The 131,897-nt window shown below is 33.8% G+C and overlaps 2 protein-coding genes and 1 long non-coding RNA gene across 4 annotated transcripts; 1 reads left to right on the forward strand and 2 right to left on the reverse strand.

The window, feature by feature from the left end:
* Positions 1–2,326: 2,326 nt before the first annotated feature.
* LOC123552702 (selenoprotein F-like) lies at positions 2,327–22,453 on the forward strand. The gene is made up of 4 exons (XM_045342446.2): positions 2,327–2,476; positions 16,078–16,251; positions 16,523–16,586; positions 20,912–22,453. The coding sequence occupies exons 1-4, from the start codon at positions 2,432–2,434 to the stop codon at positions 21,088–21,090; spliced, it is 462 nt and encodes a 153-aa protein (XP_045198381.2). The 5' UTR covers positions 2,327–2,431; the 3' UTR covers positions 21,091–22,453.
* A 27,480-nt stretch (positions 22,454–49,933) lies between these two features.
* Positions 49,934–73,796, reverse strand: LOC128549063 (uncharacterized). 2 transcript variants are annotated; one of them, XR_008367453.1, is made up of 9 exons: positions 73,581–73,796; positions 62,415–63,083; positions 61,975–62,002; positions 61,156–61,729; positions 60,865–60,936; positions 56,437–56,497; positions 55,272–55,716; positions 53,324–54,513; positions 49,934–52,792 (listed from the first exon to the last, which is right to left on the reverse strand). It is a non-coding gene; the product is annotated as an uncharacterized LOC128549063 (long non-coding RNA). The 2 variants fall into 2 exon arrangements; XR_008367454.1 differs by lacking the exon at positions 55,272–55,716.
* A 3,479-nt stretch (positions 73,797–77,275) lies between these two features.
* LOC128549064 (uncharacterized) lies at positions 77,276–115,633 on the reverse strand. Its single transcript, XM_053525158.1, has 27 exons — positions 111,328–115,633; positions 111,133–111,160; positions 105,143–105,726; positions 102,914–102,985; positions 101,819–102,220; positions 101,328–101,543; positions 100,889–101,052; positions 100,759–100,807; positions 100,350–100,462; positions 98,601–98,666; positions 97,371–97,440; positions 96,861–96,997; positions 94,887–95,035; positions 94,480–94,629; positions 92,548–92,625; positions 92,044–92,350; positions 89,979–90,077; positions 89,406–89,544; positions 86,943–86,995; positions 86,348–86,448; positions 85,835–86,013; positions 85,506–85,652; positions 85,069–85,206; positions 83,976–84,143; positions 82,778–82,915; positions 81,558–81,730; positions 77,276–80,882 (listed from the first exon to the last, which is right to left on the reverse strand). The coding sequence occupies exons 3-26, from the start codon at positions 105,555–105,557 to the stop codon at positions 81,558–81,560; spliced, it is 3,723 nt and encodes a 1,240-aa protein (XP_053381133.1). The 5' UTR covers positions 105,558–105,726; positions 111,133–111,160; positions 111,328–115,633; the 3' UTR covers positions 77,276–80,882.
* Positions 115,634–131,897: the final 16,264 nt, after the last annotated feature.

Raw genomic sequence — 131,897 nt, forward strand, 5'->3', positions numbered from 1 at the left:
GCGCATGAAATCTTGTCGAGCACATTAGATAAGATGTCATGCCCCAAGCGCCAGAGATAATTTAATCTTAAGAAAAATAATGCATGTCCTAACATACCACGTTCTTACCTTTGACAAGGCTTTGTATACTCATAGGAACCTGAAATTCTATCCAAAAAGCCACCAAAAGTCTTTTTCATACATATATACAGACTTTTGGTGGCTTTTTGGATAGAATTTCAGGCTCCTGTGTAATATCCAGGATACAATATTTGTTTGTGCCAATGGCGTAATGCCATGACGCATTTAACATGGAATAAAACGTTATTACGCGTTATTATTTTAATTGTTTAGAAAAAAAACCTACCCTTGTCTCCTCGTAGTATCACACCTAATGTATTTCCTGTAAAAGCATTGACCTAGTTTTGCTAAAACGAAAGTAGGTAATAGTTATTGTGGTTGTAATATAAGCCAATCATTGTGAAGTGAAATTACGTTGAGCCAATCAGAATTCAGAAGTAATTTGGTTTTCCTAGAATTCTATTTTTAACTATTCCCAAAAAAATACGAAACTAAAAGTTCAACATATCCCAAATGCACGGCTACTAAACGCTAGCGCCACCACCAAATTGTGGTGATAAGGAAAAGAGCTATTGACATTTCCGTGGTGCAGCTATCGCCCGTTTCTACTTGTAAACACATGAGTAAAATTTATATTTTATCTTATATTTTCATTGATAGAACTTTTTTCGAAAATCGGAGAATGTAGTTCCGTGTAAGAACACTTTTACTACAGGTTGGCTGTAATTTTATTAAAATATTATGCAAATTGTGGTGCCAGGAGCTTTTCTCCCGAATTTGACAGTGGCATATTTTCATATCGGCCAGTATTCGAACACCATTCCGATGATTAGACACACTGTAAGAACATACCTGCGCATGCAAATGGTGTAGAAATGAATTATACGTATTCCCATACACCAAACAATTACGAAAAACACAGTAAAAAGTTAAAACACGACTATTTTTGAAAGTGGTGGCGCTATCACTCAAGTGGTGGCGCTGTACAGTAGTGGTGGCGCTATTATATACGATTAGTGGCTGATATATTCACTTTTAATATATAAAAATATCTGTCTGCAAGCCATGGAAATTTCTACAATAACCGATGTTATCAACCTATCCCACACTACACCCAAATTACGTTACTAGACAAAATACATGTAGTAACCGCTACATGATCGCAAAATAATCTACATGTATATGGATTCAGACTGTACATCTAAGCTCTAATGATATTTAATCGATTGGAATTGAAAATGTACTGTATTCACTTTTCAGAAAGGACTTTTGTTTACAATGACATGCAAACGACGTATAAAAACAAAGGGGAGTAACTTTCAGAATCTTAATAATTATAACAAATAAATTCTACACTATCTTCAAATTATTTCCTGGACACAAATCTTTGTTTGAAATAAAAGTATTGCTACTATTTTTCTTGACCTCAATTTAAAGTACACTTACGTTTGTATTTAAGTAGAATATTTAAAGGTTAAAAATAATTCTACATTAACATTTTAAACAAAGGAAAATATTTACTTTGACTACAAGAATCCCAAGGGTCTGTGAGTATTTTGTTCTTTTTTTTTGGATAGAGAATGTTTCATAGTGGTAAGTAAACTATGATCGTGTTTTTCTTTCTGTAATAACATAATTCCTTGCAGGAAAATTATCAATTAGAGAATGTTGGTGTTTGTTTTGTTCCGGATGCGTCAGCAGTTCGTATTATTAGATGTCGTAACAGCGCCACCACTACTGTATAGCGCCATCACTAGAGTTATAGCGCCACCACTTTTTAAAATCCTGGTATATTTCTTCTAACCCGAGATTCTATTATTCATGGTGTGTGCGTATATAATCATTTATCATTTCTACACCATTTGCATGCGCAGGTATGTTCTTACAGTGTCTATTCATCGGAATGGTATTCGAATACTGGCCGATATGAAAATGTGCCACTGTCAGATTCGGGAGAAATGCTCCTGACACCACAATTTGCATATTATTTTAATGAAATCACAGCCAACCTGTAGTAAAAGTGTTCTTACACGGAACTACATTCTCCGATTTTCGAAGAAAGTTCTATCAATGAAAATATAAGATAAAATATAAATTTTACTCACGTGTTTACAAGTAGAAACGGGCGATAGCTGCACCACGGAAATGTCGATAGCTCTTTTCCTTATCACCACAATTTGGTGGTGGCGCTAGCGTTTAGTAGCCGTGAAATGCCTGACAGATAAACTATTATATTTATTCAGACATTTTTTTTCATAAATGTAGCGATATACCTGTTTTTATATATATTATCAGAATATTGTTCTAATTTGGTAGATTCTATTGTTTATTTTATGAGTTCAGATATGCGGCTACATTTAAAATTTCCAAGATGGCGAACCTTAGTTCGCTGTGCTATTTTCTGGGAGTATATTTCGTAAGTTCTCCATATACAATTGTCCTAACAGTCATATTTAGTTGCGACATGAAGTTAAATGCTTTTTAGTTTTATTTCTAGTAAAGTTTTTGTTCCTTTTCAAACTATTTATGTGGAAATCGACCACTATTAACAGGAAATTGCCACGTCAGTTATACTTGCACTTACAGTCCAAATTATTAGACGTTTGCATGCTCATTTTTATGCCCCCAAAGGGTGGCATATAGAGTCAGTGTACCTGGTTTCGCACACTTTTTACACACTTCTTGAAATAAACTGAAATATGTGGAAGCAATTTATTATTTTGCATTTTCAGGCAGAAGAATAGATACATGGCTCTTTATTTATGCACTAGGTTATTTTTCATGTGATAACTGCTCACCACTGGTTGCTCTCCAATATAGCCAGAAAATGACCCATTATTCGGACATATTTGTACCCGGTTTCGCACACCGTGACTAAAAATTCTCTAATTCTTTGTACAGTACGGATATTGGTTGAATCGAAATTGCACAACACTGATACTTCTGTAGAAACTGTATTTTAGCTGTCATTATCATAATGATGTCGCTATACCATGCACAAGCAAGGTACCCTCAGTGGTGTCTAATTTTATGCTGCCTGGGTGATACTTTTACTACACTTTTATATATCTTTGTCTTTTATCAGGATGCCTGCTTGTCGTTTAGAAAACTATAGGAACATTCAAAAGGAGACCTGGTCCCTTGATTTCACCAGTTTAAATTTCTCTTGGCAAGTATTTCATTACAAGAAACGGAAATTCTTTGGTGTGCGAAACCGTGAACTGTGCGAAACCGAGTACACTTACTCTAGTTTTTGAACCGTCTGTCGGTCGGTCTGTCAGTCTGTCTGCAATTTTCGTGTCCGGTCCATATCTTTGTCATCGATGGATGGATTTTCAAATAACTTGGCATGAATGTGTACCACAGTAAGACCACGTGTCACGCGTAAGACACAGGTCCGTAGCTCAAAGGTCAAGGTCACACTTAGACATTAAAGGATAGTGCATTGATGGGCGTGTCCGGTCCATATCTTTGTCATCGATGGATGGATTTTCAAATAACTTGGCATGAATGTGTACCACAGTAAGACGACGTGTCGCGTGCAAGACCCAGGTCCGTAGCTCAAAGGTCAAGGTCACACTAAGACGTTAAAGGATAGTGCATTGATGGGCATGTCCGGTCCATATCTTTGTCATCCATGGATGGATTTTCAAATAACTTGGCATGAATGTGTACCACAGTAAGACGACATGTCGCACGCAAGACCCAGGTCCGTAGCTCAAAGGTCAAGGTCACACTTAGACGTTAAAGGTCATTTTTCATGATAGTGCATTGATGGGCGTGTCCTGTCCATATCTTTGTCATTCATGCATGGATTTTAAAATAATTACCCATGAATGTGTGACACAGTAAGACGACGTGTCGCGTGCAAGACCCAGCTCCGTAGGTCAAAGGTCCTTAACTCTAACATCGGCCATAACTATTCATTCAAAGTGCCATCGGGGGCATGTGTCATCCTATGGAGACAGCTCTTGTTAATCTCAACATTCATTATTTTATATTTTATTTTGCAATTTGCATTGTAATGTCTAAAAGGGCCCTGATCAGTAGAGTGTAGTATTTTCTTACAAGTAAAATATGCCAAGATGCAGTACGCTGGTTTAAACAGTTCAGCAAATGTTGATTTAGTCAAAATAAGTCGACGTTCAGATTGTTTTATATTTGTGAATCTAAACTTCAAAACTTTGAAGGACCAAAATAATGGAAATAAAATCACAGTACACAGTCGTGTAAAGTTATTGGTTTTATATGGCGTGTAAACAGGTAAACACACGTTAACGTTGATCGTGTACAGTACACACAAAGGTTTAAATCACCAGAAAATACGTAATTTTGGATATCATTTGATAATTTTAACATAGATTAATGAGGGATTGAATCCTCTTTCGATACATGTAAGTTATATTTTGTTTTATGGCCAATTCGTGAAATAATTGACATTTAAACCTTTAGCAGCGGAAGTTGCTTCAACTATTTTGGTCATTCGAGTGTTTGACACAAGTGGGGATATTGCCCATATGAAAAAATTATCTCAATATTTCCTAGGATCGCGTCAAATTAGTTGGACTAATGTTAATTGTGCTGAGAAAAAGAACAGAACAGATATTTTATTATAGACTTGTACGAAAAGTACATCATCTCAACACATTATATAAAAAAGATAATCCTTTCTCAAATGTTCACACCTTATAAGTGGTGATTAATGGGTTTATGACACCTGGTGCTAATACATGATAGGTGTTGATTAAATCAATTTAGGTGTCAGTTAAATTGATTTTGAGTAATATATGATTGAAAAATATTTAATATACAGGGTTTCCACTGCAATTCGCCAATGGCGAAAAAAATAAAAAATTGGCGAAAAAAGTTTTTGCTTTAAATGTATTTTTTATAATGTGTATTTCTCTGTCTTACGTACTCCCTGTCTTGCCTAAAAAATCAATATTACGTGGGGCATTTCCGTTCATGATACACAATGCACAGCGTGTCACCAAGCGAGGGATTAGCAATTCGGCATCAATTACACAAGCTGCCACGTGCCTCTCGATCTAGAACGCGTGACGAATTTTATCGGCAAAATGATTAAGCTCCGCCTTTACATATGTCATTGTTGATTGAAGTAATATGGCGCGGTAGTAAACAAATGAAAGTCGTGTTTCACGGACTGAATTAAAAGACACTGATAGCTGATTTATACATGTTTTAACAAGCGGAATCACGTAAGCAGTGTCAAAGTAGCCGTTTTTAAGTTATATTTTGTTGCAAAACTTCAGAATGAACGACTGACGGGACATCCGCGATAAATTACAATAATTTTTTCTATCATGATCGTAGATTGATTATGGCAAATTCCATTGAAAAACTGCGATAAACAAGTAAAAATCAATGGTAAAAATTAACTCTGGCCATAGAAAATAAGTTATAAATTTTCATTTTATAAATAATGCTAGTCTTGGTTACCATTTTTTCGTTTGTCACACATTTTCGCGACCCCAATTTCCAATTAATTTTGGTCATTCAGAGAAGACCTACCTATGCAAATGTATTTTTAATTTTTGCTAAGAAGTACCCTGCTATTTTGGCAAAGAAATAACAATAATATTTTCTCAAAATTTAGACCAAGAAACACACCAGAGGCCACCATTCCATACCTGTATTTTATATTTTTTTCCTGGGGGAAAACCCTCTGACCCTATCCACCCACCACACACACACTCATACAGAGGGTACAAACCCCTCCTTTACCTCAAAATTTTGGACCTTAAAATGCACCAGAGGCTACCATTTCATGCCTGTATTTCAAAATGTCCCAGGGGGAAAACCCTCTGACCCCATCCCCCCACCACACACACACACTCATACAGAGGGTACAAACCCCTCCTTTACCTCAAAATTTTGGACCTTAAAATGCACCAGAGGCCACCATTTCATGCCTGTATTTCAAAATGTCCCAGGGGGAAAACCCTCTGACCCCATCCCCCCACCACACACACACACTCATACAGAGGGTACAAACCCCTCCTTTACCTCAAAATTTTGGACCTTAAAATGCACCAGAGGCCACCATTTCATGCCTGTATTTCAAAATGTCCCAGGGGGAAAGCCCTCTGACCCCCACCCCCTCATCAGAAGGGAACTAACCTTTTCAATTATCTCAAAATTTTGAACATAAAAATGCACCAGAGGCCTTCATTTCATGCCTGTATTTCAAAAATTTCCAAGGGGAGAGCCCCCTACCCACCCCCACCATCCCCCAATAAGAGTTTTACAATCAAATAATGAAAAAAAAACTGTAAAAATGACAAATTGTTGCAACATGCACAGTGTGTTGGAGAATACACTCACTGGACGCCCCCTCCCCCTATGTGTCGTAGACTTCGATATTTTGTGGCGAAAAAAAATTACGGCCAGTGGAAACCCTGATATTAAAGATTAAAAATAAGATTAAAATAAAAATATTTTTTATATAAAACAAATCGGGGGGTGTTTTACAGGGGGGAGTTTTGACCATGTTCTAAACCAAATGGGGGTGTTTTGACTAGGGAACGTTTTGACTTGATACAGTTGAACATAACGTAATTGCGATATTTTGTTAAAATTTACCTTTAAAACCCCTAATATCCAATATAATGTCAATTGTGTACACTTTTCAATACACATTCCGCCATTTTGTATGTACATTCAGCAGGTTATAATATATTTAGAATCTTCTTAGACAAAAAACAATTTTCCCCGTGAACTGAGGGGATCTAGAGGGAAGATATTTCGTCTAAAATTGATTCTCAAAATAAATTGTGTTTACACAATATTCAGAATAGCCCGGCAACGGTATGACTTATTACCGAATATGAGTCATATTCGCGAATATGAGATTAAATACTGAATATGAGATATATTTTTTTTATTTGTGAACTTAATTATTTTTTGTTAATATCAAACAATAAAGCATATTAATAAGATATTTCAGGCGAAATTTGGATGGATTTGAAGCATTTTTTAGGTATTTAATTACAATAATTCACCCGAGCGCTAAGAATCTCATATTCGTGTATGCGGATAATGACCGAATATGAGATATAAATATTTTTATTTTGATCTAAATGAATTATTTTTTATACAAAACTTTTATGTATATTATCATTATAGTTCAGGCGAAATTTGGGTTGATTTGAAGCAGTAAAATGTATTAATATGAAATAATTCATTCAAGCTGTATCAATGTCATATTCGTTTATGCGTGGTTAAGACCGAATATGAGATGTACTTTTGAAATCTATGAATTAAATGTATTGTTTTTCATATTAAACTGTAATATATATTATCATGATATTTCAGGCGAAATTTGGGTTCATTCGAAGAACAGATAAGGTACTTAATTGAAATAATTCACTCCAGCAGTGAGAATCTCATATTCGTGTATGCGCAGCAAAGACCGAATTTGAGATGTATTCTTTGTATTTATAAATTAAAATATTTTTTATACCAGACTGTAATATATTATCATTATATTTCTGGCGAAATTCGGGTTGATCTGGCGCAGTAACAATGTATTTATTTGAAATAATTCATTCAAGCTGATTCAATGTCATATTCGTGTATGCGTGGTTAAGACCGAATATGAGATGTACTTTTGAAATCTATGAATTAAATGTATTGTTTTTCATATTAAACTGTAATATATATTATATTAATATTTCAGGCGAAATTTGGGTTCAGTTGAAGAACGGATAAGGTACTTAATTGAAATAATTCACTCCAGCAGTGAGAATCTCATATTCATGTATGCGCAACAAAGACCGATTATGAGATGTATTTATGAATTATTTTTTTTAAACCAAACTGTAATATATATCATCATTATATATCAGGCGAAATTTGGGTTGATTTGAAGCACTAATAATGTATTTATTTTAAATCATTCACTCAAGCTGTATTGATCAATGTCATATTCGTGTATGTGCGGTAAAGACCGAATATAAGATGTAAAAATATCATCTATGAATAAAATGAATTATTATTTATCATCACACTGTAATATGTATTATCATTATTTATCATCACACTGTAATATGTATTATCATAATATTTAAGGCAAATTTTGGATTGAATTAAAACACTCAGATATCTAAATGATTTCACTCCAGCAGTCAGGATCTCATATTCGCGTGTGCGCGGAATAGACCGAAGACCGAGATGTAATATTTCTTAATCGTCAATTCATTAAAGCATTTTTATAAGCTATTTATATGAAATAATTCACCCAAGTTGTATCAATGATACATTATCAGTTATATATATATATATATATATATATATATATATATATATATATATATATATATATAGCTCAAATATCGTATACGAGCATTATTTACAATATGAAAGAAATAACCTTGTCAGTAAATCATCACCTTAGCGCAAAAAGTCTTTCTTTAAGTCAATGCAGTTATCTACTTTAATCGTTGAGGTGACGAAATGCTGCCCTTTTTAGCTCACCTGTCACAAAGTGACAAGGTGAGCTTTTGTGATCGCGCGGTGTCCGTCGTCCGTCGTCCGTCCGTGCGTCCGTGCGTCCGTAAACTTTTGCTTGTGACCACTCTAGAGGTCACATTTTTCATGGGATCTTTATGAAAATTGGTCAGAATGTTCATCTTGATGATATCTAGGTCAAGTTCGAAACTGGGTCACGTGCCATCAAAAACTAGGTCAGTAGGTCTAAAAATAGAAAAACCTTGTGACCTCTCTAGAGGCCATATATTTCACAAGATCTTCATGAAAATTGGTCAGAATGTTCACCTTGATGATATCTAGGTCAAGTTCGAAACTGGGTCACGTGGGGTCAAAAACTAGGTCAGTAGGTCTAAAAATAGAAAAACCTTGTGACCTCTCTAGAGGCCATATTTTTCATGAGATCTTCATGAGTATTGGTCAGAATGTTTATCTTGATGATATCTAGGTCAAGTTCGAAACTGGGTCACGTAGGGTCAAAAACTAGGTCATTAGGTCTAAAAATAGAAAAACCTTGTGACCTCTCTAGAGGCCATATTTCTCAATGCATCTTCATGAAAATTGGTCAGAATGTTCATCTTGATGATATCTAGGTCAAGTTCGAAACTGGGTCACGTGGGGTTAAAAACTAGGTCAGTAGGTCTAAAAATAGAAAAACCTTGTGACCTCTCTAGAGGCCATATTTTTCATGAGATCTTCATGGATATTGGTCAGAATGTTCATCTTGATGATATCTAGGTCAAGTTCGAAACTGGGTCACGTAGGGTCAAAAACTAGGTCATTAGGTCTAAAATAGAAAAACCTTGTGACCTCTCTAGAGGCCATATTTCTCAATGCATCTTCATGAAAATGGTCAGAATGTTCATCTTGATGATATCTAGGTCAAGTTCGAAACTGGGTCACGTGGGGTTAAAAACTAGGTCAGTAGATCTAAAAATAGAAAAAACCTTGTGACCTCTCTAGAGGCCATATTTTTCATGAGATCTTCATGAATATTGGTCAGAATGTTCACCTTGATGATATCTAGGTCAAGTTCGAAACTGGGTCATGTGGGATCAAAAACTAGGTCAGTAGATCTAAAAATAGAAAAACCTTGTGACCTCTCTAGTGGCCATATTTCTCAATGGATCTTCATGAAAATTGGTCAGAATGTTCACCTTGATGATATCTAGGTCAAGTTCGAAACTGGGTCATGTGCGGTCAAAAACTAGGTCAGTAGGTCTAAAAATAGGAAAACCTTGTGACCTCTCTAGAGGCCATATTTCTCAATGGATCTTCATGAAAATTAATCAGAATGTTCAGCTTGATGATATCTAGGTCAAGTTCGAAACTGGGTCACGTGGGGTTAAAAACTAGGTCAGTAGATCTAAAAATAGAAAAACCTTGTGACCTCTCTAGAGGCCATATTTTTCATGAGATCTTCATGAATATTGGTCAGAATGTTCATCTTGATGATATCTAGGTCAGATTCGAAACTGGGTCACGTGGGGTCAAAAACTAGGTCAGTAGGTCTAAAAATAGAAAAAACCTTGTGACCTCTCTAGAGGCCATATTTCTCAATGGATCTTCATGAAAATTGGTGAGAATGTTCAGCTTGATGATATCTAGGTCAGGTTCATAACTGGGTCATGTGCGGTCAAAAACTAGGTCAGTAGGTCGAAAAATAGAAAAACCTTGTGACCTCTCTAGAGGCCATATTTTTCACGAGATCTTCATGAAAATTGGTGAGAATGTTCACCTTGATGATATCTAGGTCAAGTTTAAAAGTGGGTCACGTGCGTTCAAAAACTAGGTCATTAGGTCAAATAATAGAAGAACCTTGTGACCTCTCTAGAGGCCATATTTTTCAATGGATCTTCATGAAAATTGGTCAGAATTTTTTATCTTGATGATATCTAGGTCACATGTGCTCAAAAACTAGGTCACTATGTCAAATAATAGAAATAACGATGTCATATTCAGTTGAACACTGGGTCATGTGGAGATAGGTGAGCGATTCAGGACCATCATGGTCCTCTTGTTCCTATTATCTTCAATAGCGAAAAAAATTCTTTAATGACACGCATTGAAAACATTTAATAACTTAAACTTTGATATGTCATGGTCAGTTATCGTATATATGAGTCAGTTACTGTGTTCAAGAAGAAAAAACAACAACATTTAAATAAATGGAATAATAAACAAACACCGATCTTTTTGTGCTATTAAACATCATATGTGAAAATAGGGGGAAAAGATTCTTTCATGGTGCGCTTTGAAGACATTAAATAATTTTATCATTTTTCTGTGTATATAGCTTAACGATATGAAAAAAAAAACAAAAACAAAAAAAACAGCAACCATGTAAATAAAGTAAAAGATAAACAAATGCCGCGCTTGTTTTGCTATAAGTGGATTTTTTGTTAGTTTTTGCCAAAAAAAAAATCTGTTAATCTGATAATCAGTGATAAATTGGTGTTAATTATCCCTTTAAGACAATGATATAACATAATTAATCAGAACATCCGATAATAACTGAACTAACCAGATTAAACTCCGCTGTTCGAATTGCGCTAATTGTTTCCAACTGTGTCAACTGAGCACGGGCACACGTCCCAATTATGTGGCCCCAATAAACACTATTTATTCGGTATCCTCGCAAATAATACAAAATGTCATAGTTTTTGTACTTCTTATTCGCTCATTCGAGTGATATTTTTACAATTATTTTTCAACTTGGATAACTTTCTTCTGAGTGGAAAAAAGAATGTGAAGAAATATTTCGTCAGTTCTGTTTCCCGCCTAAATGTGTGCCATAAAATGTTGTGATATATTATGAATGTCTACAATTCTTCACAAAACAATAGCAGACATTTAAGTCAATACGCAAAGTATATATGTCACCGTTAATACATAATCATATTTAAATACGCTTCATCTTTAATATGATCTAATGTTTTTGCGGCTTTCGTGAATAAATTAGAAACCAGAGAAAAACAAACTTACACAAAGTATATAAATTAAATGCAAAATAAATAAAAACGCCATAATACTGCGCGGTACTTATATAGACTTGTACATATGAAGTGATATATATTCCCTGACATGATACTTGTATTCCGTCTTTTGATAAATTGTGTTCAATGGGGAATTGTTTTATTTTAAATGTTATAATGACATTGCTCATTATTTTCTGCGTGTATACATAGATAGTTGTTTTGTCAGTCACTGAAAAGTGGAAGAAGATATATTGATTAAAAGAAGAAAAATTCAACAGATCAACCCCCGCAATGCGTATACGAATGTAAAACTGGTTTCAAACAGAGTTACGTGCGCACATGCCACCCTTCACAAGTTATCAGATCTATACATTTCTTTAAAACAAGAGCCGTTACCACACATGATGTATCAATCACATGTTAAATGGCGATAATTAGATGTCTGCAAAGATTGATCTAAAAGGATTTCGAAGGAAAAACAGCGTGCGACTGCATGAGGTATTATCAATTATCTCGAGCTCGTTCCACTTGTCATAACTCCTTGGTATATATATACTTTAAATCTCAATTATAATCCCTCTTCCATTTCTGGAAACTACATGCTAGATATATATCCTTTATAGTGTGCCTTCTTAAGTATTCATTGAATTATCCAATATCTATAATGGCAAAATATCCTTGTTATGTGTGTTCGGATAATTGCGAAGACTTCTGCAAAATACGTAAAACTGACGTTGAGTTTCACCCAAAATTTCGCGTAAAAAACGCCTATATCTTAAAAACTGTGAGATAGTTTTTTGAATAAATTTCAACAGAAGTACAAAATTTCAATCGCTATCGATTTCTTAAAGAAAAATGGGGGTCACCGATTTAGATTTCGCTCTATTTACCGTTGCGCTTCCCCTACCCCCAGTAAAAATAACAACGTTTTCATACTTATTTCGTAAATTTCCATTAATACAAATTCAGTTTCTTCTTCTGTTGGTGGATGTAATGAAATAATATTAGTTTCTGCTGTTGGATATTATGAAATGATATCATAAAAATGATAAAATGAAGACGTTTTTTGTTTAATAAATTTTTCAAACAGATGAATGTTTTCTAGAAAATGTTCTATACATGATAAACAGACATGTTCTGTTATTACAGACGCTTTTGCCTAAGTGCCTGTGCACTCTATATAGTATTTCAAAGAGTGCGCAGTTAATGATTCCATCTTTACATAGAAACAGTTTACAGAAATTTAGATTACGCATACAGTACTCTAATGAGGAGGGAAAGGGATTTGTCCCATAAGTTTATTTAAGGTGTTAAGAATCACATGTACCTCCAAGACGTTCACACTGCAAAACTTCTGATTAATGTTGAGTACTTTAACAAAATACCTGTTTTGTTTATATATCCCGGTAAACAAATGATACAAACAACACCGAGGATAGTTTCCGCCTGATATCAGAAGACGCAGGTTCGTACATGTGCTATATATCCCGACAAAAATTATAAACGTCTACTGGAAATTAAGCAGTAAATTGAATAAAATGCTCACAAAACGTGAGCACGGCTTAATATATTACCCTATTTTATAATTTAATTTTATACTACAGTCATGTTTTACAAAGTCTCCATTTTATTTTCTGGCCACATTTGCTTAATTAAACTATCTACCGTGCGCATGCTTTTAATGCCTTTAAAATGAAACATTTAAAATTGTGGTATTTGTATGGTTTGAACCTACGTCTCCTGATATCAGACGCAAACTTTCATCGTTGTCAATCTAGATGACGATCTTAACATTTGAGCCAGGCCATGAGAAAACCAAGCAAGTGCGTTTGCGACCAGCATGGGCACAGACCAGCCTGCGCATCCACGCATTCTGGTCATGGTTCATGCTGTTCGCTAACAGTTCCTCTGATTGCAATAGGCTTTGAAAGCGAACAGCATGGATCCTGCCCAGACTGCGTGGATGCGCATGCTGGTCGCAAAGCCACTATGTTGGTTTTCTCATGGCGCGGCTCATTTATGTTTTGACGTTTAAGTGACAGATATTGAATAGTCACTGTAGTAGCATGAATGACAAAGCAACTAAACTATAAAAAAGAATGTGTAAGAACAAAGGATCAGTCTTTATATTTCAAAACTGCACTATTAGTCCCGATAATCTATTGTTTTACTAGAACATATGTAAAAACTGCACTAATTTATCGAAATAACTGCATTTTTATTAAGACCGCACCGTCTTCTGCATTTTCTTATAAACCATTTCATCTTGTTTACCTCACACGAACCGGCCAACTGAACTTCCGGCGGGGAAGTTCGAACTTTTACCTGTTTCCTCTCCAGATAACGGTTTTGTGCACACAAGTCACGTGCAGTATTATTTTCTAGAACGGTTCCTTTTGTCCCTGTCATGCGTTCGACAGAATACCAAAGTAAGATAAAAATACACTGACATGGAAATATCCAGTACTGGCATGAAGCATACCTGCGTGAACATAAATTTAAAACGAAGTCTTAGATGAACACCAAAATATCCGGTAATAGAATTTCTTTAAGATTGACTACAAACATTTTGCTTAGAACTTCAACATTTGATGTGCTTCACTTTTCTGCTAAAGTTTTAGCGTTTTGACAAATATTTTTAATTTTATTAAACAAAGTTTGCTTAAGAATTGAAGCTGCAACTACAACTAAAATTAAGCGTATTCTAGGTGAATACAACTTTCGGCTAAAATGCACTTTACTTTACCGATACGTGTTTCAATAAAAAGGACTCTTTGTGTTTCTGTGTCATGTATAGGAGAGCAATTTCCTGAAATCATTCATTTATTTCAATAATTTCATTTAATCATATCTTCTTTTTATCATTACTGGAATTTAATAGCATTATATCCACCAACAGAAACAGAAACGGAATTAAAATTTATGAAAATTTACGAAATAAGTATAAAAACGTTGTTATTTTTTACTGGGGGTAGGGGTAGAGCCACGGTAAATAGAGCGAAATCTAAAACGGTGACCCCCATTTTTCTTTTATGGAATCGATAGCGATTGAAATTTTGCACGCTTGCTCAAATTTATTCAAAAAACTATCTGGCAGTTTCTGAAATATAGGCGTCCTTACTCAAAATTTTGGGTGAAATTTCGAAATGCGAAATGCAATAACTGAACACTCTCAATTAAAAACTTCAAACCAACTCAAATTTCGCCTGAAATATTATGATAATATATATTACAGTTTGATATTAAAAACAATACATTTTATTCCTATATAAAACACGAATATGAGATTCTAAGGGCTCTGGTAAAGTATTCTAATAAAATACCGTATTAATGCTTCAAATCAACCCAAATTTCGCTTGAAATATTTTATTAATATGTTTTTCTTTTATTTAAACAATAATTTAATTTATAAATACAAAGAATACTTCTCAAATGCGGTCTTTGCTGCGCATACACGAATATGAAATTCTAGCTGCTGGAGTGAAGTATTTCAATTAAATACCTGATTCGTTCTTCAAATGAACCTAATTCTCGCTTGAAATATTATGATAACATATATTATAGTTTGATATGAAAAAAACCCAAAACAACAACATTTAATTCTTAGATTAAAACAGTAAATCTCATATTCGGTCTTTACCACGAATACACGAATTTATGACACTGATACAGCTTGAATGAATTATTTCATATTAATACATTTTAGTGCTTCAAATCAACCCAAATTTCGCCTGAAATATAATGATAATATACATAAGAGTTTTGTATAAAAATAATTCATTTAGATCATAATAAAAATATTTACATCTCATATTCGGTCATTATCCGCATACACGAATATGAGATTCTAAGTGCTCGGATGAATTATTGTAATTAAATACCTTAAAAATGCTTCAAATCCACCCAAATTTCGCCTGAAATATCTTATTAATATGTTTTATTGTTTGATATTAACAAAAAATAATTAAGTTCACAAACAAAAAATATATCTCATATTCGGTATTTAATCTCATATTCGCGAATATGACTCATATTCGGTAATAAGTCATACCCGCCCGGCAATGTTGCACACCCTTACACAGATACACGGCGATACATTCAGTGGAAAGAAACAAGTTGATGTTTATACATAAAAAAATTTAAGTTTTTTTATTGTATTTTTTTACCTAGGCAGTTTAAAAAAGGATTTTTTTTCGGTGAAAGTAGTGTTCTTTCACTTTGGATTGTGTTATATTGTTCATATTTCTGGGCCTTTATAACAGTTATAAATCATTAAATGTTATAAAGGCCCCGAAAAAATATTTTTAGTAAATAAACAATAAATCCCTCTTAAAATGAATGAATTTAACATATACATGATATATAGCACTATTACTTATGACCTAAATTAACTTCTTCTTTTTTAAATGTATTTGGGGCATATTTTAGGGGGAGGGTGTAAAGTAGGGAATATAATGGTAACTTAGATTAACTTGTATTAATGTTGACAGTGTCTTGACATTCATATTAGTAAAATTTATTTACCTTTCAGCTACAGCTAGGTTTAGGAGATAAACTGACAAAGGAGGAATGCAGAAGTCTTGGTTTCACCCCAAATCTGATGTGTGCCTCCTGTAAACTGCTTGATGAATACAATCTCACTCCTATAAAAGATGGTTGTTTAAACTGTTGCCAGGAAGATGCAAATTCTGATGAAGATTTAAAGGTAAACATACATGTATGATTTGTTTCATTTGGATCTTCTTGCAGTATTTTGGACTGGACTGTGAAAGAATTTATAGCGGACATGAATTTATGATTTTTGTCAGTTAATAATAATATCTGTAAGGTGAGTTCAACGATGTTCTAAGATACATAAATAGATAGGTTTGCTTAAAACTTTTTTTTTAACATTTCTGATTTTCTTTACAGTATTTTGATAGTGTTTTTATATTCTGTTTAAAGAAAATGTATTAAATTAGATCAGTCTTTTGCAGGTATATCCATACGCAGAATTACGAGTGTGTGGATGAAAACTGGGGAGATATCCTCAGGTGCAGGGTAAGTGTTGTAAATACTCTTCAAATTCAGAAGGTTCATTTAGTCATATGAAAAATGAAATTCAGCATTAAATGTTCGCAAGTGCCATTGATTTAACTTGTTTGTCAATCGAATGCATATAGGATTATTTTTTCGAAATAGACAGGAATTTCTGAGTTATGTATTTATACCTAGTTAAGGTAGTTCTGCACATTTGGATCGAAATTATTTCTACAATGTAGAATTTGATTAAACACTGATTTTTTAAAACTTCAGAATATACCTAGAAAATTAAGCAAATAAAAAAGATAGGGTCGTGTGCTTGATTTTTTGCTAGACTGATTTGAAAAATAGGGACCTCACGCAATATTTCATAATGAGAGTCTATGGGGAAAATCATAACTTTCTAAACATTTTCGCGAATAGAAATTTTTCTACAATGTAGATTTTGATGAAACTTCTCGCAGTTGTAAATAAAGACATGGCCTATAATTTGATGAAAAAAAATATATAGGTCCCTGTGCTTATTTTTGAGATATTTGACCATGATTAAAGTAAACCGGACATTTCACGCTAATTTTAGAACGTTATTTTGAATTATTTAACATGTGATATGTTTTAATATCATATTTTGACTTTACAATATAGCAACAGTACCATTATAATAAAATTACTCACAGGTTGCAGTTAATTCATAAAATGATTTTCTGTTCCATACGCCGAATCCAGTCTTTATTCTACGTTTTCCGGAAAAATGGCGTCACACCATCACTTCCGGTTTATCAAACGTGCAGAACTACCTTAACTATAGACATCTCATTAACCTTTAGCCTGCTGGTGGCGAGTTATTCTGCCTTTGCGACCAGTGCAGACCAAGATCAGCCTGCACATCCATGCAGTCTGATCATGGTCTACACTGTTCGCTATTCAGTCAGAAAATTTTCAGTAAACACCCCTTTGAATAATAAATGGTATTGCCCAGGTTGAATGATGGACCAGTTCATTTTAGAAATTTAGCAAGCTAAGGGTTAAAGATGTTTTTATCCTGTTATTTTTAACTCGACTGTACAAAGTATGGAGAGCTTTCCTACTCGACCCGGCTTCGGTGTCCTTCTGCATCCGCACCTTGGATAAGGTGTTGAAGCACTTTCTCTTTATCTCTGTAATTACTTGATGGATTTGTTTCACTGTATCACCCACATCATATGACACAAGGCCCATAACTTTGGCACCAATATTTCATGAATTATGACCCCATTTTACTTAGAATTTCAGGTAAATTTTGATTCATTTTCGCTAGATCTCTGTTTTTAGCTCACCTGTCACATAGTGACAAGGTGAGCTTTTGTGATCACCCTTCGTCCGTCGTGCGTCCGTCCGTCCCTCAACAATTTCTTGTCTGCACGATAGTGGTTTCATTTATGATTTTATTTTAACCAAACTTGCACACAACTTGTATCACCATAAGATCTCGGTTGCTTTCTTGAACTGGCCAGATCCCATTATGGGTTCCAGAGTTCTGGCCCCTGAAAGGGCTAAAATCAGCTATTTTGACCTTGTCTGCACAATAGCAGCTTTATTTATGATTTGATTTTTACCAAACTGGCACACAACTTGTATCACCATAAGATCTTGGTTCCTTTCTTGAACTGGCCAGATTCCATTATGGGTTCCAGAGTTATGGCTCCTGAAAGGACCAGAATTAGCTATTTTGCCCTTGTCTGCACAATAGCAGCTTCATTTATGATCCGGATGATAACTCAAGAACGCTTGGACCTCATTTAATGAAAGCTGATAGGGAGGTTGGTCGTAACCAGCAGATGACCCCTATTGATTTGCTCGATTTTGAGGTAAGTAGGTCAAAGGTCAAGGTCACAGTGACAGTTAAACGGTTTCCGGATGATAACTCAAGAAGGCTTGGGCATAGAATCATGAAAGTTAAAAGGGAGGCTGGTCATGACTAGCAGATGACTCTTATTGATTTTGAGGTGAGTAGGTCAAAGGTCAAGGTCACAAAGACCAAGAACAGTAAAACGCTTTCCGGATGATAACTCATGAATGCTTGGGCCTGGGATTATGAAAGTTGATAGGGAGGTTGGTCATAACCAGCAAATGACCCCTGTTGATTTTGAGGTCAGTAGGTCGAAGGTCAAGTTCACAGTGACCCGGAACAATTAAACCGCTTCCGGACAATAACTGGAGAACGCTTGGACCTAGGATCACAAAACTTGATAGGAAGGGTGATCATGTTAGCAAATGATCCCTATTGATTTTGAGGTCAAAGGTCAAGGTCAAAATGACCCGGAACAGTTAAACAGTTTCCAAATGATATCTCAAGAACCCTTGGGCCTAGGATCATGAAAGCTGATAGGGAGGTTGTTCATGACCAGCAGATAACTCCTACTGATTTTGAGGTCAGTAGGTCAAGGGACAAGGTCACATTGACCCAGAACAGTTAAACTGTTTCCTGACGATAACTTGAGAACGCTTGGACCTATGATCATTAAACTTATTAGGGAGGTTGAACATGACCAGCAGATGACCCTATTAATTTTGAGGTGAATAGGTCAAAGGTCAAGGTCACATGGACCCAGAACAGTAGAACATTTGTGTACAGTGACCAAATAATTTCTGTTCCTTATTCAATTACTAAATGCATCAAGGGGGCATTTCGTGTTCTACGAGCTCTTGTTACTAAATGGATTTGGGTCAAAGTTGTTGTTCCACATCATCACCACATCATATGACACAAGGTGCATCACTCTTGCCCCAATGTTTCATGAATTATGCCCCCTTTTTGCTTAGAATTTCACTTATTTAATGGTTTGATACACTTTATCTTTATCTCTCTTCTTATTTAATAATTTTGTCCAACATCTTCATTCACATTGGACTCATGAAACACTCCAGTGACAGCTCCAGCTTCCTCTGATATGCCCAGTTTCACTATAAAGCATCGAAATAGTCGAGAGCTGTCTCCTGTGACAACTCTTGTTGGTGACACCTGTTATTGACATCTCAGCGAAAATATTATCTTGTTATTTTTTGTGTCTCCATTTATTGACATCTCAATAAAAAATATTATCTTGTTATTTTTATTATGTCTCCTCCCCCTCTGGGGGAGACATATTGTTTTTGCCCTGTCCATCCGTCCGTACGTCACACTTCATTTCCGAGCAATAACTGGAGAACCATTTGACCTAGAACCTTCAAACTTCATAGGGTTGTAGGGCTGCTGGAGTAGACGACCCCTATTGTTTTTGGGGTCACTCCGTCAAAGATCAAGGTCACAGGGGCCTGAACATTGAAAACCATTTCCGATCAATAACTAGAGAAGCACTTGACCCAGAATGTTGAAACTTCATAGAATGATTGGTCATGAAGAGTAGATGACCCCTATTGATTTTGGGGACACTCCGTCAAAGGTCAAGGTCACAGGGGCCTGAACATAGAAAACCATTTCCGATCAATAACTAGAGAACCACTTGACCCAGAATGTTGAAACTTCATAGAATGATTGGTCACGAAGAGTAGATGACCCCTATTGTTTTTTGGGTCACTCTGTCAAAGGTCAAGGTCACAGGGGCCTGAACATTGAAAACCATTTCCGATCAATAACTAGAGAACCACTTGACCCAGAATGTTGAAACTTCACAGGATGATTGCTCATGCAGAGTAGATGACCCCTATCGATTTTGGGGTCACTCTGTTAAAGGTCAAGGTCACAGGGGCCTGAACATTGATAACCATTTCGGATCAGTAACTTGAGAACCTCTTGATCCAGAATGTTGAAACTTCATAGGATAATTGAACATGCAGAGTAGATGACCCCTATTGATTTTTTGGTCAGTTTATTAAAGGTCAAGGTCACAGGGGCCTGGTCATGTGAAATCATTTCTGTAATATAACTTGAGAACCACTTGAGCTAGAATGTTGAAACTTAATAGGATGATTGGACATGCAGAGTAGATGACCCCTATTTATTTTGGGGTGACTTGATCAAAGGTCAAGGTCACAGGAGCCTAAACAGTGACTTGAGAACCACAAGGCCAAGAGTGTTGAAACTTAGCGGGATGACTGGACATGCCAAGTAGATGATCCCTATTGCAGCCAACCATCAGTGTCTCTTTGACTTTCGCTCCTGACCCCTACTGACTTCTTGCCTATACCACTTTGCATTGGGGGAGACATGCGCTTTTTTGCAAAAGCATCTTCTAGTTTACACCTGTTTTTTGTCATTTCAATAAGAAATATTATCCTGTAAGTTTTAGTGACACCTGTTATTAACATCTCGTTAAAAAACATTATCTGAACATTTTTAGTTGATAAATTTTTCTGTTTTCCAGCCTTCGTGAAGAGCGAGAGGCCTAACCAGTTTCCGGGACTCGAGGTTAAATATGTCCGAGGCGCGGATCCTGAGATTCACCTGATGGATGAAGATAGAAATGCACGTGAAACGTTAGGCATTGAAAAATGGAATACAGATTCTATTGAATCATTTTTTCATGAACGTTTGAAAAAGTAGTGTATGAATGACAATAGTGTGGTTGTATGAATGAAAAGAGTAATTGGTTGAAGGCTAAGTATTTGAATGGTTCATTGACAGATTAATTTATAAATGGACAAAAGAAAATATTACTGTTGAATTGATCAGCTACTGAAAGCGTGCACATGCTCAAAATACTTTTTCTTGGAAAAATAAATCTGTTTTAACAAATCATTGTAGAATAGTAAGTTACCCTTTCAGTTAAATGCTAGTATGTGTAAATTGAACATAGTTGCACAAACAACATTTTGATCATTTATTATATTAGAGTTGTTGTAGTACATAGATTTACAGACATTAAAAAATCACATCCAGAACATTATGGTAAATTACTGTTCAAAATGAACTTGAAGTGTGTCAGTTTATGTGGTTTCTAAAATCAAATATGTGATAATTCAAATTTTGAAACATTACCTCTACATAAATGGTTGTCCAGCATTTTCATTGGATAGTTATACACGGGTAGAAATAGTAATAGAACATCAGTTATCTCTAGGCACAAACAGTATTAGTTGATGTTTATCCCGCCTTATCTTAGAAATTTATTTGGTACTTAAAACTTACACATTTTTTACCCAAGTAACTTATCTTGTCATGTAAAATAGTTTAGATTGTTTCATTATGCATAGCAACAAAGACATCTTAATGTTGCCTATCAGTGAATCTGCAGATGTTGTTACTTAAAGTTTTGTTGATGGGTTATTCATAACATTTATAAGCATTTTATAACGTTTTCAAGTTATTTTTCAAATTATACATTGTATTTTGAGAAATTATTATTGTAGTGATGAGATCTTGATTGTACAATGCACTTGTGAAGTTAACATTTTCAGAACAACAATATAAATAATCGACACAATTTAACAATAAATGTGTTTCAAAGTCTGTGTTGTAACCTAAAAAGAAAGCTATTGCTGGCAGTCTTTTTCTTGGAAGACATGCATATTTGAATCATTTTAGTTCTACATTTCTTTTTTTATTAAGTAGACAAGCTCCTGTTGATCATGTTACTTGAGAGTGAATGAGAAATCCATGTTTTTTAAGCCATATTGTTGTCAATACTAAAGCAGCTGTTTCTTCAGGAAATTCTCATTTTCCAGTTTTATTGTTTGATTTACCATTTTTAAACTGATGCAAGCATTGTCCAATCATGTTCTTAATGACATTCTTGCTGAAAACCTATTGGCTGGCAGGTTTGGATGGGCGAATATGATTGGATGATTCAATACTGCATTATGGGAAAAATGCTGACTTGACCAATGAAATTGGAGAATGGCAATTTACTGGAAAATATGTTATTTGAAGATATATAAATGAAAAAAAAGAAGATGAAAAAACGTAACCTTTTGTTGTGCTTTATATCAATTTCTAACATATTTTCACCTTATTATTCCGTCGGGTATTCTGTGTCGAGTTGTTGCTGACTTCAAAGCACTTTCACTTTGGAATTGAAACCTTGCTCGAGATGTAGACTTCTTCATGTTAGGAATTCATCCAGCTGGCTCACTGAAGGTCGGTGGTTCTACCCAGGTGCACGTCTGTGAGGAAACAATGCACACAGGGACACCTTGGGTCTTCCTCTACTGCCAAAAGCTGGAAAAGTTGCCATTTCACCTAAATGATATTGGTATGGCTCACTCAAATTATTACACTGAAAAGTGAACATAATCATACTGGTCGTCATTGTGTATTCTGTTGACATGTGTCTGAATATCACATCTGTAGCTTGTTAGGACCACTTAATAGGTTAAAAGCGATGAAAGTGTTCATACCCTTAAATTCAGAACATGAGTACTTCCAGAACCCAGCCAAATTAAATTTTGAAGTGCCTATTACAGTAGAAGACACTGTGTCAGTTGAAAGTTCATTATCAAGAAAATCACAATGACCTTGACTAGGCAGACAAAATCAAGCTCCACATACATGTACCCATGGTTGTGATAAATTGTTCTCCAAAATTAGAAAATAAGTAACAAAAATACGAACAAACTACATTCACAAAGGGTGGTAATGACTCGCTAGATGTATGTCCATAGGATATCCTGTCACTGTACATGGTTTCTTGATTCTAGGTAAAATATTTTTATGCTCCCTGAAGGGCGAGCATATAGTTGCTGCTTTGTCCGTCTGTCACAATTTTGTCCGGAGTATAACTTGAAAAGTATTAATTGCATTCGATTGAAACTTCACATAATTATAGAGTGGATTGAGACAAAGTGCAGTGTCAAAGACATTATAACTCTACCTTACCTAGTTTTTGAATTATCTCCTTTTATTATACAAAATAAGGCTTGTCCGGAGCATTACTTGAAAAGTATTAATGGCATTTCATTGAAACTTTACAAAATGATAGAGGCAATTGACGTGAAGTGCACTGTCAATGAACCATAACTCTTCTATACCTAATTTTTGAAATATCTCCATTTGTTATACAATATAAGGCTTGTCCGGAGCATTACTTGAAAAGTATTAATGGCATTTTATTGGATCTTCGCAAAATAATAGAGGCCATTGACGGGAAGTGCAGTGTCAAAGAACCATAACTACCTAATTTTTTAATTATCTCCCTTTATTATACAACATAAGGCCTAAAAATAATGTTGTGGTTCGGGTCACCCGACCCTACCTAGCGAAAGGTTCCGACCCTGCTGTTTTTTTCGACTCCAGACATCGAAAATTCGTCTGTCCTACGGACAAGACCGGAACATTTTGACGCGGAACGCCGTTTTACGAGTCGAGGCCGGTCCGACAGTCCGGCATACTCGGCCGATCGGGCGATAGGTTTTTACGTCGTAACTTACCAAATTCAGAAATTACATCCAGAAAAATTACCTGGATTGAGTGTAATATACCCGCGAATCATAAAGATGTCAATACGTCATGCCGGTAATTTTCCATTCCACGAGCACGTGCGACCTATCGTAATGATCTGATTTACATCGCCGTTACTTCTGTTTTAAATATCGACACGTACACGAAAAACGCGCGTAGTGCATTCGTTATTTAATATAATCGCTTCAAATTTTCATCTCCGTTTGAGAAGTAATACAGTTTGAATTGTATAACGAATTAGATAAGATATCGACAGAAATGTAGGCAAAATTCTACAAAAACGTTCGAATTTTCATATAATTATTTGTAAAATTTCAAACAGTGCGATCTTAATTTTTTTTTTATTTCTGAAAGTAAATAAATGATACATACTATGGTCAAACAATTCAGACTTTTGACCAGAAAGTACAAAAAACAGAATTAAAAAATTTTAAATAATGAAAAAGCGGCAGCAATTTAAATACATGGAGTAAAACGATCTTTGGCTAGCAGATTTCCGTAAGTGCGACAGAATATAGGTTACGTGACCTCGTGGACGTAAATAGAAATGTGGTTTTAAAATAAAGCAGTATGATGTCGTTGTGGTTTTTAATAAGTTTTTAATGAATCTTTGCACATTTATTTTTTGACACAACACTATGTAAGATATTCTTCTGACAATAATGTAAATTCCTTGAGGGCAAATAGGTCACAGAGGTAGGATATCTACTATTATCGTTTGACACATTTACCTGTCAGTTAATACGGGATATTACACATTCGCTTTCCAAAAAATTAAGGAAGAAACTTTTATTGATTTCTTCTCAGCAATTTAAAGAACCGAGACGGTACGATCCACAAGGCGCGAAAACATGACGTAATGCCATGACAATCTCGGGCAAATATACCGCTCTGATCTCCACTTCAGATGCAATGATACCGACACACTTCTTTTAGCCCTTTGAGGGTAGGGGAGGGGGGTTTAATTGATGATGAAAACAAGGCCAGTTACTTAGTTTATCAACAGAATAATTACCGATAATTGTTAATGTTTTTTTTTTTGTTTTTCGCTTTAAACACCATGAATACAGGTGGGTTGAATGATGAATATTGTGTCCATATTTTTGGGACACTTTTCAAGATTATTTTTTGGGATTTTTGAATCCAAAGCAATGTAGAACAGACTGGATACAAGAAAAATATATCAACAGCTGCATACTAATAAAAGGAAGCAAGATTCCTGTTTATTTTATTTAATGTTCGGTCCGGCAAAATTTTGTTCGGTCCGGCATGTCCAAAGAGCTATAAAAATAAATAGATTGGCAACTTGAAAGGCATATAGAGCAAATCTCGCCAACTTCCCGTGACAAAAAAACGAGATCTCGTTTACCGGAATTGGCGCTTTCTCCACGCGCCATTTTGTATGCGAAAGCAATTATTCATCGGTAAAATAATTATCACCGTATGACCACGCTTCTTTCAATGGCAAAAAAAAAAACACAACAAAACGTGTACTTCGTGTCTTAAGACCATTTCACATTAAACTAATTTTGTTTTAGAAGCTAACATGTATTTTAAATGTAGTTTTAAAGGTACAAATTGTAACTCCATGCTCGCCGATGTTTGTTTTTAGTAAGATAACGCCGAATCACGCTCTGACACGAGATTACCGTCAGTTGCCATTCTGTGTATTTTATACTTCTTTGGCATGTCTAAGAACGCAGGTTTGTTTCAAGTGGGTGGGGTAAACATTTTTTGACGGATAGATTTGTTTGCAATTGATTTTTAGCTCATCTGAATTTTTGAAAAAAAAAATTACGTTATTGTCATCACATGATCGGCGTCTGTGTTAGCGTCGGCGTTGCCTGGTTAAGTTTTATGTTTAGGTCAGCTTTTCTCCTAAACTATTGCTTTGAAACTTGGAACACTTGTTCACCATCATAAGCTGACCCTGTACAGCAAGAAACATAACTCCATCCTGCTTTTTGCAAGATTTATGGTCCCTTTTATACTTAGAAAATATCAGATTTCTTGGTTAAGTTTTATGTTTAGGTCAACTTTTCTCCTAAACTATCAAAGCTATTGCTTTGAAATTTGCAACACTTGTTCACCATCATAAGCTGACCCTGTACATCAAGAAACATAACTCCATCCTGCTTTTTGCAATAATTATTGCCCCTTTTGGACTTAGAAAATCAGTTTTCTTGGTTGAGTATTATGTTTAAGTCAGCTTTTCTCATATACTATCAAAGCTATTGCTTTAAAACTTGCAACAGTTTTTCACCATCATAAGCGGACGCTGTACATCAAGAAACATAACTCTATCCGGCTTTTTGCAAGAATCATGTCCCTTTTTAGAGTTAGAAAATCATGGGTAGGACAATATTTCAATTATACAAAAAAATCAGATGAGCGTCAGCACCTGCAAGGCGGTGCTCTTGTATTCAATGTCCGATGTTTATAAATGGAGTTATAATTTTTAATGTCAAAGGTAAGTGTATTGTTTATAATATGCAACACTATCGCACAGGAGTGTCAGTGTTTCATTTAAACTAATGACTAATGAAGAAGACAGCCACACAACAACATTTAAAGCCAATATACATTGTAAACCTTAGGTTTTAAGTTGAAACTGAGAAAACAAAACTACAAGACAAAATGGTTTTCAAAAATGAATCACTTTACTAAGAAGTGTACCGAAGCTTCCTCCATTTTAGAGAATCTAAACGGACTTCAATATTATGTAAAGTATTTACCATTCTGCGATGATCATGCTGAACACTTGGCAAAGGCACCATGCATCTTTTAAAAATCGTCTTCACCCGTGAAAACACACACATGGACATCTAACATTTACATGGAACTGAAACTACCCTGTATGAAAACTTTGCTTTCAAGCCAAAAATCCTTTCGAAACATTAAACGCTGAAATTTTAAAATGATAAAAAATTTAAAAGGGAGACCTTCAATTAAACTTTTCTACTTGTAAATTCGACGTTTCCCTTCGTTCATTCTTTAGACAAACTGAATTACACAGCATTGAAAAAAATTTAGAACATCCATCAGCTGAAAACAGTTTAGTTTAAAAATGAAATTATAAATCTTCAATGTACAGGGATTTCAGCTTTTTATAAATTGTAAAGTAAACTTTTTAAAACACGCATGTGAAATTTCTACTCACATCCAAAATTCGAAGACTCTTTTTTCCTTTCATGTTATTTGGTCCAGCGTTTTAACAACCAACAAAAGACCCAGAGTGTTTTGGAATTGTCACCCTCAGGGTATTGTATTTTGATCTTTAAAGCAGGGCACTATTTATTTTCCCCTCACTAGGATCATTGGGGAAAAATTTATTTAAAAAACCATACTCATTATTACAAAGCCGTGTAAAATTTCCCTTTCGTTTTAGAGATCCAAAGGATTCAATTTTATTTAAGTTTTTCCTTCTGCCATGCCATTGAACCGGGAAAAGGGACAATCATTTTTTAAAAAATGTCTTCCCCCGTGAAAACCACACCAACTTCGACTTTTTTGGGAACTGAAATAAATTTTGTAAAAGGGGGTCTAGAAAAAAATTTTTTCGAATACTTTAAATAACCTTTAACTTAAAAATAAAAAAGTATGGTAAAAGCCTTTTAAAAACAGGAGGGCAAAAGTGGGGCTAAACTGAAGAAAAAAAAAAGTACAAAGGGAGATAGGGTCCGTAAAAAGCCCGATACGTTAACTCTAAGAGTGAAATTTTTTAGGTCTTTTCATAATTTTAGACCATAAAACTTATAAAAAAATATCAAATACTTTTTTAAAACCCAAAAATGTTGTAAAGCTCCCCAGTATGAAAACTTGCTGAAAAACCAAATATCTTACGGAACCAAAAAACGCTGAAGTCCCAAACTTATAAACAATTATGGGAAATTTCAGCTTTAAACTTTTTCTACTCATGTTGTAAATTTGACGCTTTTTTCGTTCATTTTTTTTGAAAAACTGCTAAAAACCCAACTAAAAAAATTTAAACTGAATCATGCTGAAAAGCAATTAGATATGATGAAAAAAATATAACTTCAAAAAAGGGAATTTCACCTAATATACTTTGCGTTAACATTCACAAACATCACATGTGTAATTTCTACTCCACCCAAATTCCAAGCCCTTTTTCCACTTCTTTTTTATGTATGTCCAGCGTCTTAAAAAACCAACAGAAACGTTAAAGTGTTTTTGTCATCGTCTCCTGCAGTGGGTATTGTATTTTGTATTTAAAACATTGAAAAGTTAGGCATCTTTGGAAAAAATTCGTTATATTAAAAAAGACCATACATAGCATGTAAAGAAATTTCCCCTTTTTTTTAGAGAATAAAAAACGGAAAAAGTTTTTTACCTTCTGCCATAAAAGGGGAACACGTGGAAAAAAACACCCCAAAACATTTTTAAAGAATCGTCTTCACCCCTGAAAACACACACCTGGACTCTGACAGTTACATGGAACTTAAAAAAAAGTTTTTAAAAAAGTGGGTTAAGACAAAAAAAGTAGTTTTTTCATTTTCCTATAAAAACTGAAAAAGTGGGATAATGTGGCGTTTTAAAAAAGGTAAGGCAAAGGCAAAAGACAAAAGGTAGGGCCCTGTAAAAAGCCCGGAACTGTTTACATAAAAAGGGGGCCATTTTAGGTCATTTTCACAAACTTTTAGCCCACAAAAGTTATATATTTTTATTGTGAAAAATTTTATAATTGGGAATCTGTCAACTCCATGTTTTAAAACATGCTTAACCCTAAAAACTCAGGAAACCCCAGAAACCCCTGAATACAAATTTTATAAAACAAAAGGGAGACCTTAAATTCTAACATTTGCTACTATTAAATTCTATTTTTCCTTCTTTTCATTTCTTTCTTTTAAAAAACAGCACTAAAAAAAATTATAAAACATGTACATCATGCAAAAAAGAAAATTAATATAAATGATTTAGAAATTCGTGTACATGGTTTTTGGCCTAATTTAATTTTAAAAACATCCCAAGCAACACATGTGTAATTACTACTCCATCCAATTCCAAGACTCTTTTCCCTTTTTCATTGCAATGGGGGGCAAATGTTCTTTCCGTGGGTTTTTTGCCCTTTGTTTTATTTTCTACCTAAAAAAAAATTCTGTGCTTTTAGGTAAAGGGGAAAAAACCGTTTCCATAGCACATTGAAATTTTTTGGGGTTATACCCCCTTTCCAAAATTTTAAACATTTGATCCACCTCCCCGGGGTGTAAACTTTTCAAGACCTATAAAAAACAACCGCAATTAATTTGCCCCTCTTTTTTCTGCATTTTTTTTCACCCGAATCTAACCCCCAGCCCCGGCATTATTTTTGTTTCTTCTAAAAATACTATATCATAAAACAAGCAAAATTTTCAAAAAAATACCCCTTTAAAAATATTTTTTCCCCCTCAATTAATCATGGGCTTAGAACTTCAATTTAAAAAAATAAAACAGTTTCCAAACTTTTTCAAAATTTTTCCCAATCAAGCCCATTTACTCTAAAAATTTTCTCAGAATCCATTATTTTTTCACCTAAAAACCCAGTGACTTATTTCCCTTTGACCACAGGGTGCATTTCATACACTATCATTTCTTTCTCATCACATTTACATTACATAGGCATAAAAAAAATAACTTAGTACAGAAAAAAAACTTTTTAACTATCTTTCAAAATTTAGACCAACCGGTCTTTCTAATAGACCTCTACTGCAAGTTTGTTATCGGTTTATAGCCACAGGTTTATATGAAAGCGAAATTACCTTTAAAAGACATCAAAACTAACAAAATGAAAACAAAAATAAAGGATCTTTAAAAAAACTTTTTAAAGAAATAAAAATATCTTGAGAAATGGTTTACTCGGCAAGTATCTGTATAGAGTGTCTTTTTTTTAGTTCTTTCAAAAAATTTTAGAGCTGAAAGCTAAATGTTTTTTTCCCCCAATTTCAAATTCCCAAAAAAAACGATCTTTGGATGAAAAAAACTCCCTCCCGGGAAAATATTGTAAAAAAATACAGGAACTAAAAACATTAAAGGGAAAATTCACTTCTATATGCCCACAGTTTCAATTCTATAGTTCTTTGTTCATTTGGTTCTTTCTGAAAAAGGAATCAAATCGCTAAAAAGTAATTTTAAAAAATAAAAAACGTAAGGGAAAAGAAATTTTAGATTTAATTTAAAAATTTTTAAAGTTTCCACTGGAAATACTTTTCGGCTCCATCACAAAACGCAACCAAACACTTTAAAGATACTTAAATGCTAAATTAAAAAAATTTGAGGCGAATCTGAAAAAAGTCGAGAAAAATAACTTTTTTGTAAGGGATCTCTAAAAATACAGAAAAACACTTTTTTTTGAATTAATGATTTAGTGCAGTTTTTTTCTTTTTGACTTTCCTTTCAAGAACTTTTTACGATTAATTCAGAAACATCTTAAATACTTTAAAATTAAAGTTTAAATATCTTCCTCTTAAAATTGAGTCTTGAGCAAAGGGATCAGTAGCAAAACATCGGGTTTCTTTAACATTTTCAGTATTCACGAAAAAGAAAAAATTTTTTTTTATAAAATTTGGGGTTTTCCCGTAACTTCATTGTTCAAAAAAGTTTCGATATATATTAAAATGGGGTAAAAGGGAAATTTTAAAAGATATCTTGTCAAAAAGTTGGTTTTTATGTCATACCTCTGTTTTTTTTTCATATAGCTCCTGACACTGCATTTTTTTTTTTATAAAAATCTAACAAACAAAAAATCGTGTTGACTATATTAAATGAAGCATGTCAGATCATAAAAAAAATATTTATCAAAAAAAAACAAAACCATTCATCAAATACTACCCCTCCTTATGTCCTTTCTGAGAAAATTCTTATTTAGGCGACCAAAAACCTGCAGTATCATTTGGACACTTTAATACCTGGTTGAATATCAATAATGTGATTTCCCCATCCCCGTTTCTAATACGCTGAAAATACCCATTAATTTAAAAATTTTTTAAATTTTATAACTAAAAAACTTGAAAAGTTTTGGTTCTGATAAGATTTACAAAACAGAAAAAAAATTCAACTTTTCTTTTTTATCAGTTTTTTTTCTAATTTCCAAAATGTTTTTAAGTCTTTTTAAGCACCACCAAAACAAACATGTGAAATTTCTACCCCCCTTCCAATTTCCCAGCTCTTGTTCCTTTCATGTAAATTGTCCGAAACAGTGCTGCAAATAGAAATAAAACAGATTTTTTTTAAAAAGACTCCCATGGAGTAAATATTGAGGCAACATGGTACAACTCTTTTGAACTGTGAAAACTACGTAATTCCCTTAAAGAAATACTACTTAATAATCTTTTAAAGCATAAAAATTCATGCTGCAGCGGGGTGCTTTTTTTCATACAGCACCAACAAAAAACAAAGTGTTTCCTTTTTCCCATCTTGGGGAAATACTGAAAGAATTTTACATAAATAGGCAGAACCTACACAAAAAGTTATTTTATACAGGATTTACCACTTTGAATATTTTTAGTTTAAACGGGTTTCCTCGCTTTTTTTTTCATCAGATTCTGTAAACGGGTCATGATGCAAGCTTCTATTCTATAAAGACAGAAAACTTCCAAAATGAAAAATTTTAAAAAAAAAGGGAAAGCAAAGCTTGCCAAAAAAAATAAATTTTTCCTAAGAAATGATTTACTCTAAACAAAAATGACAGTAAAACCTTTTTTGGTCATTTGTTCACAACTTTTTGTTTGTTTTTTTGGGTTAACGTCACACCGACACATTAAAAGGTCATATGGCGATTTTCCCATTTGAGGGTGTGGGGAGCCCCAAAATGCTCAAAATGTGCAAAAATTTATCACGGATGGCAACTGGTAAACCCACAGCCCTTTTCTGAAAGCCCCCGGATTGCTTCCTCACTAAAGTTTTCAAAAGCCCCGATACAAACCCCACATTGGTGAGGGCAAGTGTTTAAAAAGTCAACGATTTTAAACACTGGGGCCACGTAAAAACTTTAGCCCATGAAATTTAAATACATTTTTTTGAACAAAATTTGAAATTTGATAATGCCTGTAAACTACCGCATAAAAAAATTACTGTCAATCCCAAACCCCAAAGCCAAACAGTTAAAATTAAAATAAAAATGGTAAAAAATTAAAGGGAAAAATTCATCTGAAAATTTTTTTCCTGGTTCAATTTTGGTTTTGTCTTACATACGGACTAAACAAACAATGAAACAAAGTATAAAACATGTACACTGGCTTAAAATTTAAATTAATATAAACTTACCCAGAAATAAATTTGCAATTCCAATCCCTGTTAAACTACCTTTGAAAAAAATTTTAACTGTCAACCCAAAAAATACCTAAGCCAAACATTAAAACTTAAAATAAGAATGGTAAAAAATTAAAGGGGAAATAATTCACTGCTGTTTTTTTTCCCTGGTTCAATTTTGGCCTTTGTCTTACAACGGAAAAAGAACAAAAAATGAAAAAGAATAAAACATTAATCATGCTTAAAAGTTAATTTAAATATGAACTTATCCAAAAAATTTGAAATTTCCCCGAATGCCGTTAAATCCCTTTTGCATAAAAATATCTGTCAAGCCCAAATCCCTAACGAAAACATTAAAAACTGAAAATTTTAAAAACTAAAACTAAAAGGGAATTTTTCCTTCAAAATTTGTTCCACGTTCAATTCTGATAACCCCTTTGTTCAATTTTGGCATCTTTCTAAAAACTGACTAACAACAACGCTAAGAAATTTAAAAACTATACACATAAGGGAAAGCCGTTAGATATGAAAAACATATTAAAAATAATTTTTTTCTATACAAATATTTTTTTCTTTACCCAAAAAAACATCGTCCAAGACTACTGAATGACTCAGTTTGCTTAAAAATAAATTTGGGCTGAAAAACTAAAAATTCAAGTAAAATACTTTTGTTTTAAAATTTGAATACGAAAAAGCTCCTTTTTATAATTTATGTTCTAATGCAGTGTTTTTCCTTCTTAAACTTAAAATACAAAGTTCGTGCGTCCTTTCTGTATTTTTTTTTGAAAATTAAATTTTCAACAAAACAAAAAACATTTGATATTCAAATAACAGTTTTCTGTTTTCCGGTTGGTTTTTTGAGCACTGACTCGGGGAAAAAATTCTAAAATTAAATCAAGTATTCACAAAGGTAAAAGGAGTAGGGTGCCCCCCCGCTCTTGCTTAAAGGAAAAGGAAAAAATTTCAATTAGATGCAAATGTTGTGTTTGGAATTGGAATTTACTTGGGGAAAACCCGTTTTTAGGGGGCCCGGGAAACGGTTGGGTTTTAAACCACGCCGTTACTAACTAAAATATTTTAAAAAAAACGGCTTTTTAAAACCCAAAAAAACAAACAAATAAACAAAGCAAACATATTCATACCTTTTATTCTTTCAAAAATAAACCACTCTGGCCCTGTTTTTTCAGTTTTTTTCTCCATTTGTCAAAAACTTTTTATTTGAACCATAAACATCGAATAGTTTGGTCCTAAATAAATTTTTATTAAAAAATAACTATATACATTTACCCAAAAAAACACCCCCCTTCCCCTACTCTACGAGAAAATTCAGACCCTTTTGGGCCCCCCTTTTTTTTTGGGGTAAAAATTCATGTTTAAATTGGGGAATTAAATCCAAAAATTTTTAAATTTGTAATTATCTAAATTTTCCCTTTTAAAATTTTTCAAAATTTTTGTAATTTCCTTTTTGAACAAATGGAAAGCTTTGTTCTGCTGAAAACCAAAAAAACATTTACAAAAATAAAATCGATTCCTTTTTAAGTTTTTTCAGTAATTACAATAACTAAATTAAAATCTCTTTAAATAAATATAAAAAAATCAATGTACATCACTTCACTGCCCGCTATTCCCTTTAATGTATTGTCACAATTCTAAAGTCATTTCACAGCTGAATTTTTTGACGTTTTTCAGACCATCTACTTCTCCGACCCTTTACATTAAACATTGGTTTGCAGAGGTACCCCCTCTTCTTTTAGGGGAATTTTTTTTTTACTTAGAGATATTGTTTAACAAAATTTACATTTTCCTTTCTGTTTTGTTTCTCGTCTCAACATCCTTACGATAAGAAAAAAGCAAGCACTGGGCCCGCAAAGGGTTTGTAGCACAGGTTCAAAACTCCACATTTTTTTTTAAAAGGTAATTGGTAGCATGTAAACCTAGTTGGACAGAAAAAATGTTGATATTTGATCGAAAAGGGGAGTTCCGGAAACTTTGTTCTTCAAATTTTTTATCGATATTTTTAAAAAAAAATCAACAACAATAAATCAAAAAGAATGCATTTACTTACCCAAAAAAAAAACTAATATGTCCGCTTATTGTCAAATTTGCGCTGCCAAATTCTTCAAAAGGGGGAACTGATCCAAACAATGCATGTAGCGTCTGCACTTCCTTATTTTTGCAAAGCATACCCTTTGTCTTGAACAATAATTGAACAATTATCATTAATCTATTTATAGTAAAAAAATTTGGGACCTTTTTAGAGTTTTGGTACAACGGCTGTTTGCAAAGGGGTTTTTGGGCCCTCTTTTTTACCACCTCAGAGCCTAGGGGAGAAGGCCGGGTTCGTTCCCCCGGCCAGTATACCCAAATACATGTAAAAGGTTCCAGTAAATTTCCTTTCTTTGGGGCTCGCATCAAGGAAATTGTACTAGGGCTTTTCAGCCCTTAAGTACAATGTGACTTGGGCCCAGTACATGTCACGGTCTCGGCGTGATATTCCAGCAGGCACCGTTTTAAAGCTTGACATTTTCCTCAGTGCTACAAGTGGACACCATATGACTAAAAGAATTTTGAGGAAGACGCTAAACACGGACACACGCACACACAAACTCTTTTTTTCCCCATAAATACTGCTTTTTTTAAAGTTTTTAACTAAACATATGCTGAAGGGGGGCACCGTGAACGGTAGTTAACGATTCGCTTTGAGTTCTTGCCCTCAAGTTGTAGGTTTGAGCCCCCTGAGTTGAATTTTTCATTTGCGGAACCATCCAGATGGGTTTAAAATTGGGTTTTGATAAATAATGCAGGGGGGGAACTGGGGTCTTCCCCCACCCTTTTAAAATGGAAATCAAGTCGACAGGACCTTAATTGTGCTGGGGGCACAACCTAATAAAAATAATAAAAAAAAAACTAATCTACATGTGAATTTCACCCCAAAAAAAGTACTCGCCCATTTTTGTGTCATTACAGTAACCCACTCGCCGATTTACTATCTATGTGTCCAACAACATATTTTTGGGGCAAATATAACGTTTGACCCCGCCGTTCGGTTCAAAAAGGTAATATAAAATATCAGTTCATAAAAAAGGGTCCCGAAAGCTAAACAAGTAAACTTTACAAAAAATTCCCTGACCCCCACAGTTCGTTTTCCCAAAACCTTTTCATCTTTTTTAAAAAAATGGTTCAATTAAAGATTTTATGTGTATTGCCTGGGTTTTTTGTAAGTAAAATGTTAAAGTCATATCAATAATGAGGGTGTTTTGTAAAAAAGGGTCGATTGTCTTAAATGATAACTAAACAAAGTTTCTGATGAAAAATTTTTTGAAAATTTATTGCTGGCGGAATAGATATTCTGATTGGTAGTTTTGGGCACGACTTTAAAAGACGAAAACACTTGCGTTAGTAGCTGTGGGTTTAAAAAAAAATGTTATGATTTTGAAAAAAAAGTTTTTCGTCCCCCAAATTTTAGGGAAAAAATTGCATTTATTTTTTTAAGAAACCCGGGATATTCTTCAAAAGGAGCTTAAACCTTTTCAAGGGGGGTTTCGTTCACAAAAGGGAACTCCAGTAAAGGAAATAAATCGAGTATTTTAAGCAAAATACCCAGTGAAAAAAACTCAGTATTGTACGATGCAAAAATTTATTCAAAAAAGAACTGAAAAAATGTAAACTGTTTGTTTGGTACCAAACAGAAAGTCTCTCGTAGAAGAATTTTTAAAAATGTATGTTACTTTTCAAAGGCTTAGAAGCGTTTTTGAGACTGGATATTTCAACCTTTTACGAAGCATCCTTTGGAACTTGTTCATGTGGTTTTCCAATATAAAATAAAAAGGGATTTTTTACATGCTTTAAAATATTTGTGTATTCGGTTAAAATTAATTTTACAATCATAGCTACATCACAATTTTTAACATAAATACTTGCTTTTTATAACATTTAAAAATTCACAAACTGGTCTAAAAAATCGTTCAGCTTGGGAAATTAACGAAACATATTAAAAATTTTTGTTGTTCAAGGGTTCCATATAGTCAACCTTCACATTTTTTTAAAGAAAATCCGGGCCGTATTTTAAAAACAATTTAAAATTAAATTTTACTTTGTTAAAAATTTTACTTAGTTTGGGGTTTACTTAAGTCTGTAAAAAACTTAATCCCCATTTATAAAACAGCTTAAACTTTAAAACGTAGAAAAGACTTAAACAGAAAAAAAATGGCTCGTAAACGATTAAGTTTGTTTTTTTAGATAAAAGCACTTTAAAATAATTTTGCATGTTGTATCGTCTGAAAATTTAAGTCTTTTTTTTTAATGTTTTCGTCAACAAAAAAAGCCAAGAATTCTATTAAATTGTTTTTGAATACAAATAACTTAAGTAAAATAAATTTCTTCCCAAGTAATACTTTGTAAATAATCAATTTTTTATACTTTAGATCTTTTTGGGTACGCCCCTTGTATTTTACATTTCCCCACATAAAGGCTAAGTAGAAAAATTATATTACATACAAGAAAAAGTAAAAAGCCATTAACACATTTTTTTTTAGTCTTTTTTTTTCATTCCACGTAAAATTGTCATTTAAATTTTAAATTTCTTAAAAAATTTTTTCTCATTCAAGAAATTTTTTTGATTTATTACCTTTTTCTTTATAATTATTTTTTTTTGGGTCAACCTTAAAACAGTCTAAATTGTAAATCAGGAAAGATAACTCTTTTAATTAAAAAAAAAAGTAATGGACTTTTCATGGGTCTCTCAAACAAAAAATTTTTTTCAACCCTAAAAAATTTTTTCATTACAAAGTTTGCCGGGAAAACCCCACTTCTGCTGGAAAATCTTTTTTGTCGAACATTTAGAATGTTTCTCTTGCAGATTGGGCACCCTTCTGCGCTTGCGCGGAATTATTATCAAATGGGAAAGCACGGCAAAAAAACTCATTTTTTTGCTTCCGCACCTTTAGGGTAAAAATGGCACAATATTTTATAAAGGTTAGGGGTTTGAATCACCAGGTTCAAAATATAACTTTAAGGTATTTTTGTTCAATTTAGTTAATCCGGGATATACCGGAGTCTGTAATATTCCGGGGCGCACCAACTCTGATTTTAGTCACAGCCCAACATTTAATAACATTTTTTATCGAAAATCATTAGGGAACATAAAACCCTCCAAGTAAAAAAATAGTGACTCTGTTAGACCTTGACCTTGGCATAAAATGAAGTGCAAAATATCAACGCCCTACACCGGCTTTTGCAGAACCCTGGACGGTAGCATCATTTCCCCTACCTCCTGGGCAGGCTCATAACCGGCCCGCAACATTTCTTTTTTTTGTGTTGAGCGACCCTTGGGGTTCTCACTTTTTTAATATATCATTTTTAGAAGAAAAATTTTTCAAAAAGGCTTGTCTAAACAAGTCAACTCTAAAAAAAAAATCCTTTTTGGCATATATAGAACGCAACCCCAAAAATGCTACTTTGGGTTTTCGTCTGCTTATGGAATAATGAAAATGGGCTATCTCGTCGTTTGTTGGGAAATTCAGAGAATAGCAAAATAGCCCAAAAACTCCACAGATGGAAATAACTCCGCAGAATAGCAGAATAACTCCGCAGAATCAGAAAATCCCGCAGAATAGCAGAATACAGAACAATAAAACAGAAAACAGAATACTGCACAAAAAGACAATAGCCACCAACTCCACAAAACCAGAAAAGCAGAAAAAAAAGGAAAAAACATTAAAAAATACAGAAAAAAAAATAATTTTTTTAATAAATCATTTTTGTCTGTTGGAAATATAGGTAAGGGGCAGGAAAAATCTAAAATGAAGGGTGAGTTTTTTTCCCGAAGGGTTATAAAATGTGCAACACCTTTTTATGTCCATTACGGAACTGCATTTTAAGTAAAATTAATAACTTTATGAACCCCAAAAGGACCTAAAAACTGCGTCCAAGTACGGGTGTCATTTTGCGGGCCCCCAAAGACACGTATAAGGGGTGATGTGGTAAGATAAAACCCGTATGAAAAATCCTTTGGAAGCAAAGAACCCCCCGTCAAAAAAAGAAACAGAAAAACCGCATTGCCGCATAACAACAAAAAAAAAAAACATTTTAGAAATGAAATTTTATCTCAAACTAAAATTTAATAATGTGTTGAAATCATTCATTTCCCTCGTTTTCCGTCTTTTTATAATATCTGTTTTTTTAAAACCCTCATAAATTTCTTGGGGGAAAAAATTCCTTAAGACATCACTCACTTTTTTTAAATTCCCACCCCCAAATCGTATTTAAACCCCACAAAAGGGTTTCCCAAAAATTTATTGATTGTCTAAGTGGCTTCTTACTGTTTACGGGGGGTTTTAAATATGAAAGGTTTTTAAATTTTTATTCTAATTACTTCCCTTAATTTCAAACATTTTATGCATTTTTCTCGAGTTTTTTTGGACCATTAAAAGAGCCAATTCCCCTCAGAAAAATATCGAAGAGTGAGAGCGAAAGGGCCCAAGTACATATAGGAAGCAAGAATGTTTCGTCTCATCACTCGGGAAGTTTTTTTCCTTTTTATCAATTTTTTTTAAATTTCCCCATTTAAAAAATTTAAAGTAGCATTTTTTTTTGATTTTAAAAAGAATTCCTTTTTTTCCCCCCAAAACCTTTTCCCCTTGTAGTTTGTGCCCAGAAACCGATTACTTGGCAAAAAGCAACGCTGTCTGTAGACTTTTTTAATAGTGCACGCTGGAGGGACACATTTCAACTAATCGTGTCAAAACCAATCATTGCCGCCGAAAAGGGGACTTTAAAATTTTATCATATATGACACACAAAAACATAAAGAATAAACCGATTGAAATCTTAGATCAAAAAACAACAAACTACAGAGGACGAAAAAAATTTTTTAAAAAAGGCGCAGACTTATTCATCTAAAATAAATAAAGAATAAAATTCAAAATATTTGCTTGAGGTTTACAAAGAACGCAAAATATCAAAAAGTATGTATTTTTTCATCTTTAAATATTTATCCCCCAGTCCAAAATTTAAAACCCCCCCTTGTTATCATGCTCTTCTCATGGTATAGTGGGTATACCAAAGGGGTTGAAAAAAGTGAAGTTTTTCATTGCAGGGTTTTACTCGCAAAATGTTTTTGTTACCTTCCGCTACGCAATGGGAACGGCAATGAACTGTATAAATGTTAATTTTTAAAACGACAAATTCTTTTATTTCCCCCAAAAGAGGAAAGTGATACAATTAAAATGTAAAACAAATGTTATGGAATATACTGTAAAAAAAATATTTCATTCAAACCTTATATTTGCTACTTTAAAGTGATTTTTATCCATGAGTATAGAAAAAAACAAAAAAAATGCAGAATATCTTTTTTTAAAAACTAAAGAAATGTAAAAGACCCGCAATTCGCCTTTTTATAAAACAGACAATTCCTGATTTTTATTCAGAATAGCCTTAGGAAAAAATCATTTACTATAATAGTCGTGTCGATTAAATTTTTATCTTTACCGCCAGAAAATTTAGTTAATATTATTTGGAGTTTGTCTTAATTTTTTCGAAAACGCTTTTTTCAACGGAACACGTCTTTTGCACGTCAATTTCTTAAAATGAATTTTTGTTTAACTGTTTTTTTATACGATAAAAATGTTTTTTTCCTATGTAAACATATAAAATGAATGAAAATGTTCAGAATATAAACATTACAAACATTATTCAATGATGTCATTTCGTAACATATAAGCTTCAACATATGACAAAATATAAATAGGAAAAACATTTATCTAAAGATAGCCTAACGCCAAAAATAAAAATAGGCCTTTATTATGAATTTTTGTATATGTAATGGCATAAACTGGTTTTTTCATGTATTAATGTGAGGAACAAAACTCATCCTTATCTTGACTGCGAAAAAAGTTTTTTCAATTCGAAAAGAATTTAATTCAAAAGGTAAAGCATGGGTTAACAATTGATCTGATCAATTTAACACGAAAAGTATGCACTCTGCACTTTTCTCCATAGATCGGGGATTTATAAAATAAACAAAATGTAGATTTTACAGTAATTTTTTTATGTAGGACATATTTTACAGAAAACATATTTTACATCATTATTAATTAATAATATAGGAAACTTTGACAAAAAAAGACTAAAAAGGAGGGGCCGAAAAGTGGGGTACGAAATGACCATTTTTGAAATCGTCAAGGGATACGAAATGTCCAAAAATTAGGAAGAGTTGACTTGGGGGACGAGTTTAACTTGACTAGGAGACCAGTTGACAGTAAATCGTTTACGGGAGAACAGTCCGTATTAGAGTGGCAGAGTTAGCAGGTTTGTAGTCGAACTCTGCCGCAGTTTCGCTACCGAAGGGATTCAGGTTTATGACGTAAGTTATTTTCACAGGAGTCTTGCAACGGATTATACTGTCTAACAATATAGCTCAGAGCACCTGCACACCCCTTAAGAAAATATTATCTATTCCGTTCGGGAATTTGTGGATTTTTTCATCCACCATTCAAAAAGTACAGTTTTAATCAGCTGTTAAATGACCTTTGTCACAAATTGACATACGGGCCTTATTTTATCTGTAGTGTAAATGCAGGTATTGCATCATTTTTTTGTAAATTTTTGGTTATTATGGGTAAATGTCAGATTTCACGAAATAAAATACCTCTCATTTTTTTCTGTATTTATAATTAAATTTCCCTTTTAAATTTCTTAAATTTGTTCAGTAAAAAAAAATTTGAATTTTTAAACTTCAGTAATTTTTTTTTTACCCCCAAAACCATATAAGGGCCTCAAATTGTAAATTTTAAATTCGCGCCAAAGTAGTTAGTTCCCCCGGGCTAATCGTAAAATCCCGTGAAAATGACAATAGCAAGTCAGGGCTTGCCTGAATCCATGAAATTTAGTATTTGGGGGGGGCATTCCCCTTTAAATGACTGGACTAGATATGCCTTGCGCACCCACTTCCGACTTTATGACGAATTTGTTGTTAAAATTTTTTTGTAAAAATTTATGCTCGATCGGGGGAAAAAGGAATTTTTTGTTGTTTTGTTTGTTTTTTGCATTAGATTTTTATTGGTAAATTTTTGTTCATTTACAAAATTCCCCCGAAACATTTACTTTTCGGCACATGTTTTTGGCTAGTTTCGGTGTTTGGATTTTTATAATTTTTCAGTTTTTAAATTTTTCGAAAGAGGAATTAAAATGTTTCTTTTTTAAAAGATGTTAAATTTTTATGAAATTTGTATCTGATAATTGTAAAGCCTTTTTCAAAAACTTATGTAAAAAACTTTTTTTATTTAGGAACGTTTTTCTGCTTTGTATTGTTAGATAAATCTATATGGCAAGTTAGTACCATGTATGTAATACATTTTTTTAATTTGTAATGTGTGCCAGTTAGCACATTAATTAATGCCCGTTGTGTGTATGGCTTAGTATATGGATGCAACTATCATTAAAAACTTTTGACTACATTGAATTTTTTTAAATTTTGTAGTTGAAAAATAATAGCTGCATTTTTATTTGCCCGTTCTATAATTTTTTCTATTACTTTTATATCTTTTTCAACTTTAATTTAGTTTTTTTAAGTAAGTATCTTTTAATTTGGAAGTAATAAGTGACGTATTTTAATCAATGACGTATGAACTTGTAGCACTTTTGTTTTGTATAAGTAGCACGTATTTTTATGGGAGCCTCCCGGAGGTTTGGTACTTTTTGTTTTGCTATGGTGTTACCATTTTTATATATTTTAACTTCTTCCGCCAGACGATTTCCCGGTGATGTATAACCCGGAAAGTACAATGCCCGGGTTTCCCTTGTCTTCATCCCCTGGATGTGATATTCCCCGCAGAGCTTTCGTCCCATGGTTGTGCCGTAAACCGAAAAGGGCGTGTTTTTTGTTATCCTCTGAGTCAGCTCAGGGATGAAATCCCTACCACCATAGGGAGCCAAATACGGAATCAGCGTATTCCGGTTTTTAAAGGGAGGTTTTTGAGCTACGTTTGTTTGTGTTTCCTTAAAGTTCACAATTAAATTTTAAAGAACTTTTGCCCGTCAGATTAAAATGGAATTTTAAGAACTTTTGTATCTAGAGATACTAAAAACTTTCTTATTTTTTTTTTCTTATAATCTTTTTTTTTTTTATTTCCCTTCAACATTTTTCATTGTAAATAATATCTTATGAAAATAAAATTTTGTAAATATTGTAAAGGGTGTTGATTTTTCTGTGGTTAGTCGCCGGTCGGCCTTTCCTGTCCCCAATGGTGTCAGAAGGGGGATTGTCGCCCCAAAAACCAGTAGCTTTTCAAAATTATTAACCCCCATTTAACGCAGCAAAATTTTGTAAAGTTCCCTTTTTTTGTTCTTTTTGTACACAAAAATAGTTTTATTCTTTTTTTCAGGGGGACGTTTTTCCCTCAGAAAAGCAAGACAGATCCTGTTCAGCTAACCAGCTTAGTGGCACGACTGATGGGGCATTTGCTTACGAACTTGGAGTTGGGGGAGTTCGTTCCTTTTATTTTTCTTTTGGGTTTTTGTGTCACTCTTGATTAACCCATCATATATCTGTGCTGAGAGTGCCCCCCTTGAAAAGGAGAGTTACCCATCCTCTTATGGTGCGTCCCCCTATTTCTCCAGTGATCCATTTTATTAGTGTATGTATAATACTAGATACGTTTTTTAATTTGTTGTTTTAGCAAGCTTGTTTACTTTGCATATACTTTTACCTTTTTAAGTTTTATGTACAAGTTGTGTTTTACCTTATTTATTTGGATAAGGCACTTTGATTTTTTTTTTTTATTTGTTACAAAAAGTGTTAACACCAGTTACAGTTGATTGATTTTTGAAAAAGGCTAGGGTATTTTTTATTTTGCAGCCTACTTCACTGTATTTGTTGATTGTTGCCTATGAAACCCTTGTTTTAACATAGTATTTTGGGAAAACTTAGTGTTTATTATTTAGGGGAAAAACGTTTTTGTGTATATACGTAGAGTATAGTATTTTGTGTTGGCCCCTTTGGAAAAACTGTGAGCTTTAGTTTTAATGTGTAGTTATTTCCTCACGATTGTTTATTTAGTGTCTCAGGTTGTTATAGTACTGTAGTGCTTTAGTTTTGTATAGTGTTAAATAGTGTAATCATTTAAACTGTGTGTAGTAGAGTTAACGAAGGTGGGACGGGTTTGGGGGTATGAAGGAGAGGAGTTAGTAATTTTGTTAAGGAAGAGCGGGCTGGGAAAAGTGAGGAAAGACATAGTAGTTTAGAGGAGAAAAAAAAGATAGATTAGGGGCAGAGAAATAAGAGCAGAGGGAGAGAAAGATAGGTTAGAAGAGAGAAAGATAGTTTTGAGTTAGAAGCTAGGTTGCAAAAAAGAAAAGAAAAATTGAAAACAAAGTAGTTTAGAAGCAGAGAGATTAAGAGTGAAGCAGAAAAGAATATTTTAGAAGCAGATGGGGAAAGATTAGGTTAGAGGCTAGGTTGCAGAAGGAAAAGATAGAGTAGAAGGTAAGTTAGAATAGAAAATTTAGATACGGACGTAAGTTAGAAAGGATAAGTTAAAAAATGGAAAAGGAGAAGTTAATTTAGTGGAAGTTAGAAACAGAGAAGGGGAAGCAAAAAAGTGGGAAATTTTAGAAAACAGAGCTAATTTAAGAAGTTAGAAAAGATGAGTAAGAAAAAAGTAAAGGTTAAAAGATGTCTCCCTTTGATGAGAAAATTGTTCCCAGGGTTTTTGGTACTTGAATGTGTACGAAAACGTACGCTGTTGCGCAGGGGGGGAAAAAAGAGATATGGTCACTTAAACTTACCGTTCCTTCTAAAGGGTACGGAAAGAGAGGTTTTTGATAGGCTTCCTTTGGAAAGATGGAAAGGTTATGTAAATGAAACCCCGCTTTGTAGTCAGTTCGAACTCATGACGGGGGGGCTATAAGAAAAAGTTTAAAAACTGAGAGGCTCGTAAAAAAAGAGACCTTTGTGATGTTTCAGCCAGAATAAGTAGATATTTAGATGGTTGGCTTAGTTTGAGAAAAGGTAGAGAAAACGTACGAAGGTTTTTTGATTTTATTTTTGGGGCCCAATTTTTAGATTATGTAATAGGCCCCTATACCAAAATTTTGAGTAGTAAGAAGTTAGTTAAAGAAGGATGTGCAGAAGAGGCGTTTTGTTTGCAAAGACTCGTGGAGGTCCCAAATATTTTGGTGAATCGAACCAATAAGGCCCGGAGCTTAAACCATATAAAAAAACCCCTCAGAGACGTACCCTAGTAGTCTATTTTTGGCACTAGTAATAGAGGTAGTAGCAATGTTGCTAATAGGGGGTAAAGGTTTTCAACCCTTTGGTGTACTGAAGTTTTAAAAAGTTTTGGGTCAAATGGGCATAGCTCATATTCTGTAGGGTGGGTAGGGCGGTAACGGCTAATGCAGCAGCAGAGGTAGAGGTGGCAGAAAGCAGGAAGTGAAAAAGGGGGGGAATAGAAATAGAAAGGGAAAAATAGAAATAGGGTAGAGGCCGGGGACCGATTAGGAGTAGGGTTTAGAGAAGAATAGAGATAGGATAGGAAGGTCCAGTAGGTCAGAGTGTGGAAATATATTTGAATAATGATGTAGAGGAGTTAGGTAGTTGTGTAAGTATGTCCAAAAAAACCGGTATTGTATGGTAGGGATGTAATCGCTATGCGGTAACGGTTGTCATGTGTGATATGAAAGGGACTTAGTAGAAGAAGCAGTTTTAGAGAAAAACCGTAGATGTAAGTACATAGATGGGAGTGAACATAGGTAGATGTGTAGAATAGATATTGATTGTCCGTATTTCAAGGGTACGTAGAGGTTTTTGGTTTTTAGTTTCCCTACCAATGTTTTTAAAATTGGTATGTGGGGGGAGTGTAGAACCTCGTTTAGTGCTTAGCGTCGCATTTGGGAAAAACTGGGCGCAACCCAAATTTAAAGAAGCAAGTAAAGCTTAAATTTCCCGTCTCAGTTTTAGATGTATCTAGAGAGGAATTCTTGAAAAACAAAAAAGAATGATAGCATTTAGATTTGTGTAGAAAAAAGGTGAGGGGAAAGGGACGATTAAGCAGGTAGAGGTAAAGGTTCGTTAGGTTTGAGATTAGGAATAGTTGTTATATTTGAGAGTATACCGCCCAGAAATTTTGACAAAGTAGACAGTTGATTGTACCTAAATGTCTTAGAGAAACTGTGATGAAAAATTTCAATGATTCGTTTCTGTCAGGCCTTTAGGGAAAAAGGAAAAAATGTGATAGGGTAATTTTGGGGAATTTTTTCTGGAAGGAGTTAATGGGAGGTTGGAGGTCTGTCAGTCAGTAGTATTTGTCAAGTCTTCTAAGGGAGGTAATTAAAGTTCCTTAGGAAAAATTTCCCCCTTTGAAAAAACCTCGTTAAAAAAGGGGTTTTCCCCGTACGGGTCCGATCGAACCCCTTTACATTAGGAAAAACAGGTACTTTTGACTATGGGGATTTGCTCCCAGTATCCCGAAACTTAGCATACAGTATTGAAACTGAGAGAGTAGCAGAGGCATTGTGATATGTACAGTAGATTAGGAGTGCCCGAGGAAATGCTTCCGATTGTGGATCGCAGTTTATAGAACTTAGGCAGATGTTAGTAGGTTATTTCATTAAGGGAGTTAACTACAACACCGTTCACCTATGTGTAACGGTTTAGTAAAAAAGTTTAACGGTAGTTTTAAGCAAATGTTGAAGGTAGTGTAGTGAGGTAAGAGATTGGGAAAGGTATTTTTTAAAGCTATGTTGTTTGTTACCGTGAAGTTCGCAAGAAAATTTGGGGTTTTCTCCCTTTGAGTTACTTTACGGCAGAAAAATCCCTGGACCGATAACTGTGCTAAGGAGTATGGGCGGTAAGACGGAGAATGTGAGGTTAAAAAAACTTCCAGTTTTTATGGATTTGCAAGAAAGTTTTGGAAAATAGTGTAAGATGCTTGCAAAAGGGGCAAAAAAATAGTGCCCAGATACAAGAAGTATTTCAATAGGAGGGTAGAGGGAGGTTTAAGGAGGTAGTAAGGTTTGTATTGTTACCCACAAAAAAATAAAAAGTTGTTGTTACATTGGAAGGTCCTTCGGTAGTAGAGGTAGTAAATAGATAGATTACGGATAGATGTAGGACGGGAAAATTTAAAAAAGTTTCACGCAAACATGCTGAAACGTACTGTGAAAGGAAGGATGATAAATAAGTCTTACCGAAAAGGGGATTTAGAAGGTTGGGCAGCATTTAAGGGGATCAGAGAGATTATGCAGTTTGTCCGAATGAAAGTGTGATGGTTTTCGAGTAGAGTGAAGGGGGGATTAGTTTTGGGTCCCAAAAAAGCAGGGTACAGGTACAAGTGTGAGATAAATTAGGTTACCCGTAGAATGTAAACAGGAAAAATGTAGATTTGTTAGAAAAATTTTCAGATGTCTGACGATATTCCTGGGAATACTAACTTTGTTGAACAGATATTCAGTTGTCAATACGATCCCGATAGAGTAAAAGGGGTTTTCCTTTTTCCCCTTTTTATTCGCAGCCCGTAGTGAAAAAGGAAATGTTAAAATGTTGGAGTTGGGGGTAAAACGAAACCCTCAAATGCTCCTTTTCCTCCCCTATCGTCCCCTAAGGAAAAAGATAACGTATAAGGGTTTTGTATAGATTTTGCCCGGTCAACAAACTGACGGTTTTTCGATGCTGAACCCTTTCCAAAAATGGGGAGGTTTTCAAAGTATTAAATATAGTATTTTCTAACTTTGACTTGAGCAAAAATTTTCTGGCAGGTTCCTTTGTCTGAAAAGGCTAAACCCATGACTGCTTTTTAAACCCGAAAGGTTGTTTCAATTCCCTAAAATGCCCTTTGGTTTAAAGCACCTGCAACGTTTTTTAGATGATGCGGAAGGTTTTGAAGGCCTGGGAAATCGGATAGCTTCATAGATGATATCCCGGTGTATACAATCACATGGCCAGAAAATGTAGGCCCTTATGAGTTTTTAACCAGATAAAGGAGGCTAAATTAACAGCAAAAAACCCACTAGTGTTTTAAGGTTTTCAGAAGTTAGAATGTTTAGGGCACATGAAAGGAGTGTTAGCCTTGAAAACCGTTCCAAATTTGGTCAGGGGTATACAGGATGCCCAGAGACCGAAAAACCCCGAAGGCAAAACGTTCTTTTTAGGTGTAGGGATTTTACAGAAAATTTATCCCAAATTTTTCAGCCTTGCGGTTTCCAAATACAGATTTGCGAAAAAAGGGTCAGCCCAAAACTTGTAGAGTGGGGTGAAAAATCAGAAAAAAGGGTTTCCAGACTTTGAAGGTAGTTAAAGGGCCCCCTTTTTTGAAGTTGCCAGATTTGATCAGACTTTTATTGAGAGTAGTGCTTCAGTGTAGGTTTAGGCTCAGTATTGCTTCAGGAAAGGATGGAGAGAAATTCCTGTAGCGTATGCTAGTTGAAAAATTTCTACCTAGGGAGCAAAAAATATCAGTGTGGAAGGAGTGTTTAGCGAAGTTTTTGGGCAGTATAAGTTTACCGGTTTTTGGCGGTAGTGACTTTGTATTAGAGACAGATCATCAGCCGCTCCCATTTGAATAAAGCGAAACTTAGCAATTCCAGATTGATGAGATGGGCATTGGCATTGCGCCTATGGATCGTATTAGAGCAATTTCCCGGTAGAGAAAAATTTTGGTGCGATTATTGGTGAGTGTAGACGGTGGCTATATTTTTTGGTGTCGATGGACGCGTGGGTTTTTTTTTTTTTTGTGTTTGCTATGTGCGTTGCAATTTGTTTTCATTTAAGAAAATTATAAATTTTTTTTTAAAGGGGGGCGTGTGTCAAAATTGAATAGGGCCTTTTTTTTTTGTGTGTAAATGAGGTTTGATTCTTTTTGTAATTTTTGAGTTATTGAGGTTAAATGTCGATTTTTTAGCATTTAAAAAAACCTTATTTTTTCGTTTTCATAACTTAAATTTCCCTGTAAATTTATTAAAATTTGTTCATAATTAGAAAATTGAAAATTTTAAACTTAGTAATTTTTTGTTTTTATCCCCAAAACCCTTTAAGGGCCTCAAATTGGTCAAATTTAAAAATTCGCGCCCCAAAAAAGTTAGATTTCCCCGGTATATCGTGAATCCCCTGAAAAAGACAAAGTATAGCTCAGTTAGCCGTGAATCCATGAAAAATTTTGTATTTGGCGGGACATTACCCTTTAAAAAGACTGGATGATATGCCTTGCGCACACCACCCCTTCCCACTTTTTAGACGAATTAGTCTGATTAAAATTTTTCTTTCTGAAATTTTTGCTCGTCGAGGTAAGAAATTTATTTGTTAGATTTTGTATATTTTTGCATTACAATTTTTTTTTTGGTAAATTTTTTGTTCATTCTACAGAAATTTTGTAAAAATTTTCTTTTTCGGACATGTTTTGGTAGTTTTGGTGTGTTGGTAATTTTGAAATTTTTTTGACTTTTGTAAATTATTTCGAAAGAGGAAACTAAAATGTTTCATTTATATAAGATGTTAAATTTGTACTGAAATTTGTATCGTGATAATTGTAAAGCACTGTTTCAAAAACTTATGTCAAACGTTTTGTTAATTATGGAACGCCATTTCTGCATTGTATTGTTATGTATAAATCTATATGGCAAGTCTAGTACCATGTATGTAATATATTATTGTAATTTGTAATTGTGTGCCAGTCTATAGCACATCTAATTAATGTCCGTTGTAGTGTATGGCATTAGTATATGGATGCCAACTTTCATATAACGTTTGATTTACATTGAATTTTGTTAATTTGTAGTTGTATATAATAGCTGCAGTTTATCATGTTCGTATCTATAATGTTTCATCATATACTTTTCATATCTTTTTCATACTTTAACTTTAGTCTTTTAAGTAAGTAATCTTTGTAATAATGGAAGTAATAAGTGACGTATTTTAATCATATGACGTATGAACTTAGTAGCACATATGTTTTGTATAAGTAGCACGTATTATGGGAGCCTACGGAGGTATGGTGTACCCAAAGGAGCAGTTTTATGCCCTGACTTATTTGTTTTGCTATGGTGCTTACCATATGTTATATATTTTAGCTTCTTCCGCCAGACGATTTACCTGGTGATGTCATAACCCGGAAGTACAATGCCCGAGGTTCACTTGTCTTCACTCGCCTGGATGTGATATTCCCAGCGCAGAGCTTTCGTCCCATGGTTGTGCCGTAAACCGCAAAGACGATGATTTTTGTTATCCTCTGAAGTCAGCTCAGGGATGCAATCACCTACCACCATAGGGAGCCAATACGGAATCAGCGTATTCACGGTTTAAAGGGACTGGATTTTGAGCTACGTTTTGTTTGTGCTACTTAAAGTTCACAATTTAATTCTGTGTCACGTCAGATTAGAATGGAATTATAAGAACTTTTGTATCTAGAGATACTGAACTTTCTTATTTTTTTCTTTCTTATAATCAGTTTTTTTTTATTTCCTTCATATCATCTATTCATTGTAAATAATCATCTTATGTAAATAAATTTGTAAATATTGTAAAGGGTGTTGATTTGTTCTGATGGTTACTGTCGCCGGTACGGCCTTTCCTGTCACAACCTTCCCCTAGGATATTTACAGGAAGTGAAGATGAAAGCAATACCGGACTGCGGCCAGAGAAAGCAACAATTTTCAATTTTTATCAGTTTCAGTTTCAGATTTATCGGGAGATTTACTGGCATATCGGCATACACAATATACCACTTGCCATTTACAAACGATCACAGAAAGCCCAGATAATCACACAAATACAGTACATGAATAACAAATATTTATCATATTTCTGAATAATACATCAGGATATTCATAAACGTAATTGCATTTAAAGTGAAAGAATGCATACATTGACAACGTATACCATATACATGTATAAAATGTAACCCTTTACAAATTTATGACAATAAAATACACTCGAGGATATTTAAAACACACCATCTTTGCATTTACATTAAACACGCACCATCTTTGCATTTGGAACAATTGATCCATGAAGATTTTCATTAGGAATATATTAATAAAAGATACATAACATAATGAATAAGGTTATCTAGGTAGTAAATGTTCTGTGCTAAACGAAGCCTGACTTCCATTCTTGAAACTCATACTCGGAGTAGTTTTATTTGGATATTTAGAGATCCGGTTGCCGTCGTCGGAAAGAATATCAATTACCTGTTTAAGGCGTTACACCGTAAAATAAAAAAATCCCCCCCCACTCCCCGCAAAAAAAAGGTTGAATGTATCTTAACGGTGCAAAACGCCAGTTTGAAAGTAGGTGGCGTTGACGTAGTTTAAAAAAAACTCCATGTGGTGTTGTCAAACGTGAAACTATAGAGCCACAGTCATGCTCAGTATAATTTTAGTGACTCCAATATCATGATCATTGATATTTTTGCTTTAGACGATATCAATAAAAGATTTTGAGAAAATACTGCTTTGAGGAATAAAAGTCTATACAAATTTAATGAATAAACCTCTAATTTAATTAAAATCGGGACATTCTGAGAAAAGATTGTTGTTCATGACCTCATAAAATCAGTATGTTATAACATTTTACTTTTGTAAATGCTCCCATTGAATTTTGTATGACTTAAACTTCAGCTACACATGCCCATGGCCCATGGTCATGCTCAAGTATTACAAAAGAAAGCACCACACTTGACCAGACGTAACGAACAGTAATAAGTGAATATCAAAATAATTAAATACAGGTTGCAGAAATTAAATAATTGAAATACATGGACGAGATGCTTCTGAAGTCCATGAGTGTAGAGCTGCCAAGTTAAGGCCGCACAATTTAAGAAAAAGGCACGTGGAACCTTAAGGTCATGAAAATAAACACAAAATACGAAGTAAAACAAACAAAACAAAAGAAGCACAGTGGGACACCGCATTGACACAGTCAACGTAAGGGTTTAAACCGCGAAAGTGTGAATAAAACCTCACTCTTAATCCAAATCATGTTAAAACGTTTTAGGAAAGTGTAAAAACTTATCCCCGCTAAAAGCAATCATCATTTAACAGAATGAAAGAATTTTAAACAGAATGAATCACATTCTTGCTGTTAATACTGCCCGCAAAAAAAAATTAATAACCCTGAGTCAGACACATCCATAAAGTCTCGATTTTCTAGCTTTAACTTAAAGTTCATTTACATGAATTATATTAGTATGCTGAATACATCAAACATGATAAAGGGGGCCTCCGTGGCCGAGTGGTTAAGGTCTCTGACTTCAAATCACTTGCCCCTCATCGATGTAGGCCTCACTCGGGGCGTTGAATTCTTCATGTGCTGGCTTAAGGAAGGTCGGTTGTTCTACCCGCTCGTGATGAAATAATGCACAGAGGGACACCTGGGGTCTTCCTCCACCGTCAAAGCTGGAAACTCGCCATATGACCTATAATTGTGTCGGTGCGACGTTAAACCCAACAAAATAAAAAATAAACAAACTTGTCAAACAAAATATAGTACATTCAGGGACGAATCCAGGATTCTGATAGGGGATGGGGCGGGGGGTGGGGGTTCTAGGTATCCGGGGAATACTTGAAACTTGAAACTTTTAGTTTTGTTTGAAAGTCCTGCTCCCTCTTTGATTTATTTATCTATGTTAGTTCGTTTGCCTCTGTGCAAAAATCTTATTGGCACCTGTTTGTATATGTTTTTTGTGTGTAAATATCTAAGGTGTGATCTGTGACCGTTCTGGGACGATTTGATTTAATTATAAAGACCTGAAGGGTTGATTAAGATTCCTTAAAGGAAGTCTGCAAATTTCCTATATTAGCATTTTGTTTATCTCTTCTGCTTACTACTGTGCCAGTACATAGTCGTCGATCAAAGAGATTTAGGGCACAACATATAATCGAAATTATTTTTACATTTTCTGAAGTTGGCGTTAATGTGTACAATCATACAATAGAATTGCGTTGCAATTTTCATGGTAAAGGTTTTAGAGTGGTTATATCATTAAAGGCAAGGTATGTAAGACTGCAGGCAATTACTACTTCAAATATAACACGTGATCAGTATTGTGTATTCTTTCCCCACTGCTTGCTGTCGTGAGAACTACATAGTCGTCCATAAAGTTTCTTGCTGGCATTTTCGTATGAGAACGCGACTTTGCCTCCCAAGGACTTAACCCATCGAGAATTATAAGACACTTTTCAGACTCTCGTTCTATAACTTTCTCAAAGATATCTTCGTATTCACCTCTAAGCAGATATTTCCTGACCATGCTTGGAATAAAAACTTCTTTTCCTACATCCCTAAGTGATATCATCAAAACGAACTCGAATTCCTGGAGACTTATTTTGCTTTCATCTCCATTCAACAAATACATTTGAGAACCTTCGCTGGAGGGCTTCTTGTCACACCAGTCGGTAACAAGATTCAAACAAAATGATGTTGCCATTCTCTCTTCACCGATGACATAAATGTTATTAAATTTTCTGCTCGTTGCATAAAATACATCTCTGTATGTATGAATGCGGCCTCGCGTCTGTGAATATAATTGCGGGACTCCGCGAAGAACCGATTGTCCAAGGTATACTCTTTCTGTAAACTTATCCATATACATTTTGATCAGGTAATCTCTAAATTCTGAAATTATTTGAAGATAAATCTGAAAAATTTCTTTTAATTTGTATATAATATAATTAAGTAAACTGCAGACATTTAGCCCAGAATTTTTATACCGAATTGTTTCAATAGAAGTGACAAAATTTTATAATCTTATACATGTAAATGACTTCAGAAGGCAAGAACATTATTGAATGTCATATTTCCAAATATATATATATATATATATATATATATATATATATTTTTTTTTTAATTTTAAAGATAAATTTCCCACTAAATTAGAAAACACATGAAGATGGAAAGTGTATAAAGCTTCATAAACCAAAAGAAACAACACTCCTTACCAGGCAAGGTTCATAAATTAATTGTGTTTTTTTCACTTTTATCCCTCTTAAAATTGTAAATAAATTGTGACAATTTCCTAGTGTGATTGTTCCATCTCTACCTTTTCAAATTCCTTTAAATCTAGTTCTCTTCTAACTGATAAAGAAGACAGAAAAGATCCGTATAGCTAACAGCATTATTTTATCCTAGTAACGATAACTTTACCTTTTTTGTTTTGCTATGAAGAGCTTATCCTCCGAAACAAGTTTCATCATTAGGCCTCGTTTGAAAGTAGTAAAGTCCTGCAATATAAAAAAGGTAGAGAGAATTTTGTCTGTGTGTGTATGTGTGCGTGCTTGCGTGTGACTAAGTGTGTGCATACGTGCGTGTGTGTAATTTCGTCGTGTGCACGTCCAGGTGTGCATTGCTGTGGATCGCAGTTAAAGCAGGCTGCATTTTTGGAATGCAGATTTCCCTGCGGGTTGTTTATATTTGCAGAACAGAAAATTTTCAGGCAGCCTTCGAGGTAGTGCATTTTATGTCAAATATCAAAAATCTATATTCAGCCATACAGTCCAATTTTAATCCTAATAACAAATGACCACCGCCTGTTATTCATTCAAAAAAGAAAAAAAAAACATTAAATGAAAATTTTTCTATTTGATATTTCTATTCTTAAACTATAAAACACTACCTTATCATCAACAGAACAAGAAATATGCCAGTACATAGTTGGTGTATGTTATTACTAACTTTTAACTTCGACAACTTTGACAGATTTCAGGGAAACAAGCACCCACCGGGTTGTCTCGGAATTTTCTATGTTATTGACTAGTAAGATTACAGATTTCAAGGAAATACTGATAGAAGCCACATCTTCCTTAACGTATCTTTCGTAGTCTTTTAAGCCGTTTAAGTCCTTTAAGTCTTCTTGTTTCATTTTCTTTCCTTTGTCGCTGTTGAGTCTGATCCAAGCGTTGTAAAAAAGCAAAGCTTTCTGTTTCCGCTGCTGTTTCGACAATGTGTAAACGAAACAACTCTTCAATTCGGGCTTTAAGAGCTTTCAAATCTTCTTCGGTAACGTTTGATGCGCTTTTCATCATCTCTTGAAAATACCTATTTTCTGTCTCAAATGATTTATCAAAGTGTTTTCCAGATGGGCTGGTTTTGGTCAACCCTTGTGGAAATTCGGATTTCGTCTCCTGCGATTCCCTATCTTCAGTCATTCCTATGACAGGTTCAGAATGTATCTCAACTCTATCAGTGTCAAATTGTCGATATCTCGTAGAAAGTCTTTGAAATGAAAACTTATCAGGGTCCTCATCATTACTTTTTGTCGGTGACACCATGTGACGGCCATACTCATCTGGTTCCATTTCATTCTTAAAATAATCCTCAGATTGATTAGTCCCGAGCTGTAGAAAATATATGTTCAATCAGTCAAACATTATCTAGACAACTGCAAATATTGACGTATGAAAAGTTGAAAGCGGGTTATTCTTAGATTCAAATTTTATTACAAAAAATACCCAGACTGTTTGTACTAAAAGTAATCTAAGTTACATGCACCTTTCCAAGTGCTTGAAACCGACTTTCAATGTCATGAAGCATTGGTTCCATTGATTGCTTTATGTCTTGCTGGAGTGATGTTTTGAAGCGAGCTGTGAAATTTAAAAATGAAACTTAAAGATGAGGCTAGATTTTTCTAAAAATATATACTGTATACTTTTTTTCTAAATCTACACTACTACTGTTGTTTTTATCTTTGCTACATAATGACAAATTTGGAAGAAAATTGGGCAAAATGTTACATATTAATTTCGTAATATCGATAACGATCAGATGTAATTTAGCAATAACAACCCTAAAATTAACAGATACGAATCAGTAAATCACTAATAACTGCAGTATAACAAGATAATATTATTATACATGCAGTTGTTAACTTTTGCAGTGGGAAAACTTACTTATTTTATATGAGATGTGTGATGTCATTCATGACACCACGTTAATGAATGTAACAGTCAATTGTTTAAAATATAAAAGGGGAATTTTGTAACATCTTAAATTTGGAGGGTATAACAGGCGCCAGACGATTTGAAACATTATTCTCATGCGGTTAGTTTATACTAATTTATTTTAGGTCGATTGCGAAACAAGTTCTACAACTTACATTAATTTCTCTCGACACCTCATTCCTGATGGAATCTATCGCAACGAAGGTATGAAAGAAAAGAGGCCAGTTTCCCTTTTAATGCTGAGCATCAAGCAAGGTAGCTACTGGTACCATTTTTCACGTCTTTAGTATGACGCGGCCGGAGATCGAACCACGACCTCCCGAACTCGAAGCGGACGCTCTATCGATGCGGTTATAAAACAAGTGGGCACCGGACGGCTTTCCTGGTACGACATGCCAGGCGGGAAGTTTTCAAGGCTGACAGGTACCGGACAGGAACCAGGCGGCACCCGTGCGAAACATACAGAAAACCGGACGGACATCTATTAAGTATGAAGGCGCCCGCGGTTGGTTTCCGAGCGGTAGCTGGACTATTGTATATAAGGCTCAATCAGCGTCCGCGTCTTCTATGCATTATGCGAGCCACCCGCGGTCTCTCTGGCTGTAATGAGAAAAGGTCATTGCAGTGAAACAAGAGCCATCTTTACTGTTGATCAGATTATGAACGAAACTAGTGAACGAATACTAAAAATGAAAACTGTCATAAAATATTGCTTAAATATGATTGACCACCAATACCTTTTATGTGTGTCTAAAAACGATACATAAGTAAGAAACTTGTTTTACATTTTTATATCCGCCAATCTATTTTAGTCTAAACCGGATATTTACAAGTGGAAACACATAGTCTACATGCCAAACTTTTACCAGCATGTGTTAGTTAAAAGGGGACATTAGTCTGTTGAAATGTAGGTTAGAATTAATGGAGTTCTGTGATGCAAAATTCTTGTGCAGGGTACAAAAGCATATTTTACAGAAGCTGCTGCTATAGAAAAAGCTTACATACAGAACTTCATAAAACATGGAAGGAATTTTTTTTTAATCTTAGATAATATGAAAGAAAATGTATCATGAGTCCAGTCACTGGTGCTAGGTTTGAATGCGTTTGTTCAACAATTATTGAGAAGTCTTTTTAAATGCAAAATATGTGCATGGCTGCACTTACTTTACAATTTGAAATATAATGATTTGCTCCAATAGTATACAATTTTGTTTAAATTTTGTCTAAAAATTTATAGATGTTAACCAGATACACTCATATCAATGAAAATCCATTTTAAAGATCCAGTTATGCAAAAAAATCACAAAGGAATATAAGTACCTCGAAGGATAACTGGAGCATCTTCATCCACAAACGTTCTTCCTGGTGATACACTTGATACCTGTTTTAAAGAATTCAAAGCAAAGATTCTGTAATAATAAGTTAATGTTTAACTGTACCAATGTTCCACTATAAATTAAATGAAATTACAACATTAGAATATTTGGAATTATCGACGGATATACCAGGAAAAATGTATACATTAAGGACAAAACTAGTATAGCATATGAAACGATTAAACTATTCTTGAGAGTAGTGGAGGACCTGACTCCAGATCACTTTTTTCATTTTTTTTCCATATAAATCCGGCATCTTCGATCGGGAGGAGTGGGTGCAGTCAATTTTCGGGATTGGACTCATTTGAACGAAATGACGTCACGTTTATATATTTGTTTTTAGATTTATGTAGAAGTGATTAGAAACCCGGATTAGGAGTTTAATCAGCTGTATTACGCGAACACTCTTATTTTACAGAGATGAATCTCTGAATCTCACATGAAAGTGAGATAGTTTTTAAATTCAGCGTGATGCCTTTAATTTTGAAGCGAGACAGTGTACTAGCCTGATCAGCGTTATAATTGAAAAATGTGTAGAATTGAAACAAGCAGCAAACTTGAGCATCCCATGTAAACCAGTGAGTCTCCAATTCACTTACGGACTCAGTACTACGGATCGAGATGTGGCATGGCCCTATATAGCGTTGTTTCAATTCATTATCGTCACAGAAGAGGTGACTTTCCTAATTCAAGCTAGCCGTGACACTCAAATTCTTGAACTAAATTGGTTCAACGACACCTAGTTTCAGCCCAAGTCACATAACAACTTAAACTTCACCACCATCACTACCACCACTAATCATAGATTTAAAGGTAAGACAAAAAAACAAGCTTATTTCTCACTGAAGTCAAAACTATACATAAAAATGTAAATTTATATTGAAAGGTAAAAAATAACCATGTATATAAATCTCAAACAACAATTTAGCAAATAACATGGTTAAGAGTTTCAAGCAAATTTTACATTTTACGTAGTTACTTAATCGCTGATGATACTATTGCTCGATAAAGATTACCAATGTTATCTCTTTTACCGATAGCTGTTGGAGTGATTCTGTTACTGTGTCGGCACTTTGATTACTCTTTTCCTGTTTGGAATATCTATCAACCGCTTCGTCTTCATAATTACCGCGGGAAACATTTTCTTCTGAATCTTCATGTTTAAGAATAAGAATATCTTTCCGTTATTGAATAAAGAAAACCAATAATGTTTTACTTTATTTCCTTCATACTTAATAAATGTAAATGAAAACGGATATGTGATATGTTTTGTCTTCAACGATATCATCTTCGAGTATAATGGCACCTCAGTTTAATGAAATGCCTCATTCTTAAAACCCTAAAATGTTTTTTAAAATAATTTGATAAGTTTAAAGATTGTTTCAGGTATTTAACACACTATAGTTTGAACAAGAGTTTTACTGTCAACCGTATAAAGTCATTAATTGGTTTTGTTTTCACTCGATTTCTCAAAGTAATATTTGCCAAAATATACATATTAATAAGCTTGCGCGAGATCATCATATTAGAATTTAAAAGCACAGGATCCACTATAATATAAGTGTCTCTCCCTGTCCACCCGCGCCCTCTAAAAAAACAAGTTAATAAATTTGCCATGATCTGCCTCGTTATAGCAGTTAATTGGAGGTTAATTAGGACAGCAGGGACCACCACTAAACCTCGAAAATGAGTGCAGTGAATAATAATAGAAATAAAAATAATATTTATAACAATAAACCACAGGTAAAGTAAACTCGATTATTTGGTTTTCTTTTCGACAACGTTGAAATGCACATAGGGTTCCCTTTCTTAGAAAAACTGTTCTTTACAATATTCAGAAAGCAGTGATATATCAATTTTGGCGTGTGAATGTCACACTTTTCTTTAAAATCCAACCCGAATTTGCGTTCATCTCAAATCACGATTAAAATTCTGTCTGAATATTGTTGACAAAATAAAAAAGTGGAAAACCACAGGTCGCCCAACACAACATAAACGAAAACGTTGCAGGCTCGGTTCGATCGAACCTGTTCATGGACCGAAGTGGAAATGCAAGCTACCGTTCACGCCCTCTAGCCCCGGGAAAAGCAGAACTCAGCATTTACATACACATTGTATAGTATACCTGTTTTTTCAAATACGTCTCTGAACGATAACAAATCAGGGAAAACAGTTATTGTAACAGTTTCCTTTAGCTCAGCTGATATCTTGTCGGCAATGCTGTTAAGTCCATTGGTGGTCTTGTCACTTTTCAAAGTTGTTAATACATGCCTTAATCCCTCTACAGAAAAACATTTCAGTGGAAGACTTAATCCGTTTTCAGATTTGCTTTCCTTAGATCCTGCAAAACAAACTATATTTTTCTGGAGTAAGTGTGAGCTGTCTAAAACATACAAGATCCATTAATCCAGAAGCGATTAACTCGGATGTTTGAATAGACTGCCTTTGCACCAAATGCAGATATTGACAAATTTCCAAAGAAATTATTGAATTACAATCTTTACGAACTTATTTTTGTTCAATTCTTCCTTGTCTTTAATTGACAAGTTTTATATATCATTTGGGAAATGCCTAGTAAACTTTTCATGAAAATGACAAGTGATACAAAAACAGTTACGTGTGTGTTATAAAATAATGTTACATATACGATCCTCTAATGGTATTCGTTTTAAGACTTTTAATCTGAAGTGTGAAAACTGATGTTTACTATTTATCTTTCTTAGCACAAGTAGTTATAGCTGAGAGGATGTTTCAGAAGTGATTAATCAATGACTGTAATTTCAATAACAGCAGGAAACTGAAATTGATATGGTATGACTTAGCAATGTTCAGAAAAATCTGCCTCGCCCAGCTAAAGGTTTGAACGAAACAACTAAATAGAATGATTCTATTATATCTAACCTAACAGAACACAAAGTAAAAAGCTTGAGTGAAAAGATCTTATATTAATTAAAATTCAGGCCACCGAATGGACAAACTAACTACGGATAAGGTATTAAAGCATAGATACGTATCGACAGTATGAGTGCTTGAAAGGCTTTCAAGTGTAACATATCCTAGCAATAGGAACGCGTCTTCATACAAATAATGCAATTCGTTTGAGATGTTATGTAGTCTTTCATTGAAGTGCTGACTATCAAGGTAGTCTAAAAGATGCAATAGTCCACCAGGTGTGGAACTTCCAAATGACAAGATAATGCAACCTTTTTTTATTCCAGTCGGTGTTACATCTGGATGTGTAGTAATGCTTGCAAAAAACTTGGCTGTTTCAATTCCTATGAAATTGTTTGGTACATCTAACCCATGGAGGGAGGCTTCTAAATGTTTTTCAAGGAAATCTTCTGCGTGTTTTTTCGTTTCTTCCTTGTGACAAGTCGTCAATATTTTCATCCTCTACTAGTACAGATACAGAGCAATCAGACCAGAGGGGCATAGCGAGACAAAGCTCCAAGAACAGAGGCAGAGAAATACTTTTAGATACAGACCAGCTAACTTAGCCTAGGTCTTTGCAAATAGACACTACACCACCGGGCAACTATCTTACCCGACCAATAATTTCAACTAATATATACCATACTATTTTTAGTAACAAAACTGCATAGGACAGAATCCCGTAACCCAGATCAAATCGTTGGACGCAGGCGATATAACCGGAAGCGGCACAAGAAAAAAACGGTAATTGGCCGGGCAGAAATGAGTGCTGTAATGTTTGACGTGATTTTACTCTGTGACGTCGCGAACAAATATGTCGATATCTAATACGATTCCAGCAATCGAGTTATAGTTATTGCGTTTTGGTATATAATAACTAATTTATTAAACGGCAATGAATTTCCTCGGGTATTAGCACTCCTAAATCTATATTGGCACTCCGGCTACGCCCTCGTGCAAATATATGTTTGATCGTGCTAAAAAAACACTTCAGGTCCACCACTGCCTCATATAATGATGTAGCAAACGTCGTCAAATAGAAAAAAGCTGATCAAAACAGCATCAAAATGTTACATTTAGTTGAAGGCAATCGTTTCCTCTTCAGGATTCGATGGATTGATTTTATATGCTGTGCAACTTTCATGTAAAACAACTCTTTCTTTCTGTGATTTGGTGACGTTATATTTCAAAACGTCAAATATCCATCAATACTTAAGATCTGACAAAAGAAACATTAAAAATCTTCAAAGTCTCAAGTATTCAATGTGGTTTTAGTGCTTGTGACTTTTGTGATGTTTACATATAGAAGAAAGTTAATACCGATGAACGGATGCTATGTCTCTGCTACCATATAGTCAAAATATCATGTCGACTAATTTTATCTTCATGCATTTTTACCCGGTCTAATCATTTTTGGTAGTTCTTATGTACATTGACTCACCATGTTCTGTCTTGAATTTCATTCCTCTCTCGTTTAATTGCCGCAACAACTGTCTCGGTTGATAAACTGTTTCTGAAAATGTGTGTTCTTATATTGTAGTAACGATGACTTGCGGTCAGTTGTTTGGTGTTACAAATTGTAAAATCATTCAAACATTTTGTTTAACTTAGTTACTTATAGTCGTATGTGTAAATGAAATGTTAAGACTGTGGAAGACAAAAGAAATAAACTACAATATTAAATCTATTTACTGTACTAAATTGTTATTCCTGTAAATGAATAGAATTTTACCACTGTAAATGTCTTTAAGTGTCTTTACAGGCACACCACATTTTCTCAGTTGATCTAAATACTCATCCGCATCACCACCTTCAGATTTTTTCTTGTAGAGGTCTATCAATGAAACTCTCAACTTGAAGTTTCTTCTCTTCGTCGATATTCATTGAAAGATGTTTAAAGCTACTAATCAAGTCTGTCCAAATGAGAAGAAACTGGTCTGCGTCTAAACAGATGAATGCATGTTCTGCATAATTGAGCCTTACATGTTTGATTTGCTCTATATTGCTAATGTCACCTGCGTTTATATCTGTAAATACGAGCAAAATCACCGATGCGAGAAGAACAACATCCCAACTGGTATGATTTATTTCGTTCGACTTTGACGGGGAGAGGTATCTTTGATATTCTTTATCAACCTCTGATTGAAGTATTTCCCGATTTTCTTTAACTAGAGAATCCAGATCCTGGTCATATTTGTGCAACTCCCTCTCGAACACACCACACAAAACAAGGCGCCCGCCATCGAAAAGTAGCTTGATATATCGCACATATCGCTCAGGTGTTGTTTCAAAGTATACATGAAATTCTGAAAAACATAGGTAAAAAATAATCAAGAGAAAGACAACAAATAAGTGTAGAGTCCTTGTGAGAAAAACTAAAGCATAAAGACACACCAGGAAAACATGAACAGATGATATAAAGAACACACATAATACATAGATAACTTGACCAAATAATACTACAAGAAAAAATACAAATCATCATAGAAAACTTGTAAAAAATATAACTATTATATAATGTCATTAGGAATGTTCAAATATAAGCACAAACCTTGTGACTTCTTGCTTAATTCTTCAACCTGAAAGAGATTTCAGTTTATATATTTTATACATGTTAGAACAAGTTAATTTAGTATCTATCATAATTATGTAGATCTGAAATACACACTTTTCGAGAAATGAAACAACAGCATTAACTTTAAAGTAAATACTTTTCATTATTTACAGAAATCTAACTAAAACGCAGAAGAAAACAATATTAACACATTATTTAAAACTATTTAAAACTAAAATACGAATGTTCATTAATGGTTATATACGTATATGTTATTTCGTTAGGGCAATAACGTTAGCTAATATTTCGCCTGTTAAGTAGTCATCATCAAAATATGTGATATGAACCTTAAAGGGCCTAGCAATCAGTTATTCATTTGTTACTACTGTTATTTTTTCTTTTACTTTTTCATTTCTACAAGCTGCTTTAGTATTTACCTTATTTTGCAGCTTCTCGACATCATGTTGATACTCACTAAGTTGATCCAGATACCGTTTTACTTTCGTCCGCTCTGTATCTAGTTCAAATTGTTTGTACCCGTCACGGGCCGTTAAAAGATCATTCTTAGATTCTGGATCAACCTTTTCGACCACCCTCACTAAAACTGCTTGCACCTTGGACCATATCTTTTCATACTCAGCTTTAGACAGTTTTGCGTCTGCGTGATGCCCGATTAGCTTGTTCCTTACATCTCTCAAACGGATAAGGTCAGCTCCCAGAGACTCATCTTTAGGTTGTGGTCTGGTTTTCCACCCAAGTTGAGGCTCAGCGATCGTATTCCTTCATAACCCTATTATGAGCCTTATCAGCAGTGCAATATCAAATTTCTGTGGATTAGGCCAACTTGAACGAACTAGATGATATTCAGTCTTGTTAAGAATGTCATTCTTAAATAAGTCCAAAAGTTTACAAATCTTATCAACAGAAGTCAAAAATCGAGAAATATCGTCACTTTTTATTAGATATTTGAACAATTTTAGAAGTGTATCTTTTGTGAGGTCCATGTACATACAAATAGTCCTGAGATAGTATATCCTCTCTTCACAGTTGTCAGACATGTCACACAAACTCATCTTAACGGGATGTTTACAAATTTATGTAATTAACTGAAAAGAAATAAACCACATAATCATACAAATGTGTATATCCAGATATGACATGAAACACATTACTAAAAGACAAAATTACTGTATTTTGAATTGCAGTAGTGCATATACAAAAGTTTAGGATCTTGTTTCAAATCAAGAGTTGCAGTATAATTTGATTATTTGTAACAAGCGAATGGCTTTAAACGATGCTATCCATTGGCACAATGGAAGGATCAGTAATCTATATAATCGGTATAGAGACAGTATCAAATATTTAACTTAGAACAGTTACCTAACACTGATTGTTTATATATAACATTTTTAAACGAGAGAAATACGAAAGAATTGATTTGATCATTTTGAGAATGTTGTTGAAGTTTTTCTGAAACTTCTTTTTCAAGTTCATGTAGTTTCCCTTACAAAATTATACTACCTAATTCAAGCCATTGATAAATATGCAATCCCTAATTATAATTGGACTATTGCGGGAAAACTTTTTTGACTGTAAAATGATTGGCAAAAACTTGCATGCGTAATGACATCGGAAACATTCTAATAAAACAAATTTAGATCCACTATTTAAACTGATATTTAGTGCTATGTGTATCAAACATCACTTGTACCATACAGATGCATAGATAACCAGGAATCGTTGACCGATCGATCCCAAGTTCTCCGTAGTGATTTACATCGTAAGATACCAAAAAGTTTCCAAACATAATGTTTCACAATTTACAAACATAATGTTTCACTAGAAAGTGGGTATTTCTAACGTTTGTGTTTCTATTTATGTGGTGTGAAAGTATACATATCTGTTGACAAATATTCATGTTTTGTTCAGTTTTACAAACATTGTTATAGTCAGCAGGGCACATAGAACGCGGGTTATATGAATCCTCTTACCTTTAATAGATACAACATTAATGCTTTTGCACATATCTTTGAATATCCTTGTATGAAAGTATGTATATGATTTTTTTGCTTATACTATAACATGGCTTTATATGTTCCCAAAATGTAACAAAAACAGGTATGTTTTATGAATAAATATGATAAAGTTATCTTTTAATTCACCGCTTTCTCACCCATATAGGAATTTTTTTGTGTGTATTAACGTCTGAAGAAGCTTTTGACATAGGTTGGTTTCCGAACATATGACGGTCATCAGCAAATCTCAAATGCTTCTGCAGACATTAATTCACTAAACACTGCATTGTCACTATTCATGTGAATACTAAATGTACTGTTATTAAAGGCGATGAATTTACGATATCGGTACAATCTTTAATTAATATTAAGTTGTTCGTGGACATGGTCAACTTGTTTTAAATATCCATAACGGGGGCGCACAAATCACCAACTATCAGATGCGTGTATTCAAGGCTTTTTTAAACGATTATTTTACCTCTTTATTACAAACATGAAGCTAGCCATATTTTTGTATATCACTGACAAATTCGGTAAACAGGAACACAATTTCAAGAATAATAATTTTACATACGAATTATTTTGATTACGAACCGTTTACAATGTTTTCATCTGACTTCAAGTTTTAAATGAGCGATACTAAATAAAACATACCGACTGATACTTGCAGAAATCGTTGATATGATTTCTAAAAATAAATAATCGCATAAGTTACATGCGATTCAATACATTCACGGTTAATCAACGAACTTTTTCCTACCCCTAATTCGAAAAAGTAGTAAATAGGGAGCAGCAAGTGGTGCAAATACAAATATTGACGCAGCATTCCAAAAATAAAAAGCATGTATTTACATCAGGTAAATTGTTTTGTTAATACAGAAGTACATGATCGGCTCCACTGAAAAAGTAATTTTTATGTGTCATAGGGTAACATCATACGATAAATGAATAAAAAGAATAAAGTGGTTGACGCGTTTCATTGTACATTTCTTGATCTTTTAAAATGACAACTGCAATACATATTGTCCATTGTGTGGTATTTCCCTACTTCCTGTTTTGCTTATATATTACCCTAAAAATAATCCCGTTAAAAGTATCATGTTCCCTTCTACTAATCCTTGCTAACCGTGCAACAATGTTCTCAAGAATCGATGATTTAAACAAGACTTAGTGCAATGTACCGCTGCCCTTGCCAGATTGTTGATTGTTACCATTCTATACGGAAACATTTATATACAAAATAGATTATCTTTGATAATATTTGTTTCGCAAGTTAGTTTTGTTTATTCATTAACTAAAGTCTTCCTTGTTAACTGACATTTAAATTGTTTTATATTTTAAGTAATCATAATACCATTGTAGGGATAATACACGTTTCTTTGTGTATCAACATCTGCAGAAGCCCGCGGGATTGTTTGTGACCGAGACCGAAGGTCGAGGTCACAGACATATCCCAAGGGCTTCTGCAGACGTAAATACACAAAACAAACGTGTATTGTCGCTATTCTTGCATAATAAACTTTTCACGACGACTAAATGTATTGTTTTCATGCGTGATGACTTTATGATTCCGGTAAATTTACTAATTACCATTCTGGTTGTTCTTGGAAACGGTAAACATGTTTTAAATATCCGTATCCAGGGCCCAGAAATAAACATCACCATCAGAAGTACAACCTGAAGGTTTTTAAACGATTTATTAATCTCTAGTTATTACAAACATGAAATTACCAATAATTGTTCATGTAACTTAACAATTTGGTGAACAGGAGCACAGTTTCAAGAAGAATTACCTAACATTCGAGTTAAATTGTGTACGGACACAATTGGAGTACGGATGAGTACGAACGTAGTGTCAAGGTTTCAAACTGTTTATATAAATTCTTCGAGAAATTAGATAAAAACATACCGATTGATACTTACCAAAATCATAAATATGGTTCCTAAAAACAAACAATCGTTCTAGTAACACGCGATCCGTAAACATTCACAGTTATCTACAAAAACTGAAACGACGCTGAGTTCTAAAAGGGGAGTAAACAAGGGAAGAATCGAGTACGAACATTGTTGGGGGCAGCGCATTTGGCGTTGGTAACTGATACAGCAAAACATTCTATGGTTTAGATTGCATCTTTTATGCTACAAGAAGAGGTTTTTTTATGAAAGGAACAAGACGCAGATACCAGATGTCAATCTGCGCAGAAATACATGTACGACCCTGGGAAAGTATTTCAAAAATAAAAATCGGGTATTAACAGCACATGAATTGCCTTGTTTGCACACGATTTTTCTCCCGTTAATACATGGGCGGATCCAGTGAAAAAAGTAGTTTTTATGCAAGAATACATATTTTTATTTTATTGTTTTGTTATTGAATGTATTATTGCTCTTGCCAAATGGTTATCGTTCTATAAGGACACATTTATGCACATAATAAATTATCTATGATAATATTTCTTTCAACTGTCGTGACTCAACTCTGTTCGACCCGATTTTCAAGATTTTACAACAAATTGTCTGACGAAGATGCACATAACCGTATGATATATAGAAAACACTTACTATTGCTAAGTCAATACTAAGTCAGCACTTCCTTATAAGCAAGAATTGTAAAGAAGACACAGTCCAATCTCCATTGTGTCATATATATATATGTATGTTATCTATATTACTGTATGTTTGTTATTGTTATTCAATGTCGTGCCATTCATATTTTAAAATTTGCTATTGTTATTGCATATGTCGTTATTGGACGGTTGTCGAAGACAAACCGGCCAGTGCAACCACAACCCCCACCAATTTTCTCACCCCCCTCCTCCACCCCTGCACTAAAATATACATATACTAAAAATCCGTTATTCGATTGTTTAATTACTTAGTAAAACTCCCTTGGAATAAAATAGTTCCCTAAATATATCGCCTTGAAAGAATGAAACCAACAATATGATGATAAAATAGTCTACAAAATTTTAATTAAGAGTGATATAGAGCTACCAAAATATTGTAACAAAAGAGATATAGGTGTATTACAAGTCGTTCTTTTATCTATTGATTTTGGTCGTAGGAATATTCATTGTCTGATCGTGAAAAATCGGGCATTTCCGTATTCTTCGAGAAAACGCTTGATATCGAAGTGCTGTATTTATATCCAAAAGCCAACAGACCAATATTACTCCAATGCAAAAAATCGCGCCAAAACTGACCACATTGCCGAGGACGACGCCAAATTTGGACGGCTGTCGAAGACATACCGGCCTGTGCAAACGCTTCTTCCCCCTCCTATAAATATATATACGGGAAAAATCCTTATTCGATTTTTTGATCACTCCTGTGATTTCGAAACTCCGTTGGAATAAACTAGTTCCATACTTTAACAGTAATACGGTATTTTGTTTGTTTAAATCGTAGTTAACAGACGCTTGCAGTTTACGGATGATTATAGCGACCCGCTTATTCTTTTGAACTGTGAATAACAATGTAAATGAGTGTTTGATAATAAAAAATAGTGCCAGATATATTTACACAAAGAGCTATAAAAATAAATGTATTTCATACTTCTTTGATTTATCTTAATTTTCAATGTACGCTGCCGAAACTGAAATTTATTATATAAATACATGTTTCTACTCAATGTTGTTACTGTTCCGCTGTAGCTTGGAAGTAGCGTGCTCGCTTTACATTTTACAGGTCTGGAGTTCGAGCCCCACCGAAATATATTTTTTTATTTAATTTCACCAGTTTTATTTTGTATGAATTTTGCAAATATTGTTACAAGAATCTTTTTCCAAAAACGGTTTTGTTTTGGTGTCAGGTTTCAGTGTAGATCTACTTCCTGTACAGTAGTCTGAATAGAATCTACATCAAACTACAAAAAAGTGGGGGTCCAAATTATCAGGCGTGAAATTTTTGATAATACTGCTCTCTCCATTCACATATATTGCATCCATAAATCTTAGAAATCATTGACCAGTGTTTTAGATTTGGGAAAAAAATTGTTGCTATACAAACGAGAACTTACATTCACAAGATTCCTACTACCACCCCTGCTCTATAGAGATGAAAAGTATAAACCTTTAAAAAGACCTAGATCTAGACTGTTAGCAATTTGGAAAATTAAACATGAGGTTTCGAGAATTCAGTGTTCAGTGATTTTCTCTGTGTAAATCTCTGATTAAAAACTTTTTAAAAAGTTTTTTTGTTTTGAATTCCATATTTTTCAGACAGAATTTTGATTTTCTTCACAGGGGTACATATTTGTTTTGATGTAGTAAGCAAAGCTGGTCAGGCGTTATTTCTATTTTCTGATGGTCGCATCAATTTACTTTAGCGAGATCCGTAACCGAACATAAACTTTCTAAAACGGAAATTGTATTGACTGAATGTCTAAAATTTGGATTGTTTGTTTTGGGTTTAACGCCATTTTTTCAACTGTATTTCAGTTATGTGACGGCGGACAGTTAACCTAACCAGTATCCATGGATTCTGTACCAGTACAAACCTGTTCTCTACAAGTAACTGTCAACTCCCCCCCCCCCCCCCACCCCCCTGAATCAAAGGTGGAGGCAGAATGATTTCAGACACAATGTCTTTCAACAAATCGGCACGAAGAACATACGTCCCGCCCAAGGATCGAACTCTCCGTAGATCTGCGCTATCCCTACTGAGCTAAATGGACGGGCTCCTAAAATTAGTAACAGTATTTTGTGTTTGATTGCTGTTATATAACCTGTATATATACTTACGTTTCGTATTGTATTCGCACTGAATGTCTAAAGAGTAACATTTATTTTTTCAATAAAATTTCCGAAATGGGACGGGCCACGAGGAAAACTACATTTTGCGTTTTTAAGGTCACTGATCTTCTATACAATAACATCTGGGAGACTAGCACTGGTCTTTCCCATGAATTGTGTTTCTGTAAACTATCTTTCTGTGAAAATAGCCGAAATATTGTTGAAATCTAGAAGTAATCCAAAAGAAAATAATAAAACTAGAAAATGCGTTGCAGGCTATCGTTGTTAATCTGGTGAACATGATAGATCCATTATCGATCTCGTGTAAAGCCGTGACAATTCCAAATGTAATAGTATTTTAGTGCCTTGTTAAGTTTAATACAGTCAGTTAAAATGTAGCTGTTACTCGTACCAAAACATAGTCTCACATCTGGTGCGCAATATTTAAGACGACGTATTTCTGTGTAAGTTTGCTGTTATATAACCTGTATATTATGTACATTTTTGTTTTGTACTTGCACTGAATGGGGGTGGTCATATTGGCTAAATTTCCGGTCAAACCAACTGGTGGGGTATGTATGTTAATCGATTGAATACAGTGCATTGTTTCTTAAGGAAACAAAGGAATACTAGGGCTGTGTTCATAAATCTAAAACTATTTTATTTAAGTCACTATTTTTCCCTAATATTCAAAACTTGTCCCTTTAATAAAATTCAATGAAACATGTCACAGGCATTAAAATGATTTGCACTCACTGAAATCCAGAAATTAAAAAAAATCAAGTATTTGTGATTACAGTCTCTCTCAACTGAAAGGAAACAAAGTTAGGAAAACAATTAATTAAAAAAAATGCTTTAAGAATATAAACCCAGCAGTGTAGTGCATAAAACTATTTTTTTTTTGTAAATGCCTGCATGCTAAAAATCCTATTTCCTAAACAAAAATGACTTTTACCGTAATAATATCGAACATACAAAAGAATAAGGACATATAGAATATGAATGAAACGACATTGAATAACAGTATAGAAGATAAATAACAATAACTAAATATAGAATAACAATAATGACTTTTATCATAAGAATATCGAACAAACAATACGAATAACGACATGATATTATACAATAACAAAAGCAAAACTTAGAATTTGAATGACACGACATTGAATATCAATAACAGACATACAATAATGATAAAATAGATCATATAATTTAGCAACGTTTGACATGCAATACTGGAGCTATTTTTAGAAACAGACAGTTAAATTCATTGTTGTGAAACCCTATTTCTTATTTAAAACAACAGTTATATACAAGAGATATTGTTGTGCTGCAACTTAAAATAGTCTTTATTATATAATAAATAATTAAAAAAAAAGAGAGAGAGAGAGAGAGAGAGAGAGAAAAAAGAACGAAAGAAAGAAAGAAAGAAAAAACACTCGCAAATGCACAGAATTCCATAACCAGCCCATATCAATATCAAAAGACTGCCTATTGTCATTTTACGTGATACGTATACCTAACAGTGGAATTCTGAGTTGAAAAAAAGGCTACAATATATAACGCAGAGAATACTAGCACGTTTTCTAGTCAGCTCCTGACTCTATTTTTAGAATGTTAACACCAAGGTTTACATTGAGAAAGATGCGTGTTGTTATATAAACTGATGATTATATGATGTTTAACGTATTTTTCATCTGTTTAAGAACTATAAATGCATTTCATACATGTCCTAGAATTCGGTAGATCATAGACTGAATTACAGAAATCATTCACTTTTAAATAACTGATTAGGCGTAAAAAATTGTTTGTTTCCGGTATCCCGACCTACCCTAAATTTTTGGTCCGACCCTAAATGTTTTTATGGCCTTGGAGAATATTTTTTTCAACTTTTTAACAAAAAGTTGCAAAACTGCACTTTTTATGCTATAAACATGGCCAGTGATGTTAGAAAACAACTTACTGATGCTCTAAAAGCACAAAAATAATTTCCGAAAAGTCTCCATTAATAAAAAATATCCAAAAAAAAAAAAATCCGACATACCTACTCTAATTTTTTAGCATGTTACCGGAAACAAAGACTTTTTTAGGCCTTAAAGGGAATTCCTATAGTTTTTTATGCGCATCTTTCTGCGCAGCCGACACTTTCTATTGAAAACTGAACTGAAGTCAACATTTGTTGAAACATGTTACAGACAATCTTAAATATGAGGAATCTTGAATGAAATAACATTTTTGATAAGTTTTATCAGTAGTCAAATGTTGATACTGGTTTATGTTGTATTGACAAGTATCATGCCTGACAGATATCTTGCTATTTTTGCGGTTGTGTTTTCACATCGCATTTTAGTACAAAGACATTGTTGTTCATATAATGTAAGATAATTGACTTAGAACTGATAAGACAATATCACCTTTCAGATTATTTAGTATTCAATTATAGAAAGAATTAAGAATTTTTAAAACTTTTTTTTTTTTATCAATTTTGCCAGGTTCGCGCCACTTTCCGTCCGAACAGGTGTTGTATTCTAGCGGTCTTAACATAAAATTTAGACTGGTGACCCATACATTTTTAGCCATTTTTATGCTCACAATACAATTATCTATACACAAGAAAAACAGGAAAAAATTCTATGAAAGAGTTTTTTCAAAATTTAAAAAAATATTCTTCACTATGGGTATTTTTCATTGAAAAAAGTTCACAAAAGTGAATATGAAACAATATTTTTTTTTTCATTTGTACCCATTATTGTAAGGATAGAGTATTACAAATATGACTATGATATCAAATAAATATGTAATAAAATCTGTAAAAAGAAAAAAACCTTATTGTGCTGTCTTGATGTATATTTTGGTTGGTATTTATAAAAAAGCAGAAAATTATGAAAATGTTGAAAAATTGCTGGCAGTTTCAGCAACAGTGGGTGTGTTCAAAACAATTTTTCACAAAAACAAGCCTGGTGAATCATTGTTTTTATTTGTTCATTGTTTTCAGCACAAATCTTCCTATCATATATGTGAATTTAAAAAAATTCTATGGAAGGAAGAAAAACTGTAGGAATTCTCTTTAACATGCAGTGTACTGTTTTACACCAAATAGCTCCAGTTTATTAGATTATCTTTTTCATATTGAAATTTAGATTGACTATACTGAGAGCTATGACATTAGTTATAAGAAATGATATTTCAGGAAAACTAAAATAGAATCAAATCACATATTGTTCTGTATTAGCATTGGTGAAAGTAAACAAAAAATGACACCGATGGGAAAATAAAGCATCTGTATTATTGAAGCTATATTAATCAAAAAGAAAATACAAATATGGAAGTTACGTAACATGGTCTGTCAGTATAACACAATTTTCCTTTCTTGAGAACCAGGACCTAAGTTCACGAAAAACCTAAAGTAATTACTTAGTTAAGTCTGTTATTTTAAAGTCATGCTTTTGCTTTAGTTATTGTTTTTTTCTTTAACAGTGTATTCATAACTAAATTATACCATAATTAGTAATATTTGTCTGCGGTCTTTATTTCAGCCACGCGAATATGATATTTCTATTTAAGCACGATATAACGAACTTAAGTATCTGCTTAAGTATGTATTTTATTTCTATACTTTGTTTTCTGTAAAATACAGAAATGTTATGTTTTAGTTATGAAACAGTCATATACGATTCTGATATAGATGAAAAAGTCAACACTAAAGACGCATATAGTATAAAAACAAGCATTTGAAAAAAATAACAGACTTAGCTATGAAATTACACGTTTTTTTTCGTTAAATTTGGGCCAGAGTGGGGAGATCATGAACAATTTTCTTAATTTGTAAGAAAGTTTACTGTTTAGTTTAAACTAAAACATTATCAGTATTTGAGCCTATCCAAATGTCGCGAGTTCGATCTCAGTCACAATTTGTCTAGAGAGAGTAAATCTGAAATAATTCGTTCTCGACCGAAATATTGTGGGGAAGTTGTATTACAGTTTACTTTGGTTCAGTTAATAGACTCATGATGATACATAACCTAAATACGGCTAAAATGATAATAATGTTGTATCACACAATAAAGAAATAAACAAGTAGAATATGTCAGAAAAGTGTACCAAATTTAAATACTAATAAAAATGAAACAAATACAATTTTTCTGCATATTTTTACAATCATCAAAGATTATAATCTACAGAAAATAATAAGTTCAAAATTAATTTATCAAATCCTTCTTTATCTTTTGTCCTTTTCAGTGATTGTTACAAAATACAGTCCATTTATATCATTCTTCTAATAACATCTTGGAAAATGATAGTTTGAAAGTTTGTCCAGCAACTTCATTCTGTTCATGAATTAAGTAGCTTATAATGTATATACAACCCTTTAAACATTAAAGTTATACTAGCGTACATATATCTAAATCATGCAGATGTTTATATTTTAACTGCCACGTTTCACCAATTGTTAGGACATATCATTTCCATTATTTTTTACTAAACATATTGGCAAAAAGTCTCATAATTACGTATATACACGATCATTACATGTATATTACATTCATGTTTGTTCAACAAAGATATAAACAAAATACATCAATGAAAGCACCAAACATTCAATCCATCTCAGTGAATATGCATTTTAGTGCTTTAAATATAAACAAATTTTGCATCACTAGTCAGGTTCATCATTCTCTGTGAGAAAAAAAATGTGCATATGCAATCTTACCAGTAATTAACTGTATTTTAATGTGCTTTAGAATTCTACTGTCCGAAATACTAAGTCTTAAGATATTCTGGCAAAATATAATCCGTTTTAATCCCTTTTTATGTAAAAAAAAAAGCAACAAAAACCAACAAAAAAATCACATACTTGTGAGTTTCTCTGGCGGCCATTTGCATTCCGAAAACGAAACTGGATATTTTTACCCGTTGTATCGGCTAATTTCAAACGAAATGTTATATCAATTAATGTAGCATAAAACATTCAAACATATTGTTTAACTGCTAATCATCTTGATATATGAATCATTTCTCTCCATATTATCACCGATGTTTAAATCCGTTATTCAAGAAAAGATAATTTTGTCTGTTTCCACTGTGCATAAACTGTGTGTCGACACTCGGTAAGTATCGTACTATCAGCGGTGAATGCATAATAGTGAGCACTGTTCAGTAATTTTTCATATACATTTTATGTCAATGTAAAGGAACAAAGTTTAGTATATATACTTATTTATAGATATATTTATAAAATTAATGTAAAAACAAAGAACATTATAAACACAGTTGTTCATTTATTGCGCTCGATGTTTTGGTTTAGTTTTTACACCTCGTAAACCATATTTCTCTATGATGATAATACATCAAAATATTCATACCGAAGCAGTTTTCTATAATAGAGATCGCTTATTTTAGAACTATAAACAGCAACTTCTCTGAGCTGGAAACTAGGGTGGCGTATTTCTGCCACGAGATAGCTACATGTAGGTAAGTATCGCGATTCTCAAAAATATATCCTGATCAAATTAAGTTTTCTGAAAAGATTGTCGTAAAAATTGACAGTTCCCTGGAAAAATTAAGCGATAATTTACGTAACTATCTCAATACAGGTTGCGTAAGTGCCCAAAGCTGCTATTTATTAGCTAGATAAGTTAGCTTTCTCGATAACAACGTTTTTGTCTTTTTTCTGTAAAAGTAGTAGCATGTTATTTCGTCAACCCGGTACTTTAATGTCTTATATGTGGAGACCCTACATTGTAAGATGTTTTAAAACATGTTTCGTGTTAGTATTATTCTGTCTCTGTTCTTTTGTTTCTTGCTCTTAATCTACAATTTACTGAATGATATAAACGATTGTGCAAGTTAAATTGTTTCGCAGTCGATTGTATAAAAGATATGTTCATGTATGCTACGTACTTGATTAAAATATTCATGCCTTCATCACTTCCATATTTTCTAAGACGGAAAATAGAAAAGCTCTTTTGTAATTGCTATAAGAACGCCTTTTAAATACTCTTCTGTCAACTCCATGCTAAGAATTATAGACTAAAGATGTCTTTTCATTTTACAAAGGGCTAAAAACCCACAAGGACCATTATTTTGAATTATCTTTGTCACTCTTAACCTTTAAAACAAAATTCTCGTTGTTTGTTTAACATATTTATAAAGGGGCTAGGCTAGTTAGCTGGACATCCCTGTATCTAAAATCGTTCTCCCTCTCTCTCTCTTTGTTCTAGGGACTGTCTCACGATTTGTCGCTCTTGTCAGACCACTTTGTGTCTGTACTGGTGAAGGACGAATTTGGAACTCTGAGTTGCTGTCTTTCTAAGTAAAGCACATTTAAACGTTTTAAGCAAGAAAATGGTGCTATATAAATCTGGTATAATAATAAGATAATGATGAAGCGTTTGTCATTACATTTGAAAGAATAATTTAATTGTTTTTGTTTATAAAGTATCTATAATCAAACTTTTGTGTATTCTGTCAGTTTGCTGGTTTTCGGAACTAATGGGCTCTGGTGATGGATGGGCTATATCTGACAGTTGGCTGAGAGGATTACAATAACTATTTAGCGAATTAATGTGTCTATAAATATGTATTCTATAAATATATAGCTTTTTAATATTGTTGTTATTGTCATTAATGGACTTCATACTTTGATGTTTCGTCAATGAACAGTAGTCATTCGTCTCATTTTCTTATAGAGGCAGTTCTTTTTATTATAACTATGTCTAATTATTGCGTAAATGACTTTCGCCACGGTGGAACATAGTGTTATCAAAATCTGCATGAAGAGTTCAGATGTTACGGAGTGGTTTATGTCATGTTTGTAATGCTTCATTACCGACTTCCATTGCCCCATTCCGTGGAATTGAAATTTACCATTTTCGGTCATTATAAAAACTAGCAATGTATTTTGTAGAAGAGTTGTGATATGTTTTTTATTTGGTTATACAGTTTCTCGTATCTCTAATATTGTTTGATAAGGTGTGACTAGAGACTAAATGTTTCTACTAATATTTGGATAAACATCATTACCTTTGCGCCTTGGTCTGTCATAGAATGTCGTGGTATTAAATACTACATAAGCCTCAGTCTTTACACATCTTGGTGCTTGACGGAAAAGTTCTTTTCCTTGAACAGGTGTACTGCTGTATCTTCATGTGCCAATAGAACTCAGTTTCCTTGTAGCTTTTATTTGCTTGCTTGCCTTACGAGTGTCAGTGTTGTGCAAAAATGAAGAGAAACTGATGGTTTATAAAGGAAAAATTCAAATGCATTTTATTTCTTCTAGCCTTGTAATTGTTACATTGTAGTTGAAGCTATGGAATAAGATATGAAATCCAAATATCAGATGTTCTGTAGCTCTATAAAGATTTTAATTTGCTAATTAACACTACCCCTTTACACACTTATAGGATCTGCCATAACATAAGAATAGAAATTTTCGACATCGCCTCTCCGAAAGTACTGGCGAATATCACATTATATTACACGGCTAAAGATTCAACAGTTGTTATATTTTATCAAAGTTCCCATTTAGGCTAAATTGTAGGAACTTATATTTGATAGACGAAAACATAATTTTTAATTTAGAACAATATCATATTGAATAAGTATCAGGAAACAGTCATAAGTGATCTAGTCGGAAATATTCCTTAACTCTTCTCTACCGTTGATTTTGAGGCAGTCTCACTTTTTCGGTATTTCATTTGATAATACAACTCAGAAATCAATGTCAGAAAACACTCATGTTTATTACAGCGAGCATTGAACGTCAATTGGAAATAAGTTTGCGAACAGTAAAACAATCGGATGGTAAACAGGAAGTTACTGCTCTTTGTTTAACTAATATGACGCACGGTTATACTGGGAACCTTACAGCGTTCTATATTCAGGAAACCCACTGTGCTAATTTTAGACGTTGAAAGCGAAAGCTACTAAACACTACTCCACCACTAAAGTGGGGTGATAAGGAAAGGCGCTGTCGGCATTCCCGCAAAAGTATTTTTTCTCGTTAGAGCTTATCTCGAAAGTGGGAGAATGTTAAGATATTATAAGAACATCACAGTGCAGTCAAATGATCTAAGTGTGCATGGTACTTCTAAATTCATTAAAGAAATATGAAACTGTTGGCGCTATCACATAATTTGTGTAGCTATACAATAGTGGCGGCGCTCTGACGTTCAGTGTTAAATATCTAATAAGGAATAAGTATTATTATTCATGAGAAATATGGTTTGCTTCCTGGAGTGGCCATTCATATTTTTACTCTAGTGTTTTAAAGTTTTTCTTAGAATTAAGAGAAGCATGTGTAAAAGCAATTAGTGAACGATTATTTTTTGAATCACGCAAAACATCTGATATATGTACCCAAGTATCACTATAACACATTCTGCATACGCTTATTATCTATTGCATACAAGAATTTGTTTAAGCTTAAAAAGAAAACAACCATAAGAAGAACAATATCTTGCCAAACCTTTCTCTCAAAAAGAAATAGTTCTAGTACACACAAGTTCATCATTGAAGGTACGTTCTGCAATAACAAAACAAACTCCAAAATGTAGAAGATCTAAATTTATTTACCGATCAAAAGATGCATCATAACAAGTGAAATCACTTTCCAAACAGTTAACAATTTCAAAATCAAATCAAGAAATACTTAAAGGAATGAGAAAATTCTAATGATGACAATCAACTAATATGAAGAAATACTTGAATATGTTGGCAGAATGGGTAAGTATGACACCTTATTGCTTCATATGGTGCACAAAATACCCCTTTCATGAATCAGACAGATATGGTTGACTGATCCGTTTATTTTCAACGAACAGAAGTTTGAAAAGGAAATATCGGAGGATGTTCTTGAAATATTCGATGTTTAACCTGAACACACAATCAGCGTTAAGTCGCTGTCGAAACAATTAATTTTGATAATGTTGCATGTATACTGTTTGTTTGATGCAATAAAATGGTTCTATGCAAATGACATTCGACAGACTAGATATGTACAATGACACGTCATTTGAAGAAAAACATGACTATAGGAAATGTAATTTGGTAGACACTATTCTTTTAAAAATGATTTGTAATGTACAATTCATGATATTAATGTATCTTTACACAGAACTATTGTGACCGGACCGAGTTTTGGACGGAATTTAGTCCGACCCGACGTATCTCAGACATGAGAAATTCGGATGGTGTTCTGGGTTTATCGTTCGGACTGTTTTGTGTAGTGGACGTTTCTGATTGGTTGATTTTGATTAGCTCACCTTTTCATGGGTTTTCATTGGCGAGTAGGAATTTGCCTTACTTTTAGAGGGAAGTCTGAAGTGAAGAGACGTCCTGCTCTTTTTGTGCTTTTAACAGTTTTTTTAACCTAAGGTCTGCAATATTGGTATGTATTCACTTGTTTCTTGGTTTCGTTGTATTCTTTCGTTGCAATAAGAGAATTGTGTATAATTCATTTCTTTCGTAAATTATGCTAAATTGGTATTTTTCATTGTATTCAGTTTTTTAACGTAAATGAACAAATTGAAACGGCGGCATTGAGGTTTAATTAATGACTTGGTGAATATGTTGGAATTCTAAATATAACATTTCACATTTCTTTATCTTTTGGCACTCTTGATTTACAGACCTACATACAGTCACTTTCACAGAGTCAGTAGCAGGGTGTATGAGAAAACAGTGGTGTGTGACTGTGAGACAGTCAGTACCTTATATTGGTAAGTTCGATGTCATCAAATGTAATAATTGATTGATTACATGTTTATCTTGCTTAATGATGAATTCAGCTATTGTATTGTATAGTAAGGATGAAGGTTTTAGTGTTAAAGACCACTAGACACTTTTTAATCCATATGATACGTCTACGCTAATCGCGATTGTATTAACTGTATGTCAAACTGTCCTAATAGGTATATACTCTCGTATTTATGATTGTTAATATCGTATCTTTTCAGATTGCCAATTTGATCTGATTGTTCAGTCAGGTGTATTTTGCTATTTTTATGTACAGTATAGAAGATGCAATAAAGATGTCGAGTAACCCATGACCGGCTTGGTTGATTCTTTAACTCTAGTAATTTTCTTTAGTGGGGCTAAAAACGCCAAGTTAACACTATATTCTCCGATTTCCCAAAACATTTATATCAATAAAAATAAGACAGAATGCAACTCCTCACAATTCTAGGAAGGTGGTAGCTGTACCACGGAAATATTGATAGCTACTTTACACTTTTTGGTGGTGACACTTGGATTTAGCAGCCGTGATATAGCGTTGACAAATCGACAGAGTCTTAATAGTTTCGTCCTTGATAGGACTTTGTTTCCCAGCTCATCATATTACACTAAACTACATTCGGGAATGCAAAAGTACCGAAAACATTATAATTGCTGTAGCTCCAAGCTGTTTAAGGGGAGTTATTAACGGAACGTTTTAAGTTTGTTTACTTCATAATTACTTCCCCTTAATTTCAATGAATCAGTGAAGGCGGTAACAATTATATGCTATTCTCCATTTTCAAATATTTTGGTCGTTTTTTTTCACGGAACAGAATGATCCATCACAAGGAACCAGATTCCTGTCGAAAACTAAATTTTGTATTTTTCTCTTGATGCGAAAGTATTAAAAATGTTTTTCTTTTGGTCTCAATATAATCTCTTTTCTCAGATTTCCATTTGATAGTTTTTGAATTTGTTTTGTATTGAATATTACTATTTAAGTAGCATTTAAACAGTGTAAATGACCATTTGAACAAACCTTCTACATGACCAAATTCCGGATGGCTAACTTTAAGGCTTTGGAACTGATTTGCTTATACTCACAATCATACTAAAGTAATTTAACTTAGGATTTAAAAGGAAAAAGAATCTGGAGTCAAGCTGCTACATTTATCATTCATTTTTACTTTAATTTCATTTCGTGTGTGTTGGGTTTAAACATGCTTACTTGAGTATATTACTATATTGTATAAACATATTAAAGAACAGAGACTACAAAAAGCTGTGACAATACTAACAAACTAATAGATCACTTCTGTGCAACTTGCTTTCCCTTTAAATTGTTTATTTTCTACTTGTAATTTGCCGTTTTCTCAGTTGCTATTTTGCATGTCAAATCTTGCCTCTTCTGCAGATTCGCTATAATAATTTTACAATTATTTTCTAAAGCTCTAGTTTTATGTTTTACTTCATTAACGATTCGGCCTCATGGCCTCTATCGAACTGATAAAATTAAAGTAATATTCTACAGCTTTGAATGGCGTTCCGTTCTTTGAATATAACAACAAATGAAATGCAAAGCCGGAACTGACGTTGTATTTAACATCTATCTCAGCTTATAGAGCTTGTGTTTTAATTGCTAAGGTTTAAATGTTTGACCGTGTAACGATGGCTACTTAACGAATGATTTCCCACTACTTGCCTAGCTTTGTGCCTGGCATTTAGGATTAAGTTTAGGAAGTAAAAATATTCTCTGAATTTGTCTCTTACGATTCGAACGGCCGACCCTTTGGAGCTTAAACAGCAACAACAGAATACCCAATGAAACCACAGGCGAATCTCTCACAAAACCGTGTCATACACACGAACATTTTTTGCTAGAAATACAATGTTCACTGACAACACTTGAAAATTCTAGTTCATTTTTGATACTGAAATTTTCGTCTTGTCTGTTCATATTTTTTAAAAATAAATTTCACTTTACAAATGAAAACAAAACATTTAATCTAAATGATGCAAATCGTCATAACAAATCTCAACAAATGACAGCGATTTGGCAAGAAAAACAATTGAAAAATAAGCAATTGGCAAATCGTAAGTGGCAAATAGCAAAAGAGCAATTGACAAACAGAAATAGGCAAATGGCATTTCGCAAATAAAAATAGACAAATAAAAGTAAGCAAAAGATCAGTTAACAAATAGTTATTAACAAATGGCAGTTTGCAGTAAGCATTTGGCATGTCTACACTCGCAATCAGCTAATAGTTATTTGCAAACTGGCAAATAACATTCTGCATATAGCTGGCAACTGGTAATGTGCATGTCCCAACCCTCTTTTCGTATGTTTGAGTGTACTTATGAACATCTTTAGTCTTCTTCAAAAACGCTTTTCTGTCAAAGGTTAGTGTTACTCTTTCTTCCTGTTTCATACCATCTATCACTGTAATTTTACAAGGTATCAGAATGGGCAGATGATTCTGATAACATTAAACATACCGCTGTATAGAACAAAGATTTACAAAAGATTCTCTTATAGTTTAAATTGTGCCATTTGCGCATAGTATAGATGGTGTCATTTGCATCTTTTAAAGGTACAATAGTTAATAAAACTGCTTTTAAATAAGATGCACGAACCTTGTAACTGACTAAGATTTATTAGATATGATTCTGACTGAACACTTTGTCACATATTTTGCGACCTCTGTGCATTATTTCATCACGAGCGGGCACCTGGGTAGAACCACCGACCTTCAGTAAGCCAGCTGGATGGCTTCCTCACATGACAATTGCAACGCCCCGAGCTACGGAAGGTCGGTGGTTCTACCCAGGCGTCCGCTCGTGATGAAATAATGCACGGAGGGGCACCTGGGGGGTCTTCCTCCAACATTAAAGCTGGAAAGTCGCCATATGACTTATCATGTGTCGGTGCGAAGTTAAATCCAAAAAAAAAAAATATATATATCAATAAATAATAAATCAGATATCCTGTCTTTTTCTTTAGTTCACTGAATACAATAAATGATGCGGGCGTTGCATGATAAAACGGTGAATTCAGTTTTAATAGAACATGTTAAAACATTGCTTGAAAACTGATTATGAAAATGATGAGATATACCTAAGTATATTTTCCGCAGAGTTCATCCAATGTGTATAATCCCGGATAGAGATATCTAAACATTTGACAGCCATCCGGTGAACGTTTTTCTTTCAAAATATCAAGCAGTTTTTGTTCTCGAAATTCCCTCTCGCCGCCAATATGTACATCAATTAATGTCTTTTGCAGATACCCTAATAAACATAAAGTTGAACATTTACCGTTGGGAAAAATAATATACGATATACAGTCGACATCGTACATGCGAACATTTGCATTACTAAGGTTTTCTCTTATACGACCGCTTAAAATCAATCCCGAATTCAACGACTTTGTACAAAACTTTTGCTCCTGCCTTGTAAATTGACAGGCTGGTATAATTATATATATATTTTAAAGCAGTCGAACAAAACAATTTCCAAGGGCAGACAAGAAGTATCCAACATATCGGAAAAGTAAGCAATATATATACTTTTGTGTACACGTATATCAGCAGTTGAGGGTTATTTTATCCCATATATCTACCATCTGTATATCTTAAATGGCGTTCTGGAATATGGAAGCTATTTCTTTAACACTTTGATCAATCTTGGTAAATATAAACGGGTGTAAATAATTTACCACGCTGTCCATTGTAACACGTTAACGTATATGAAATAAGGTTGCTTTAGAGACTAAATACTCCAATTCTGCCAGTGAAATGTGACTAAGTTAGAATAACCGACTATATATCCGTTGCAAGTTGGCTACTCAAAACTCTTCCGCCAGCTCAATATAAGCTCAAATAAAGTACAGTTCAGCAAACTTTACTAATTTGCGGGAACATTTGCCAGTTTTTATTTCGTACGAATGAACAACTGCCTACTTAAAGGTAATAAAGTATTCAATATTTGTTCAGAATACATTTTTTTTTCATTTACTGTATGTCCTCTTCTGCAATGAAACATGTCTAACTATGCTAAAAGTTACGGATCAAAACTGTTCAAAATTTTATTTTCATAAGTGTAAATTACAAGTGAGGACAATATGAATAAGTGTAAATTACAAGCGAGAACAATATGAATAAGTGTAAATTACAAGTGAGAACAAAATGAATTTTCCGAAAGTATTTTGAACAATTATCTGGTAACTAAGTAATATCTAGTTAGTTACTAAGTATTTAAGTTTTCAAACACTAACTTCCTACCAATTTTTTTCGGCCGTTTACCGAAGAGAGTATAAATGGTTTATGTTAAATATACCTTCTTGTCGACTTGATGCAAGTATATCAAGGATTCCTTGCATTTTGTAAGTCTTGCATAAGATCTTAAGGTCTGTCAGAGTGTGTTTGCAAAAGTCGAAGATTTCGAGGAATTTTTCGCCCGGGTTTAAACTGTTACCTGCAATTTAGATAGTTAGTTGTATATGTGATGAGTATTGTTTAATGTATACGCACGCCATGAGACTGATATGTTGCAAAAGTATCTTTTTGTTGAACAAGTTATAGAATCTCCAAAATTATCTAAATGTATCAATCGGTAGTACTGAAAGGTTAAAGAAAGCTCGAGACGTAAAATTGTTATCAACTTTACAATCACCACTAAACGAGAAGAAAACAATTTAGCTTCCTTATTAATGATGTCTCAAGAAGCCCTTTTTATACATCACAATTACCGGTTGCCAAACAAACATTCGGTTAAGGATAACATGGTGTAATAGCCATATTTCATATCTTGTAACTGGATGGTAATATTTTAATGAAATTTGGTCACTTTAAAAACATTCAAAATTAAAAACTTCTAAACGAGAGATTTTTCAAATTTTATCATTTTTTTTTGGGGAGATAATCGGTATTGAAGTTAACATTGATGCCTATGGAAAATAATATCTTTGATTATGAGAATCTGAACTTGAGTTTTGAGAAACGTTTGCGGTAGAAAGCTGCATTATATGATTCTGATACAAATATCAAAAAGAAATCTAAATTCTCCTTAGGGAAAAGGAGAAAATAGTATTTTTCTAGTTTTTAGTGGAGATAACTCATGAAAAACCAAAATTATCAGAAAAGGTAATCTAAAGGAAATTTTTGAAAATTTCTGTCACTATATACCTTGTCAATATGCACCTTTTCTATCGTTTGACATTTTTAAAGCTTAAATGATCAAGTTGTATGTACGCTTTTGGTGAAATTGAGACCTATTACACCATGTTATCCTTAAAACTTATTTTATCTAAATCATACATGGCAGAATAGTTCACTTCTATACGTCAATAATAATATTTATCATATAAAATTAGGAATAAGACTAGTGGTCAAAAGTACTTCTTTATACATTACATCACATCCGTTAGTACTGTACTGTGCGCAAAACAATATCAGAAAACTGCACTTCACTGATATTTAATTATATTTTGTAAGGAAACAACAAATGCACTGAAAGATATGTTTGTTTTACCGACCTATATTTCTTTGGTCTTTCCGGGTTATGTTGAGTGTGTTATCATGATTAATGATATAGTCCCAGCAAGACTCAGGCTGTCCACCTGGAACTTGCACGGCATGTGACTCTTCAAGGGCTCTTCCGATCTTTCTGAATACATACTCGCTTAAAGCTAGAACGCTGTCTTCTGAAATATTGGTAAATCTTCAACCTTAAGGTGTTACATGTAATAGACAAAGCTAGAGACAAAGACTACGTTATTTTTTAACAACCCTCGTACATGTATGTCTTCGATTTGTTTTGTTTTGTTTCGGTTAAACGTCGACCGACACAGTTATATCTCATATGGCGACTCTCCAGCTTTTCTTGTGGTGGACAACTCAACGTGCCCGTCCATTATTTCATTTATTAATTATTTATTAATGGCGGCATCTGGGTAGAATCATTGGACTTTGGCTAAACCAGCCATAGATAGATAAAGAAAGTGCAATTTATTTGATCCATTAGGCACCACTACTTTTACCGAAACAGGAAATAAAAACATCTGTATCAAGAAATATAATAACGGCATAACAATTTTTTGCAAATTTCGAAAGACATCGAATTAAGGTATCTGATGTCATGGACAATAAAATGCATAATTCAAAACCGTTTAATCTCTCTGTCATGGAAATGCACAGAAAAGAGCGTATACTTTGCATAGCATAAACTAATGTTGTGATAAGTAAATATGTTACCAGTAAGCGGAACATGTACAGTCAGACAGGACGGACATAGTGATTACTATAGGATCCCGTAAAATGCAAGCGTTTGAATAATTCTCTGCAACTCAATTAAAGACAAAGTTACTTTCAAAAATATTGCTAGTATGCCGTTTGCGTCAGCTCCAGGTTTTTGACAAATATGCCAAACCACTTGATCAAACGTAATATAAACTAATTTAAATCAAAGGTGAATGATGTTTGTCCATACATACATAACGTTGATATAATGTCTATGGATTTATGTTGACTGTTCATACTTGTCTGCAGCCCTGCTTTACAAATATATATTTATTTCTCATTGTTAAAGTTCACGAGTATTAAATGTGTGATCAATACCCATAAAGTTACCGTTTACTTCACTTGAGTGCAATATTTCAAGACCGTCATGCATTCCATGCTCCCGGAGCATACCTGCCAGGTCTGGTATCTTGTATAAAAGTTTTTCCATTTCATCCAGAAATATAACACCTGGTTTGGTTGCATCCTCTATAATTGATACAAAATCTTTATTACTATATTCAGGTATACATTGAGTTATTATGCAACACCGAGTGTTTAATCTGATGATATTAACTTGTCTTAGTTTTTTCGGCTCTTTTCTCAAATTAGTATATCTATGGCTTTTTAAAGAATCTTATATGTATATTATACAATATCAAGTATCATTTGACAGTTTTCATGTCTACAGTTTGGGTAATGACGTAATTGTCATTAGTATTGCTAGCCCTAACTAAATTGTTTTGCATTGATAAAGATATCAAAAGTGTTGTTACTATCAAAATTACCTATATGTCTTTGGTCACTCTCGCTTATAGGTAAATCACTCTGCTTGATTAGAAAAACCCAGCGTGGTTCAGCTGTTTTACTGTCATTTCTGTTCAAGTATTCGCCAAGTGTCCTATATACGCTTGACGCCAAGTATGATATGGCCACTTTATAAAATAAAGAGATTAATGGATATTTGTTATAATTGTCAAGGAGAAGAGAATCGTATATTTTACACTAAATAAATATTTATAATGAATAAAATTCAATACATAATTTAATAAGTAAAACGATATAGACTGTATTAGATTCTTACTATACACATAATGTGTGGATGATATAGACCTACCATTTTCTTCTGTGATTGTTAATACATATGCATTGAGCTGCCCATATACATTTTGAACATTCCCATTGTTTGGCAGGTGATGGTCCGAAAATCGCAATATGAAGGTCCCATGCTTTAGGGTGTTGTAGTCTTTTAGCCTCAGTTCAGCCTCTTCCTTGCTGATAAACCCAAGTATCAAACTGAAATGTTTATAGGTGTCAAGTGTAATAGGCTAACGTATTGTAACGATTTGAATAAATCAACACATAAATATATGACTAAACCAACACTTATTCAAAATGATTTACTCTAATTTTATGGAATACATGTATTTCGCTAAACGGTTCTATACATTTCACACATACTGCAAAATCCATGTGCAAATATGTGAATATGTATTGAAATATATAAGATTATCTTTAATATTGTCCTTTTGGAAACCGAGGGGAATTAAAAGGAACGAATCACTTCAGTGGAAATTACGAATTAATTAATGCACATCTAGAAGGACTAAATGATGGTGAAAATAGGTACCCATTCTTCCAAAAGTCTATTAGATATTTTTCAATGACGTTGTATGCATCTGTAACCCATTTCCAGAAAGTTCGTGTCGAAGAAGTTGATTCCATTCCATTCTAAAAGAAAATACTTCTTACAATTAGTTTCATGTAAACCTATATAACTGTAAAACTATCGACATATTTTCTCGAATTAATGGACGAATACGACTGTTTTAATGAAAAAAAAGTAGTTGTAAGTTACCGTATGGCTTTCTTACTTTGAAAGGGTCTGTATTCAGCGCATCAGCCTAGAACTGCATCAGCGCAGGTTGGTAACCAAATACTAACCCGGTTCAATTGTTTTTAAAAACGTATCTCTTATATATTCTGTAGTCTAAGGGTTGGCCATTAAGTGATGATAAGCGACACATTGAATACAATTTATTCCACATTCTATTTCTATACTTTACTGCTGTTTGTATTGACAGAAAACGGATGGAAGTCGCATCCAATGCTATTAAATTCGGATCATTTAGACCAGCTGAACTTAACAATATTACTTCGGTTTTACAGGGAAAATGATACATATGAACAAAGGCTAAATCTATAAAATTATCTATTAAACTTACTATACAGAATTCTTCAAACGAAACAATCCATGAATCCGGAACATCAGTTGTACCTGAATTGAAAGCAAACATATGTTTTCATATTGTCGAATGTGAACGATGTTACATTTATCCCTTTCTCAATTACTTTTCATCATGTTAAGCTGGAAACGTTTAGGGCAGAGTAAATATGTTTTATTCTATATTAGCATGCAACTACTGTGCACAGTGCTTGATATCCCTTGCCTGATACTTTTTTTCAGGTCATTGACTTGATATCAAAATTAAGCTCCTCCCATTCTGACGGACTAGTTAAACATTAGTTTCTTTCTAGATTGAATTTTATTACAGAGTCCAGTTTTAATGTTGCACGATTATTTTTGTAAACTGATTCTGCAATCTCAGCTAGTAATTTTCTTAGCTATGCCTGTCTAAATTTTCATCGCACAGTCACTAGTACTTAATGGCGTTATTATGTAATGTTCACCATGACATCACAATGTTACATGGATTAATTCTTAGAAAGGTTAATTATACACTTGACGGTATATAATACTTATTCTTAAGTTATGCCTAATTTAAAGCATCTATTTTATTAAGTAGCAGCAATAGTTGTTGTGTAAATAAAAATTCTTGGAACAATATAAATCTATGTATTAAACTTTACAGTCTCTCTGACTGAGTCTGGACTGGAAGTGGAAGTGAAATTTTCAGCGCTTGGGATATATATACTTGCCTCCGTGAAATGTTTAAAAATGTGGAAATATAACCATGGTCTGATTTATTCAAGAGGATGATTTCTTTTATTCAGGAAATAATTAAGTAAGTACAAAGTAAAACTTGTATACTTGTTTAAAAATTGTTTTTCGATACAAAAATAATCCACACAGATTTTTACTCATTTGTAAGTTCCTACACCCTTGCTTGATTCAGTTACATATGATTCCTTTAATCCTTACAATAAAACATTGAAAACCCTTAAATATTAACTCCATTTCCGTGCAAGACAATGTAAGGTTAACAAAATTCAATAGGACAGGCATAATACTAGTAATTCTGATGAATATTTGCAATTCTAACATTTATAAAAATAGCAAAAAGTATTCATTTTAGATATCAAACAGGAGAAATAATTTGTAAATCGCATATTTCTATTTATACCTTAAGACGTTGTGCTCGTCTATTTTCTTTTATTGCGGGACAAATGTTTGAGAGATATACACTTCTTATTACATCATGTGACTGACAAACACTTTTGTAATAATGTGCAAAATGGTGCTAAAACAACATTTCAGAAACCATAGTTATATAAATACAATAAAATTTGCCATAAACAGATTTTGATCTGTGCATTTTCTAACGATCGTACGTGCTAAAGTATTTTCAGCTGTCACGTCATAAAGGTAAGATGTCAAAACAATGTGAACTCCACAAGAAACATAATTCCGGGACAAAAAGGAAAATCTTTGCAATTTGGGGCATGTGATAATAATATTCACAAATGATTTGAGAGTTCTAAGATACTGTAAAAGCGCATATTTTCGCTGGGTCAAAATTTCGCGAATAGTAACATCTAAAACTTTCGTTATACTATATGCATTCCAATTGGGATAAGAATTGTAACATACAATGGACCGAATGCTAAATATAGTTCCGTTAATAGTTAATACCGAATTTTTATGTGGTTAGAACCGAAATGAAAAAAGTGTTCCTATATTCTGTCTGTGAATAAATTTATATATGCAGTATTTCGGGTGGTGCATTTAAATTATCACGTATCCGAGTTCCGGCCTATATTTTATTCACTGTTAAAATAGAGAAGCACATTTGTATTGTTTCTTTTAAAATATTTCGAAGAAACTAGGAGCTGTTTTATATTACTGTAGGTAAAATCTGAAAGAGTTTTACTTTCGCTGTTGTTTGCAAGCAGTGTGACATGCAGATTTGATTCTCGTGAAAAAATAAAAAGGATTACCTCAAGTAACAGAGGTAACTATTCAGCACGAGTTTGTTACAACGCCAATAGATATGATGTAAACGTGACGCGATGTAACTCAATGCACAGTCTCAAGCAAATCCTGTCTAGCTGATCGATAAGGAAAAGCTTCTTTAATAGTAAGATTCCTTATTTAAATCTGTACTTTTTGGTCGGTATATGTACAATTCAACACATATTTACTTGGCGAAAGTCAAAACATGAAAACTTCTTATGTTAGACCAGCAAGCCATTTAGTTAGTGTACATTATTGTATCGCAGAACTAATACCTGTTCATAAATAAGACCTCGTCTTTTCCTGGACATAAACATGACTCACCAAAAATAAAAAGGGAAATCCTTTGCTTTCATAATCTGCATATTATGTAAAAATATAATAGTAAATTTAGCTTCTAAACATTATGCTTTGTTATACTCACACACAGCTGATATCTATACATAACAAATTTATTTATACAAGTTAAAACATAATTTGTGAAGACATATACCAAACAACATTTCCTTCAAATAAAGTATGTTTCCATCAGATAGAGGTGTCAATGGATGTAACTTGAGGAACTTTGCCTGTAAAAACTCCTCTACCTTGGTCCATGGCAAACCTGTATCCGATTGCAAGGGTAGCTTGAACTAAAACATTTTAGTTAATACACAGATTTAAAAATTTCGAGGTTGAGAAAGTAAATACATGTAATTTCTATAATGCATTTAATTCAACCATAACATGTTATACTGAATATTGTTATACTTTCTAATTTAACACTTTAATAGTACTTTATATGAAGCTCTTAACAGCAACCTCTATCATTTAAATACACATTCCAGAGAAGAAAACTTCATATTCTGAAATTAGATTAGTTGGAAGGGATACTAGGCAGTATTTTCCTGCCTTAGTGTTTTCAAATATATAATTATATATATATATATATATATATATATATATATATATATATTTGAAAACACTGTTTTATGTTTCAGATATATAACTAAAGTAATAATTGTAAACAATTTTGTCAAATAACAATACGTCATGAAAGACTTGTACAACACAGATTCATTCTTGCCACATCAGCACCCCAACACTGCCACATAATGGACGTACTGGCAAGAAACTTTTGATCCGGTACTGAATCATGGAGCATAGTCATTGGGAGAGACAGCGTCTACAATATGAAAACATATACATGTGTCCAGTTTAATATTACTCTGAAAATGATATAAAACAATAAGATAAAACAGACGAATGGACGAACCAAACGAAATGCGTGTAACACTATATTTTTGTATCTGGGTATATCTTTGTAAGCAAAGGTTCATTGTGGGCTATAAGTAGGCAGTGGAACTAAAAACACAAATTTCAAGTAGGTACTACCTATTTTAGATATATGTGTAGTTAACTGCATCAAAGTATAATCTCTGAAAAAAATAATTAAAATATCAATTTTTGAAAAAGTGTTATTTGATCTGAAAAAAAAAATAAATCCTGTGTAAATTATTTGGAAAAAATGGAGACTTTTTTGTGGACTTAGATGACTATTGACCTAGTATCTTATGCAAACCATGCATTTTTACCACTAGGCATGAAAAAAGCATGCATAATTACTACAATCTGAAAAGAAAACTATGTAAAGATCAAGTCAATTACTGCCCTGGGGAAACTGTAACATTTTTCGTGGGTGGTGAAATTTGTCAACAAACTGACGATTCTTTGAAATAATGAAAACCCACAGAATTTCAAAAGGTAAAATAGGTTGAAAAAGATACTACTGAAAAGATAACAATCTCCACTACCTATATATATGCGTCAAAGTATGAGAAAAATATGTAGATATATGAGAAAATTGAAGAAAACAATATCAGGACTGTTAGATGCATGACTGTGTTATCCTGCATAGCATTTAACGAAGATACTTTTATAAACAGATTGTTTCCCTTGTATTAAGAGGGCATAGGGTAAGTCTCTACTATAAGTACAGATCGATGGTATGGTATCTATCGTACGGCGTCTATAGTTTATCTACAATTTGGTTCGTTATAACCCTAGAGGTCAAAATTTTAAACCAATTTTTATGCATCTTGGTTCTAATGATTTCTCAATTAAATCTCGGAAGAGTTTGAAACTGGGCCATCTTGGGTTAACAAGTAGATCACAAGGTCAAATCAAAGAGAAAACATAAACTCTCCAGAGGATATGTTTTCTTCCTGATCTTCATTAAACCTGTTCAAAAAGTATATACGTATGAATGTTTTAGGTCAGATTTATAATCTGAAGTTGAAAACTAGGTCACTAGGTCAAATCATAGGAAAAGCATTGATAATACGCTAGTGGCCACATTTGTTTACTTGGTCTTGATGAAAGAAATCGAGGTCAGGTTTAAAATTGGATCATCTTGGTTTAAATGCTATCTCATATTTTGTACTTAAAATATCTGATATTTCTAGGTAACAAGGTCAAATCATAGAAAGTCCATGCTAACTCTCTAGAGGTCATATTTTCTAATTGGTAAGTATTAGTCATAATGTTTGTTTTTATATTATCTATATTATCTAGAATGAGTTTGAAACTGGGTCATCCGGAATAGACTAAATGGCCACTAGGTAAAATTATAATATAACCTTAAAAACTAGAGACCATATTTTCAACCGTGTATGTATGAATCATGATCAGAATAATCTTATTTATTACGGGTGATACAGGTAACAAAATTGGTCATCTAGAGCCAAAAAGTAGATCATTAGGTCAAAATAGAAAAATCTTGTGAACATTGTAATCTACATGAACCCTGGTCAGAATGTTTGTATTGATGAAGCCTAGATCAGTATGGAGACAGAAAGAATGTCACTAGAAGGTAACTACTAGAAAAACCTTTTTAACATTCTAGAGCCCACATTTTCTACCTGTTCTACATGAAACATGGCCAAAATATGTGCCTTAATGACATATAGGACACGTTTGGAAATGGATCATCATAGCTTATATGGTCAAAAAGTCAAGGTCAAATGAGCGACTCGGGACCATTTTGATTCTCTTCTTACAATATCTAACGAAATATTTGATGATGTCAAAATGCAATATTCTATTTCAACTGTAGTACATTATAATAACTGCAAAACAATCTATTATTTTACCCAGTATGGCCTGTCAGCGAGTGTTGTTGTAAAAACTGTTCTATATTTCACTTTGTACTCCTGTTCGCCTGAGGTGAACTCTTCCGGAGGGTATTTATTCTTTATTTTCAACTTTCTAAAGCTTGCGTGTCTTGTGGGTGTGAAATAGATTTGGTTTGATGTCAGATGGAGACTTCTCTCTTTCGCTTTCATTGAAAACTGTTTCATATCGTCGTTGCCATCAAAACTATCATTTATGTCGCTTTCGGAGAGCAGCATTGCCTCTATTTTATCGAAATGTGGCGGCAAATTTTCGGCCGCTAGAATCCTGTAAAATGAAGTATAATTATATTGCGTGAGAATTCTATACTATTTTGAAAATGCTGAAGCAACTGGACTAATTATGAAAACTGCTGATGCAATTCCAAACATCTCTTTATTTATCTAAAGTTCGATTTAGTACATACGTATATAGATTACCACATCTCAATGTTAATTTACTAACGCCAAACGTAATATAATTACCTGACGGTCAAAACAGGAAGGTGTTTCCTCCCGTCCATTCTGATGAAACAATTGTCCTGTTCAGTGACGAGAAACGTACTGAAATTCATAAGGTATCAGATAATTTGTTTCACGTTCTGGTGTGTGTTGCTTCTTATGCAGTGAATGCTCTAATTGACCAGTATTTCAAGACAAAGATCGACCTACTTTGTTGAAACTGTTAAAGATTTTAAAAGATGCAAACTGTCATCATTAACTTTTTTTACATAAACATTTTAATCCTCTGCATTAATTGAAGCCACGGCATAATTTGTAAATTACCTAAAATACAAGCATCTGAAACAATGGGAATAAATGATTTTATCTCAAATGCTACAAATTTAATAAAGCTTTGAAATGTTAAAATGTATTTATGAAAACTTCTGACCAGTTTTACGTGTGCTATTATTTTTTATATCGAACATAGTAATGATACACGTACATTAATTTTCTGAAATACTAATAAACACAAACAAATTAATTTTCTGATATAGAGAAAAAAGTTATATAAAATGGTGAATATTTTTTCAGTCCAACACTTCAAATATAGTACTTTGAATTTGATCGCCACACGATTGTCTACAGGTCATTACAAGAAAAGCTTTCATCTATTCCATATTCTGTCCCTTGGTATCATACATTATCACTGACTGTGCGTTATGATCCGATCGAATATATAGAAAAAGATTTGTATATCTGCTGGTATTCAATTAAGGACCCTTGTGTCGACAGCCTCTTGCGCTGAAATATGTATGAAGCTAACCATGCTCTATCGCACAACCCCAACTAGCACAGGTTGCGGATAGAACGAACGGTTACAACAAAGCTATTACTCTGTCAACTGGTGATAATGATATCATGATCAATTTGCATTGGAGGGTTTGGGACATTGCGCATGGTTAGCAGTGCCAGAGCTACTTTAATTAAACAAAAATATTCTTTTTGCCCACTTCCTAACACAGATACCTCAGTTATTTTTCTCATTATGGCGGGAGCCATATTTAGTGCACTTTTGCTTTGTTCTTTTTATAGAAAATATAATATTGTCTTATGAAAGGAATAAATGACTTTCTTATTTTCTTATTGGCTTCTTTCTTTCTCGGGTATTTCTGTTGTTGTTATAAGATTCAGATCTGGGCTATGCAAACCTCATAACGTTAAGCTCAATCGCACCGTTAAATGTTTTAAAATGAAGAGACTGTAACATGATTTCTTAATGTAACATAAAGTTTTGGACCATTTATGCTATAACTATTGCTATATTAAGGAAATTGTATCTCTATATAATAGTATTGTAACATATTTTTATTGATAAATTTCCATAGTAATAAAAACTGTGTTGGATCGCTTTACTTGTGTACAACATATATAGTTACTAAGGGTTGATCTAAGGTTTTCATTCTTTGTCTTTAAACCGTAGAAAATAAGATTAATTTTACTGTAACAAATCAATTCCGAAATAAAGTGAATGAAGGTACGGAAAATATAGTTGATGTTTTCATTTAATAACATAAGTTCTTTTGCTGAAGTAATTTCTTGCGATGTTCTGTTATTGTCCAGATGAAAAAAAAATCCTTATGCAACGATTGCTTTTCTTGTTGATAACTTGTACTGCATGCTCATATCAGATAGATGTCGCTTAGTTAGCAGATAGGTCAAACAAAGACCCAAAGTCTGCTAAATGTGAACATATTAACCATATTAATTCATTTTCGTGATGTAATGATAATGATATCTGTCCGATATACAAATGATATTGGTCTATTGATCGTAAGATATTAGTTTCCTGGCTTGGAATCTGATTAATAAGTAACTGTGTTTAACAGTGAAGCAAAACAAAAAGTAAGGACAATAATAGCATTCCCTCTAATCTTTTGGACTAACGTAAATACATTGTACTATGATTGTACTAACCTTTTTGTGAAGTCATTAAACAAACTGTCCAACTTGTGCTCATAAATGTCTAGTTCTTTCGTAGCCCATCCACATTCTACATGGATATTGAACAATAATGGAAGAATTTCATGATGCAGGTCATGAATGTACCTCCCAATTCGGCTGCATCTGAATTTGAAAAGAATTTAAAACAGGAAAAGCTGGTATACCTCAGTTTATCAACATGTTTATTATCAAATTAATAGTTAGAAGCTGCTTTAAGCTTACAACTGAATTCCCTTTCAAACCCAATCATACTCTTTAACAATTCATACTACATGCAATGCACTAATGAGCAAAATACGTATATGATGCCGTTTATTCAAAACAAAAATAATGTTCCAGTATACATGTACATGGAAGTCAGTCGTTGTCAATCACTATACCTGGAAGCAATCTCGTCTATTTCTTGGTAATCTGCAAGTCCAACATAAACTAACTTAAAGTTGTCTTTCCACGTTGAAACACAGTCTGTTAGTCTCGATATAATACTCTTCATTTCTTTTAGTGTTTGTTTCAATGACGCACATGTACTCTAAAAGCAATTAATTTAGCTTTACAATATATCTACGGAGATATCAAGTACATACAAGTTAAATTATACTTTAGTATTTATGTTTATGCTTACCTCATGTCCGGAGGATATTGCAGTATTAAAATGAACAGTTCATTATTTGAGCGTTATGTTATAAGCATAAAATTATAGAACAATTTAACTAAAAGGCCATTCATACTCCTGACTGTGTTAAATGAAAACATTTCTAATATTTTCTGTAGAAAAGGCCTGACTATTTGTAATTTGTGAACTTTGCTTACCGATTGATAATTAAATCATACCAATGTCTAAAATCTTAATAAAAGTCGTAAACACAAAATGTTTTGTGAATTGATTAATGCACCCAGCATGTATCCCAGACACAGGAAATCAGCAAAGTTTGTATATGCAGCTGAAAACACTTCACAGAAATGCAAATCTTTAGAGAAAAAATAAAAATGTATTCTATGAACAAAAGGTTGACTCCTCCTTTATTAATGACGGGACTGTCCTAATATAGCTATTAACAATTTTATAAATTATGTATTAATTGGTTTCAGAGTTCATTCAATATTCACGTGTCTATTATTGATAAGACCAAACATATGTCCGTTATATTTATCTGATGAAAACCGCCCATATTATTTAGGTTACATCAAAGCAATGAAACAACAAGAGCCAAGAGCCCCCTTTCTTGCTTTTCATTTTCGCGTTATCATTAAGTTAACATATTCGTTAAATCTAATGCTTAACTGCTGGTTCGAAAAATACCATGTCAAAATTTATATACAGACTCAAGCGGTTAACACAAGTCAAATGATAATAGCTTGTCATGAAAAGTAATCAAATAACGGTTTTATATTTGAATCTTAAATGCATTTTTGGCATCTGACAGAGGAAGTTATAATGTCAAAATTAGGTAAAAAAACCCCCCAAGAAATGTCAGGTATCTACGTAGAGTATCCTTAACATGTCGTATCACACATTGCAATAAACAGCTGACAACTCATTAGTAACAAGGTATAAAAATGTAACAGATGCAACTTAAAACAATGCGCAGGTAGGTAAGAACCTTTACTCAGATTCGTTCATAATAATATGAGTACCTAATGCAACTTCTTAAGTTTATACAGATGGGAAAATACATATCTTTTAGTTACAATTTTGTTGTAAAAGTACATATATTATATAGATATTTAGTCTGCACATCTTTTAGGTCCTGTATTTTAAATGAGAGCACGTATAGAGCATGGACCTCTTGGTCGATTGGTTAACGTCACTGTCCCTCACCGATGTTGGCTAGAGCCTCACGCAGAGCGTTGAATTCTTGATGTGTAGAAACCATCCAGCTGGCATACGGAAGGTCTGTGATTCTACCCAGGTCCCCCCATGATGAAATAATGGACGGAGGGGCACCTAGGGTCTTCATCCACAATAAAAGCTGGAAAGTCGCCATATGACCTATGACTGTGTCGGTGCGACGTTAAACCCAACAAAAAATGAAAAACAAATAACATAGAACATATCAAAATGATATTGGAATAAGGATTACTAAGTAAGGGTTACTAAGTACTAGGCCTAAAACTTGCAGTATTTTAATGCTTTTTGACCCGTGCTGATATTAACCTTGAACTGAACATCGCAAACAGTTTAACTAAAATCGGAATATGGCTTAGTTAAGAACCGGCGATTAGTTTTTCACTGACAGACAGGCAGAATGACAGGCAAAAGACAAATGGACAAAAAGCATGGACTTTAAAGCGGTGCTCTAGCAACACAAGAATAAACTCATTTTCTAATTTGATAATGTAAGCCTTGATCATACCTCATTGATTTCGGATAAAAGACTTGGAGACATTTCCTTTGATGTATCATCTTTTTCATGGTCTTCTGAATATGGCTGATTTCGTTTATCTTCAATCAGTATAGACTCTGTTATACCTTTTTGATGTTGCGACTCGACTGTAATATGCAAATATGAATTTAAGTTCAAAAACTATACTTCAGGTTCAGCTGGTAGGTTAAGGTAGGCTTTTAGTGCCAAGTGTACCATTTTTGACGTATCTGGTATGACGCGTCAATGGATCAAACCTCAATCTTTCCGCACTTAAAGTGGACACTCTACCACTGAGCTATTTAAAAGTCAATAGCCCACTCCATATTACTTTCCTCTCATGAGTGTTACATTAAAACACTTCATGCAATATGATATTTTACTAACAAGCTACAGACCATCATATTTATATATATATGTAGTTATAGTTCTTATTTTCTCTTAAAATATAGATAATGTAGAGTTTTCAGTAACACAGCAATATAACGTACCGTAACTTACCAGAACTTACGGGTACAGATGTTTTATCGACATATAATGAGGACACTTCGTTCGCTGTGGTTACAATTTCCTGAATTAAAATTGATCTATCAGAAAAAACTGACTAAATACATAAAACAGACTCAAGTCTCAAGTTATATGTACTCGAATATATCACAATTGAATATTTACATCAGCTAAATGCTTACTATTATATAAATATTGGATTCCTGAGAGGGTGATATGAAAAATGTTCACCGCGAGATATATGAATATTGACCGAGGCGCCAGCCGAGGTCTATATTCATATTTCGAGGGGTGAACATTTTTATATCACCCTCTCAGGAATGCAATATTTATTTTATTATACCGATAGATATATTTACTAGAAAATCAACATAATAATTCATTTAACATTAAAAAGTAGTTACTAACCAAATAATGAAGACAGAATTAAAGACTCTTTACTTGTCAGCACTCATAATTTGTGGCGACTTTGCTGTGTAATAAGACTTTTTTGATAGATTTAGTCGAGACGTTTACATATCGCTGACCTCTATATTTATTATTATATTTCAACATTGTATCAATCAGTAGCATTTGGAAAACGGCGATAACTTTCTTTTTTGCTAAACGAAACATATATGTGTGAGCACTCATTTTCTTAGTTAGATCATTTCCAAACTTATTGTGGTAGTTTCGATTCGATATTTGATGAAAATTTGTTTTCGAAATATTTTGCACTTAGCATAAAAAAGAAAATTCGGCCGTGTTCGCACATGCCAAAAGAGGTTAATTTAATCCTAAAGTATAATTATATAAGCGCCTCGTCTGAAAATTTATCGACTCAGTCTTTAATCAATGCGAAAGTATCAATCTCTCAACGGGTGATATGAAAAAAATAATATCACATGCGCAGAAAAACAAAATAACGCTGTTGCGCATGCGATATGAAATTATGGATCATATCACCTGCGCAGGAATTGAAAATAACGATTTTGCGCATGTGATATAAAATCACTGGGGAATATGATATATTATTCAAGTTAAACTAATGGGAAATTTGCATTGGACATTTATGTGAGGTATAATAATTATATTATATACCTATATTTTTGCATCATATACACCTTAATGTCAAACTCTGTATATTTTTCAGTGCTTATATGGTTAACCTCTTATCAATAACAGAGCAAGTCAAACAAAAAATATTATATAGCATAGATGGTTTTGGAAATATTATTTACTTACATTTTTTATTTTGCCGACTCGGTTTTGCAGTTCATACAAAATTTGAGCTGTCTCCTTTATATTATTCTAAAATAGAGGCAAACAAAACTGATTGCTATCATAGCGGCGACATTACATAGAAAATGTACACAGTGATAGACTTCATAGATTGCATCGACAATTTCATTAAAGGAGCAATGGAGAGGTTTGATAAGTATATCAGTGGATGGCACCCGCTTAAGTGTAGTTCTGGAAAATTTGTTTAGAACGTGTTACGTTAAATGTTATTTGTTTTCTCCTTTTGAAGAATTACATATTACTTCTAGTGAAATCAACTCTAATATTTACAGTCACAATATTACAACTGAGCTAAACTAAAAATTAAACCATTCATTTTCTATGCTACCTGAACACAAGACAGATTTGGTACATGTAACTTTATTATGAAATTAAAGAAAGAATAGATAAAATCAAAGCTTATTTTCCTTAGGCGACTTGAATATATTCATTCAGCTGCCTTCAGTTTTTTTTTTCAGTTTTGATCAATAAATATGTATGTTTGAGTAATTACAGTCTCCTACTAAGTTTACACGAAGCAAGGCAAAATACAACGGCTTGCATATTATTGACAGTGTCCTTTCTTAAATACTGCAACAAAATATAAGGACATGCATACTTTCCAAATTGCCAATGATGTATAAATAAAGCTCTCCTATACTTTTAAATGTTAAAAGCTGAATAGTGTTTTGGACAGTAGGACACATACAGGCAATGACGTACATATTTTCTGTATTGCCTCCTAGACATGTACAAGATGACAAAAATCTTTTGTACTTTAAAAGTCTTCTCTAATGATCTAGTGACAGAAAGACAGACTGCCGAAGAAATGGATAACGAAATGACGTAAAAACGCTCAACATTTTCCATAAGTTATAAGCAAGGATTAACCTTTTTCAAGTTTCATATACGATATCATCCAACATCTTTGAGACAGACGGACTAGGGCAGAAAAGGGAAACAAATGTAAGTTTCTATAAAACCTTCTATCTTTGTAGAATATTTTTTGAAAAAAAATCTTTTCAAAGGACTATTAAATTACCATGATAGCAACCTTGATGTTCTGTAGTAATAGAATACAGCTACATGTCTAATTTTCTATATGGTATTTCTCATCACACAAAGTGTTATTTAAAATACCTTATATTCTTTTAAGCTATCTCAGTATCACGTTTATTCCGACAGGCATAGGACAGCTGGAATAACACAGATGAACGGCGGCGTACCTATAGTCCTCCCTGTCCTGGTTTTATCAGTATTATGTTACGATAAATGTGTGAAATATCTAAACTACACACGTCGTTATTTTGACAGCATCCATTCATAAAAACGATTTTTCTCCAAATAAAAAATACATTCCATTTACTTCCTTTGAAAACGTTCGAACCTTAGGTGATTCTTACAAAATACATCATGTAAGAACATTTTAGCAGAAAATTCTTAACATGAAATTTGTCCGATCGAACAAAGTATTCTACGAAAAATTGAGTATAAGAACAGCTGCGTCATGTTTATCGATCTGATATATATTTCGTTTCATAAAGAAAAGCGAGTTCTTAAGCGACTTCAAATGTGCTTTCTCCTTCGTAAGGATGACCCCTTGCAAACTATCTTACTAACCGTCATTACAAATTGTAAATAAAAGCTAACACATTTGAAAACATAGTTATACACATATGCCATCATGACAGCTTAAAATATCCATATTACTACCATGTTAAATTGCGATTCGTCTTCTTCTATGGTTCCTGTACCCATCTGGACGTCTTCATCTTGGTACTGCAATTCGGTTTCTGTTAAAACTCCATCTTCTTCTTTGCTAAACTCTGTTTATAATTTGTAGTTTATCTGTATTATCATGTCTAAATATATTATCTTATCTTATATTAGACTGTAAATTTATTTTGACGGAAACTAATATACGGACTTTATCAATTGCTGTATAATTCATTAGTACATATTTACTTGCTATATCATTCACTTTTTCTTCAGTCGGAACAATTAAAAGAGTCCCAACGTTCTCTTGATCGACATGTTTTTTTATGTGTTCATTGATATTGCAATACGGTTGTTAAAGCGAACTTCGGATGTATATAAAATAAATTTCTCTTTTCATACATACCGTGTTCTGGATTCGGCTTCTTATCTGACTGTGAGTCTTCCACAAATCTCAAATTAAACAAAGCGAATGTAAAAAAAGAAATAACAAAGCCAGTTCAAATCTCTTTAATGAAAAACAAAGGGTCACATACCTGCTCTGTACGTACGCTATCTCTTTTACTCCTACTTTCTCTAAGTGTCTGTGATTCAGTTTCCAAATACGTTGGCGTAACATTACCTTCGACGTCAGTTATATTTTGCGCGCATAGCCAGTCATCTTCGTTAAGATCTTTTAAGGAGTCAGATGTGTCGGTATCTAATGTAAATACAATGTCAAAACAAACAAATTGAGAAATTTGACGTTTCGATGAACAACAATTTCGGAAATGAGAGATTTTTTTCAATGTATGCCTCGAATCATGGCTGAATGTATAGCATACACATTGGCGATACATTGAACGTTTTGGTACGGGCAAAAATTAAGGTGCGAACAAATTTAGATTAAAAGATATTTTGAATGCATTTCTTACACAACAAATATAATAACATTTCTGCTAAAACAAATACTATTAAGTTTAGCATAAATGATACCTGTTTCTTCATATAGATCCGAAAGTACTTTCAAATCTGCGAAACCCTGTACAGATACTTTCTTATCATACTTTGAAGACAACATATCGGATATGTGATTGAAACTGTTCGTCGTTTCATTGTCACTAAGCAAAGATAATACATGCCGAATTCCTTCTGAGGACGAACATTCAATGGCAACACTCAATCCACCTTCTACTTGACCTCTTTCGTTACCTGTAGAAAGTAATTTTAAAACAAATCATACTGGATTATAACTTTTGTTAGATACTTCTATAATTGATAAATTATACAAATTTTTTATCATATCCTTATTCTTCCGTGTATAAGTGTACTTCTGTAGCTGAGAAACTGCATTTGATAATATCACGTTTTAGCAGTGAATTTTTCAGAATGTAATCCAACGTTTGATGCAATGAATAACTGAAAAACGTGAAGCAAAACTGTTAAAAGTTATGTCCATCTGAAAGAATCTTTTGCATTCAACTTACGTGGATCTTTTAACACGCCACATATGCTTTCTAAAGGGATATTTCCTCGCACTGCGAAAGCCTCTCCATACATGTAGGATAATTCATCTGAAATTCTGCTTTGTATTTTTTCAAAATGCTGACTACCTATATAGTCTATCACATGAAGAATTCCTTGACACGATGAGCAGGACAGGAAAAGTGTTATACAATTCCTTTTGATTCCAGACGCTGTAACGTCAGGATGGCCTGAAAAGCGTCTGATCAGCGTTTCAACTTCTTTATCCAAATGATTAGAAGGTGAAAGGCTTGTATTGACTCCATCATTTGCAAGAGCAGTATTGTAAACCTTTTCTAGTGTATCCTCAGCATTTCTTTTCGTTTCCTCTTCTTCGCACACTGTGACTAATTTTATCTGAATTTCTGCAAATAAGAGGCAGATAAATTAATACCGATTGAAGACAACGTTTACAGTCGCCTGATTTTTTCCCTACGTTGAATCTTAGATGGTAATTTCAGTTTTGACCAAGAAAATGAAATGTGATGTACATTATTTTGAACACATTCTTTTTACTGCAGTTTGAAACATAACAATATATCATTCTCGTTCAGTTTAAAGCAGTAAAGTCAATCACACTACTGCATAACAGAACATATATTCAAAACTGATTATGCCATATCCAGTTTATTGTGGACAATTAATGAAAGCCAACCCGCGTAGCTCAATATGGAGAGCGCAGATCTACGGATCTCGGGGCTGCAATTTCGATCCCCGGGCCGGGCGTATGTCCTCCGTGACGATTTGATAAAAGACAGTGTGTCTGACATCATTCGTCCTCAACCTCTGATTCATGCGGGCAAGTTGGCAATTACTTGCGGAGAACATGTTTGTACTGGTACAGAATCCAGGAACGCCGGTTAGGTTAACAGCCCGCCGTTACATAACTGAAATACTATTGAAACGGCGTTAAACCCAAAACAAACAAAATTAATGAAAATTCAGCAATACGAATTCAGCAATATGGAAAGCACATTCTAAACAGTAAACACCGACATTTCATAACACATTAAAACCGCCCTAAGAATATGGCCAAAATGATAACACAAAACATTTACCGTGTGGAGTTTTGAAGTGTATACCGTTCTCATTCATTTCCCGTAAAGTATTTCTCAATTGATCCATATGCTCTGTAAACAATGATAGTAATCATAAACAAGAGGGTCATGATGACCCTATATCGCTTACCTGTTAAACTTGGCCTTGGAATCATCAAGATAAACATTCTGTATTAAGTATCATGAAGATAGGGTCATAGATGTGGCCTCTACAGTGTTGACAAGTTTTTACTTTGATTTAAGTAGCGACCTAGTTTTTGACCCCACATGACCGAGTTTCAAAACTGGCATGGGACTTATCACGATAAACATTCTTACCAAGTTTCATGAAGGTAGGGTCATAAATATGGCCTTTAGAGTGTTAACAAACTTTTCCTTTGATTTGAGCAGGCGAACTAGTTTTTGACCAGTTTCGAACTTGGCCTTGGAATCATCAAGATAAACATTCTGACCAAGTATCCTGAAGATAGGGTAATAGATGTGGCCTCTACAGTGTTAACAAGTTTTTCCTTTGATTTGAGTGATGACCTAGTTTTTGACCCAACATGACCCAGTTTCGAAACTGGCATGGGAATGATCAAGATAAATGTTCTTACAAGTTTCATGAAGATAGGATTATGAATATGGCCTCTACAGTGTTAACAAGCTTCTCCTTTGATTTGAGCAGGCGAACTGGTTTTTGACCTTACATAACCCAGTTTCAAACTTTGCCTAGGAATCATGAAGATAAACATTTTGACCAAGTTTCATGAAGATAGGTTAATAAAAGTGGCCTCAAGAGTGTTAACAAGTTTTTCCTTTGATTTGAGCGGGTGATCTAGTTTTTGACCTCATACGACAGAGTTTCAACACTGGCTAGGAATCATCAAGATAAACATTCTGACCAAAATTCATGAACATATGGTCATAAATGTGGCTTCCAGGGTGTTAACAAGCTTTTCCTTTTATTTGACCTGGTGACCTAGTTTTTACCCCACATAACCCAGTTTCGAACATGGCCTAGATATCATCAATATAAACATTTTTTGCAAGTTTGTTTTAAATCAAAGCACATATGAGAGCTCTATATGGCTGAAAGGGCAAAGATAAAAAAATGCCCCATTTAGGAGCACTAACTCTAGAACCCATGAAGGGATCTAGCCGGTTCTCGAAAAGAACCGAGATCTGATCGTGACTTAAGTTGTTTTTAAGTGTGGTTAAAATCAAATGTAACATGTCACTTCTATCGTGTTCACAAGGTAAAAATTTACCTTTCATGGGTCAGTCAGGGGCCATAACTCCGGAACCTATTCTTGGACCCGACGGATTCATCATGGAATCCAAGATATATGGCTGCTAAAGATATTTGCAAGTTTGTATCAGATCAAACCATAAATAAAGTCTCTATATTGCTGTAAAAGCCTAAATAGCAAATTTTGGCCCTTTAAGAGGCCATAACTCTGGAACCCATGATGAGATCTAGCCAGTTTTCGAAAAGAACTGAGATATTATGCCAATGCAAGTTGCATGCAAGTTTGATTAAAATCCATTGCAAAATGTTGTCTCTATCGTGTTCACAAAACAAAATAACAAATGTTGGCCCTTCGAAGGGTTACATGTATAACTCTAGAACCCATGATGGGATCTGGCCAGTTTTCGAAAGGATCCGAGATACTATACCAATACAAGTTGTGTGCTAGTTTAATTAAAATCGGTTGCAAAATGTGGTCTCTATCGTGTTCACAAGAAATTGTGAACGGACGACGGACGGACGGACTAAATGCGATACCAAAAGCTCACCCTGTCACTACGTGAAATGTGAGCTAAAAATATTTCTAGCAAATAGATCATTTTTGATTAACAAATGCCATAATGCATAGATAAAACGACATGATTCATTGTTCATTTTAAGCAAACCAAATTTAAACTAAGTCTTATGTATTTTTGTCAAAACTGAATCGAGCAAACAATTGTTATAACATTCTGTAACTTTCGACGATTTTACTTTTTTAATCTACTACAATTACCAGTTATTAAAAGAATATATGCCTTATGTTAATTTTATAAACAGATACATGTAAATCCCTTTTATAAGAAAGAAAGTATATGGTATGAAGTTCATAAGTATATTAGGAATAACTAATAATAAACAACTTTTCTTAAAGCAAACTGGATTAAATTTAGTTTACAGACGACGAAATGACATGACCGTGACAGCGTTACTTTGACAACAATAGGTTGTAATTATACCTTTATACAGATCTTCAATGCTTTTGATGTTAGCACCATGCTTTCCTAATTCGTTCAAATATTTATCTATCGTGTCACCATCGTGTACCTCAAATTTCGGATATTGTTGTATCATGAGATCCAACTTTTGTTTAGTTTGCAATTCAAGATCTGCCGAAAGTGATGTCAGGCTATGTATTAAAACTGCTGACTGCTCAAATAAATCATCACTCTCCTGTGCCACCAAGGATAATGCTGTTACAGCATACTGATTTCTAGCGTCCCTTATCCTTTCAATTTTTGTAACTTCATCCAAACTTAAAAAGGGGAATGAAATCAGAATTACAGATGCAATTATGGAAATGTCCCATGTAGATGGATCTGCTTCGCTTGTTTCTGGTGGCAAACGTTTGTTTATGTCTTCTGTGTTTGTCATTTCGTTTAAAAATGCTTCTTGGTTTTGGCGGAGGACATCTGAGAGCGTCTTCTGTGCACGTTCGCATTCCCGATCAAGAATCCCCAGAAGTACAAGCTTGCCGCCATCAAAGAGAAGTTTGATATAACGTATGTATCGTTTGGTGTTTGTTTCATTAGTAACTCAAAACCTATAACATTTGAAAATTTCAGTTACAGCAATGGCCTTGCCATTAAAACATTTAAAGAGGCATGATATACGTGTGGAAAATCACTTTTTATATGAATCTTATAATTGAAAAATGAAGAAAAATGTTGCTTATTGTATAGGTAATAAGCATTGTTATAGTTTAGTTCTATCTAAAAACAAACGATCATTTAATTCTTTTTTACCTCGTATAAACGTTCACACAATCATGTTATATGTGTAAAATTATCACTTGAGGTAACTGCGAACGTTATCCATAAACAACAGAAAAAGAATTTTACAGTAAAAAGAAACAAGAGTGCAGGACAGACGTTATAGTTCTTGCATTCCTTCATTTGCAATAATCTTAATGGTTAATCAAAAACTGATGGTAAGCGAGTTCTCAAAGCAGCGTCAAAGTGACGACACTTCAAAAGATATTGAGTAAACACATAATGTTATGGACGGACAGATAAACAAAACCACAGAGACAGACCATAGCAGACACACGGGCAGACATACATACAGCATTTATTTCATTGAGGATAAATTAATTTGGGGGGAATTGTGTCCCACAATTTTGTGGCCAGTTGTTAAGGACCCAACCTTTGATATTACAACAGTATGACTAAGACAGTATATAATTTATATACTGTCAATTTTATTTCTTGTTGTATGTTTCAAACAAATTTTGATATTTTGATATACATTGTTGTATGATATCATGTTTATATGTTCCGTCATTTATTATTAAATGACCTTTTCGATTCACATGGTTTTAGTCTTTTCTCTCTTGTATATCAAATAAAGAAAACTTCGTACATTCAATTGACCTTAAAAGGTAGACATAAAAATTAATTTATTATCAAATAAATGTATTTATGGATACGTTTAACCTTACTTCTTAACCTTATTATGATAACGCGAATAATAGGTCGAACCATTCTGAGGGCGAATCATGTTACAGACAAGTATTAGTAAGCACAATAAAGTCCGATTAGTATTATCATAATTTATGCATAAATCGTCAGCCATCTTGTTGGACTAAAACACAAAGGAAAAAATTCATTGCCCGCCCTCCCATCCCTTAAGCTTATTGATGACATAATTGTAATTTCCATTTTCTACAGTAAAGTTATTTTCAAATATACTGCTAGTCATTTAGTATTTAGACTTGTATACAAATAATACCATTTGTGTTCTTAATATCAATTAATTGTGATATTTAGTTATACATTGTTGTATGATATCATGTTTATGTATTCCAGTTGTTAAGGACCCAACCTTTGATATTACAACAGTATGACTAAGACAGTATATAATTTATATACTGTCAATTTTATTTCTTGTTGTATGTTTCAAACAAATTTTGATATTTTGTTATACATTGTTGTATGATATCATGTTTATATGTTCCGTCATTTATTATTAAATGACCTTTTCGATTCACATGGTTTTAGTCTTTTCTCTCTTGTATATCAAACAAAGAAAACTTCGTACATTCAATTTACCTTAAAAGGTAGACATAAAAATATATATACCCCTTACAGAAAAAGTAAGTACTCTTGCATAAGGATTCAGCAGATAACCTTGTTCTGACAATCCATTATCTTTTTAATCAGATGTAAGCCAAAGTTATGGAACTTATACCTCTCTAGAGTTGTTGTTGACTTTCGTTTTAGTAGCTGCGATATATGTATGTAGCTAATAAGATACTATTGGCATTGTAATGAAAATGTATATGTCGGCTTTCAGTTTGGTAGTTGCGATATATAGTTAATGAGATAACAATTCATCGTTGAGAAAAATCTCAATGTACAAACATGCTTTAAACGAGATAAAATGATAGCTATCTCTTTGTATAATCATGTGGCCGGCATGTGTGAGGTTTCTTTATTTTGTGATGTTTGAATAATGGCTAAACAGTAACAAAATACACTCGGTTGCGTACGAAAGACCGGTGGTGACTTCACACTTCATACTTCGCAGTTCACACTTCACACTTCATATATATAATGCTTAATACACATACATATAATAGGAAAGTCTGAAGTGTGAAATTTGGAGTCTGAAGTATGAAGCTTGATGTGTGAAGTTTGAAGTTTGAAGTGTGAAGTATGAAGTTGAACTATGAAGTGCAAAGTGTGAAGTTTGAAGTCTGAAGTGTGAAGTTTGAAGTGTGAAGTATGAAGTGTGAAGTCTGAAGTGGGAAGTTTGAAGTCTGAAGTTTGAAATGTGAAGTTTGAAGTGTGAAGTCAGAAGTTTGAAGTGTGAAGTCAGAAGTCTGAAGTGTGAAGTCTGAAGTTTGAAATGTGGTTTGAAGTGTGAAGTCTTTTTATTTTTTTTTTCTATTTTTAGAATAACCTGAAATTACCGAGATTGGGTATAATGAAGTAGCATTATGATTATGGCTGAGTTACTTCTGACTCCGGAGGCATAATTTGAATGAATATCGTAGAGTACAATATATTGTAAGAGAAGAAGATATTAAAAAGGTTTTCCTTTGTAAGTCCGTTTAAAAGTACTGTCCCTCGGATTGGATAATTTTGAATCCAATGGCATGATTTGAATACCTTAAAACTAGAAGACCGCTAGGTAATGCCACACACCATATATCTAATTTCTATGCCTTTCTGTTTTACACATGAAGATTTTTAAACATATTTTTCCTTTCGTTTACTATGGCAACCACATTTTTACATTGAATGAAATTGTTTTAGCAATTTGTATGTGCGTCACCCATGTACGGTGTTCCGTTTGGACAATCGTGACTTTTTATTTAATACTTAACCGCGATGCACGATGATACGATGACGAAAACGCGATGGCGCGATGTCAAGATGGTAAAACAACGATCGTACGATGGTGAAAATGCGATGGCACGATGATGAAATCGCGATGGTACGATGGTGAAATGTCGTTGTAATATCGCCTTTTCATCATCGTACCATCGCGTTTTCACCATCGTATCATCGTACCATCGCGTTTTTACCATCGTGTCATCGCGTTTTCATCATTGTGCCATCGCGTTATCACCATCGTACCATCTTGTTATCACCATCGTGCCATCGCATTTGCACCATCGTACCATCGCCTTCCGGCGGTCATGCGCAGTAGTACAGTATATGTGTCAGTAAAATACAGGCTTGATACAATCTCATTTTCACATTGCACTATGTACTTTATACATCCTAACAAGAATAAGCTTAGTTTGAATAATACCATGTGACTATTACACTAAATGGTAAATTTCGTCTCACAAAATGCATTGAGATACATTCATCTATTGTTGACAAAACTACAAGTGTACGGGACTACACATTTCTAACCGGAAAGATATGGTACGATGGTGAAAACGCGATGGCACGATGGTGAAACAACGACGGTACGATGATGATAACGCGATGGCACGATGGTGAAAACACGATGGTACGATGGTGAAAACGGGATGGCACGATGGTGAAAACGCGATGGCACGATGGTGTGATGGTGAAAACGCGATAGTACGATGATGAAACGCGATATTACATCGACATTTCACCATCGTACCATCGCATTATCGCGATTTTATCATCGTGCCATCACATTTTCACCATCGTACCATCGTTGTTTCATTATCCATCGTGCAATTGCACCATCGCGTTTTCGTCATTGTGCATCGCGGTTTAGTATTAAATAAAAAGTCACGATTGTCCAAACGGAACACCGTACCCATGTATCATTCCCGTGAGATGGTTTAAAAAAATATTCCAATAGTTTTTCTCAAGAAGATTTTGAACGGACAGACGACAGACAGTGAAGTTCCCTTTATTTTTCGAATATCAACAAGTGATATAATCTAAACTCTAAAAGTCGTTTATTTTCTTAGAACATTCAAAATGTACACAATCAATAATACTTAAAACTAAAAAAAGATATGGCATACACATCTATGCCAATACACAATAAGCAGATGACGTCAAGTCACGTGATATTTAATCTACGAAGTGCGAAGCGTGCAGTGAAGTGTGAAGTCTGAAGTTTGAAGTGAGAAGTTTGAAGTGTGAAGTCTGAAGTTTGAAGTGTGAAGTATGAAGTTTGAAGTTTGAAGTGTGAAGTTTGAAGTCTGAAGTTTGAAGTGTGAAGTCTGAAGTTTGAAGTGTGAAGTGTGAAGTATGAAGTCTGAAGTGTGAAGTATCAAGTATGAAGTTTGAAGTGTGAAGTGTGAAGTGTGAAGTATGAAGTGTGAAGTTTGAAGTGTGAAGTCACCACCGGTCTTCTTAAAATTATGTAAACAAGATAACTTCTCTAAGTTTATAGTAACAGCTCTCGTACTTTTATCACATTCGTAATAATTAATACCGTGTATTTATACTATATTACTAGACTGGAATCAAAATATTAAAAAAAATAAAATGTGAATTACTTACTATTCATTTAAATGTAATACCCTGTAGTCCCGAAAATAAGCTACATTTTAGTTAGGATATGGCAGCTTATTATGGAAACCAGTTTTTTTGGGGGTCCGGCGATTTTTTTAGTACTAATATTCAGTTACTGTTTAAAATCCGGCGTGTTTTCGAGTACCGAAATACTTAAGATACGGATGCCATATTTTTTTTTTAAATTAAAACATCCACGTCGGTAAATAGTTATATTTCTGACATATCTGTTTTGTTACAATCTGATACAATTTCTTATTGACAATAATCCGATGCTACAGATAATTACCCATTAAAAAGTTTTTTTCTGGCATAACAAACAAATATTAACTGATACAAAAATTTGGACGATTTATTTTTGAGTGCTGCTAATTTACGGGCCCTTTTTGCCTGTAGTAAAGTGGTGGCTTATTTTCGAGACCGGCTTATTTTCAAAACCAGCTTATTTTCGGAATTTCAAAGTATGTTAAGAGTGGTTAATATTCCAAGCCAGACACTAACTAAGCCAGGCAAATATTCCATAGGAAAAACCTGGTTTAAGGATGGCAGAATTCTTAAAATAAAATCATGCAGTGTACATGTATATGTATGGATGTGAACATGACTGATATAAACATAAATATATAGATATCTAAAACTGACCAAAAAAAAAAAAAAAAAAGGAAGAAACACAACAGCACAAGGAAGTGGTGAGATAACATTGAGCATTATAAACGACTCGATGACTGAACATCGTCTAATAAGTTGTTCACCTTGCTGATATATATGATGCGAAGTTGGGAACATTTGGATAGTTTGGAATGTTACTGTGCAGTGATTACCAACTTTTTCATTGAAAATAATTATTAACTATTTCATCACAATATTATTGCCTGCCCTAATTACCAATATTACATTATAACCATTTAGCATATTACTATAGACCACAGGCAAGATATAATGATGCTCTTGTTATTTCTGCTGCGTTAGTAAGATTATGAATATCCTACCGTTTAAATCCTTGATTAAATCGTCTGTCTGAAATAAAGCAAGAAGTAAAAGAAGTGAGTAAAATGTTCTAAATGTTATCAAAACGTCATTATACACCATTCACACATGAATAAGTTTTCACTTAATTTGTTTTAGAACTGCTAGGATTTGTTTAAACTTTTGAAATAATTATTATTTACCTATCCTTTACATACCTTTTCTTTCAGCACTTCAACTTCTCGTTTCCATTCTTGTAGCTTATGTAACTTTGATTTTATTGCAGCGTCGTCCTTATCTAGTGTTGAATGTATGCATTTAGAAATCCTTTCTTGCAATTCCTCTTTCACATCAGCGCTTATTTGTTGCGCAACCCTCAACAATGTAGTCGATATTTTATCCCATAGATAATTAAACCTTTCAAGTGGCATCTGAGCGAGAGGATGGTGAACAAGCTTATTTCGAAACTTTCTCAAGCGGTAAAGATCTGCACCTACTGAATAATCCTTTGGTTGAGGCGTTTTGACCGGAAAGGAAACGATACTACTAAACAAGTTAGTTATAAGTTTAATCAGGAGAGTGATATCAAACTTCTGCGGAACTGGGTCAGCTGCTGTGACTAAGATGAATTCATTTAGATTAAGAGCACCCTGCTTTTTTAGTTCAGACAAGATACGGATGTTCGTTCTGTCATGAAGGAAAGATGATACATCTTCGTGTCCGTCAACAGATATTAATTTCAAGAACAGGCTAAGAAGCGTGTCGGTACCAAGGTCAAGATACATGGAAAACAGTCGCAAGTAATTATTTGTATTTTCAATGTTGTCCGACATCTTTCTAATATAAGAATACTAGTTTATTAGAAATTGTCTGTAAGTTTCTGAAATCAAATAAATAATTGATCAAATTTCTCTCAAATCACACTGTTAGCTGACATTCAACAAATACATTTTCATTAAACACAAACATATGATATAAACTTAAATTTTACGAATTCACAAAGATAATGGTAAAACTAAACAGACGGTGTGAAGTAAAAGTAGCAAGATTATAGTAATCAAATGTATGTTTTCTCGTTTTAAATTTTTTCTGGCGGCTATATGTCTGCACTATATTGTATAAAGCGATGAGCAATAAAAACACTTCGTAAAAAGTCTTCTTCATAGTTTTCATATTGAATATTTGTATTCTAAGCAAGAAAATAACGGATTGTTCTCTTAGTGTTTTCAGCAACAAAAGTTAAAGTTTGGATGCCAATGAAATGTTGTACAGGTTTATGATGTACCAACGCTGACAAGGAAAAACAGAAAAATATTTCATTAAAAAAATTTCCTTTCCTCTAGATCAGTGGGAACTGATCAGTGAGCAGTTGCAGCAGTAAACTGCGACAACTGTTGGTAGTTACAGCAGTTAACTGCCACAACTGTCAGCAGTTACAGCAGTTAATTGTAAATACAACAATGACCATGGTTGACAAAATAAACAAATGATAATATTGGTCATTTAATTTAGTGTGAAGAAAGAAGACTAAGACTATAAATTTTGACAAATGAGATGCATCAGATCATGCAATTACCTCCCCCTGATATCACGTTATCAAAACAAAAGTAAGAAATATTGACTTGATTTTTTATAAAATACTCGTACATGTAGATGACTTTTACAGGCAAGAATATTCAATTTCTTATTTATCATGACTATTGAACAAAGGGGAGATGAAAAGAATAAAACAAGTGTACGCCCATGCGAATAACCGAGTGAGGGGGCATTAAAATCGGGCCTGTACAGATATTTGCGATTTTTCTGGGCGACGTTCAGTCCCGTAACTGTAGAAGAACGCGTTGTGAAGAGGATGGACGCCTACCAGGCCCAGGTGGTTGCCAGTCTTGTTTCCGAGCAAGGGTGGGCTGATATGTTTGACCAAGAACGCTTGAAAATTTTGTTTGTGCCTCCAGGGCGTCCCGGGAAAACTTGTTTCCTCACGAGATAAATTTGGATTTTGCCCTGCACTGATATGTTCTATATCTACTTTTCAACGCCCATTTCCTAAACTGAATAAGAACCCAGTGTATATAGCTTGTAATGTAGGCGAGATTATAAATATGCTCCAATGTTGATGAAAACTTGTTGCCAGTAATGTCGCTGCAGATATTAATTTAGGAATTATATATATTGACTTGTGTTAAAACAATAAAACATTGAAACCATGTATATCAATAATTTAAAATGAAATTTAAACTATCTTACTTAACGAACCCGGGAAATACCTGAAAAATATATCTGAATACTTTTAATATGAGCTTTTTATGGGCGTGTTTAGCTACAACTTTTCTTTCTTTATTTATCTATATGTTCAAACCAAATATTTGCTTTATGAATCGGAAGAGATACAGAAATAATCTTTTAAAATGTGCTTGCACCTTCCTTGGTTCAGTGTTGATTAATAACGAATCATTTGTTCCCCCCTGCATTGGGATTGGAACACCACCAGTTTTACTTGATTATTCGGCTGACTCAAAAAAGGTTGGCGGTTCTTAGCCTACAGAGATACCGAATGTACTCGTAATAAGGAGGGGCATACAAATAATATCTTCAACCACCACGCCTACTGCGATACCGCCATCTTACATTAAATGTGTTGTTGTGACTTATCATAATCCAAAAACACAAATAAACCAGATCCTGTCGAATTGTCTGAAAATATGAATTTATGACTTTTTTTGCTATATTTTATGAAGTTTATTCTAAAATGGCCGCCTCAGATTATTCTATTTTTCATTTTCCTACCAATTCAATTTCTTTAAAATGTACTATATGCACTTTGTATGTTACATTCATGAGAGGGTGTTTTTCCTACCAATTCATTTCTTTAAAATGTACTATATGCACTTTGTATGTTACATTCATGAGAGGGTGTATTAAACAAGTTTTAATCGAACATTTATTTCTATCTTGTGTTTCTAAAGCTTAAAGGTAGATTAATCACTTGTATTTTTATAAATTTAGTATAATTTGCAATATCTTAAAGATATGACATGAACAAAATATGTCTAAATCAACCATACTGTATATTTTTTAGATTAATATTTACAGTTGGAAGCCTATCGATAACATGATAAAGACAAAGTAAATGGATGTAAAAAGCAAAATGTGTATTTGATTCTTTGCATCTTATATATTTAATTTATTGAAGTTATTCACTTATCAATCAAAGCGATTGCACTTACTGAATTAAATAAGCCAAGGTAAAAATTGTATTGTAGTATTAGTACTTATTGTCTTTGTTTAATAAAAAGATAATTACAAAATGAGAGACATGTATCCAGATATTGTAGAATAAACATTCACGCTGTACCTATTTTATTTCCATTTTGGAGCTAAATAAATCAACTGCTTCTATGATATACAATGCTTTATTCTAAAACTATTATCTTGAATAGAATAAACAGGAAATACCAGGAAGTAATTTTAAGATACATTGTTGTTATCATTCTCAAATGTTTATTTGATGGTGTTTATCACATGTTGTCAATTTTAGAGCAATGCATGACTGAGTGGCTAAAAGGCATTCCTTTCACATTCAGAGCTGGAAGTTGACTTTCAAATCGTTTTGCCATCACCTATTCGGGGATAAAACCCTTCAAGTGACATGAAATTCTTTCAAGCAATACAACCAGTTTACTGAATGTAGTTGGTTCTACCCTGGCATCTGCCCATACATATAATGACGTGCGCCTTGGCACATCTTCACCATTTAAAGCTGAAAAGTTGTCATATTCCTAAATTGTTTTGGTGGGACATAAACCCTAGAAAAAAACAAAATGACCAAGGTCTTGAAGACAATCTTATGTTATACATATATGTTTAAAGTTTTACATCACATCGGCACAGATATATTGCAGCTTTCTATCTGCAATCGTTGAGGAAGACTCATGTGCCTTTCTTGGCACTATTTCTGGCATAGGTGGGCACCTGACCGCTGACCTTCCACAAGCAGGCTGGATGACTCACAAAGCAGGGCTCGAATCCTTAGAGACAATGGTGAAGTAATTTGATACCAACTTGGCTGTATAGGTACTTTGTTAACTGTACTAGATGGCCAGTTAGATTGTCAAAACTGAAACTTTATCGAATAAAACTTTTACATTTCGGTGCAATATAATGTGTTAATAAATAAGTGTATTATGAAAATAAAGAATAGGTTCTACATAAGTACAGAAATATTTCCCTTGCTATTCTTGCATTAATGATTTCCAGTTTTTAATACATGTAGTAAATCATTTACATATAACTTTGGTTGTCGATTAGTATATCAATCACATCCTTTTAAAATGTAGAAAAAGTTCAACAATAACTGGACCAAGATAAATGAAATATGATTATAAAAGAGGACCAATGGCGTTGAATTAATTGGGAGAATAAAGTGAAGTACCAATGTAAAACACGATAATGCTCAGCCAGAGACTTTTTAACTAGAAATGGCCATATTTATACTTATCTTGCCTCCTACAAGAATCTTGCATTTCTACTGGTCATCATACGTCACGTGGAGACAGGATATATTCCATATCCTGCAAGTACATTTCAGATTTCAGAATTTTGATTAAAAACAAAATTGCTGCCGCATCGCTAGCGAAATTGAATAAAGTCAGATTATAAGCTCCAGCTACAGATATCGTCTCCGATATAATAAAAATAGTGTTGTCTTGCCGTTCTATTTTTTTTTCTATCTAAATTAGGTTCGTGAAGTTAGTGAAAATAGAAGAACAGTAACTCTGTATGGGACGGCCAGGAGTGCCAGGTTGAAAGGTTGTTTCAGTTAAATCATCGTAAAGCAAAGGAATTAACACATTTGTAAGACAGCAGTTTGTTGTAGGATCATTTAATCTACCTGCAAGATAAAGGATTTAACAAGGACGGGACGAAAGCCGAAGTTTTAAGACATTTCTGACATCGTGTAATCTGATGATTATACGCACATGTTACACCAATTTGTTCGTATGCTTAATTCTGGCTGTTAACAATGCTTGTTTGTGTATAAGGCTGCAGACAGTTTATTAAAGTCAAACCTTACTATTATAATTCAAAACTGCTAATGCTAATGCATGTTGATTTCTACAACAGTATCCAAGTTTATAACACTATCATATTATACTTGTAGCAAGCTTCCAGTATTAGCGTTTGGAAAAGCTGTTCTCTTACATGTGATGAATGAGGATGTGTCAATCAAAGGAAAATCAAATAAAAACTCTAATTCCATAACCATATTTGTGTTTTCTTACATTATAATAGTTAATTATTGCAGCAGGGACTTTTGCCACACCCTGTCAATTTTGATTTATGAATACAATGTTTTTAAATAATTGATATTGTATTTGTTGAATGTCTTACATCTTTTTACAGATTTTATTTAGCATGTATTTGGAGGAATATGCTATTCTTTTTAAAGAATGACCACATTTTACCATGTAAGTATTAGATATATAAAAGGACGATTCTTTACCTACAACTGCACTTGTAAATTATATTTTTATATTATAAAAAATCAAACATTGATGAAAACTTTAAAGAAACATTATAAAGAGAAGCCTGTACCATTTAGAAATATAATTTTTTTTGTCAGAATACTAGGTTTATTTGAAGGCTAGATTAAATGTATTAAGGCATACTTACTGAGATATAGCAATTCTGAGTCAAAATGTCGACTCCTGCTTACAGGGGTCATTAATAAGGTCACTAGACCAAACTATAGGTAATTTTGTTAACGAGGAATTTGCAACATTTAACAAAAGTTGTATCTAAAGAACTGAATAAGTTTTGGCCTAGTGACAGCGTTTTTGATTGCCCTAAAACACTAGATCTTAAAAGCTAAACATTCTTAAAAGGATTCATGTACTCTTTTTAAGAATTTAGAAACTCACCCACTTTCATTAAGTTTGTAAAAAATCTGCATCTGTTGAACTGTATCCACAAGTTCATCTAAAGAAATTTTAGTGCGATAGTTAAACTTACGATTTCTTATTGGAAACGCAATGTCAATAACGTTTTTTCTGTCCTAATGTTACCCTTGTTACCCTTGTAAGTAAAAGGGGTTTTGCTCTTTTAAACACCGAAAGCGCTCGGGGTAATATTCAAATAATAAGCACAACTTATCGCCAGCTTAACACATAATTATACTATCAAGGCCTTTCAAGTTCGGCAACACGTAACAAAGATCCGGAATCTAACGAATATTACTTTATTGCATACTTATAATATCCAATCCATAGATTACCAAATAGTTAATAAATTTAACCTGAATTCGATACGAGTTTACTTCAATATCTATAAATAACTAATGCCTTGTAAATGAGCAGTGACTCGTAATATTCTGATAAGATAAGTTTAAAATACATACACAATCTTACACTAAACTTTAACGTGTCTGTTCTCAAATTTCAGCGCATAGTAATAAGATCCTTTCGATAACTTCAATATTTTTCATAAGCTGTAGAGCTAGCTGTGGTTAAAGGCTGTTACGACTTAAAAATGTAGTTGTAGTGTAGCGTGGTGTGCGGGGCGATAATATGTTTACACACATCCTTTATCCGAGTTAAATGTAAAAACGATAACTCTTTTGGTAATAGGTCACTTATCGTTTGCGAGTCGCAATATTGAACTTCCCTTATGAGCAGAATCAAGGTGGCCATTTTATAACTTGCATGTTTTGTGCTTTTAATTAATGACAAGATCAGGCTTTTCATGCAAGAATAAAGGAATAAAGAAAGTTATCAAAACGAAAGTTTTACACCATCTATGAAAAATAGCATGCCAAAATCATCGCTGCAAGAACAATGCCCAATTTTATTGCATTTCTTAATTTAATAGTCTTTACTGAACTTCAGGATATAAACGGAATGGGGGCCCATCCAGCTAGTTTTTTTTCCCCACAAAATAACGAGAATGTTCCTGAGTGTCAATTAACAAGCACAGAACCCTTCTTTGATTTGAATTTTCCGCGAAAAGGTGCCACATTGATTCATACAAAGCTACCAGCAGTTAGTTTTACAACTGACATCAGAATTTTACATGTGTCGCCTGTATAAATTTTTGTTAAGAATTAATAATCATTATCTCTCACCTTAATTTACAGACATCCAAAATCACGAAGTTCTAATTATAACACATATTGACGGGGCAAAAGTTCGAAGTGTACCCTGCTACCTAATTAATTCTGTACTTTGGTCTACTTAATAATTCTATCAAAGGTGTGACTCATACGATCAAACATAACCTATACATCTGCTCCTTGTTCGAAAGCCTGATGCAACCATCAACGTTTGTTGTTTTTTTCAACGATTTAACCTTTAGCCTGCTAAATTTTTAAAATGAACCGGTCCATTTTTCAATGTGAGCAATACCATTAATTCAATTATTCAAAGGTGTGTTATCTGAAAATTTACTGACTGAATAGCGAATTGTGCATACCAATAACTGAAAGTTTTATGAAACAAATAACCAGGTTTTCAATTTGGTTAAACCTTCAGTCGTTTTAACAATCTTAAAATATCTCAAATAACCCCTCCCCCCCGCCCTCGCCCCCCACCCCCACCCCCTCCCCAAAAACAATATATATACTTAGTACATATTAAGTATAATGTTACATCTTTTCTATTTGTTATGTAGTCTCAAGGACATTTTATCTGTTTGGTTGGTGTTATTTTATTTCCAAATACCAAGATAACGTTAGCATCAAGTAGTGTTTTATAGTTACGTTTATGAGTACATGTATAACATTCTATTTAGATTAAAGGTGTCGGATTTATGTCGTCACCTTAGCGCAAAAAGTGAATAAGCCCTTCTTTAAGTCAATGGAGTTATCCACTTTTTGCACTGAGGTGACGATGTAAGCAACATTTTTTTAGCATTTTTTGTTTATCTTCTGTTTAAGACAAAATTTACGAATACATCCGTTTAGAAATATTTGCTTCGTTTTGAATGTTTTTTATTTCTTTTAACTGGCCTTTAAGGCAGAAATATCTAAAAAGCACCGTATTTCTTTTCATATCCTTACAATTTTACATTTGCGTTTGCTAGATCCTTATATATTTTAACTTTTTTTAGCCTATAGGCATGTTAAAAACTCTTTGAAGCACCACAATTCATTTACTAGGAATCCAATATAAAAAGGGTGTTGCTAAATCTATGCAAGCTCCCATTCCTTATCGATTGCCGTTAAAACATAAGATTGTCTGTTCAAACATTTAACAAAAGTTTTGAAATTTCTTTACCATTCCTTATGTCTATCATTCGTATGCTATAACCCTGTCTTGGTTGGGAAACCGGGATAGAGCAATCAGTTTTAATCTCGAAAAATATTGAGAGCTACATTACTCACCCCGTCGTCGGCGTAGGCTAGTTGTTAAGAAATAGTAATATCTTGTATACCATCAAAGATATTTTCTTCAAACTTGGAACACTTTTTCATTAATTGTTTTCATTAAATGTTTAACCTTTTCTACATGTACACAAGAGTACATAACTCTTTCAAGTATTGTGCCTGAATTATGGCCCTTTTTGGACATGGAGATAGGTTCAGATTACGTGCAAGTTCATCTTTTAAAAATATATTTGACACGTGGCCCTGAAACTTTGAACTCTTGATTTATAACATTCTTTACCAATATGCAAGAGTGCATAACTCTGTCAACTATTTTGGCTGAATTTTGCCCTTTTTGAACTTGGAAATTGGTTCCGTTTTCGTACAAGTACATGTTTTGTCAAAACTATTTGACATCTGGCTTTGAAACCTTGATTATTTGTTAATCGTCATAATCACCATCTGAAGGCAAGAGAACATAACTCTGTCAACTATTTAGGCTGCAAAATGCCCCTTTTTGATTTGGAAATTGGTGGCGTTTTCGTACAAATCAACATTTTGTCAAAAATATTTGACATGCAATCTGACTAAAGTAATCTCCAATTAACGCTACTCTTTGGATCTGAAGACGTACTATTGATAGTCTCGTTCCCTCCGCTAGCCAATCAGAGCCTTGCTTTCAGCATTTTGAAAGTTAAAGTAGAAGTTAAAAAAATTATATTTAGCCTGGGTTTTTCATTTTAACAATTCTTATGACAACCACATCATGACTGCGCCCCCGTGTTTTGAGAGGAATCATATGTCCCAGTACGGACTTGGTCACGTAAGGTGTCAGGCAGCTGGTTAGTTCTGTCGGTAGAGCACTCGCCCTGTAAGCGATATGTCCCAGGTTCGTGCTCCGGACTGGCTGCAAATTTTTCTCATCCTTTGATATACGACGCTTTTTTGATGGTTCAGCCAAATGCTTGTTGAAACGAATCGTCTGACTGGTTGAAAAAAAAATAGATTTGCGAAAAAATGAATAGCAATATCGGAAATCAAGATAAACAGAAAGATAAATGGGAATGGGTCATCCTCAGATCTTTGTTAAGAGGATCAAGTACTGTAGTAAGATTTTTCGACATGTGACTTCGAACACTTGTTTATCGTCATAATCTGTGGGCAAAAGTAGTTAACTCTGTCAACTATTTTGGCTTAATTACGGCCCTTTTGAATTTAGAAATCAGTTAAATATTTCCTACCTGTCCTTATTTTTTCTTACCTGTTTGTCATATGGATTTGAAATTTTGACCACTTGTTTGCCGTCATATTCTACATATGGAGACTCTACAGTATACACCAAAATTTCTGCACGGATTTTAGAAGTGTAATAACTTTTTCAAATTTTGACCAATTGTCCTAAAACCGGTTTTATTTTAATTCCTACACAAATCTACAAATTATTGTTCTAAAGATTCAAGTAAGCGACAATGTCTCGGTTGAGTGGTCATGGTGAGCACGAATTTCACGTGCAATGTACAACGTGTAGATTCACAATGTAATTTTGAGTTTTTATGCTTATCTTGTTTTGACTAAAGCTGACACGTCATTCGCCAGTGCATAACTTTAATTTATCTTGACGTTAACGTCACAATGAAACTCTCAAATGAGGAACTTATGCGCGCCATAGGCCAGTTGCAAGGTGGGATCACTGCGTCTAAGACAACGATACGGCGTTACCGAGAGAGTAAACGACCGTCGACGTACAGGACGTCCACGTGAAACTACACGTCAATAGGACAGGTGGATAGTTTTAACTCATCTACGAAGACGTTTTGAAGTTCCTATTCATACTGCTAGGATCACGCCTGGCAGGACCCGTCGTCATGTGAGCGCGCGTACGATTAGACGTCGTCTACGTGAAGTTGGAGTATGTGCAAGACGTCCATATTGCGGCGCCCGTTTGACACCTAGGCACCGCCGGAATCGTAATGACTTTGCCAGACGTCATCAAAGATGGCCATTACAACGTTGGCGTCACATCCTGTTTACCGACGAGTGAAAATTTTAGATTGATTTCGACGACCGACGTCAGCACATTTACCGACGTCGTTATGAGAGGTTCGCCGACGCCTGTGTCATGGAACGAGATCGTTTCGGTGGCCCAAGTACAATGGTATGGGCTGGATTTACGTACCATGGGAAAACACGTTTGGTTTTCTTGGATAACGTTAACGCCGGAGCTAGACGACGTGGCCTAACAGCTCAGTGTTTCGTCGATGAAATTTTACGTCCTATTGTCGTTCCATACATGCGGCGGAATCCTGGACTCATTCTACAACAAGATAATGCATTCTTCCCATTCAGCGAGGTTGACAAGAAATTTCCTGGGTCAAAAAACATCGACTTTGTTGATCCGTGGCCTGCCATGAGCCCAGACTTGAACCCAATAGAGCACGTCTGGGCGGACCGGAAGCTTAAACTCCGTGACAACAATCTCAATAATGCAGCGGAATTAAGGAACTTTCTCCAGCGTGAAGGATCAGCGATTCTTGCAGACACTTGTTTCTTCTGTGAGAAGAACATGTACAGCCGTATGCAATGCAGGCGGTGGACATACCCGTTATTAGCGGGGATTTAGTTCAGATGTACTTGAAATTGAAGTGATAAACTGATTTTGGTGATAGTGTCAACAAAAGCTGCATAAAATGTTTTTAATAGATAAATTTTGTTCAAATTTGGGATTATTGTGTGAAAATGAATTCATCTGGGTATCAAATTTAAATACAGGTAAAACGGATACGTTAATTTATTTTATTTTACTTTTTATGCACCGTGCAGAACTTTTGGCCTTAAGTGTATATACATAAGTAGGACAATTGCTCAGTTATGACCGTTTTTGACATAGAAATTGATTAAGTTTTGCATACCATTTCATTTTTTGTCTACACTGTTTGATATATGGCTTTGAAATTACCGTCACTGTCACACATTGCCATATAGTGCAAGACTTATCCAGATCCACTAATAGAGGTGCATTGTTTGTCTTATTTATTTTTCTTCTTTTGTATGAAAATCTCTGGTAATATTTTGACCTCTTACTTCAATCAATTCTTCGAATAGCAGAGACCCCTGTAAACATACAGCTTTTGTCTAGTTAATGTTGGTAGAAACTATTTTTTTATTAATTTTTCAACCAGTAAAATATCTTTTGTTATAGTCCTGAATAAATTCATTACATGAAGCAATCAGAGTTACCACCTTTAAGTACACTTTTAAAAGATATTCTTATCACGTCCTTATAGCAAAACTGCACACATGCAGTAAACTGGTTTATCTCACTTACGATAGCATGAATTTATATATGGACTGCAATATTGGTATTCACTTGTACAAGAAATATCTTCAAAATAAGACTCCTTAAATGTAGGGCTAGGGCAGTTTTTGTTACGTGTTATAACATAATTCAGAATGCCAGTTTGGACTTTTTAGTCCACTCTTCTACTGAGCTTTTTAAAAAGGTAGACGATTCGCCCCTCATGTATTCGCACAAACTTCTAGTTGTACATATAGTAATAAGTTATACGTGCGCAGATGTTTTATACAAATACATGTGCAGATGTTTTTCAAACTTTAATGTGCGCTGATATTTTTATACCAGTGCGTACGCAGATGTGTTTCATACTAATACCTGAATACAGGCGAACGTTTTAAAACTAATATTTGCGCACGTATTATCTATTACGTGGGCACGTAATAAGTTATACGTGCACAGATGTTTTACTATTAATATGTGTGCTGATGCTTTTTATGCCAATAGGTGCGGTGATATTTTTTAACTAATACGTCCGCACGCAATAAGTTATACGTGTGCATATGTTTTTTTTTTCTAGTTATATTTACGTTGATGTTTCTTCTACGAATATGTGTGCACGTATAACTTATTACGTGCGCAAGTAATAGTATAAAATACACCTATGTCACGCTGTGCCATCATATACATACATAGTTATAACGAAAATTTATTTATCAGGTTATAAGCTTCATCAAAAAGCAGGAACGAAAGCTTTATTGCCCTGTGTCTCTCTTTCTTCGATGAGTCAGATATCTCACTGATCACCGCGGCCGCGGGCAGCTGCCGATGATAAAGCAGGGAATGTTTACCTTGGATCGGCGCTTTATTATTTTCGCTGTTTGCAATACATCGAAAATTATGGTCCAACAACTTACAAGAACTCGTAGGATTTATTTTGTATATATTCTAATTGGGACTTTAATAATTAGAAGTATGACCGCATTGTTAATTAACTGTTATAGGACAGACTTCTATTTAAGCGGGTGAGTTTTAAATGAGTTTAAAAGCACAGATGTGTGAAATGTATAATGTTTTCTTGAAGGTTAGAGCGAGTATGTTTACTCACCGGCTTATTTTTGTTTACTCCAAGACATTCACTTCCTGTTTGATAAAGAAATATCAGTGAGAAGGTATGTTAAGATAGTATACCGGCATCATATTCGGCTATTTCCGCTCGATTACATATTTTCCGTAAGTGATTTCGGCATTCTTCGTTACGAAGAAAGGATGCCCAAAAGGCATATTATAATACATAATCACAAGGAAATGTCGATTGTCATTACGGGTACACTACCATAATATATAAATATCTAATGTAAGTTAACCTTTATCAGGACTGGTAACTAAATACTTTACTGCAGATACACTGATATATAGTATACTCTGTAAACACAAATATTTATTCTTTTAGTATCATGCAAATTTAGACCTTCTATAATGTAGAGTAGTTTTATAAAAACACAAAAGTAAAACATATGGTATCATTCAAAGATACAGACTAGTGTAATTACTTGTACGATACTTATCATGGGAATAACCATATTAGGTCACATGAAATATTTCTTAAAGGTGATTTTCTGGTTAGTGACTGCTTGCCAGATGAATTGCTTAAAAGCATATGTTGCGCGGTCAGTCGCTGTAAGCTACAGGCAAATTCTTGTTTGTTCTAAATTCAAAGATTCACACTAAGAATATTGTGAATTTAAATGACACAGTATTATGACAATAAATCTTTCCTTTTCATTTTCCTATTAACAAAACATCTAACTAGTTTAACAAGAAGAAAGTCATCCTATGCATATTCATCTAAAACCACTAACTAGCTCTCTAGTAACCGAAATGTTCTAGAAAATTCCAAACATTCTGAAAACGCCTGCATTTTGCATTTTTGTACTACATGTTTCTTGTCGGAATGAAACTCATTCAGTTAACCTTTGTCTTTTGTCTCCTTCCGCTAGTCAATCAGAGCCTTACCTACAACATTTTGTATGTGAAAGTAGAAGTTTCAAAAATCTAAATTTAGCTTGGGATTTTCATATTTACAATTCTTATAACGACCACATCGCGACTACGCCCTCGTGTTTTGAGAGGAATCGTATGTCATGGTACGGACTTGGTCACGTAAGATGTCAGACAGCCGGTTAGCTCAGTCGGTAAGGCACTCGCCCTGTAAGTGAGGGGTTCTTGGTTCGGACAAATGCTTGTTGAAACATGTCGTCTAATTGGTTTAAATAAAGATAGATTAACGAAAATAAAAACAGAAATATCAGAAATGCAAAAAATACAGAAGACGAATGTGAATGGATCATTCTGAGACCTTCGTTTAGAAGATCAAGTATAATTCGACCGCGTGTTTTGAGCCATGACGGAATGAGTTATATCGATATCCGGTTCATACCAGGCTAAAAAATTATCTATAGAGTAAGCGGATATATATGTTTTGTTTACCATGAACTTGATTTTATCGCTGACGCAGTTGGTAGAGCGTAATGCTTACAACCTGTGAGGTGCGAGTTAAAGCCAAGATTACGGCCGTAGTTTTTCTCTTTGACCTACACTTAGTCAGATTGTTTATCTCTCTATCTGCAGTTCACATTGTTTTGTTCGTTTCGGATTTAAAACCTTTCTCAACAGTATTTCAGTTATATAACGGCGAGAAGTAAACCCAATCAACAATTCTAGATACCGTACCAGTATATTTATCTGTTCTCCTCAAATAACTGCCAACTTCTTTACAAGAGTAAGAAATGTTTCAGACACAATAGTTTTTTATCAAATCGTCACTAGAATATAACATCATCCAGCATGTCCAGCAAATTGAACTCACGACTTCACAATCCGTAGATCTGCGCTCAATTTTAGGTTTGATTTAGGTTTGATACAAAGGTTTAATCTTTAGTACTTAATTCTAATTAGGTCTTAATGATGCTTTTATTTAGTTTGTTTGTTTGAATTTTATAGGATAATATGTTTATGTTGGATACAAGCTTCAAGTTTCCTGTGTGTGTCTCCTAATAGACCATCTGCAAAATCTCTTGTTTTATATATATATAAATGATTTTAAGTTATGGAATAAATATATTGCCCTCTAATTTCTTAAGGATTTGGAAGGCTCTACTAAAACATTTTACCAGATCATTCGGAATCGTCGCCTCCCCAAAAGTCGTCTATCGCCACCGGGGAATACATGCATACATTAGTTCTATTTTAGTACTTGTGAATTATCGGAGGAGGGCTTACGGTCAGCATGAAGTAACTAACAAGGCTTCTGATTGGTTAAAAAAGTAAATTGTATTCCGTGCTCTTTATCAGGGAAAGTGATCCAAATCAAATCGAAAATGATCTTAGTAGCATCCTTAATATGGTTTAGACCATCATACAGTACTTACAAAGATCTTGGCAATAACATAAAAATTGCTGGCAACTCTTGCAGAATTATTTTTGTAGTTTTTCTTTTTTGTTTGATAGCCATTCTTGTTGGCTGTTACATCCTTTTTTTGATTATCAGTTATCTGTTGTATTTAACTCCCTAGGCTCTTTAAAGATATGTATTTCTGTTCCTCTCTTCTCCATTATGTTTTTACTCAGAATCTTTAAACTAACCATTTTCTTTTATTACTGGATTGTCAATTAGCTGTGCAAGTAAAGTTGTTTACATTAATATTTGTAGAAAGTATAAGAACATTATTTTCTCTCTTCTAACTGATTGTATATGTCGGGTTGCATAGTCTATGGTAAGAAAATGTTTAATTTCTACAAGCGTAATGAAAGCTTCGTTTACAAATTTCTTACTTCGTGAAAAATATTTTTGCAGTTTTTGGAGCGTTAACTTAGTTTCCGAATAAATGCTTTTAGACATTGACAGTGTCGCGGAAAGATAATTGAAGACGACGAAAGGCGTTATACCGAGTCCTAGAACGCATCACTACATTACTGTTCATCAAGTTCTTACTGACTAGCTGAATATTTTCGCCAGATGGATCCACCAAATGTGTAAAACTACTACCGTATATATTTCTTTCCAGCAAGTGTCAACAACAAACTATCTAAGAAGGCCAGTTATGTCAAAATGAAAAAGGAACGTCAATACATTTTATATTTTTGTCTTAAAATGTTCTTTGATTTCATGTGTAAAATATAATTCCAATTTACTGCAAATACATTTGAAGTAAACTCGTTCTAAATATATTTTAAATGCAGGTAAATTTCATTCAACGTCACTTGCAATTCCAACTTTTTATATCACATTTGCTTGAAATTGATTTTTTTTAAAATGATATATGTACATAACTTCAACTGCGTATTGGACATATCTTCAAATTTTGAGTCATATAAGAGATATAAGTAAATAACAAAGTAGTTATACATTTTTTCAACGTAAACTGGATGAGATTTACCCATGGGGTAACCTAAAATTGGGCACGGGGCTCTTGTGAGGCATTCTGAATGATCAGCTCTGGTCGGACACTCACCTACACCCCTTAAAAGTTTGTATCAGGGACCCAGATAATTCTTACGGTGGTCCCCACTAAATCTGCTATTCAGGGGTTGAGATTTCTTAGAATGCTTTCTTTTCAAATCATACATAAATAAAAAAGAGGCTGATAAAAATATTAGTTATTTTTTCTTTACTAATCATTGTAAACTATACTCTTATATTCCAATGAAAATATTAATAAAATGACGAAATGTTTATAAAGTATTATAAGCCAGACTGATTCTATGGCTAATTTATTGCTTTAGTGAATGATTGACTTATTTTATGACTATTTCAAAAATCTTAGAATATAAAATGAATATAAATAGATGACTGACTGACTGACTGACTTACCGATCGGCCGGTCAACCGACTGAATTTTTCAACTGAGGAATGAATGACATTTACAAATTAAAGTAAGTAAGTAAGTAAGTAAGTAAGTAAGTAAGTATTTCAGTAAATATCATTTCATAATATGACATATTATTTCTTTATATGACGAAACAAAATAAAGTACTCGGCCTAATGGACCAAAATATACTCTGACTGATAAAAACTTTAAACATATCCCATTTAAATCACGTATGTTACAATTATATTTGTATCAATGGTATGGCAGTTAGGTAGATAATATCAAGTAATATAAACTTAACATTAAATCAAGAATGTCATACAATATCAAATTACAACAATGATGAAATGATAAGAAATGTTCACGAATACAACCCCGTTCGCCTACGGTTATAATCTCTATATGCAAATTCAGTGGTCTTTCTAGTGTAATTACACAGCAATGACTGTAATTTCTGGTCACTTGGCATGCTTATAAATGTATTTCTTGCTATTATATCACCGGATATATTTGCTTTCATCTCTTTATATAACAGACAGTCTAATAGAAAGTGTTTTTCAAAATGCACTCAGTCTATTTTCGGGGATGATGGGAGGGTGGGGGGCGAGCTCACCAACAAATCTCCCTGTTTCGATTCTTAGTAGTAATATACCAGCCAGACCTAAACTGACATAAAACTAAACGCTCTTTCTTGCTGAAGTTTATCTTGACATACTCTTCACCATCAAATACAGTTTTAAACACCCTGTATGTTCTCAATTTAGGCACTAACACTATATCCTGTGACCATTTCTGTGCTGTGCATAATGTTTCTTAGATAAAGTCTTTACAACTGAAAGATTACTAACCGTTTTACTGTTATAGTGTTAAACCAGTCCTAAAGAGTTAATTATTTCTTTAACGTCACTGCTATTGCTTTTGCTAACGGAGTAATCATAGTAATTTACGCTTAGTTAATCTGTCATTATTCATACATATTAAACGATTCCAGTAACGTAATACATTAGACCATCTACGACACACAGACGTATCCAACCTGAGTCTCCTTACAGTGCTAAGGCAGTCGTAAAACGATGCAATCCGAGAAAGTAAGGTAGAGCAGTAGTGAATCCTGTCTATCCAGGGAGTCTGATTCCTTCTTTATCTATATAAACCGCCAATTTTGAATCGATGCAGCAGTCGGTTGTGACTTTATCGATGTGTTTACATATTGGTCCGAGAGCTCACGGACTTTCATTGCAACAATTGAGGCCAAAAGAAGTTTATGCATTTTTGGAAACAATATTTCATATCCTCCATGAAAACCCATTTCTTAAGTGTCAAAGCCGTGCCTATCTATATTTTGTTCACTTATGTTTGTGATAGGGGAGGTAAAACTCACTTGTAAAAATTTAGGGGGTAGGATAAAGTTTACGACTACCATTTATTTCACTGTTTAATTACAGTAACTATCTTATTGTTAGTAAATGTATATATGTCAACCAATGTCAGCAAAAAAAAAATCATCAAAAAGGAATGAAGGGCAAACTTGATATTGAAGGTCAAAGGTCAAATTTATGTACAAATCTAAAAAAAATGGCATATTTGAAGTTTATTTTTATTCTTAAAAATTAGTTTGATATCATAAGTCACTCAGTTTTACTTATGTAATGTGTATATATCAGCCAAAGTCAGAAATGCAAATCTTATTGCAAAACGTCAAAATCAATCCTAATAATTGAAGGTCAAAGTTCATTTTCATGCAAAAATGTGAAAAATGTTACCTTTACTTTTTTAATCTGTTTAATATGTATTCACATTATTAGTCACTGAAGTTAACTTGTTTTAATGTCTGTATGCCAGGCAAAGTCTGCAGTGCAGATGTAACCCCAAAACTGCCAAGGGTAAAGCTTATATCAAAGGTCAAAGGTCAAATGTGTGTGAAAAATTGCATGAATAGCTTCCTGTTTGAAATATAAACGGTATGTCTAATCATTATTAGTATTTGCTTGTGATTTATTTAAATGTATATATGTCCCACAATGTCAGTAATAAAGATATCGTCTGAAATCAGACAAGTTCAAATGTGATATTAAGGGTCAAAGGTCATTTTCAAGTAAAAGAATGAAAAAAAAAATAGCTCTTTAACCTTTCCTTCTTGTTAATGATATTTTGTCGATATTAATCAACAATATCAGTTCATTTTAATGTATAAATATTAGGCGATGTCTGGCATGCACATATTATTTCACAACATTCAAAGTCAACCATAATTTCAAAGGTGAAAGGTCAAAAAAGTGAGTAAAATATTGTAATAATATCACCTGTTTGTAATATTTTTTATTGTTTAAAAGTATTTGTTTTGTCAGTTTAGTAACTGATCGTTGTTCATTTTACTGTATATATGTCAGACGAAGAGAAAATAAGACAAGGTCGAACCTGGTATTAAAGGACAGGGGTCATTTTTGTGTAAAAGATCAAATTGTAGCATACTTACTCATTATTTTGTTCCGAAATAATAGCGCTTGTTAGAATTTTCTGTTAGCAATTTATTTGAATGTATACATGTCAAGCAAGGTCAGGGATGTAGGTCTTATCCAAAAAAGGCAAAGCCAAACCTATTATCAAAGGTCAAATGTCAAATTTGCGTGAAAATTAGCTGAAAAAAAAACAACTGTATTTTTGCAATGGTTTTTCATTATTTTTTAAGGGTATTTTAAAACTATTAACTAAGTTTTATTCATTTTAAAGTATATATAACAGATGATATCATTCTTGAAATAATAGTGAAAAATTAGTCAAGGTCAAATCTGACATTAAAGGTCAAAGGAGAGAAAAAAAACTGGCTGGAACAAGTTGGGGAGTAAATGCAAAGATCCTCTGCAAGTCTACACAGGCTACGTACGGCCCATAGCAGAGTACGCATCAACCTCATTGGTACCTGCTTCCAAAACCAGTAAAGATAAACTGGACAAGGTTAAATTTCAGGCAGGCTGAGGATAATTCCGGGGCAATGAAAACAACTCCAATAAAATAAATGGAAAAGACAGCCAACCCTGAGCCTTTAGAAACAAGACGAGAGTACAAAGCTTTTGTGCATGCAGAGAAGGCAAAGAGACTTCCATCCCACCCATTCCACTCAAAGCTCGAAAGCAGAACCAAGAACAGTTATTCAATTATTAGGGTTTTACGGCGCACCAACACAGTATAGGTTATATGGCGCCAAACAAGACTACAAATTTTGGTTCCACATCTCATTTACATCGAAATAAAAACATGGGGTAAGGAAAGAACCAAGAACAGACTGAAAAGACAGAGTCTTAACCACATCGTCAAAAAGGGAAAGCAGCAGCACTGGACACAGAGGCAAAACCGTTCGAGACCAATGCATGGGTTCCCAGCACCAAAGCACCAAATCATCCGCGTAGAGAGCAGCTTTGACTCCTCTTGGAAGTTCAGCCACCAGATCATTGATGAAGAGAAGAAAGAGAGTAGGAGAGAGTATTCCTCCTTGGGGAACTCCATTTCTCTGCAGAAACTTACGACTGGAGGTTCAATCAAGGTTCACTCTAGCCCTTCGGTTGAAGAGATAGGACTTTATCCATCTGTACATGGTGCCTCCAACACCAATCCTCTGTAGTTTTACCAGAAGACCATCAACCCATACCTTGTCAAATGCTCTCTGAAGGTCTACTTATGTCACTAGAGTAACCTTTTTTGCCTGGAAGGCATTTTCGATTTCTTGTGCAAGGTATGTTGTTTGATCCTCTGTTGACCGGAATGACCTGAAGCCAGCCTGTTGGTGGGCCAAGATATTGTTACTTTCCAAGTACCACCTCATGCGTTGGTTTATGATGCTTTCCATGGTCTTTCCCACTGTGCTGGTGAGACTAATAGGGCCATAGCTGGCAACTTTCTTTTTGTCCTTTCCACTGATATACACTAAAATGAACAATGATCAGTTACTAAAATGACAAGACAAATACTTTTAAACAATAAAAATATTACAAACAGGTGATAATATTGCAACATTTTACTCACCTTTTTGACCTTTGACCTTTGATATTATGGTTGACCTTGAATGTTTTGAAATTATATGTGTATACTAGACATCGCCTAATATTTATACATTAAAATGAACTGATATTGTTGATTAATATCGACGAAATACTATTAACAAAAAGAAAAGTTACACAGCCATTTTTATTCTTTTACATGAAAATGACCTTTGACCCTTAATATCACATTTGAACTTGTCTGATTTCAGACGATATTTTTATTACTGAC

This window comes from Mercenaria mercenaria, chromosome 15, assembly GCF_021730395.1.
Source record: "Mercenaria mercenaria strain notata chromosome 15, MADL_Memer_1, whole genome shotgun sequence".
Lineage (NCBI taxonomy): Eukaryota > Metazoa > Mollusca > Bivalvia > Venerida > Veneridae > Mercenaria > Mercenaria mercenaria.

Bases quoted from the DNA above. Each gene is read 5' to 3' on its own strand.
- LOC128549064 (XM_053525158.1), bottom strand. From the start codon at position 105,557: ATGACAAACACAGAAGACATAAACAAACGTTTGCCACCAGAAACAAGC. The intron at 102,986-105,142 runs GTATAATTACAA...CATTGTTTACAG, and splicing joins CATTGAAGATCTGTATAAAG to AGCATATGGATCAATTGAGA. The intron at 98,667-100,349 runs GTAGTAATATGG...CCTCTATTTTAG, and splicing joins ACGAATCGCAATTTAACATG to AATAATATAAAGGAGACAGC.